This window comes from Haliotis rufescens, unplaced genomic scaffold (assembly GCF_023055435.1).
Source record: "Haliotis rufescens isolate VD_foot unplaced genomic scaffold, xgHalRufe1.0.p SCAF_1, whole genome shotgun sequence".
Taxonomy (NCBI): domain Eukaryota; kingdom Metazoa; phylum Mollusca; class Gastropoda; order Lepetellida; family Haliotidae; genus Haliotis; species Haliotis rufescens.
In genome coordinates, this window is record NW_025963779.1 from 79,254,195 (window position 1) to 79,376,090 (window position 121,896).

The window sequence follows — 121,896 nt, forward strand, 5'->3', positions numbered from 1 at the left end:
GTTAGCGAACTGATTTGGTGGATAAATAGTTCTTAGCGAATACGTACAACAGCCCTGCAATTGCTACGATCAGCCCCCACAAGTTTTGACTAAGCCAAGTGGTGGTCTTAGCTAATAAATTTAATAGGCAGGAAACAACACTCCCTATTATACCGGGAAGTGCGGCCGCGGCTTTCTCAGCGAGCTTTCCCAGTGCTGAACCTAATGCTTTTAAATGCTTTTTTATCCACTCTTTTATCCCGTTTTTATCGTTGGGCGATGTACCACCACCTGTACTGCCACCTGTTAACGAGGGAGTCAAAGTCGATATAATAAAACCCAACGCGGTTAAAATACTGGCAATTGTTATTCCCTGTTCTCTGAACAATGTTTTAATTTTATCGGCTAGTGTAGTATCATCGTTGAGGACTTGATCGATAGTTTCTCGAATACGACTGATTTGCGAACGAAGTGCCTTTCTATTACTGGAAGCTGCTTCGAGGCGGGCCGATCTTTCGTCTTCTAAGTTACGCAATCTTTCCGCTACGCGGCGTCTACTGAACTCATCGCCCGCCTGTTCGAGTTTTGTTTTCTCTTTAGCTATATGCTTGTCGATTTCGGATATCTTGGCTATATTATTGATGAGTTCTCCCCGCATTGTTCGCATTGCCTTGTCAAGACCTCGTAATTCCCTAATACTGAACTCCGAATATGGTACCTGTAACGTGGAATTATCGTAATAGGTATCTAAGATTTCTCCGAGTCCATCCGAGGCCACCTTCGAGGAAGCCTCCAAATCATCTGTATTAACGAGTTCATCACGCACGGTTCGAAGAACCTTAGTAGTCTTCGCGGAAAGTCGTCGGTAGTCCACAAAACCTAATTTATCACGAACAGTGCTGATGCCGTGTTTAGCGGCTATCGTAGACAAGGCTAGGGGCTTACGAGTACGAGAATGCATAAGATCAATATCCGGAGCGCCACGCAGTCGCAATATTCCTTTACTATCTATCGTAAACTTTGAATAGTCACGACCTATTGGGGTATCATCTTTTAATGCATCGTAATAATCATTGACGGTTGATTGTAAAATTTCATCCTTAAGATTCGTGCCACCAAAGTTGGTTTCATCAGTACCCTCTTCGTTTTGGTTATCAAAGTCATCAAAGGTACTTAGATCAAAGTCATTATGTTCAAAATTAGCCATTTTTATATTAAACATAGGGTACATAATTTCAATATAAACAATGTCTTCACAATACGGACGCAAGTTAAACCCACAACGTAGACTTCGAGATCCATTAGGGGTCAAAGCAATTCGTCAGTCTGTAACTATAACTAATAACCCTAGTACCATCGATCAGAATCAAACGCTTCTGGTTCGCTTTCCTAATCTCGGCGCACACGATGTGTTAGTTCCGGGAACTGTCCGACTAGCATTTACGATTAGTTTGACTTCTACAGACGTTAACAGGGAGCCCGTTCAGAACATAGGTCGTGCTATCGTTAAGAAAATCGCCATTAAAATTAGCGGTAATGAGGTTTTGAGTATCTACGATAGCGATGTATACTATTGTTACATGGATCTCTGGAGAACGGATAAAGAGCGGGAAAACTTACAGTACCAAGGTATTTGTAATAAGAACACATTGAGACTGCGCGTGGGTGCCGAAAATGGTGTTGATACCAACGAAAAAGATAAGGCCGTTGCCGACGCATTAGGTAACAGATTCTATATTCCCCTAGACTTTGAATTACTAGATTCCCACATGCCCTTTTATCAAGCATCCCTTGGCGATAGGTTAGAATACGAACTCACTTTTAATGACTACGGTAGAGTAATCAGATCTGCTAATGAAGATGCTAGCTATTCCATTGACAATATCTCTCTGGAGTACGATATGATAACAGATCCCGAATTAGCCAGACAAATTCGTAACCAGTATACGGGAAGTTTAGCCATTTTGTACGATCGCGTGCTGCGACATCGAAAGATTACGAGGGACAAAAAAGATACGATGTGGAATATCAATCTAAACGTTCCCACGAGGTCGTTGAAGGGTATTTTAATGTTGTTCGAGGACCCCTCCGATGCGTTTAAAAGAAATACCGAGAAGTTCTACAATCCCAAGATTACAAAAGTAGAATTGACTATCGAGGGCGTTCCTAATCAACTATATAGCCAAGGAATGCTAGCGTATCACCAGTGGGATGAGATTAAAAAACTTCCTTCTATAAAACGTTCTCCGGAAGTTAACGCGGTCGTGAAAGATCTGTCTCTCAGGAGTGTATCAATTGGTGAATACCTCACCACGAAGTACGCGCTATGGCTCGACATGCGAACAACGGACGATGACCAATTACACGGCAGTGGGAGGAGAATAGAAAATGCTAGCGAGGGTGCCACCATACAGATAACGAAGCTTCAGGAAGCGGCTGGTAAATTAAACATATATTTGTACGTGATTATGGATGCGCAACTTAATATACAGAATGGGAGATTCGTGCAAGCAATCTATTGATAATCTTTTACCTAAAGATCCGCACTGCGCTATCATATGCGGGCAAACGGGCTGCGGAAAAACAGCCTTTATTCTAGATATTTTAGAAAGTCATTATCGGGACGTTTTCGATCATATTATTATTCTGTGCCCGACTATAAGCATTAATAAAACCTACCTATCGAGAGATTGGGTAATGAATGACGACGGGGTACACAGAGTTGATCCGGGCGATCGTTTACAAGGCTGCCTCCGAGTATGTCACGAGAAATACAAAGGAGAATCGACCCTTTTCGTAATAGACGACTGCAGCGTGAGTAAAGAACTCACAAAAAAGAAAGATATGCTTTCGTATTTAGCATTCTCCGGTCGGCATACTCAATATAGCGTTTGGGTACTTACTCAAAAATATAACTCTGTCCTGAAAGATCTCAGAGAGCAGACGAAATGGGTAGCACTGTTTCATTGCAAAGATCGAGATTCATTCGAGGAATGTTTACGCGAAAATGATGTCATTTATACCAAGGGCGAACGAGACAAAGTCAGAAAAGTGTTAGCGGCAACGAAGCACTGTAAACTCGTATTAAAAACCGATCAACCAGCTGCTTATGCAATTGCTTAGCAAAATGTAGCAAATTGTAGCAACTGCTTAGCAAAATTATAGCAAAATTATAGCAAAATGTAGCAAAAATGTAGCAAATTGAACATTAGCGGTTAATATGACATAAAATGTGGTTCGAAATCCTCATTCTTTCGCAACAGTTCATTATTACGGGATGTATTGGATATGTCATATTATATTATGTTAGACTTAAATATCTCCTTTGGTATTACATTATGGAATGCGACGAACTCATCGAACAAATGCTCAAAGAATCTGATGTTGATCAACATGCTGATAAATCTTTAGATAAACATAGAGAAAGACTCGCCGCTTTGGTAGCCGGTGGAAAATGTTCCCAATATTTGGGAGAAAATTATACCATCGAAAAAATTGATAACATGACCGACGAAGAGATTAAAAAACTGTACGCTCGTTACGAGTCTAGACTGGGAGCTACCATGACTAAAACGATAGGGTCTTCTATATTACAACTATACACAGCCGTAGCTAGTACGTTTCTCCCCATCCCGGCAGAACATCGCCTGTATTTATGCGAATATCTAGAGAAAGACCCATTCATCGAACACGCTATAAGCGCAGTGAGCTGTGAGTTTTATCATAGATTCGGAATGTTCTTAGCTCCGTTCACCACAGCTTTAATAACGGCTAGGTATTGTCAATTTAAACATACGTGCCCACTTAATAATAATGGAGACACAGGTGACACCACAGATTGTGAACGAGGAACCACAGATTGTGGAAACGCAACAACAGATTGCGGAACAACGAGTGAATGAGGATGTGAATGAGAAAACAAAAAAACAACCCAGAGTGACAAAGAATCCTTTGAAAATAGCCGCAGGAAGAAAGGGAGGGCTGGCGCGCAAAGCAAAATTAATAAATAATTCAAATATTAATCCGATTAAAACATGGGCACTAGTAGGAGTTGCTGGTATAGCGGCTGTATGGTTCTTTTATAAGACCGGAGAAGAGAAAATGTCACCCCCGCCGCAACAACAAGTTCAATTAGAGGTTAGTCCTGATATAATGCTATAAGAAGCATGACTACTCCAGCTACAGACGGTAAAATGTTGGTAAACGCGACGTATCATTCAGCAGTGGTCACCGGCTTGGCCATTGGCTATGCCCGTATGGCTAAAATGATTACTAAAGCCACACCTCCCAAGCTAGATTTTAATGGATATGACATACCAATGATGGTTCTTGATATTGGATTAGCAATGGCAACGAAGGATATGCTCATCAAACAAGGACTTATCCCGGAAGACATAATGAAGTAATTAAACATTTGAATATTTATATTCATATAAACATTTGAATATGGCAACAATTGCGATGATGGTCGGTGGAGCTGTTGTTAATGCTCTAGCTTTTTCGGGGAGTAATTATTTATTTTCCAGTATGAGGGAATCAAACGCTAAAGAAGTTGAAGAGGAGCGTAAACGACATAACGAAGCTTTAGAACAATACCAAGCAGCCCAGTTACAATATACACAGCAGAGAATGAAGAGATTAGACTTTATTCATGAACAACTGATTAAGGAAGGACATTCAATTCAAACGTTTAAGGATGTTGAATCTGCCATGCACGAATACTTCCTCGTTTATGGGAAAAAACTAGACCCAATACCGAGACCAACAATGAGTCAGTTTTATACACCGTCAGAGGATCAAAAGAACCGAGAGGTCACATTTATTATTATTGGATTGACTGCTGTATTGATTTTCAGCTATACCATGCATAAGTCAGAGTGACAGCTGTGGCTATGCATAAACCATGACCTAGTTTAGAGCGATCTATAAATAGCATAATCAATATCTCACAGTGTAGCTGTGATTTGCATTTAGACAAATGATATGATAGATGTATATACCATGAATAACTGCAAGTTTACACTCATGGGGAAGACTACTCTTTGTAATAGACGCTGTGTTGATTTTTTTTACTGCGGCATACACAATTATTACATCAGGCGCGGAAACATTAACTATACGTGTTCTGTATGTGGGATAGGGGTCAAAGGTCGTTATTGTTTATGTAAGGAACACGGTGCTGATAGGGTCAGGAACCAGATTATTTATGCTAGGAAGAGAGATTACATCAATGAGAGGAATAGGTTGGGGAGAATATGTATTTAGATATATGAAAACAACCAATTAGACATTTGTCTTATTTTGCATATACCATTCAACCACAATGGTTTTTGTCACAGAATTAAAAGCTATGGCAAAGCAAAGTGGACTGCGTGGATATTCTCGTATGAGAAAAGCTGAATTGATGGATTTACTCGGTTTGGAATACAACAGACCCCAGACTGTTAGAGAACTCAAAGCTCGAGCGAGAAACGGTGGGCTGAGAGGTTATTCTCGAATGAGAAGAGCTGAATTGATCGCTTTACTAGATAATAATCAACCTATTGATAATGATATTCAACCTAATAATGTTGATAATCAACATGATAATGATAATGATAATCAACATCAAGAATTAATATTTGTACCCACATCCGCCGGTGTTGGTAAATATCTAAGAGGTTGGAAGATGGATATTAATTCCAACATGGATGTTAACGATATTAAGCCTATCATATCGAGTAAAATTAACGAGGAATTAGATGATTTACATAGTATAAAATACCAGCTGACGATTAAAATGACATTGAGTAAAAGTAACACAGACGATAGCACCGAATATACCGAACCATATTTCCGTAGCAATCAAGAAGTTATAACCGAATCCGATACTATAAACTAAAAAATAAATCCGATGACTGTTTAAGAATGATGATAAGATCTGCATTGTTCCCCGTAGACAAGCATCCGGATAGACCTTCTAGCTATCCCCAAAACGATGGACTCAACTTCGATGGTATAGACGAACCTACACCAATATCGCAAATTGATAAGGTGGAAAAGCAAAATAATTTAGCTATAAATGTTTTCGGACATTCTAAAGGAATTGTTGTACACAGGATAAGCTCCGCTCCGGAAAATATCCCCAGAATCAATTCATTTCTGATCGAAAAAGATGGTAAATATCATTATACGTGGATAAAGAGTTTAAACAGGCTATTATACGATCAAACAAAACATAAAGAAAAGAAATATTTCTGCGAAAGATGCCTGCATGGGTACAGCAGACAAGATCTATTAGAAGCGCATAAAGAAGACTGTAGAGGTGTTGGACAGAATGCTATCAGGATCGATATGCCTAAAGAGGGAAAAAATATATTAAAATTTGAACATTATTGTAATCAAATGCCAGTACCGTACGTAATTTACGCCGACTTCGAAGCGCTTATCAAACCCATAGAAAATACCAACCATAGCAATACTGATAGTAGTTTTACGTACAAAACTCAAGAACATATTCCTTGTGGGTTTGGATATATAGTTGTAAGGTATGATGGGAAAACAAACCCGCCCGTGATTTACAGAGGACCCGATGCAGCGGGAAAGTTCCTAGAATATCTACAAAATGAAGAGAGAATAATCAGGGAAAAATTATCGTGTAAGAAACCAATGCGTATGACGAGGGATGATTGGAGGGTCCATAAGAAGTCAACGAGTTGTCACGTTTGTTATAAACCCCTGGATGGGGATTCCGTAAGAGATCATTGTCACGTCACAGGTAGTTATCGGGGAGCCGCTCATAACGAGTGTAACTTGAAACTAAAAATGAACTCTCAAACAATACCCATCCACGTTGTGTTTCATAACCTTAGGGGATACGATTCACATCTCATTATGCAAGCTATCTCGAAGACCGACGGCGGTTTAACGTGCATTCCTAACAATATGGAAAAATACATATCGTTCTCGTTGACTAAACCTATACATTATAGGGACAAGGATGGGAAATCTAGAACAAAGCAAAGTAATGGGCTTAGATTCATAGACTCCGTACAGTTTCTGTTATCTTCCCTGGACAATTTAGCTAATGCGAACAATCCCGATGACTTCGCGATAACAAATAAATATACCGATAAGATAACTCGTCATTTGTTGCTGAGAAAAGGTGTATATCCTTACGAATATATGGATGATTGGTCTAGATTCGAAGAAACTGAATTACCACCCCTCGAATCATTCTATAGTAACTTAACAGAATCTAGAATAACAGATGCCGATTATGAACACGCTCTGACGGTGTGGGATAAATTAGGTTGTAAGAATTTAGGCGATTATCACGATCTGTACTTAAAAACCGATGTACTGTTACTCGCCGATATATTCGAGATATTTAGAAAGACATGTTTCAAACAATACGGCTTGGACCCGGCATGGTATTATTCCAGTCCCGGACTATCGTGGGATGCATTGTTGAAGAAGACCGGCGTAGAACTAAAACTACTCACAGATTACGATATGCACTTGTTTATTGAGAAAGTATTAAGAGGTGGTTTATCGATGGCAGCGAAAAGGTATTCTAAGGCTAATAATAAATTAGTGGAAGGATACGATCCGAGTAAACCCGACACGCACATATTATATCTCGACGCTAACAATTTGTACGGATGGGCTATGAGTCAACCTTTACCCACGGGTGGTTTTGAATGGGTCGATGATATCAATAATATCAATGTTGTTAATATCCATAATAATGATGCGAATAAAGGGTACATACTAGAAGTTGACTTGGAATATCCAAGTTCGTTACATAAGGATCATAACAGTTATCCGCTAGCTCCCGAAAGATTAATGGTTAATAAAGATTGGATGTCGGAATATCAACGCTCCTTGATGGGTAATAGTAGGTTAGCTAACGTAGAAAAACTCGTACCAAATTTGATGGATAAGACAAAATATATAGTTCACTACAGAAATCTCCAGTTGTATCTATCGTTAGGTATGAAACTTAAGAAAATACACAGAGTTCTAAAGTTTGATCAAAGCCCTTGGATGGAGCCTTATATAAGGTTGAACACAGATTTAAGAAAGATAGCTACCAGCGATTTCGAAAAGAATCTATATAAGCTCATGAATAACTCAGTATTTGGTAAAACTATGGAGAATCTAAGGAAGCATGTTGATGCTAAATTAGTCAGATCTAATGAGGAAGAAAGACTCAGGAAACTTATAGCCAGTCCGGCTTTTAACAGAAGCAAGATATTCGATAACGACTTAGCCGCGTTGCATATGCAGAAGAGTAATATAAAATTCAACAGACCGGTGTACGTCGGTATGAGTATTCTCGACTTGTCAAAACACTTAATGTATGACTTTTATTACAACGAACTTAAGAAGCAATACGGCGATAGATGCGAGGTGTTATATACCGACACAGATTCTTTGTTGATGGAAATACAAACCGAGGATGTGTATAAAGATATGGCAGAAAAAATAGATATGTACGACAAGAGCGATTATCCTAAAGATAATCCACTGCACAGCGTAGTAAATAAAAAGGTGTTAGGTAAGATGAAGGATGAATGTGCTGGGACCCCTATAGCAGAGTATGTAGGATTAAGACCTAAGATGTATTCTATAAAGATGTCCGATAATGGAGAGATAAGAAAAGCTAAGGGCGTTAAGAAGTATGTTGTAAAAAAGCATATCAAACACGAACAGTATAAAGAATCATTATTCAACGGTAGAACGTTCAAACACGAGATGAACTCTTTAAGAAGTTACAATCATAGGATATATGGATTAAGAATGAACAAGACATCATTATCCCCCTTAGATACAAAGAGATGGATTGATAATGATGGTGTAAATACCTATGCTTATGGTTATGGTGGTAATACCGTACCGTCGGGAACTATGAACAACTCTTCTCGTACAAATGCCCTACCCGGTCCATCTTGAAGATAATAAAGAATAGGCTCTCCTTCTTTCGTAACCAATCGACTAATGTTATACGTCTTAAGGGACCATATGGGATCGGTTGCGCGACGTAGGCCTCCTTCGAGTTCACCGGCCTGGTATAAATATCTTACGCTTACTCTATCCGGAAGTTTTCGTTCTTTGCCTCTCCTCGGTGCTGAAGATTCGGAAGTCACTGATTTCATTTTAATAGCATCGGATGGTTTCTTCCCTATTAATCTCGTCACTTCATTATTCAGCACTGATACAACGGCTGATAATCGTGTCACCCATTCGGTTGATTTCAATCGCTCGGATTTCATTTCGATCCCATACTGATAGCCAAACAAACGTTCCGCTAATGTCCTGTTAAATCTTTCGACGATAGCTTGTCTGCGGTGGGCCTCTCTTTCACCACGGACGATTTCGACATCGTGCTTTGTTAACAGTTTAGTTACCGATCCCATAAACTCCCGACAGGGATCTACTTGAAATAGCTTAGGCCATTTTAGTGGTCCGCGTTTATATATGCGACTCAGTGCATTAGCTACCTCTGTTGATTCTTTTGATGTTAATGGCTCAGCCTCTTTGTATCTACTAGCCACATCTACAACGGTTAAAGCGTATTTATACGTTTTGCGTTTTACCTTATCGTGGGGAAGAAACAAGAGGTCAGCCTGATGAACTTCATTCGTCGTAAAAATATCAAACTTCTTCCTCGGTATATAACGCTGTGCCGGTAAATATATTTGCCACATCGCTTGTTTCTTTAACCAATCCTTAGCCACATCTTTAGATACCTTAGCCACGGTGGCTAATTTTTTTATTGCTCCTACACCTTTCCAATATCCTCGTGGGCTATAGCAAATTTTATCCATTATTAATTAATATTGATATTTCTTTTAAAACGACTTTTGTTGAATCGCATCATCATTTTTATACTAATAGAAGCAATGATTGGCCCCAGGTATTGGTGAGCTAGAGCCAATCTCATGACTATCATTAAATCGCATCATCATTTACGCATAAAAAATCCCCCCTGTAGTAGCAGTATAGGTATATAAATCTGGCTCCAGTGGAAGTGGTCCAGAACCCCCATTACCTATACTACTACAGCTCTCGACACTTTACAAGCTTGTTCATCAATTGCTAACTGGTCTTTATTTCAGGATAATGCTTTTGCAGAAGTAGATGCTGCACCATTGCACGAAAAACACAAAGGCTTGAGTTAGATGTAAGGACACAGGTTTATATACAGAAAAGTAAAAGGACTGGAGAACTCTCCTGGGCTGGGAAACGCTAAACACGGCTGACTGTCAACCCGAAGGTGCCCGGACAGAACAGCAAACGCGGCTCCGATGGTAATCCATACGGAGCCAAATGATGGGACCCCCCAGGGAAAAGCGCGAAGGGGGTCTGCTGTAGGCTCTACAACCACCATTATACACTCGGGCCTAGAGGGCATGACTCAAAGACCCCCTAAACACCAAAATCACTACTAAATCACGAAATATTTCTATACACATCTCCTCCAATACGTGTACTGTGATTACTGTTATGGTGTAAGAGATTATTTAGCCAAAAATACCTTGCATTTCCCACTTCGGAAAGATGTGCGCCATCATGGCGGAAAAGTGCTGTTACAGACTTGGTAAACTTGTGATAAATTCAGCGCATCCCCCCCAACACTGCTTTGGCCCCAGCTCGGTTCAGTCGACGTCGAGCCCTTTCTATCGCCTTTGGGTTGACAGCTCAATGCTAGTATAACCGTGGTAGCACTTCTGACCCAACAAGGACTGTACTTGGCTAAATCGTGTTACTGGTGTGGTTGCGTGAATGAAAAGAGGATGTAGCACCTAAATTTAGCTGCAACATGGATTACTTCCCTTTTTTAGTGCATGTGAAGACCAAAGACTGAATAATACACTAATAAGGTGCCTTGCACTATTAAACCAGGAAGAGTAGCTTCCTTTTGACCGTGGACACACTAAGAGGAAAAGAAAGCCCCTTGAATTGGAATAAAATAAGATTACCAAAATAATGCATTTTATTAAGTAGTAATAAACTTAATTATTCCAAACACTATGTACACCATGGAGAGAAACACTAAAATCTTTTCAGATATATTCCTGATCCTATACAACTATTTTCTGATCAATTAAGTGCTATTAAAGACGACAGCATTCCCGAGTCTTGTATTTAATATATACACGGCGGAACAAGCCGATTAAACTCGGAATGTTTTACAAACTGCAGCGCCATTTGACATTCTTAATTGTCCACGTTGTCCTGTAGCAGTTTAGTGTTGTTTTTGTGAACTGACGTTCTTTAATACTAGTACACATTGTTCTTTCTTTTATTATATGATATCTTTTGCCTGCGAGTTATTCATTGGATATTGTTTTGTATTCAGAGCTCATTATTCGTATGTAAATCATGACCTTTATGTGTAACATTCATACCTTATTCGTAACATTTGAGTGAGTCAGTGTGTGACTATGGTTTTATTGCAATATTCCAGCAATATCAAGGCGAGGGACACCGGAAATGGGCTTCGCACATTGTGCCCACGTGGGGAATCGAACCCGGGTCTTCTTCGTGACGAGCGAACGCTTTAACCACTAGGCTACCCCACCGCCCCTGGTAACATTTGACTATTATTGCGTACATTTCTCCTTTTTTTCAACTTCGTATTTTTTTACCGGATGGCTGCCCATAGTAGACTACACAGTAGTATCTGTCTATAACGTCTATAATGTCCTCGGAATTTTCTCTGACATACAAGTGACCTTTCTTGATATAATTGAATACGCTATTAGAAGTTGGTAAGTAACAGTGAAGACAAGATATTATATGGATGACAACTTCTTTATTCTATTATATGCGACGTCTCGGTATAGATCTTCTACCGTTGTCAAGCAAGAGTGAAGTAAGACAGCATAGTACAGTGTAATATACATCTAAAAAGGACAGAATCCACGAGTGGCCCAGTCGTCTGAGGCGCCGCGATTCGCTGTGCAGAGTTGCGTCCCTCGGGCACGTCAGAAACCTGTGATTGTGGGTTCGAATACCGGTTCGCCCCGATTATGTCTCTAGGTTTGTCAGCACCATGCCCGTGCTCGTGGGTTTCACCGAAGTGGTAAACGTCTGAGACCTGCATCACCCCGGGCTTTCCTCCAACTTTAATCTGACACGCCGCGATATAACTGGAATACTGTTAATAGCGGCGTTAAACCCAACTCACTCACCAAATATGAGCCACCACAGACCACATCATCAAATGCCCTAATCACAACATCTTGTGAGACAATGTACAAATTCTATCTTACAATCTCCCAGACATCACCAAACGATGTACAGATGTCTTCTTTAAATCAACCATTAGCTTCTTTCTGTAGTTAATCCCATATATACACTCATGTTGCTTCCGTCAACCCTTATACGATGTATATAACCCTGATGATTTACTTGTTATAGTAAACACTTCAGTTACTACGTAAAAATACAAAATTCGCAACATGATCATGGAGTTGAAAAGCTATGAGAAAACACCTTTTTGAAATGTTTTCGAATTGAAAGCATCAATAATCCCTAAAGGAGTAAGACACATCTACTTATAATAAACGCCTATTCTTGTGGCTCGCGGAGGAGTTATAAACCAACGGATGTTGATATGTTTGATATCAAAGGACACGGGGGTGAGATTCTATTTATCAGTCATTCTTCCAACTATTCAGTTTGTAAACTGTAATAATCAGTGTCGTGAGTGCAAAATGTACAGCTGATCAGGATGAGTGGCAGAGCTATTTGATTGTGATGACACAAAAAGGATGTCGGCAAATGCGTCTGCAAGGCAATGTTAGGCAATTTAATTGATTCCACCACAAACGATATGTGCTGTCGAAGCCAGTTTTGAATGCTAGGTACATTACCACTCTGAACCCGTATAACAACAACGTATATAAACTACAAAATGACTGGACGGGTGCGAATTATACCCTGTGGTGTGTTACCAAGCCGTAGCATCGCTTTTCTTAATATTACCTGGCCGTAGTTCATTTAGAGAGTTGAGTCCAGGACGTATTTAATAACGAGCGTGCAATAGTGTACATGTATGTACAAGTAATGTACTCCATACTTAAATATAAAAACGATGGTGCAGTAGGTTTATTCTACATTCAGTTCCTTCTCGCATGTACATGTATACAGATGTTGTTTTTCAAAATGATAAAAATACAACAGGGAAATTGATAATATAACTGAACAGATAAAGACACGTCGCAAGAATACAGAAAATAGTGAACTGTTTATTCAAATGTCAATAATGCAAAAAATAATTGTCAGAAAACAACCGCCTTTGGCACAAAGGATCGTTTGAGTGTCAGTCATGTTATTGCAATGTCATATCGAGGATCTGATCACGTGATCCTCACAGATGGAGGCTGAAAGTCAGTACCTGGTGTGTCCACCTTGTGCGTTGATAACGGCCTGGCATCTTCTGTACATGGAGTAGCACAAACGGTTTACAGACGCCATTGGAATCTGCGCCCAGACCCTGAGAAAAGCTGCACTGAGTTCTGCGGCATTTCTTGGACGCGGTTGGATCTGGTTTAGTCGTCTTTGGATGTCATCCCACAAGTGTTCAATTGGGTTTAAGTCCAGGCTGAGTGAAGGCCGTGGCATTACTCTGACGTTATGCTTTTGGAGGAAGGTCCTGGTGGCTATGGCAGTGTGTGGACGGGCGTTGTCATGCTGGAAGGTGTGGTTTCGGAGTCTTGCAAAATGAGATACAACGTAGGGTCGGAGAACCTGGTCGATGTAACGAGCGGCTATCACTCCATGGCCTCTGCCTGGGCCAATATTCTGGAAGACAACGGGTCCAAGTTTCTGATTGATGCCGATTGCACCCCATGCCATAATGCTTGGTCCTCCCCACGGATCTCTTTCAACCACACACTGTTCTGTGAAACGTTCACCTCTCCTTCGCCACACTCGTACTCTGCCATCGGCGGTGGAAATGCAGTACCGACTCTCATCTGAGAACACGTGGGTCCTCCACTGCTGATGCCGCAAATGTTGTCGTTGGGTGGCCCACGCAAGACGTTCCTGACGATGATGAGGAGTAAGCACTGGACCCCTGTGTTGTATATACAAGACTCTTCCCTTCTGGGAGGCGAGCCGATTTCGAACAGTGTCAGCACTGATGGGTCGCTGATGGTTGCCAATGGTCTGACGAGCTGTCTGTGCCGCTGTGGTGAATCTGTCCTGCAGATGTTGCCGCAGGCTGAAGCGATCTTGTCTTGGTGTTGTGACTCGGCGACGACCAGTGCGTGGACGGTCATTGGTGCTGTTAATGGTGTTGTAACGAATCCGAAGTCTTTCAATGGTTCGTACACTGCAGTTAAAAGCATTGGCAATGACTTGGGTACGTTGTCCGGCATTCAATCGTCCGATGGCTTGTTCACGTTGTTGGGAGGATAGTCGTGGCATGGTTGCTGTCTTCACAAAGCAACTGATTTCTCAGTAGGTGTCAGGTGGTTCTTATACAGAACACTGGCACATGTTTCACGTGCATTTCAATTTTCCTGTGCATCACTTGCAACTTGCTCCCACCGGCATCTCACAGTTCCCAAGGTTCACAACTGTTACACCGAACGCAACCGGTATTATAAGTTGAATGTCATCAACTGGCTTTTTTAAAGTCTAAAAAACATATTCATGAAGAAAAATAACAATTTTGATCATGCACAATTATGTCCCAATAATCCAAAAATACGACGTTTCTTTTTCTGTTCAGTATATATTTGAAGGACATTAAAACAACTTGTCAAAAGAATTACTTTCAAAGTGAAATGTTACCAAATCCCCCTTCCAGAGACCTATCCATTGTATTCATATAGTAAATATGGTGATACAGGTGAGAAAATATAGATAATGTTATAGACACCATTGTTAATAATGTAAACACGAAATTTGGAAATTAGTTTTCGTTTGGTTAAATAATGTCACATTTATTATAATAGGACATTATTTTTGTAAATTTGTGTGCGTGTATGTAGTTGAATTGTGATAACATATGAGTAACAACGCTCATGCAATTTAAATCTTGGGCAGTGAGAACAAAGGGCCATGGTGTGTTTGTATGAGGGTTAGTCATAGCATTTTATGTACGCGTCTCTCACAAAAACGTCATGTGCAGGCAGGTGAAATGGGGTTTAACCTCAAGTTCAAAATTATTGCACGTACATAGCGATGTGCATATGTGGCTGCTTGTACTAGTTCGGACTAATGCCGGTTTTGTAGACTACTGAGATATCATGCCGCAGTTTAACATGAATATCCCACGCAGACACAGTATACTGACTCCGAGTCAACCAGTTCTTGTTTTATTGCATCAATCCAACGCCAGTTTGGGCAACAAGTACTGTCTTTTCTGTTGGTTTAACGCCGCCACGGGATCGAACCACCGACCTTCCGTTTTCTGAGGCACTATATCCACTACACCAGATAGACGAATGCTTCTTAGTAGCTACTACCAACAAGGTCATAATCAGCATGAATCTGGTCCTGGCAAGACTAATAGGCGCAACACTTCTTTAAACTCCAATCGGGAACGCAAAGTACTAAAATACACACTAACAATAGATCAATCTCATTAACATCTGATTTTATGCTCTGAAGATTACAAGCCTATTACAGGCCGCGTCAGAATGACCTTTCGCGGACTTTGACTTCCGACCACGAAGTCGACAGTAGCAAATCAGAAAGCAACTGTCTTGAGTTTTATGCCACCAGCTTCAAACTGGTGACTTTCATTCTCCAGACTACGCTTTCAAAAATATTTTGACAAAGTTCTCCTTTCAAAATTGGAAACAAAATAAATTCTGGAATGTCTAATAAGGGGCCGAAAATGCAGGACGGTTCTTTATATGAGGTATGGAAAGTCTCTTCCGTTTCAGATGTTTATCCTATTGAAGCGAGGGACAGACGATGATTTTGACGGAATCAGTGCAATGGTCCGTGACTGTCATTCAAAATGCTTCGTGCTTACTACTGCCATCTTAGATATCTTAATAAATTTGCTTTTTCGGCACAAATATACAACATTTCAAACATGGTAGAGGTCATATAGTTGCACATTCATTTCTTACCCCAATCTTCATTGAACCTATTCATTTTACACAAAATTGCCCAACCACAGATTCAATTTTAAAAACTTGCAGAAATGATTGATGGTTAAATAGACGCAATCAAATTTAACAACAGTTCTTTCAATTTTTAATTATATAAAAAATCTTTCTGTTGACCCTCAATTTATCCACGAACGAAAAGAAATCGAAAATAAATAGTGATATTATTCCATAAGTATGTATGTGGTAGTACTGTGCATAGAAGAATTTCCAACAGAAAGGACCATATCTGCTTAAGGATAAGGGTTGTAGGTAAATGGTAAATGGAATGTCCATATTTTGGCCAAGGTGTTCAGATTTTGATTCAGGTATAACGATGTTCTGATATCGTTTAATAATGCTTTTAAAAATACCTACCTAAACTACAAATGAAAGACACAATCGGAAAGTTGAAGTAATCCCTCTTGGTATACAGTCTAGTGGGTTCTTTATTACCAGTATGAATCTAAATGCATAGATCTAAATATGAAACCGATGAGGCGGTTTCACTGGTCTCTGTTATTTCACATTTCATAGGAGTAAATCAGTGTAAGGAAACTGGCTATTTGAACAATTATTGAACGATATCAGATCACTGGCAAAATTTGATTTGATAGCAACTACAACATACATATGTGTTTAAGAATCACTATGAAGTAGTGACTATAAACCCATATTAGCGAAAATGTGTGCCTATCCTGCCCCGCAGTTTGCACTGTCACAAATACATGATGTTATGATATACGTAGTTGGAATCGTGCAATGGGGTCAGGTTTTAGCAGATAGTTCTCATGATTTTAGCAGATAGTTCTCATGATTATGGTAAGGGTTTTGTCGCGTCCCTTATATTTAAACAATTGTTGATGACTCACGTTGAACTGGCATTAAGTGTCTACAAAGGAAATCTTTCGTTTCACACTTTCATTCGTTTATTTCTGGTTTTTGATCGCTCGACAACATGATACATTCACACCTTTCGAGCTTACAAACACATGTTCAGGTCACCAGCATACATTTGCCAAACACTTTACATTCACAAAACACTTACTTACGTCACATTCAATACTTGTGCAAATGCTTTACATATAATTAAACATTCAACATTCACGTGGCGGGCAATATCAACAAAAGTAATATAATCTAATGATAGGTCTTTATGCCCATCAGTTATAACTAGTTTACCTGAATCGTGTGCTGCCACCTGTGCATATTTCAGTCCGAAACCCTGCCCCACGCCTTGATCATCTGCCCTGAACCCGATTGTGAGAGCAGGTCCTGTGCTCTGTACACTCGGTGTGGTATTCCCGCACCAGGTGAGAAGGACTTTGTCACATGGAGATGGACCTTTCACGAAATAAACATTTGTATCTTATTACTACATTGGACGCATTTGCACTTCATTATTAACTCATAAACTGACACTCGTGACAATGATGACTTAAACGTCAAAAGCAATCATGTTGAGATTTAGTATGATATCTTTGCATGCATTTACCTTACAAGAATATTTTTTATCAAAACCTTAAGATTAAGTTAAGACACTGTTGAAGTATGAAATCAAGGCCGCCGCCTCATCAGCAACGTCGACGATGAGGTGTCGCGTCTCCCGTCCATCCAGTGTGCCGATAACGGACCATCAGCCTGGTGCCTGTCATTCGGCTACAGCCCAAACTCCTTGCGAAGTGGTCATGCGTTGCTTCTTGATGTATCATGCCAATGGCTTGTTCTATTTGTACTTTTAATAACAGCATGTTATTTGTCAATGTCCAACGGTTTTGGGTGTGAATGAACAGTACATCCTTTTATATCCATTTATTTGAAAGCTGGCATGCTGCAAGTGCAGCATGGTTTCACTTTAAACTCAAGTTCCACTGATCTGGGTAATGTAGCACGTGCATTACTCACCAAACGTTGTTGGTTGTCTTTGGGCGATTGATTCTCAGCCATTTTGTAAACACTGTTCGGGGTTTGGACCCAACGTGTCCAACTTTCAGTTTGGTAACATTTCCTTTTTTTCGTTAGGTTAAATAAAAAGTTACGCACTTATGTCCAACATCCACAATCTTAGTAACTGAAAAGTTCATTCCTCCAGTAGATGTAAGTACATGTCAAGTTGACTTGGTTTTGCAAAAATGGTGTTGTAAAAATGGTCTTTTATTTATTATTTTATAAACTGCTTTATAATACTGCTATTTTTATTGTTCTGTTCAAAATCACCTACATCTCTCTTATCATTTGTGACGAAATCCCTTACACAACTGTAGGAAATCAAGGCGTGATTAAAAATACATTAATATCTTTCATAAACAAGCAACATATTTTACGTTAAACCGAAAACAAAAACTGGCAATTTTTTTTTTAGAAAATGCATTTCCATTCAATTACCCATAGCTCCATCGTACGAAATAATCATCGCCAATAAGATGTCAGCAAATTTAGGCGGCTATAGATAATAAACCCACATTATGTCCTTGATTGTGACCTAACCAGCTGTCAAGTTGCCACTCCTTACTGGAGTAAGCAGCGAAAACAAATTGTTTCGGAACAAGGTGTTTGAATTAAAGCTGGGTGTATGCATCTAAAATGATTGTGCCCCTTTTACTATCATAGATCCATATCTATACAAGCTAAATGAAGGAACATTACCTGACGGATAGGTCCATGGGCTGTGCACATGCTATGAAGACGTTTAATGTATTGATAACAAACTATTACCAGGAAAGTTATATCAGATTTGAATGAGAAATTTGGTTATTATCTAAGACAGATAATTAACACATAAATCTTATCATAATTTGTTTTAAAAAATTAACAAGTTTTGAAATATACTTAGCTTACCATAAAATATATCAGTTTTTAATAGTAGGATTAATAGGGCAAATGCAACGGTTTGAGCCATGTGACAATGTCCTCTCAAATTTTCTGATTGTTATCTAGTTTATCTCCGTATCTCCTTATCTATGTTCAGATGATAAAATCTACAATGTATGTTTTAGTCATGGGACCATCTGCAGAATGTCACACACTTTTACTTACCCACAACATGGTTGCTGTCTTTTTCAGGACAACCATGGACGCCAAAGGCTTACTATTGCTGGCCTTCCTTATTGGCATGGTTGGAGGTAAGAACTAACATGGCAAATGCGTATTATTCAATTTGTGAGAATTGTGACCTTCATTGAGTGTCAGGACAATACCGATAATACTATTTTTATATAAATGAGTGTCGGTGATGTAGCTTAGTGGTTAAAGGGTTCGCTCGTCACGCCGAAGACCCGGGTTCGATTCCCCACATGGGTACAATGTGTGAAGCCCATTGTCCCCAGCCGTGATATTGCTGGAATATTGCTAAAAGCGGCGTAAACCTCACTCACTCACTCACTCACTCACTCACTCACTCATGATCTACTTTTTACAGCTAGAGGTTCTAGTTTCAAGATTATGTCGTTTAACAATGCTGTTGCCGTCTATAAGTCATGTTTGTAAAACCTTATAGCACGCTAGGCAATGCAGCTGCATCGCACTTCACATATCTAACGCGTCTATGCTATATTAATTTCCAATGTCCTCTTTATATTTTCAAATGGCACCTTATCTTGTTTATGTGTTTATGAATAAACACACTGATATCCAATTTGCATTGAAATGCGAAATAATGTGTTATATGTGTATACACAATAAGAGGACAGTATATTGTAGAATGCACAAAATCTGCTTTGTGTTTATCTCCAGCTAAGCCTCGGCACACAGGGAGAAGATTTGTGGCATCACTATTCCCAGTATTTAAAACAGCCACTCGGGATACAGATGCTGGTATCCTCTCCATCGCACATAAACAGACAGGAAACTGCACCGTGATTAACAGCGACGGCAAAGTATATAATTTACAACTACAAGACAATGTCACGACAACACAATTCAATCTTCCCATCATATCAGAATTAAAACTTGGATCGTATACCGAGAGGCGTGCTATAGAAGTTGAATGCACGACCGACGTTTTGCTCTATATGCTCATCCGTCGACATACCAATGGAGGTGCTGAAGCCTTTCCTGTACTACCCGTGGAGTCACTGTCTGGCAGATACATGGTGCCTTCTGTGGTAGATAATGCACTGCTGGGCGTCGTCGCTGCCTCAGACAATACAACTGTCACTGTTCAAGTTAAATCTTCCCGGAAGTGCGCTTACACGTTCCAAGGCAAAGCTTACAGGCGGGGAAACCAGTTTACCGTAGTCTTACAGAAAAGAGTAGTTCTCCAGCTAGCTCGTCCCGAATTCAATCCACCAATATATTGTGATTTAGGAGGGTCGGTCGTTCAGAGTAGCAAACCAGTAGCCGTGTTTTCGGGGTCTTCTGCCTTGCCCTATCTACCACGTACTGATAATGCAGATGGTGTTATGAGTCAGGTACCTCCAATTGAAACCTGGGATACATTTTTCTATATTTATCCAGAAGGAGATGGGGAAGATAGTGCTGTTCGGATCTTGGCAGCTTACAACGATACAATTGTCCACTTTGGTTCAGCGTTTGGGCCTAAGATGAGACTACTGAATGAACGGCAATTTTATGAAGCAGCTTACTTGACGGTTGGAAATATCCACTACATCAACAGCTCAAAGCCTATACTTGTCCAACAAATATTTGGAGAATTTCAAAAATTCAGTGTTTACACATCCATCGTCCCTGCCGTTGCTACCTATGGATTTGAATATCTTATACCTGACATTCAAACAACACGCATGCAATATGAACGTCATGTCCGTGTAATCACCAGTAGTAACTGCACATCAAGCATTAACGTTGATGCAAGATGGACATTATATTCAGGACGTTCCTATCACATAGCATCCGTCAATTTCATAGCCCCTGATAACATGACTGTTATAAGAAGTAACTCCCCTGCATGTCCTTTTGCTGTGCATGTAGCTGGTTTTGGCCATAATGAAATGTTTGCATTTTATGCCAGTGGGACCGAGTCTCGGGATCCAGGTTTGTATCAAAACTACACGAGTCATGGGCGGATACAGCTTTTTTGAAAAGGGGGGGGGGGGGGGGTGCACAATTAAGATCTATTTATTGTCTTTGGTGGTAATTTATACAGAAATAAAGATTTTTTTCGAAATAAAAAGGGGGAGTGCGCACCCTCACAACACCCCCACCCCCACCCCCACCCCCACCCCCACCCCCACCCCCCTCTGTATCCGCCCATGCGAGTAAGAGTAATATAACATAAATAACGTACCGTGCATTTACAGTGAAATCCGCTTATCCGGGCCGTATTATACCCGATGGTTGAAGACAAAAATGTTAGAAATGACCTTGTGATGGACATACGTTTCTAAGAAAAAATTGCCTAGAATACTAAGTCCGAACAAACAGAACTTCACTGTATATACCAAGGTGGAGAAGTGGGGCGGTCTAGTGGTCAAAGCGTTCGCTCATCACGCCGAAGACCCGGGTTCGATTCCCTACATGGGTACAACGCGTGAAGCCCCCATTTCTGGTGTCCCCCGCCGTGATATTGCTGGAATATTGCTATAAGGGACGTAAAACAATACTCACTCACTATATACCAAGGCATGTTTTCAGATTATCAATTCCATTGTTTCCTGATGCATCATAATTGCAAATACTTCCAGAAAATACTTCATACTTCCGAGTAAATATGTTTATTTTTATATTTAATCTCTCATTGGTCTGTATGACGACAACGTGGTCATTTTTGTGTGTTCCTGCATTTTCATGTTTTACAGTCCCATCAAACTCTCTCAAACTGACATGCACACCAGAACGCTGGCTTGTTACCCTGGATACAAAAGCACTAGCGTCAGCGGTCGATGTTAATAAGAATATCTACATGTCGAACACATATTGTCCAGGGGTTCTCGACGGTGACCTGCTTGTCTTCAACTTCTCCTACAGTGACTGCAACACAAAGACTAAGGTATGGGTGAGTGAGTGAGTTAGGTTTAACGCCGCTTTTAACATTATTCCAGTTAGATCACGGCGTGTCAGCTTAATTTGGGAGGAAAGCCCGAAGTGATGCAGGTCTCAGACGTTTACCACTTCGGTGAAACCCACGAACACGGGTATGGTACTGACAAACCTAGAAACATAATTGGGGTGAACCGGGATTCGAACCCACAATCATAGGTTTCTGGCGTGCCAAAGGGACGCAACTCTGCACAGCGAATCGCGGCGCCTTAGACGACTGGGCCACCCGTGCCCCCTACTAAGGTATGGATTGACAGTTCATACAAATACGTACTTTAAAGTAACAGTGATAGAAAACAATGTGTGCCACAATAGAATGGCAATTTGTTTGGTCCTGTGAAGGGTCCACAGTGTATATTTGGGATCGGGGTCCTCATTGTGATACTGGTTCATTTAACCGCATCACTCCTTTTATTCATTATTAATCCGTCCCGTGAAGATTCCGGGTTAGTATTGGTCTATAGCAACCCATCCTTGTCGTAAGAGGCGACTGACGGGATCGGGTGGTCAGGGTCGCTGACTTGGTTGATGCATGTCATCACGTCCCAGTTGTGTAGGTCGATGCGCATGATGTCAATCACTGGATTGTCTAGTGCAGACTCGATTATTTACACATCGCTGTCATATACCTGGAATATTGCTGAATGCGGCGTTAGACAACAAACACACATTACCTCTTCTCTTCTCTTTGCATCTCTTCTAAGAGCAGAGTCGATTGTACGATTCCGACAACATCATGAACATGCGTTAATTAATCAATCAACCATTCTTTATTTACAGACTGAAAAGGCCACAGGCCCAAAGTATGTTTAACATACAGTAACGCTGGGTGCAATAGGAATAAATATATCGTGAATGATATCCCCTGAATCACTATCAAAGGACCCGTGAAGATTCCGAGGTAGAATAGGTCTGCAGCAACCCATGCTTGTCGTAAAAGGCGACTAACGAGATCGGGTGGTCAGGCTCGCTGACTTGGTTGATGCATGTCATCGATCACAATTGCGTGGATCGATGCTCATGATGCCAATCACTGGATTGGCTAGTCCAGACTCGATTATTTACTGACCGCCGTCATATAGCTGGAATATACCTGAGTGCGGCGTTAAACAACAAACAAACAAACAAACACTATCAAAGAGTGATGATACCAGGTGTTCTCGACTCGGTGTGCGTATCAATTGTTCACCTACAACAAACACTGGAACATGAGTATGGTATAAGTCAAAATAGGGAATTGCATAGGACTTCATTTGTGTCACGTTTTTAAATGTCCTCCTTACGTGTACCAGCATTATGAATGCTGTAACCCTGATCATGATAGCGAACCTCCATGTAGTAAAAGTTCATGCTTTAATCATATCGACACGTTTTTGTTCCAGACAAACAACGCATTAATGACGTTTAGTAACTACCTTACTGAGTATGAGAGAGATCCTGAAACAGATCTGGTGACCGGTTCAAAATGGCGTTACAACCTCGAATGTGATCTTAACATGCATGAAACTGACGTTATTAATTCCGTTCCCGTCAACTCAACTGTGTCTACTGGACAAACATCTGGTAATGTCGAAGAACACGAAGCGGCCGTTACGTTTTACACTGACAGTACTTATGAAAATGAAATAATGGGAAACCCTTTGAAGATGGACCTTGTCTCAGATGTCTATGTTCAGGTTGCGATGAAGGATGTTACTGACCTCAAACTGTTGGTGGACAACTGCTACCTCAATGACAATAACGGGGCGGACAACTCTACAGCTGTGGCACTTATTCAGAACAGGCAAGTACTCAATCCTGACAACAGTAAGGCGGTATCATTTCCACTGCAGTTTTCCACACGTACATATTTATCGCTAAATTGAAATAACAATTGTAGCGACTATTCAGAGGGGATACGTACCTAACAAATTGATATGCCAAATTACAGAAAGCTAAAACTGGATAATATCAATAAATATCAATAGATATCAATAAATCTGCGTGTAGGCTTGTCAAGTAGGTTATAGCCAGGTGTGTGTGTGGTTGTTGGTGGCGGGGGCGCATTGGGGGGGGGGGGGGGGGCTTGTTGCTGATTTTACAGTGCTAGCCAACTGAGATACCATGCCACAGTTTAGCATGGATACCCCACTCAGACAGGGTGTACTGACTCCGAGCCGACCAGTCCATGTTTTAGCCCCTAAGTGCCGAGAACTAGGCAAGGAAACAACACGTACCATCTTTTAGAGTCTTTTTTGTATGACGCGGCCGGGAATCGTACCACCGACCTTCCTCTCTCCGGGTAGACTATCTATCCACTGGGTCACGGAGGCGGTCTCGCAGATGTTAAATGTATAACAAACTGTTTTCTTCTACTCAAGGTGTGAGGCGAATCACTTCACCCATGTAAAAGGCCGTGTCGATAAGCTTACCCGGTTCTACGTCGATGCTTCTCAGCTGAACAAGCGCCATGACAACATCTACGTCACATGTGACGTCACCTTTTGTTCACTGACAGACTTTTCTCAGAAATGTCAAAATGGATGTCAGATGAAATCGGGTTAATAAAGGACTATTTCACACCATACTTATTCCCTATTTTATAATTTTATATTGTTGTGTTTGGATGTCGTAACTGTAACTTAATAAATTCGAGATATATGCAACACAATGCCTAAGGGTCGTATTCGTATCCCTGCCACATGGAGCAAACTAAGGCAAACATGGGGCAAACTTAGGAAAATTGTCTCGAAACCTCACGACTGGGAACAGTGAACGAATGTCTGTTTAAACGCCAGCTATGTCTGTGTAAGTACCTGTAAATGCAGGTAAAGACCTGTAAATACTGATCTGGGGTAGAATATGTCTTCAGCAACCCATCTTGCCGTAAAAGGTGACTATGCTTGTCGTAAGAGGCGACTAACGGGATCGGGTGGTCAGGCTTTTTGCTGACTTGGTTGATACATGTCATCGATCCCAATTGCGTAGGTCGTAGGTTGTCAATCACTGGAATGTCTGGTCCAGACTCGATTATTTACAGATCGCCGCCATATAGCTGAAATATTGCTGAGTGCGGCGTTAAACAACAAACAAACAAAACCTGTAAATACTCGGGTCTCGATCTGGCTAACCAGTCATGTTAACATGACTACGCATTTCCCCAAGTCACCGAGCCTGTCCTCCGATCGACATTTCAGTAGCTTAAAATTTCCAGATGATGTTGTGAGATTTATGCACCAGTCGCATTGGTCGTGGTGATTAGGTTCCCTTGATATACACGTTTTATACAATAATTGAAGACGTGTCACATGCATATACACCGACAACTATAAACGTATTAATCGCTGTAAGGTTGTATTCAACACCCGGTCTCGTACAACTACTGACAATGACGGTCAATTTAGAACTCAAAACGTCAACGTCTCGAATATACACCGAACCCGATTCCATTGGGCCTGAATGGCAAAATAGTGATGACACCAGGTCTTCGCGAAAAAGGTAACCATTCCATGCTCTACCGGTAGCACCCGCTGCTAACACAACTTACATAAGACATTTAGTGCGTGTTTGTTGCCTAACGCCGCACAGCAGTACTCCGGCCTTAATTTTCATTAAACAATAAATGCTAGTGAGTAAGGAGTGCCAATACATAGATATACACACAAGGTAAACGTCAGTTCATTGCCATATGTGGACATATGTGACAAAACATGTGCCCTGACTACAATGTGCTATATTGTGACCCATTCGGTTATCAAGATGTCACGAGATAGAGCATAATAAACTGGAACAGTTCTAGAACTTTCGTTCGACTTTGATTTTTGGTGGAGAAAGTTCTCATGGGTTGATAGGGTGCTTAGAATCGTTTATTTATAGGCCGCTGTAAAAGGTAATATTCTCAAAATACAAAGAAGAAATACGTAGTTATACACGAATTAGACAACATAATATTGTGACGTATTTCCACAAGACCATATGTATTAAGAAAAAATGGCATGGACATGGACCATTATTATCGTTTAAAACAGCTTACCTCTGCTTCATCTGGAATGATAACGTGAAACCCACACTGTATGTTAATATTTGTGGAAATTACCCTGAAGCGAATAAGGTAAACCTTTTGTTTATCATAATTCTCAGCAACGTGTATTTTTTTAGTCATACAGCACAGTTGGAGGTTACCTTGTTATTAGGTCGCAACTTTATTAGTTGGACATGGCTATCTTCAGGTTTGTGTCGGATACACTTTGTGTTACAGACGGCCACCTGCAGTATTTCCCACTTGATGTCCGACTGATAGGTTGACATACTCCAAATTTCGGTACTGAACAGTCATGGATGTGAAATTGTTTCTGCTGTTGTCCTCTGCTGTGGGGGCAACTACAGGTGAGAGATACATAAATTTACTTAGTTGTTGGGTTTCGAGTTTTACTGTAACTCTGTGGAAATTTAAAACTTTGTCAGAGAATAAAGCACTTTAATCATGTACAATATTTCAATAATACATAACACTGACATGAAACCACGAATAATTGATAATAAGCTACAAACGCAATGATGTCAGAGTTGGTCAATATCCTATGAAAACGTGCGAGAGAAAAAGGTTGCATTTCATCTTTGAGACATTGTTCTCGGGACTGTTCGGACATTGAGACATTGTTCTGGAGACTGTTCGGACATTGAGACGTTGTTCTCAGGACTATTCGGACATTGAGACATTGTTCTCAGGACTATTCGGAAATTGAGACATTGTTCTCAGGACTGTTCGGACATTGAGACATTGTTTTCGGGACTGTTCGGACACTGAGACATTGTTTTCGGGACTGTTCGGACATTGAGACATTGTTCTCAGGACTATTCGGAAATTGAGACATTGTTCTCAGGACTGTTCCGACATTGAGACATTGTTCTCAGGACTGTTCGGACATTGAGACATTGTTCTCAGGACTGTTCGGACATTGAGACATTGTTCTCAGGACTATTCGGACATTGAGACATTGTTCTCAGGACTATTCGGACATTGAGACATTGTTCTCAGGACTGTTCGGACATTGAGACATTGTTCTCGGGACTATTCGGACATTGAGACATTGTTCTCAGAACTATTCGGAAATTGAGACATTGTTTTCGGGACTGTTCGGACATTGAGACATTGTTCTCGGGACTATTCGGACATTGAGACATTGTTCTCAGGACTGTTCGGACATTGAGACATTGTTCTCAGAACTATTCGGACATTGAGACATTGTTCTCGGATCTATTCGGACATTGAGACATTGTTCTCAGAACTATTCGGACATTGAGACATTGTTTTCGGGACTGTTCGGACATTGAGACATTGTTCTCGGGACTATTCGGAAATTGAGACATTGTTCTCAGAACTATTCGTACATTGAGACATTGTTTTCGGGACTGTTCGGACATTGAGACATTGTTCTCGGGACTATTCGGACATTGAGACATTGTTCTCAGGACTGTTCGGACATTGAGACATTGTTCTCAGAACTATTCGGACATTGAGACATTGTTCTCGGGACTATTCGGACATTGAGACATTGTTCTCAGGACTGTTCGGAAATTGAGACGTTGTTCTCAGAACTATTCGGACATTGAGACATTGTTTTCGGGACTGTTCGGACATTGAGACATTGTTCTCGGGACTATTCGGACATTGAGACATTGTTCTCAGAACTATTCGTACATTGAGACATTGTTCTCAGGACTATTCGTACATTGAGACATTGTTTTCGGGACTATTCGGACATTGAGACATTGTTCTCAGGACTATTCGGACATTGAGATGGTGAGTAGTATTTCTTGGACGTTCCCTAGGACCAGCTCTGTAGAGAATTCGCACGCCATGCACTGAGATAGGCAAAGCCTTGTCACCGGGTCTGTTTCATGAACAGCTGGTGTTTGCGCCTTTAAGTTTTTCATCAGTAGGTGTTTGGAATGTATCTGCGTGTATTCATTCTAATTCTAACAACTTGACCTCTCAGTCTGTATGTTCACATTAAACAGCCTGTTGTCTCTCTGAGACTCAATAAATTAAGATGACCGTTCAGTTTTGTATTTTCTCTGCAGTCATGCGAGACGTGGTTAATCTAACATGCACACAAGAGACTTGGCAGGTTACAGTTAACACCCAAAAGCTAGCTTTCATTTACCCGAACTCTGTCAGTGAGAACATCTACCTGTCGAACTCATTTTGTCCCGGAGTCCTGCAAGGCAATCAACTGATCTTCAACATATCCTTTGATGACTGCAACACACAGCTGAAGGTATGAAGCACATCCCCTAGCAACTGCGATCCCCTAGTTGATTACTTCAGGGGTCGTAATGATGACGACTTTTATGTGTCGATGCACATGTACTTTTGAATTAAGTATGGTTTTAAAGAAGACATAGACACAGAGTGACTGAGTAATTTGGGTGCTTTTAAAAGTATTCCAGTTTCACCGCGGCCTGTCAGCTCGAGGAAAGCCCGAATTGATGCAGATCTCAGACGTTTACCACTTTGGTGAAACCCACGAGCGCGGGAAACGTGCTGACAAACCTTGAAACATAATCGGGCGAACGCTTTAACGACTAAGTTACCCCACCGCCCCCTCGGTGACACTATACCGACAGTTAAACAGGGCGTCATGAAATATTTTCATTTCACGATACACATTTGTTTGGGTATTATATTGTAATCAAGTTTTATAGAAGACCAGGTCTAATAATGCCCCCGTTAGCTCCACCTTGCTGTAAGACTTCCATGAGGATCTGACTGAGTCTGTGACTCATCGTACCCTCATGGCGTGAATCCATGCTCACTTCAGTCACCGGTTTACCTGGACCAGATACTTCTCTGACGAGCCACCGTGATATTATTCATTGCTGACAACATTCGATGGTGATATGTTGAAGAATGAACATGCAGTATTTTGTTCACACAACTCACTGCAAACCCCAAGCCAAAATATGTTCTCAATTGATACCATTTTAATCATGCATAAAATCCCCAATAATCATTCATTTTCAGACGAATAACATGTCCCTGAAATTCAGCAATTACCTCATAGAATATGACGTTGATCGCCAAACACATTTTGTCACTGGTGCAAAATGGCGCTATGACCTTGAATGTGATCTTCCCCCAAACGCAACTGATGTCCTCAGTCTGATTCCTATCAGCAACAACTCGGCCACCGCTCAGAAATCCAGCAATGTAGAAGGACATGAAGCCGTCATAAAGTTTTACAGGGACAGCTTGTATCAAAACGAAACACGCGGAAACCCCTTGGAGGTCAGCATTGGCACACGTGTATATGTTGAAGTTGGTATGGCAGGGTCAGCTGATGTCAAACAATTGGTGGATAACTGCTTCGTCAGTGAAAAGATTAGACCCGAGGCGACTACGTCTTTGCCACTCATTCAGAACAGGTTATTGCCTTTTGAATAAATTGGTTTAGTAAATTATAACTATCAAAATTGGTTTATCAACTGAAAAAAGGTAACTGGCTATGAAACATTTATAAAAATTGGATATATCGCTGCCTACTCAGAAGAGATAAGTGTTATCTTTCTGACTGAACAGATGGTAACTTGTCAATGTTTTGTTTTAAGAACAAACAAACCTACCTTTTGAAACAGTTTCTTTATAAGTCGGTCGTGCTATAACATTGATAAACATTCAAGCATGTTACTGCGATTTGTTATCAATATATTACAAGTAACGGTAGAATTACTAGAATGTGTAACTGCAATATTAATGGTATTGTTTGTAATCATTTCAAAATGTACTCATATGTGTAGTCACACTAGGTTTGGATCTGGTATTAAGATTCATAACAAGTTTTGAAATGGGAAATTCGTCATCTAAGGCGACCATGTATTTTGTTATTGATCTTGTGTAGTATTGCTGGTAGCATAACACGGTCAAATATATATAGCATCGTAATTGCGTTGGAAAACGACATTGTAATATATCTGTCTTGCTTAAACATTATCCTCTCACTTCAGATGCGAGGCGAACCATTTCACCCACATCATTGGTAGAGTGGATAACACTACCCGTTTCTACTTTGATGCCTTCGATGTGCCCCATCACCATGACAGCGTCTATGTCACATGTGACGTCAGTTTCTGTTCGCTATTGGATTTCTCGCAGGAATGTCAAAATATTTGTCAGAAGCCAACCCTATAGGGAAAGGCTGGGAACAATAAATGAATATAACCATATGTGAAGAATGTAGTTATCTCATTAGTGTATTCTGGTACAATACGTTTGTATGCAATGTTAAGGTGAATAGAGCAGTACCATCTGGTGGGCATGTTCAAAATATTGTACCACCAAACTAAAAGGTAAATTAACTCCGAATTCGAAACGAATAATCCAGAGAAATGTTACTGTTTATTACAAACAATGTAACATACTCAACGTCAATAAATAGCTACCTGTTTCAAAATTATGAGTGCAACATCTACTTTAAAACTTAAAGGCTCGTTTTATATATTAATGTATTGTTTATTAATTTATAAGATGAAAAATTGTAGTCGGTATAGGTACCCATGGATACACATATTTAAACTAATATATTGGCACTTCTGTGTCTAGAAAAATAAAACTGTCTAATATTAAAGTTTTAAAAATGCCATAATAAAATCAAACTTTTATTTATCATATTTGAAATGTAATGAAGGTTGTACTTGGCAACAAACAGAAACCATTCATCCATAAACTATTTTTTAAACAACATGCACCAATTAACCCTTATAAATATTAAGATGGATTTCAGTGATTTCTACTTCTTTTATTTTATGATGAACGGTGTTTATACAACATTGATATGGGTACCTATACAATGAAAATATCTTTCATTTTTAAAAGCATGATATTCAGACATCAAGGGCGATTGCGAAACGTCCAAAAAGCGATCAGCTGATCCCACCGACCCGCTTCGAACGGCTATCAAGTGGTTCACTATTACAGTATGAGCAGTCGTGGTCATCCCTGCTGTATCATTCAATCACGGAAACTATATTTCAGGACATGATAATAGATAGATCATTGTTTAGGCGAAAAGATCCACTGTCCATACACCAGCGTGAAATTGCCGATCGAGGTGAAGGCTGTGCTGGTGAACTGTCTAGGAGTGTGATTGTAGCATGTACCGCTCGTATCGTGCATACCACATGCGCCGTCAGTTTAAGGTTGGACCGTCAGTGAAACTTGCGGGTTAGTGAAGGGAAGATAAATTGCAAAAGACGGACACACTGCTACGTTCACTCTGGATAAAAGTGCGCGCGTGCGTGCGTGCGTGCGTGCGTGCGTGCGTGCGTGCGTGCGTGAGTGAGTGAGTGAGTGGGTGGGTGGGTCGCTGGGTGGTTGAGTGAGTGAGTAAAGGAGTGAGTATGGTTTTACGCCGCTTTTAGCAATATCACGGCGGGGGACCCCAGAAATTGGCTTCACAGATAATACCCATGTCGGCGGCGTGATGAACGAAAGCTTTAAACAACAGGCTACCCGACCGTCTCTCGGGACAAAAGTTATTTATGGAAGGTGATACTACACGTACATGTATATCTTGATCCCCGACAGTATACCATACACCACAGCATCAACATTTGAACCTTAGTATACATTGTGGTTTTTTTCTCCTTGAAACATGAAAACGAAAGGAGGCATGGTTAAAGGTTTTGTCTGGTTTCCGCTTGCTGTTTCCGCGAACACCTGGTGTCATCATTGATAGTTTTGCCTTTACGCCAAATGGAATGTTTCGGCAGATAATCGAGATTGATTGATATATAATATTATATATATATATATATATATATATATATATATATATATATATATATATATATATATATATATATATATATAAATTACATTAGCCAGTAATTACAGTTCTTCCCAAATGCCTTACCAGTTTTATTTTCGACTAAACAGCCCTCTATTTATCTTTTTTTGTCTAAAATGTGACTTCGTTAACGTTTTACCTTTTAAGTTATGCTCTATTTAATATTTAGAGTTATGTAAAATGAGGCTTGACAGATTTCAAACATTCTGTTAAAAGGATTTGAAAGATTCCATACATGTCAAATTCAATCATTTTATGCATTTATGGCGGGTTATTTTCACATCAGAGTATGATTCCCTTACTGAAGGACCACTGGACCATGCATGCTTGCCGTTAGAGGCGACTAACGGGATCGGGTGGTCAGGCTCGCTGACTTGGTTAACGCATGTCATCGTATCCCAATTGATGTCAGTCGTTGGATTGTCTGGTTTACATTCCGCAGTTATATGGCTGGAATATTGCTGAGTGTGGAGTTACACAACAACAAAAACAAACAAATGCACCCCACCATCACATTGCCGAATACTGCATAACAAAGTCAAACTAAGTGTGGATTGATAGCAATGCAAAATGTGAAGACACATCCGCCATCAACTGACGCTCTTAACTTGGGTCGCATGACACACACTTTGTTATCCTATTCAGCACTTCATTATCACGCCCGGTTAAATCACTCGTTCGGGGCCATCGGCTGGAACATCGAATATTTGTACCGTTGTAAGGCAAACTGGGTGCGATGTCCAGGTACCTGCTGTGGTTGAGTAAATCTGAATTCGATGTCCCCAGGTACCGGACAGTAAGGACACAGTCTTTTGCAGGCAATATGAATGTACATGGAGATCACTGTACATTGTGTAATAAGTATCACGTCGTCAGTCTCAGTGCATGTCCAGTCATCTTGACGGTTGACCTCAACACTTAGCCCTTCACTCACGTGTAATAATCTCAATGTAATGGTACGCGTGCGCCACTTTTGTCACAGCAGATTGGAGCTACTAACAAAATAAAGTGCTTTACCTCTATAATCAACTTCTCAGTTAACTCACAATTGGATAATTCTTAATTGTAACAGTCATCCCAGTTGGTCACTTTAGTCCCATTTGATTAAAGTTTACTGACAAAACGTTGTGCTTTACTCTTACCCAGTTATTCTATATTTACTTGTAAGATTAACTTCTCAGATAACTCACCCACAGATTAATTTGGTGGGGGTTTAGAACAAAATGGTATCTGACATAGTAAAATCTTATAAGCTCTTTACTCACAAATCCTCTTCCTCCAGCCATATATGTCCACTACCAAAAGCGTCTACCTGTCGATGTCCCGGTCACCTGCGGTTATTCGATGTCTCTGTTCTATTAGTTTTGGAAAATTCGATGTCCCGGTCCGACACCCTTTATTCACTGTGGATTTCAACTGGCTTCTGACTCATTAATCCCATGGCTTCCCCGTTGTTTTGATTATTATCTGTTTACAATAATCAGACCCCTTAAAACAAATCAGCGAGTGCATATTAACATTAAACTCCCCATCGAATAACTTGAAATATTTTCTTGTTTACCCTTATCTTTCGTCCGCTAATCTGAAATTCTACAAAGTATGTTTTAATCGAGGGACCATCTGCATTACTTCTCACACTTCTACGTACTCAGATTCACAACGTGACCTCTCTCTTGTTCGGGAAAGTCATGGAGCTCAAAGCTTTTATGTTACTGGCCTCCATTGCAATTGCTGCAGGTAAGAATTTACACAAAAGTAATAGACCATAGTTATTATAAATGGTTGTCTACAGTACTTTCATAACATTACTGACAAAAATATATAAATATAGCATCCTTGTATTTTTAAATCCAAGGCTTTCTTACAAATCGTGTAATTGCCAGGTTCAAACTTCCGATTAGGGTTAGCCTAGTGGGGTAAGCGTTCGTTCGTAACGTCGATGACCCGGTTCGATTCCTCACAATTCCTCAATACAATGTGTGAAGCCCATTTCTGTCGTTCCTAAAAGGTGCTAAAAGCAGCCTCTAACTCACACCAATCAATCACATCGACTAACAACAGCCATCGTCGACGTCTATGTTTAACAACCCATATATTCACTTCCATATATATTGATGAGCCTTAATACACGGATCTTATGACGATACAGATTGAAAGGGTGTGGCAATGACACAGTACAATATATCTGTATACCATACATCTCAATGAAGTAGAAGTAAAACAAACATGTCAAGGCACGGCCTTTAGGTGAAAGATAGAAACAGCTTAAGATGGCATTACCAGTACAAACTAAACTGACAAAAAACTAATGGAGATGTACCACAAAGATGAAATACCACAGTTTCTTTACAAACAGGTATTAACCAACTTGTTTGACCTGGTTGTTTGTTATTACCCATAGGGTTAGAAATAACCGAGTTCATAAAAATCGCATATGCTAGGTGCAAATATCACTTCGCGCGCACTAGTGTATTATGTTGGCGTAAGGTCGGAATGAAGTCACACTAGAAACGACGTCGAAGCTGAAGATTCTAGGACAGCGGTGGTAATCACTGAACTTTTCTCAAGGGGAGGTCAAAAGGATTAAGAAATAATGGTAATAAAGAAATTATTACACTCACATGTGAATCATACTAACTTTACGAAACTCGTGTAAGAATTTATGTCTAGTTGACATACACGTGAGTGTAATAATCTCAAATATGATTATCAATACATACAAATTGGTACAGTAAACTACGGTTATAACGAACGCACTGACGGATATAACGAACTTACTTTTTTGGTCCCGACTATTTGTTGTAGTTATGTTGTATATATGCTTATAACGAAGTACGGTTATAACGAACTAAAATTAGTAGTCCCTTTGAGTTCGTTATAACCGTAGTTTACTTTATATGGATTAGATGCACTATGCAGGTATGCACAATTTCACCTTTCTTTTGTTTAACTCCAGGTAAACCCATGTACACTGGAAAAAGATTTGTTGCCTCATTATTCCCAGTGTTCAAGACTGGATATACAGATAAAGAAGCTGGCACCGTCTACATCGCACACAAACAAGAAGGCAACTGTACCGTGATTAACAGTGACGGCAATGTATATAATGTCCTGCTCCAAGACAATGTCACAGTAACACAATTCAACCTTCCGCTCATTTCAGAATTAGCACTTGGAGGCTATGTCCAGAAACGTGCTATAGAAGTTGAATGCACGGCATATGTCACACTTTATATTTTGAATCGACGACAGACAAAAGGGGGTTCTGAAGCCTTTCCTGTGCTACCCGTGGAGTCGCTGTCTGTCACACACATGGTGCCTACTGTACAGCATAATGCTCTGCTGGGCGTCGTCGCTGTCTCAGACAACACAACTGTCACTGTCCAACTGAAGTCTTCAAGGGGATGCACCTACACCTTCAATGGCACAACATACAAGCAGGGAAGTCACCTTACCGCAGTTTTAGAGAAGAGAGACGTTCTCCAGATAGCTCCTCCAGTACTTCATCCTCCCATGTACTGTGATTTCACTGGATCTGTCGTGCAGAGTAGCCATCCAGTAGCCGTGTTTACTGGATCTGCTGCTGCGAATATTCCAATGGATAGTTCCTCGGATTCTGTTATGAGTCAAGTACCTCCCGTTGAATCTTGGGGAACAAGCTTTGTTGTAGCCCCCTCGACAGAACGTCGTGTGATTCGGGTCATTGCATTTTACAATCGTACAACAGTTCACCTCATTTCAGAATTTGATAATAACATGATACGTAAAGATGAAGGAGAATCCTACGATCTGAGTGGTTACGGTACAGGAGGTATCCAATATATTAACAGCACAAGGCCAATACTTGTCCTACAAATAATTGGAGAATATAAAAAATATAGTGTTTCCACTTCCATTGTCCCTGCCATAGATAACTATGGTGTTGAATATATTATACCTGACATTCAAACGACCAGCATGAAATATGGACGTATTATCTATATCAACACCAGTCCAAATTGCACGTCGAACATTGACGTTGACGCAAAATGGACATCAAAGGTATCGCGTTACTACCAAGTCGCATTAACGACAATCAGGGCCCCTTATAACTTGACCACCATAAGAAGTAACTCAATAAACTGCCCATTTGCTGTGCGTGTCACTGGCCTTGGCAATGAAGAAAGGTTTGGGTTCTACGGCAGTAGAAGTATGCTTCAAGTCGAAGGTTTGTACTCAAAACTTAGTATTGGTGTATAGTGTAAATCCTATTTCCTTCCCTTCTTTGTTCTTCTTGTGTAGGGACACGGGTGGCCCAGTCGTCTAAGGCCCCGCAATTCGCTGTGCAGAGTTGTGTCCCTTGGGCACGCCAAATATCTATGATTGTAGGTTCAAAATCCCGGTCGCCCCGATTTTGTTTCTATGTTTGTCAGTACCATACCCGTGCTCGTGGGTTTCACCAAAGTGGTAAACGTCTTAGACCTTCATGATTTCGGGCTTTCTTTTCACATGAAGCTGACACGCCGTGATATAACTGGAATATTGTTGAAAGCGGCGTTAAACCCAACTCATTCTCGCTTCTTTTGTTTATTAGAAGTAATCCATGCCAGTCTCTTGATACAGACACGTATTGTTCATATCATGACAATATCTAGAATTTGTTGAACATTTTCTGTCAAGATTTGGGCTACCACAAATAGGCAGTGCATTTGCATTAAGTATATATATTATGTTTCTTTGTTTGAGCTCTTATTACTGTCGTCGCACATTAATAATGAAACTTACGATATCAAAATCAGTTTCTACAGAAACAATACACACAGTATAAGTACACATTACAATAGTTTACAATTAAGTAGATACTCAAATCATGTAATCAACAGAGAATCGTCTAAACAAATGAGTGTAAAATGGTAAATTGATACATGATTTAAATCAGATTGACCGCACGATAATACAGATTCATGCAGTTAGTACAATAAAAAAGAGAAAATGTTGATTAAATAAGTAAATATTTATTGTAAGGAATAACCCAACAATAAAGATAGGATGTATTTCATTTCAATTGCATACAAACACGTACAGTTACCTTTGGCGGACATGACACATTCCTATTCCTAGTGTTTTTTGTGATCATTTTTCAATACCTGTACAGAATTGCCTGACAATTTACAAAATAAGATGGCACCGTTTTATCACTGAACAAAATTCTGACATGGAAAGACAACTTTCGTGGGTGATTGTCTTTCAGATAATGAATGCATTTTACTTTAAAAGTTATGCTCTATTGGGATGTTCCATTCGCAGCTCTGCCTGGCGCAGTTAAGCTGACATGCACACCAGGGGCCTGGCGGGTGACGATGGACATACACAAACTGGCTCGAGCCTACCCAGTTGCTGTCAGTAAGAATATCTACATGTCGAACACATATTGTCCTGGAGTCCTCATGGGAGATGTCCTCGTCTTCAACTACTCGTATAATGATTGCAATACAATGACCAAGGTATAGTTGAAAGCAGTTTGAAAATGCCAAGTGACGAAATTGCCTATGCAGTCATCACTATTACAATCACGTTTAACATCACAACACCAGAAATAATTAATTATCCGTCGGCTACAAGTTCCCTTTCGTTCTGTGAACTCTGTCCACCAAATGTAAACTTCAATCACCAAATGTGAACGTGCTTTCGGTTATCTCAAACACAAAATTACAAGACGTGTATACCAGTTCACCATGGTTACAACACGTATATGCCAGTCACCATGGTTACAACACGTATATGCCAGTCACCATGGTTACAACACGTATATACCAGTCACCATGGTTACAACACGTATATGCCAGCCACCATGGTTACAACACGTATATGCCAGTTCACCACGGTTACAATACGTATATGCCTGTTCAGCATGGTTACAACACGTATATGTCAGTTCACCATGGTTACAACATGTATATGCCAGTTACTTTACAACCATTTGACCTCCGAACACATTAATGGATGTTTCAAATGTGACGTAAGTGCCATTGGAAGAATCATAAGTGACGGTTTAACTGTGTTATCGGAGTGCATCGTTTTCGTGATTATATTTGATTCATTTCTATTTAATCGAAAAAATAAGAAATACGTGATTTCGGACATCAATTTATGTACTTTTTTTCACTTTTCTGATGATAACAGAACGGGTGGGGGTCGGGATGGGGGTTTTAGCTGTTGAAAGAAGTGCAGTGTTGTATGGGTGGGCAGTGCTATGTCTCATCAGAAAAGGCAAAAATGTTACATCCCGTGGGATGCTGTCCGCTTGATATTGCTTATGCCCAGCACAGTCCGGCATCTTCGCTTGAAAACAAACTTTTGATTCATAGTGGACCCGAAGTTTATATCTGTTTCTATCTTGGACGTAAATAGAGGTTATCACGCGAGTGTGTTTGGGGATGATAAATATCCTGCATTAGGAATAAACATTGTATTTAGCGAGCTTTGGCGAGCTAAATACATAGTGTTTATTCCTATAAAGGATATTTACCATCCCCAAACACACAAGAGTGATAACCTCTTTATCATATAATGTCATTCTTTAATTCTTTAATTCATAATCGCTTTCCCTCTCTCACAAACATTACCAAAACATTGCGAGTTTTCCTGGAATGCGCGCATTAATATTTATTCCGTCACAGGGTAAGTGATGTGTCAGTTGGACAGTGACAGTAGCCGATATAGTTCCAACTGAAATCTGTTTCTTATACAGTGTCGAAGCAACATATACGCAAAACAACAATTGTTTTTAATTGCCTTTCGCGGCAATCCATCGGTCTGTCCGCTAGAGTAACTGCCCTTTGTCAAAGGGAAGCTACTCTAACCCTAGTCTATGAGACATCACGACCACGGTCAGACGTTGTTGACAGTCGGTCTGTCCTGTCATAACGTTAAGAAGTGTAGTCAGATGAGCACACAGCGAAAAACGAAACAAGGTAACAATTCCAACATATTTCGGCCAAATCTAACTATTTTAATTTTTGTAGAAGGTTTCAAGCCGAAGAGGTCTACAAGCATAGATGTGGCTACTGATCCCGCTTGGCTAGGCCTCGGGCCCTCGTAAAATTGTTTCGAAATTTATATCGCAGAAGTTGCCAAAACTTATAAAATGCCTTAGCTACGTCACATTTAGACTATGATTTTCAGTATATTAGAATGTTCTTTTGATGATGATAGCATTTATTCCTGTAGTTTATCCAGATTCCCGATGGTTAATTCTGACTCGATCGCCGAATGACGAGGGTGACGCCATGTTTGTTTATAAACAGTGAAAGTAGTCCCTACTTGACCTTTGATAGTTGCATCTCTATCCGCATATGACCCTAACGGATATCGTCTAATGCCTTTGGGTTACGAACAGTGATATCTCTGAACATTCTTACTTCTTCGTTAGACCCGCGAAGACCCGGGTTAGAATTGGTCTTCAGCAACCCATACTTGTCCTAAGGGGCCTCTATGCTTGTCCTAATCGGCGACATAAAGGGATCCGTAGGCCAGGCTATCTGGAATATTGCTGAGTGCCGTGCTAAAGAACAAACAAACAAACATCTTCAATAATGTTTATATCTGTGACCATAACAAGAACATTTTGTTTCAGAAAAGCAACACATCGATGACGTTCAGCAATTATCTGACTGAATATGAAAGGGATCCCGAAACAGATCTGGTGACAGGTGAAAAGTGGCGTTACATCCTTGAATGTGATCTTCCCACTGAAACTGACACTATTAAATTCGTTCCTATCAGTCCAGTTGCGGCTTCAGGACAAACATCTGGCAATGTCGAAGAACATGAAGCAGTTATCACGTGTTTCAGTGACAGAGCTTATAAAAATGAAATAATGGGAAACCCTTTGAAGATGGACCTTGTCTCAGATGTTTATGTTCAGGTTGCGATGAAGGATGTTACTGACCTCAAACTGTTGGTGGACAACTGCTACCTCAATGACAATAACGGGGCGGACAACTGTACAGCTGTGCCACTTATTCAGAATAGGTAACTCTTTATAAACATCAGCAAATAGCAATGATATAGCAACTGGGTATAAACTCAACACAGACATAACAACACAAGATGAAAAACGTCAACCTAATCTGGCACCTGTAACATTTATTTAAACTCGTCAACTGAAGTGTTTGCCGCGCAATGTTTGTGGCCATGCCAGTACTTGACTGACATATCTCAAGATGGCCTCTATATATTCCTAATGCAAACAGTCAGATACGCAGCTATTGTTTAGTTATGACTTCCCCAGCATGGTTTGGTTACATGTTGCACAACATGCTATAATATACTTGACAACAACTGTAAGGAATCATGAATATTTGGCGGGATATTTTCTAGTAAAGAATGAGCACACAATTTCATAAAAATATCAATAATTGTTGTTGAGTACCTGCTGAAAGGCTTACCGAGGGGAAATACGGTATGATCTACCTTCTGTGTGGTTGTGTACTGCTATCGCCATATTTATCATCTACTTTAATAGTCAAAAAAGGAGATTGAAATGAGAAGCGTTTGTTTGCCAGGCGATAATTTGTCTATGTTTTGGCTCTGTGCAATACGTATATCCATAGTGAAGGTACAAAAACCCATCACTATTCATATCACTGAATATACATTATTTTACATGTAAAGTTACAGATATTATAAAATAATCATTGTTTACCAACTTCTTCCTCTTCAGATGTGAAGCCAATCACTTCACCCATGTAATAGGCCACGTCGATAAGCTTACCCGGTTCTACTTCGATTCTTCTCAGCTGCCCAGTCACTACAACAGCACCAACGTCACCTGTGACGTCAGTTTCTGTTCACTCACAGACTTCTCTCCGGAATGTCAAAGTGGATGTCAGAAGACATCCCAGTAGGGTAATAGATAGGTTTGATTAAAGACCAGGCCTCAGCATGAAATGGTATATGTACTTTTTTATCACGAAGAACAGTGTCATGTAATGGTTCCTGTTGGTAATGAACGGTCATGAAAGCTCTCATGTGAATTATGTGTACATGTAGATTTTACCATGCGTAATTGTAAGACTAAGAAGACAGTGGTGACACTTCCATTGTACTGGTGGAAAGGAAATGGCCCAACGTTGTTAAATATTCTTTTGATGTCTTTCTGTTGTATTTTTTGTTAGGAATGTTTGTTTTGTTTTCTAAATTTGTCAAAAACAATTAGCGAGCGCTACCGGTATCGCAGGAAGTGCTTACCCTTTTCACGAACACCTGGTGTTATAAGTGATTTTCTGAATTTATGTTTTCATCACTATTTTGCCTTTTACGCCACATGTATAAGAATATATTTGGGCAGATAATTGAGCCTGACGTTTAATCTTAGTTTGTTCCTTAGGGGGCGAGGTTTGCATGTGCTTGCGCACGTGTATGCTGATGGTTGGTTGGGGTGGGGTGGGGAGTGCGTACGTGTGCTAGTGTGCGGATTTGGTTGAATGGAACGGGGGATGAGGAGTCGTGCGTGTGCGTGTGCGTTTGGAAGTGTAGTTTCACTATTTACCTTACAATCACAACGTACTTTCCATTCTTGCTGAAGGTTAATACGTAATGTGCGGTCACATAAGTGTATGAACGACACATTTTGGCGTTCATACGTTTTTCACGACACTTTAATCTTGAAATGACGTCAACACTGACGGACTACTTCAACACTCCAGGGGAAATCCCTGAGAATTTCCAAGCACGAATACATACAGAAGCGTTCTTTCTCATCATTTAGGACAATGTCACATTTATTCTTGAACTATACATTGAGATAAGTCAGAGAGTTTGATTGCATGCCCGTTCAAGGATGTCCTCGCTACAGCCCATCCTAGAGAACAAAACGAAGAAAAGCACATCCAAAGTATCGTAGTATCGTCTCGCTCCGTGTCTAGGCTACAGTGACAGTCTACAGCAATATATGAATTTACCTGAGTATCTATTTGACACATCTTTACAATCACCTTTCAATGATCGTCCAATTGACCAGTGGTGTGTAAAACTTGTAATAGCCACGGGTCCATTAACAACGTCGGAAATCTCTCCCGTCACGTTTATCGTTTCGGCCATTTTGACGTCTTGTCCTTGATATAAATGTATTACGACGCGCTGTCATTGTAACTGACTTAGTGAGGTAGTTCTTAACAGATCTTCCTCATCCAATAAGGATATTATTTGAATACTTTTGCTGTAAAGGAACTATAAAAGTTGTTCCTGTAGAGCATGTTAAACATACATACGTTCATGTCTCCTCTCGTTTTGAGGAACTATTTTATTCCGCGATACAGCGGGTTTTTGTATGGCTGTCAGTGTGAACATGAAGTCACACGTACTAAATAGCATTGTGTATGGATCTAGGTCTACATCATTTCATGTAAACAGAGTGATATAAAAATGTATAAGAATTGACTTTCACTTTGTGTGAGTTCATTGGAGTATGAACCTTCATAGTGTGAGGGCCAAACTCCGCAAGCTCCGACGTTCATATAATGATTGGCCCTCACTGTATGAAGGTTCATCACTATGTCCCCAAGGAATCGGCTTCGGTGTTTATTCGAGGCGTTGACGTTTTGAATTCTGAATCGACCGTCATTGTCAGTAGTTATACGAGAGCGGGTGTTGAATACAACCTTAGAGCTATTAATACGTTTATAGTTGTCGGTGTATATGATTGTGACGCGTCTTCAATTATTGTATAAAACGTGTATATCAAGGCAACCTAACCACTACGACCAATGCGACTGGTGCATAAATCTCACATCATCATCTGGAAATTTTAAGCAACTGAATTGACGATCGGAGGCCCGGACGGCCCGGTAACTTGGGGAAATGCGAAGTCATGTTTACATGACTGGTTAGCCAGATCGAGACACGAGTATTTACAGGTTTTGTTTGTTTGTTTGTTGTTTAACGCCGCACTCAGCAATATTCCTGCCATATAACGGCGGTATTAAAACCAGACAATCCAGTGATTGACAACATTGACGTCGATCTACGCAATTGGGATCGATGAAATGCATCAACCAAGTCAGCGAGCTTGACCACCCGATCCCGTTAGTCGCCTCTTACGACAAGCATAGTCGCCTTTTACGGCAAGCATGGGTTGCTGAAGGTCTATTCTACACCGGATCTTCACGGGTTTCCACGATGCAATTGATGATGAACATCAACGTTACGTCAGGAACTACAGCAGTAGTCGGTTAAAATTGTATTCCAATCGCACAAGCGCACATTAATGAAACAATTAGTTTAGTAATCGCCCATGATTAGTTACTCCTAAACCGTGTACAACAAGCTACATGTTTTAAGACACATGGTTATAATAAGGGGCAATGAGTATTACAACGTGACTACAATGTATATTAAAGACTATGATTCACCCTAATTTTATTCATTGCAAAAATGAGTGCAGCGCAATGGGGTCACTGAGACGGATGTTACTGGGATTTATGATCAAAATAGTTGTCATACAATATAAATGAAACCGACAAAAAACATTTCCATTGCCTTAAATCTCTACTGAAAGCTCTGTCCATTGTGCGGCCCCGACTACTAGTATATCATATGCATGTGTTTATGACTCACTATCAATTAGTCATGAAACCAGGTATTCGCAAAAAGATTAGCGTATCCTGCCCCACTGATGACGGTAGTATAAACTAGTGCTTCGAGCAAACATTGAGTGTCGACATACGCGTTTTAAAAGTGAATTATTATCATCATTACTATTTACAGATTAAAATACAAAATGCAGCAAAGAGGGTTTGGGTGATCCTGGCACAGTCAGGCTGGTTAGGCTCACGTCAACACGCAGCCCAGTCAGCGAATGGAACTTCTCCCAGGAAGCGCTGCCTAGTCAAACCCACCGAGCAATTTACGGAGAATATGAAGACTCCCAAATGCAGCCTTCTGCATTATTCAGATTGTCAGAAGGGATGTATTCCAGGTAGCAAACCCGGGTGCTCTCCCACGTCAGTCAACAGATCGGGAGGTACCAAACCTAAGGCACCGAGAACAATGGCGAATCGGACAACCTGGTACTTGGGATACAAGCATGACATTTCGAAAGCGAGGTCCGCATATTTTGCCATGTTTCTCCTTAAACTTGCCAATTACATTATGGTCAAAAGGGACAGAAAACTCAATGACATAAATGTTTTCATTGGATTTATAAAAAAGGACAAGATGGTATGTAATGGTATCTATTATAGATTCGGATTAGTGGATTATTAACTCATACAACCTTGTAAAAGTAAACTACATCTCAAAACATTTTTGCAAAATATTTCATTTCCTAATTTAACTAATTTGTCGTGTAGATGTAACACAGGGCAAATCTGGGGCATTTACGTGACAGGTGTTTTGATAAGAACTTCATGAACTGGAGTTTGACCGCTGATTGCCACTCCTAAGTGGAGTACAGACAGTGAGGGTTACAAACTGGACCGGGAGGTATACATTATAACACGTGTCGTGATCCGACATAGTCATGTGCATACTATTAAGGCTGTATATGTTATGATCCTTTGGTTTTCAACCAAATGTACTAAAACTACATGGTTGAACGGAAAATAGTAAATATCAGCTGGTGCGTTGTTTGCCAAAATTGAAATTGTTTGGGGTATTTTCCTTTATCCTCATTAACCTAGTAATTTATCTGGAATATTGCTGAGGACTGTGTTCAACAACAACAACAACACTCTCTCGGCATTTTGGCACCAACTGTTTCATTTTCCATCCAAGATGTTCAATTATAGGAACGTGTTTCAGAAAGTGGACTAGGCAGCTCATGATGTAAATTCCACTACTTGTGACTGCCAAGACTCATCATACTGCTTCCACCCTGTTGGTCACATAATCAAAGGTGACTTCTCTATTATTGACAATAACAATCTTCGCCAGTTATTCAAAATGGACCAAAATTGGGATCACAACTTTAAAATCATTATGTATTCTGTCGAAGCAATGCCCAATAAAGGTCAAAAAGAGAAGAAGAACCTGTTGAATATCTTTCAGAGTGATTTAAGTCAGATGGTATAATGCATAATCAAATTGCATAACCATTATATGGAACTCAAGCATCGCTACATTAATTGATTCATTAACAAATGGGCCCAAGTAACATATCAAATAATGCCACATAAGACCAGTATATTAACTTAGGAAGAACTTAACGTCTGAACTTTTGACTTGATTCTAAAACCTCAAAACTGTCCTTTCCTCTTGAAAGAGGGACATATTGCTGGGTCTAGCAATGCACCATAAAATCTTAAAGGTTTATCATAATACTTAGTACAATCAAGGAAGGACCTTCTGTATATTCACAGAAAGTATTTGAATACACACTCAAAAACATTTTGCAATCTCTGAAAAGAATTTAGTTTAATTCTGTCAAATTAAATAATTGATCTATGGGGCATTTGTTGCTAAACGTGGTGACCATAGCTATAGTTACATAGGGGTTCGGGACAATTTGTCAATAATGAAAGCAAATGCCATCTGACCTTCAAAAACAAAACGTGAAATACTGGACTTCCTCATTGAAACATCTGGGCGTAAGACACGTAGGCAAGAAGTAGTTACGGTCACTAATTGTGTTCCTGTCCTTGTTAATCTATTTTATATCTATATGAATCGGAATTCTCCTCGGATTGGCAAAGTCAAAATACGGTAATTTGGCCAAGCAGTTTAGCTTAAGTTTCAGGCATATCGATGATCTTATATCGTTCAAAATGAGCTGATGAAAGAAATGGAGTGCTGTATGAGTGCGCAGGGCTATCACTCGTCATGAAAGGCAAATATGGTATGTACATGTATGTACTGTTTTCACTTCGCCTCACAGTCTACAGCTGGAATATTACTGAGGGCTTAAATTACAAACAAATACTGCATCCTGAAACGATAAGTATTAATATATAAAGAAAAAAAAGCATTCTTTACTCTGCCATATTGGAACTGAGATGTTGAATTAATTATGTTTTCTGTTATTATGTACGCTTATTCCCAGATCGTTTAATCATTATAAGACCCGTGAAGATTAATCATTATTATGTGTCATTATCATTATACCCTGCTGCGGCTATAAATAAACGTGCACGTGACAGTCAACACTTAAAATATGTAACGTTAGCCAGAAATATAATCACGTACACATTGCAAACTGCCGAATTTATGGGAGAATTGTTATTTTATTGTCTAGCAGCATTTGGCCTATAAAGCGCCATAACTTGTCATAAAAGCATGTTTTAATTCGTGTTCATGTGGTTTCCCGATTTACTATGTTAGCCACCGACAAATACCGTCTACAGTTATCAGTGTCATCAATGCCTTCAGGTTAAGAACAGCGACATTTATGCTCGTAAATGTTTATGTCTGTGACCACACCATAGAAACATGATACATAACTTGGTCCTCACAATTATCCATACATTTTATTTAAGACAAGCAACACATCGATGACGTTTAGAAATGATCTGACTGAATATGAAAGAGATCTTGAAACCGATCTGGTAACCAGAGAAAGGTGGCGTCCAATCCTTGAATGTGATCGTCCCAAGCGTGAAACTGACGTTATTAATTTCATTCCCAACAATCCTGATTGAGACGCGAAACGTTTGTTTGCCGGGCGACAATTTAAAGACACCATAACAAATTTATTATGCCGAAAATTTACACTATTTGGTATCCTTGTCGCACATGTCATGTCAAATATAATATTATATTATCTTTATTAAAGTCACGAACGTGATCCAAAAACACATTAACGTCCTTGCACATCAAAGTTAATGATATTAAAACACAAAACGAATTTCTGCACCAGAATCTTCATTTGAAATATGTGGGGGTTGGAAAATCCAAAATGGCTGTTACTGACGGTATACGGGCTCATATCGGGTAACTTGTTCTGTTCTCTGTTTGGTCAAACTCACTTTGAGGCATAATAAGTGTATATATTCACGTAAATCTAAAATGAATGTTAATAAACATTACAATACAACATACATATTACAATATTATATATTATTTAACACGTTAAGTGAGAGAGTTATGCTCGGATAAACAATGTATTTACAGAAAGATGGCTTGAAACTGAATATTGTTAAATGGTCATTGTTTTCTTCTTCCTCCGATGTGAAGCCAATCACTTCACCCACTTCACAGCATGAAATGGTATATGTACTTCTCTATCCCCATGAAGCAGAGATTGTTTGATAATCTCCATCAAAAATGGGTTGCTGAACTAAGTAGTTCTTCAAAGACATATTATTATAGGCAGTTTAAGTCATTACTCAATGTTGAATTGTATCTATCCTATAATCTACCTTTATCTATCAGGGCAGCCATGTCAAGATTTAGATGTGGTAATTGTGGACTTGCAATAGAAACGGGACGTTATAATAATATTGAATACTTAATGCGATTTTGCCCTTTTTGTCTCAAGGAAGGTATTTCATCTATTGAAGATGAACATCATGTATTACTTGTGTGTAAACAGTATGATACCTTAAGAAGTATGTACATTGTTAAGCACTTTAGATCAGCCTCATTACAGGCGTTTATAAGTATTATGTCATCTGATAATTATAATGTTATTCATGATACTTGTCAGTTTTTACATAAAGTTTATAAACACAGAATTGCATTCTTAAAGGAAGAGTGATATATTTGGTTCATCTAAACATAATGTTCAATGATATTTATAGTTCATTCAAACACACTATTTATAATGTAAAACAACATGTTCCACACTTTCTTGCAAAAGTATTAGGTCATCAGATAATTATGTTATTCGTGATACTGTCAGCATTTACATAAAGTTTATAAACACGGAACTGCACTCTTAAATGATGAGTGATATTTATAGTCCAATGAAACATAATGTCCCAATGTTAAACAACTGTTGGTAACATTTGAAACATGTACCACACTTTCTTGCATATGATTGTACATCTGCCTTTATATTAGCGTAAGCGCAGTACATGTTAATATAATCAAGCATGTATTATGGGCCTTTGGCCTTTTTACTGTAATAAAGAATCTGAATCTGAATCTGAAGAACAGTGTCATGTAATGGCTGCGGTCAGTAATGAACGGTGATGAAAGTGTTTATGGGAACAAGTGTACATGTAGATTTTACAATGCGTAATTGTAAGAATAAGTAGACAGTGGTGGATGGCAAACGACCTAACGGTGCTCAGTATTGTTTTGATGTCTTGTTGTTGTTCTTATCAATGGGTTTATGTATTTGGTTTGTTTTCTAAATTTGTGAGATATGTTTAGCGCCCTACCGGTACAGCAGGATGTGATTACCGTTTTCACGAACACCTGGTGTCATCACTGATTAAGGGAGATATAAGAACGGTCATGGTTAAACCGAACCAATTACGAATTATGTGTCAATATTGAAGTCGACCTCATAATCAAGCATTATGCAATCAGTGTTTTCGAGTAGTAAGATGTCTTTGGATGACATATTTGCTTAAATTGATGGTAGCAGATATTTGCTATCAAAACTGATTATAATGTACATCCAGTATGAAAGTACTGAGGGGCACAAGTGGCTCCGTTGTCTCAAGCGCTACTTTTCGCTGTGGACAGTTAGGCGTATTTAAGGCGTGCAAAATATTATCAATGGTACCAATCCAAGATTTGGCCTGTTTATGGTTTCTTTATTTGTCGGCACCCTACACGTGCCCATGGGTTCACCAAAGTAGTAAACATATAAGAATGCGTCACATTCCTCGCACATCAAGTCGGCACGCCGTGATAACATTGAAATAATGTTGAAAGCGAAATTAAACCAAACTCACTAATTCACTCGAAAGTATTGATGGGATGAAACTGTAATTTATCATATTTACTCACTGTTCACAAATTAAATCATTTACGTTGTCATTTAGCTGGTATTATGCTAACAGCGAAACAAAATGCAAACATTTATATAAAATATTACACACATTTATAAAAAAAATATTACCGTGTGCCGCGTCAAACAAACCAGACACACATACAAACAATAAGTTGGTTTTACGCCGCACTCAGCAATAATCCAGTTGTATGACGGCGGTCTGTAAATAATCGAGTCTGGACCAGACAATCCAGTTACTGATATCATGAGCATCGATCCACGCAATTGGGATCGATGACATGCTTCAACCAAGTGAGTGATGACACCAGGTATTTGTTGAAACAAAACACGATGTGTTAAAAGGCTGCGTACAGGACCAGAGGACTCACAGGTAAAAATAAACAATTTTGTTTTCGTTTGGGCCATTTTTAATGTCTCGGCCCAAACAATTCTTTGGTAGTTGACTCCGAGATTTCAGTTTAAGTAAATATAAATCAGTGGTGAAAATTATATGAATGGATCACTGAGGAGCAGTAATAACACCAGGTGTCCACGAAAAGGGAAACAAATTTATTTGCCCCAATCCACACATCAGTACTCCTGACATCTTCCTGACAACCGAGACTTGACCAGACAATCCAATGACAGTGAATCAGTAAGACGAGTTCTACTTACTTACTTACTTACTTTGGAGATTTAACGTGCGCTTTCCGACTGATGCGTATTTCGCACACGGGCCCGGCCAGGCCATTTAATGTGTTTCCGAAAGGGGCGAAAGTGGTCTGTGCAACCCAAGAGGGGGGGTTTAGGGGTTGCTTATATAGAATTTGGGAATTTTGAGATTTTGAATAGATGCCGATGGGGTAGGGGAGGAGAACTAAGGGAACTGGGTATGGTGGATGTTTGTTTGTTTATGTGATTTTGATTTGGTAGGTTATTGTGTTTTTAGATGCGTTTTATTAGTTCCGTTTTTATTAAGAATACGCCTAAGGCCTTGAAGTTTTCTAGTTTATTTTGTGGGTTTAGTATTGCTTCTAGAGTTAGAGCCTTGTTTAGATTGAGGGTGGTTTGTAATGCGGTTCGATGTGTTAGGTAGTGTGTGCAGTGGATGAGTGCGTGTTCTGGGGTTTCTGGTTGTTTGCAGTGTGGGCAGTTACCTGTAGTGTGTTTTTTTAATTTTTTAAGGTGGTTATTTAGGTTGGTGTGTCCTGTTTGGAGTTTAGTGATTACTCTGTCGATTTTTTTGGATGGATGGAGAATTTTTGGTTTGGTTAGTGGTTTGCTGAGCACTTTTTTGATTTGGCTATTTGAGTTTAGATATAGGTTATGCCATTTTTTTGTGATTTTTTGCTTGTTTACACTTTTAATTTCTGATTTTGAGATGGGTAAGTTTAAGCTTATTTCTGGGATTTTGAGGGATAGTTTAGCTGCTTTATCGGCGTTTTCATTACCGTATATTCCTACGTGGGCGGGTATCCACAAGAAGGTTATTTGTTTGCCTGCCTTAGTTAGGTCGTTGGAGCTTTTAAGTATTTGATTTATTAATTTAGGTCGGTTTTTGGTATTTTTGTTTTGGAGGGCTTGCAGTCCACTTAGGGAGTCGGTAAGTATTAGGATTTTTTTGTGTTTTTTGGATTCTTGATTATGGAGGGCTGAGGCCATGCCCATTAGTTCTGCCGTGAATATTGATTGGTTGTTTGGGAGTCGGAAGGATTGTGTGGTTTTAGTTGGTTGTGTGGTATGGACTCCGAAACCTGTGTGTTTGGAGGTCGGATCTGAGGATCCGTCCGTGTAAATGTGACACCAATTTGGCCAATTTTCGTGTATGTATGCTAGTGTGGTAGTTTTAGCTATGTTTGGGTCGGTTTGTTTATTTATTTGGCTAGCTAGTGTTGTGTCTATTTTGGGTATTTTAAGTTTAGGGGTGAAGATATTTGATTGTTTGCAGTTTTGTTTAAGATTTTTAATTTGGTGTTCATTTAGGTAGTTTGTTATTCTTTGGGATATTGGGGTAAGTAAGGGGTGTTTACGAGCTAGAGCTTGGTTTTTGGGGCTGATGTTTTGGTTTATTAAGTTTTGGATGAGAGGGTTTGATTGGGACGCGGCCAAGAAATTTAAGCTTTTCTGTTCCCTGCGTAGACTTAGTGGCAATTCTCCTGTTAAGGCCTGAAGTGAGGTGTAGGAGGTGCCATGTTGGGTGCGTGTAATTAGTTTGAGAGCCTGATATTGTATTGCGTCAAGTTTTTTAGATAGAGAGGGTGTTTAGGTCTTTACTGCATTTAGTTGTTAGGTTTTGGATTTGAGCATCCCAGGTGAGATGTTCATCGAAAATAAGTCCTAAGAATTTGGGTTGTTTTTGAAATTTGATAGTTTGATTGTTTAGCTGGAGGATTGGGGAGGCGGGTTTCATGTTTTTATGTTTGAATACTATTCCTGTTGTTTTTTCTGAGTTAAGGGAGAAGCCCCTTTTGTCAGCCCATTGTTGTATTTTATTAAGAGATTTTTGGAGTAAATTTTGGACCATGTTCATGCTTTTAGTGCGGATCCAGATGGCTCCATCATCCGCGAATTGTGATGTGTTTACTTTAGGGGATAGGCCCTCGAATAGATCGTTTATCATTATATTGAAGAGGGTGGGGCTGAGGATACTGCCCTGTGGAGTACCATTTTCTAGGGGACATTGGTTCGACGAGTTCTATGGATGAACAACTTCTTTATTACAATTAGTGCGACGTTTCGGTGTAGATCCTAACACCTTTATCAAGCAAGTGATGAATAGTGCTAAACAACATAGGTATATATTCTTATTAACATCAAAGTTTATACAGTAAATTGATTGATAGACACAGAGAGCTGATTAAGATAATTGGAAGCCAGTGGATGACTAATGAACACAGAGTCAACAAGCAGACTGATAGAGATGATGGAAGCCAGTGGATTAATTGGATGGACATAGGGATTTAGCAATTAGGTGATGGTAAGCAGGCGGGATGTAATAGCCTTGGTCTATGTTCATTGCTGGCTGGATCCTTTGATGTAGGTGGCTTCTAGGAGTCGCACTAGGAGTCGCACTAATTGTAATAAAGACGTTGTTCATCCATATAACTCGCCTTACTTCATCACACCAACTTCTAAATGCCACTGAAAGAAGACAGTGAATCAGACGTTCCAATGACATGGCAGTGCGTTTTCATTACAGATTTTGTAGAAGCTAAACACGATGTGTTAAAAAGCTCCTACAGGTGCAGAGATTGTGTTGCTCACAAGTGAAGATAAACACTGAAGACTTGTTTCGTTTTGGCCATTTAATGTCTCGGCCCAAACTATTCTTTGGTAGTTGGCTCGGAGATGTCAGTCAACCAGATGAAACACTGACACAGTTCAAGTAAATACAAAGCATCAACGCCAGAAAATAACCAGTCTCGATTATCTTTGGAAACAGATTCCACTGGGCGTAAAAGGCAAAGTTGTGGTGAAAATAATATTAATCGCTCACTGAACATCAGTGATGACATCAGGTGGTAACACTGCCCTACCTCACCTTTCGTTTCTTATCATGTCTACCTTAAATGACAAGTCCTTTATCTAGCTTCTGATTTGGTTGACCTTACACAGTATGTGGCAATGGTGGCCATCTGCAAAACTTCACAGATATTTATAACCACTGCCACTTCTGTTTGATGAAGGCAGTCATGGAAGTGACATGCTTACTGCTTTTGGTCTCTGCTGTTGGTACAACTGCAGGTGAGAAAGTCACGAAAGTGTTTTAGGTATAGAAACTTTGATTGTTGTGATAGGTGGATTGGGATGTAGAGAATAAGAAAAAGATTTTCCACATTTTGTTCACTCGAGATATATGATCCATTATTCCATGTATCGAGCACGTTTTTCCACCGATGAGTTTATGAGGCAGTGGGGTAATCCTAAATGAAACACAAGACAAAGTGATAGCTCTAGATTTTGTATGTTCTTTCTTAAACAGGTAGGACCCCGCACACTGGAAAGCGATTCATCGCATCACTGTTCTCAGTGTACCCAAATGGTAGGGATCGAGATGTTCCGGTTGTTTCCATTGGCCATGCGCGTGAAGGAAGCTGCACGCTAACCAACAGTGATGGCAATAGAACAGACATCCAGCTTCAAGGGAGTAACACCATCACACAATTTAGTCTGCCCTACATCGCGGAATTAAGTCTAGGGATAAATGTCGACAAACGTGCTATGGAACTTGAGTGCACTACTGATGTCTCCTTTTATATTTTCCTCAGAAGACACGTCAAAGTAGGTGCTTTTGCATATCCTGTACTTCCTTTGGAATCCTTGTCTAATAGGTACATCATACCATCAGTGCCGAATAACCCGATGTTAGGAATCGCTGCGATATCCGACAATACAACTGTCACAGTCGAATTTAAAACCAAGTGCACCTACCATTTCGGTTGGACGAGGTTGGAAGGGGGAAGTAGGTTTACTAAAGTCTTGAATAGGAGAGACGTGTTGCAGATAGCTGGACGTATTTTAACTCAGCGTGAATATTGCGATTTAGGAGGATCAATCGTTCAGAGCAGTGAACCCGTAGCAGTGTTCTCTGGATCACCCGGAATCTATTATCAAGGATATCTCAGTAAAACTGGCATGAGCCAGGTACCACCGGTTACAGCATGGGGGACAAAGTTTATTGTACCCCCGCCACTAGTTTCAGATATGTTTAGAATAAGTATCGTGGCAGCTTACAATGACACGACAGTTACCAGGGAATTACCAACTGGGGTCAAAACAGTTCATCTAAATGAATCCGAATTCTATGTCGAAAACACCAAGACAGGATTAGCGGCAGCATATATCCATAGCACAAAGCCGATACTTATCCAACAAATATTTGAAAAAGCTGCAGGTATTGTACCTGCTTTGGATGACTACGGTACTGAATATCTTATACCAGACCTTCAAACTGATAACCGAAAATACCAACGTCATGTTGTACTCGTCACCAGCGCTGACTGCACGTCACACATAAACGTCAATTCAACATGGACGTCACAGTTGAACACTTCGCACCAGGTCTCCTTCACAGGCTTCACAGATTCTTATAATTTGACCGCTATAAGAAGCAACTCTTCATCCTGTCCCTTTGCTGTGCGGGTCAGTGTTGACTCATCTTGGGAGTCACTTGGGTTCTTCGTTAGTCGACACAAGTTTCAAGAAGAAGGTTTGTTCTCTTTTGATACACAAATAACGAAAGAATCGAACGTTATCTTGCTTATAAGTTACTGAAAGTTTGAACTGTGTTTAAGTATTGTTCTAAATAGCAACTTGAAGTCAAATATTATCACTGTTGGCAAACAGTTTGAATGTTCATGAGACGCTCCTCCCATGAGGGCAAATATGATAGCGTGTTACGAGAATGGATGTTCAAACAATACTTAGATGTTCTGAAATCATCTGAGGACACCCTTTGTTATGGTCTATCTGCAGGCCTGCTAGATTCGGTAAACCTGACATGCACACCAGAGACTTGGCAGGTGACGGTGGACACACAACAACTACAGTATGCATACCCGACCTCTGTCCGTCAGAATATCTTCATGTCCAACACGTTTTGTCCTGGACTCCTTGACGGCGATGTCCTTGTGTTCAACTCCTCCTATGATGACTGCAACACAAAGACCAAGGTAGGAAATGGAAACAAATCACTTGCCACTGTATCCTGCAACATGTGTTTCTGGTAGAGAACAAGTTGTGATTATGGCGTGTGATGTGATCCGACAGCTTTATTAACCAGACGACAGAGGTCGGTTTATTTTATGGTGATGGTGACTTTGTGACAACATATATTAACAACTGCATTAATTGATCTGAAAAACATTACAGTTCACAGCTATGGATAGCTGGCATGTATATGAAATATATGTATTTGTCATGAATTGAAAAGCATACTAAACAGAAATAATCTCATGATCTCCTTATCCATGGGATTTTGGGAAAAGACTTGCCACACGTCATCATGTGATGTCATGAATGCAAATCCGAGAGCGCTGAAATCGTCGATGGTTCAAAGGGTGCCCCCCTTTCCTCAACGAATTGGCCTGCTTTAAAAATTCGGTTGTACGTCTATTGGGATATAAGAAAAATAGTTTTTGCTTTTTTGTGACGACAATATAAACGCTCAGCTTGTTCTACCTGCCATGTGTTTCAGGGAAGCAACACATCGATGACATTCAGCAATTACCTCATTGAATATGAAAGAGATCCCAAAACAAATATTGTTACTGGTGCAAAATGGCGTTACAACCTCGAATGTGATCTTCCCAAACGTGAAACTGCTGCTATCAGTTTTAATCCCGTCAACTCGAACGTGGCAACAATACAAACGGCAAGCACGGTAGCAGGACACGAGGCAGCCATTACGTTTTACAGCGACAACGCTTTCCAAACTAAATTGAAAGGAAACCCCTTGAAGGTGAACCTTGGCTCACGTGTGTATGTTCAAGTTGCAATGAAGCTGTCGGCCGAAGTCAAACTGTTGGTTGATAACTGCTACGTCAGTGAACATATACAGGGAGACAACTCTACTCGAGCTGCTCTAATTCAGGATAGGTACGTATCCTATTCCAGATATCCTTTTCATATGATAACATGTGTTCTGTGGACATTTATCAAACACTTCGCTTTCATTGGTCTATTGTGATCTAAGTCGTATCACACTGATAAACATTATTTTTGCAGAGGTGGTTATAAATCCTTAAACAGAACTACGTGTATACATTGCATAAGCACTTGTTAAAAGAGAACTAAAACAAGGAATTAAACAGTGGACTGGTTTTATTTCCCATTGGAGGACTACATGATCAACGAACCATTCCGTCGGGACAGGAGAACACACACTCAACCAGGTTATGCGCTGTGACCAACAAATACTCTAGCGCTCCTAACGGGCACGGTGTGTTGGGGGCATGTTTTACTCTAGAATTTCCATGGGGTTCGTTGATAGTATGTGCCTTTTATTACCTACGAGGGCAAACATATCGGGGTTCATAAAAATCATATGTGCCCTTGGGTCATATCACGTCACGAGACAACAGTGTATTGTCATACGGACGGCATTGTTGACGTCTCCGAATCTTATTGTGACGTGAGGTCAGAATGACGTCACACTAGAAACGACGTCATTGCTGAAGATCGTTGATGTCATTCGACAAATTGTGGTTCCACTGCTTTTGCGACTATAGGTAACACTAAAATCCGTCTCTGTATGTAGACATCCTCTTCGGTAGTAAATATAACATCATATTCGTGTTCATGTCATACTCTCGCTCGAGAAATACCGGGATTTAGACACTCGTGTCGTAAACATAGTATGACAAAGTCCACGTTAGTCCAACGATGTTCTTTATATCAGTTTCAGTTTCAACTGATATAAAGGATGTTGGACTCACGTGGACTTTATTATTTTAGTATATATTTATATATATGCATTCAAGTTCTTCCAACTTCCAGATGCCTATCAAAGACTTGAAGAGGGTAGTTTAAAAAAATAACACATTATTTTACTTCAGATGCGAAGCAAACCATTTCACCCACATCCTCGGCCATACGGACACGCTGGCACGTTTCTACTTCGATGTCTTCGATGTGCCCCATCACCATGACAGCATCTACGTCACGTGTGACGTCAGTTTCTGTCCACTCATGGATTTCACATCGGATTGCCAAGGTGGCTGCAACAAGACTGCGTCGTAGGGTACTGACAATAGGATAATAAATAAATAAGCAAAACAATATGTATGTTCTCTGTAATTTTTACCTCATAACATTCACGGTAGTTGATAAGATGCTATTAATGATGATTGTATCGTATACAGTGAAACTCGAGGTCCTGACGACTATCGCATGTCGAGTTATCCGACGTACAGTTCGGGACAAGTGGAGTAGGAACATTAGACCATCTGACCGTTAATTATTCTATGCGGACATTACAGCTGCATCGCCTTAAAAGATATATTGAGATAATGGAGTTAGTATTAAAATCATGGCAATGCCACATGGCACAGTGACAGCCTTTCCTAACATCGCTCTCGGTAGTGCATTAGAACAAATAATGATGAGCGATAAAGGGGTGGGTGGATGCGGTACCGGCAGCTGCAAGCATTGTCGCGTTGGGCCAGGACTGTATCTGTGGCTTTGTCATAAATGAATGAATGAATGTGAATAGCATGACTTCATAACCCTTTGACCGCCTCCGTGGTCCAGTGGATTGAGCTTCTGTCCGGAGAGAAGAAGGTCGGTGGTTCGATTCCCGACGGCGTCATACAAAAAGATGTCATAAGTAAAACTAGTCTTGTTGTTACCCTGCCTGCCGCTCGGAAGGTTCCCTTCCATAACGTAGACCTCACAAACAGCCAAATCTGAGATGAACGTTTATAAAATCTGTATAGTACATCTGTATAGTACATCTGACTTAACACGTCTTTTTGTTTTGTTATATCTTGATGTTTAGCTATGGGTCATTCCATTATCAATCAAGGTAACAGCATTGCAATTTTGTGTGTACTCAACCAGAAAAGTTGTTATTTTAAGGTGTCTAACAAATGGCTGTCTTACTAATGAAAGGGCACCGGAAGACCAAGAAGAAAAGATGATTATATTACAAATACTTGTCACCCCCCAATTATTATTTAATAGACCTTTCCAGCATTGAAATAGTTTAGCATGGCGACTCAGCCATCTACGATCTTCTGATAAGTATAATATACGAAAAGCAGCAGAAACGCAATCAAATTTCTCATTAAATAAAAACAACATATTTTGTTATCAAAACTAAAATTCGGATTAACAAAGAGCTTAACTATGCCTTGGCTTCTCACAATCTACTCAATCATATAAGTAATCATAACGTATTATTTCTTTTGTAATGAAAACATACAATTGGATTGAAATACCTACAATGATGAAATCAACCACCAAGACCCAGACATAGTTCCTCATCTTCAATCATTCCCTGGCATGAGAAGTTCCTTATACCGACAAAGAAAAGTGAACATACCATAAAAACATTTAAACATGAAATATAGGCGTACCAGGTAAGGATAGCATGGCATCCGGCGCACTTCACTGCATCATCTGGAATAAAACTTAACAGGGCTAGAAATCTGGAATACCACTTAACAAGGCTCGGCATCCGGAATACCACATAACAGGGCTAGGAATTCGGAATACCACATAACAAGGCTCTGCGTCCGGGGTACTGCACTACGATATCTGGAATACTGCTTAAAATAGCTCGGCATCCGGTGTTCAGCACTGCAACATTTCTGGAATACCACTTAACAAGGCTCGGCATCCGGAATACAACTTAACAAGGCTCGGCATCGGGAATACAACTTAACAAGGCTGGGCATACGGAATACAACTTAACAGGGCTCGGCATCCGGAAAACAACTTAACAAGGCTCGGCATCCGGAATATCACATAACAAGGCTCGGCATCCAGAATACAACTTAACAAGGCTCGGCATCCGGAATACAACATAACAAGGCTCGGCATCCCGAATACAACTTAACAAGGCTCGGCATCCCGAATACAACTTAACAGGGCTCGGCAACCGGAATACAACTTAACAAGGCTCAGCATCCGGAATACAACTTAACAAGGCTCGGCATCTGGAATACAACATAACAAGGCTCGGCATCCGTAATACCACTTTACAAGGCTCGGCACCCAGAATACCACTTAACAAGGCTCGGCATCTGGAATACAATTTAACAAGGCTCGGCATCCAGAATACGACATAACAAGGCTCAGCATCCGGAATACAACTTAACAGGGTTTGGCATCCGGAATACCACTTATCAAGGCTCAGCATCTGGAATACAACTTAACAAGGCTCAGCATCTGGAATACAACTTAACAAGGCTCAGCATCTGGAATACCACTTAACAAGGCTCGGCATCCAGAATACAACTTAACAGGGCTCGGCATCCGGAATACAACATAACAAGGATCTGCATCCAGAATACAACTTAACAAGGCTTGGCATCCAGAATACAACTTAACAAGGCTTGGCATCCGGAATAACACTTAACAAGGCTCAGCATCCAGAATACCACTTTACAAGGCTCGGCATCCAAAATACCACTTAACAAGGCTCGGCATCTGGAATACAACTTAACAAGGCTCGGCATCCGGAATACCACTTTACAAGGCTCGGCATCCAGAATACCACATAACAAGGCTCGGCATCCGGAATACAACTTAACAAGGCTCGGCATCCGGAATACAACTTAACAAGGCTCGGCAGGGAATACCACTTAACAAGGCTCGGCATCTGGAATACAACTTAACAAGGCTCGGCATCCGGAGTACAACATAACAAGGCTCAGCATCCGGAATACAACATAACAAGGATCTGCATCCGGAATACAACTTAACAAGGCTCGGCATCTGCAATACCACTTAACAAGGCTTGGCATCCGGAATACAACTTAACAAGGCTCGGCATCTGGAATACAACATAACTGGGCTCGGCATCCGGAATACAACTTAACAAGGCTCGGCATCCGGAATACAACATAACAGGGTTCGGCATCCGGAATACAACTTAACAAGGCTCGGCATCCGGAATACCACTTAACAAGGCTCGGCAACCGGAATACAACATAACAAGGCTCGGCATCTGGAATACAACTTAACAGGGCTCGGCATCAGGAATACAGTTTAACAAGGCTCGGCATCCGGAATACAACTTAACAGGGTTCGGCATCCGGAATACCACTTAACAAGGCTCGGCAACCAGAATACAACTTAACAGACTAGGCATCTGGAATACAACTTAACAGGGCTTGGCATCAGGAATACAATTTAACAAGGCTCGGCATCCAGAATACCACATAACAAGGCTCGGCATCCGGAATACAACTTAACAGGGTTCGGCATCCAGAATACAACTTAACAAGGCTCGGCATCTGGAATACAACTTAACAAGGCTCGGCATCCGGAATACAACTTAACAAGGCTCGGCAACCGGAATACAACTTAACGGACTCGGCATCTGGAATACAACTTAACAGGGCTCGGCATCAGGAATACACCATAACAGGGCTCGGCATCCGGATTACAACTTAACAGGGTTCGGCATCCGGAATACCACTTAACAAGGCTCGGCATCCGGAATACCACTTAACAAGGCTCGGCAACCGGAATACAACATAACAAGGCTCGGCATCTGGAATACAACTTAACAGGGCTCGGCATCAGGAATACAGTTTAACAAGGCTCCGCATCCGGAATACAACTTAACAGGGTTCGGCATCCGGAATACCACTTAACAAGGCTCGGCAACCAGAATACAACTTAACAGACTAGGCATCTGGAATACAACTTAACAGGGCTTGGCATCAGGAATACAATTTAACAAGGCTCGGCATCCAGAATACCACATAACAAGGCTCGGCATCCGGAATACAACTTAACAGGGTTTGGCACCCGGAATACCACTTAACAAGGCTCAGCATCTGGAATACAACTTAACAAGGCTGGCATCCAGAATACCACATAACAAGGCTCGGCATCCGGAATACAACTTAACAGGGTTTGGCACCCGGAATACCACTTAACAAGGCTCAGCATCTGGAATACAACTTAACAAGGCTCGGCATCCGGAATACCACTTAACAAGGCTCGGCATCCAGAATACAACTTAACAGGGCTCGGCATCCGGAATACAACATAACAAGGATCTGCATCCAGAATACAACTTAACAAGGCTCGGCATCCAGAATACAACTTAACAAGGCTTGGCATCCGGAATACCACTTAACAAGGCTCGGCATCCGGAATACAACTTAACAAGGCTCGGCATCCGGAATACAGCTTAACAGGGCTTGGCATCAGGAATACAATTTAACAAGACTCTGCATCCGGAATACAACTTAACAAGGCTCGGCATCCGGAATACCACTTAACAAGGCTCGGCATCCGGAATACAACTTAACAAGGCTCGGCATCCGGAATACAACTTAACAAGGCTCGGCATCCGGAATACAACTTAACAAGGCTCGGCATCTGGAATACAACTTAACAGGGCTCGGCATCCGGAATACAACTTAACAAGGCTCTGCATCTGGAATACAACTTAGCAAGGCTCGGCATCTGGAATACAACTTAAAAGGGCTCGGCATCTGGAATATAACTTAACAGGGCTCGGCATCCGGAATACCACATAACAAGGCTCAGCATCCGGAATACAACATAACAAGGCTCGGCATCCGGAATACAACTTAACAAGGCTCGGCATCCAGAATACCACATAACAAGGCTCGGCATCCGAAATACAACTTAACAAGGCTCGGCATCCGGAATACAACTTAACAAGGCTCGCATCCGGAATACAACTTAACAGGGCTCGGCATCTGGAATACAACTTAACAGGGCTCGGCATCCGGAATACAACTTAACAGGGCTCGGCATCTGGAATACCACATAACAAGGCTCGGCATCTGGAATACAACTTAACAAGGCTCGGCATCCGGAATACAACTTAACAAGGCTCGCATCCGGAATACCACTTAACAGGGCTCGGCATCCGGTGTTCTTCAATGCATCATCTGGAATACCACTTAACAGGGGCCGACACCCTCAATACTGCATGCACACCAATGCGAGCTCAATAAATGAACTTGGCTCGTCATACCGAAAACCAGGTTTCGATTCCCCCACATGGGTACAATGTGTGAAGCCAATTTTTCGGTGTCCCCAGCCGTGATATTGCTGAAATATTGCCAAAAGCGGCGTAAAACCATACTCACTCACACAATCAATAAATTAACACGTATACATGCTTGGTAGAAGGATACTATCTCCATCATTGCACTGTAATGATGGGAGTTGAAGAACTTAATATAGACATTACTACCACGCCAGTTGGGATATAAAGGTTATGAATACCGGTGAGGTCCAATGTGCAATTATTAACCTCTGGTGACGTCATCCCATTGTTCTATACGGGTTTTTCTCCTTTGAACTATTATCCACATGTATATCACTTTCCCACTTCACATTTCTGTAATCCCTTACTTGATAACAGTGTTAGTAGACACCGAAACGTCGCATTCATTGTAATAAACAAGTTGTATATCCATAGAATTATCTCCCTTGTTCATTATACCAACTTCTAAATGACACTTAAAGAAGTTTCAACAAATACTTGAATATACAAGACCTGCTTCCAGATTTCACTTCTTTCAAGACAGACCTAAGGTTTTACTTCGAAGCGACCTGTTTTGATCTCTTACTTTTGAACTATATTAATTAATTCACATATAATGTTGATGTGGCACTGATTATAAGTAAAAGATATTTTTCACATGAAAATTCCATAACGTGCATTAAACCTAGAACACAAATATAATGTTTTGTGTTGGAACCCAGTGTTTTTTCCCACTGAACTGTATTCTACGAAAGCCTAATGGTGCCACTCTGGTAACCTTATATATTTATTTTTAAATAGAAATTTCTCGTTATTTGAATTATTTGTTTATTTTCAAGAAATTAAGAATTTTTTTCTCTTTATTTCGATTATATTTTTGTAATTTTGACTATTTTCTCGTTACTTCAAGTTTATCAGTACAAAAACTCGAAGTTTTTCGAAATATATTCTCGTTATTTAAATATTTTTCTCGGTCTTTTCTCGTTACTTCGATTATTTTCTCGTAATCATCGGACAGGTGATGAAATTAAGTTTCACTGAGCTTATGGTTTTTGACAACTTGCGTCGCCTACCGGTTGGTGCACGTGCACGTTACTGCGAGAGTAAGTATGTTATATATATAATTAGTGAGCGTCAGACGAATCCATTTTAAACAGGGGTATGGGTATCACATAAATACAACATTTGATTAATTCGAGTATTAGTCTGAAAAGATGTCAGGTTATAAGATAGTTGACGAACTCGAATTCGGTTTTGGTGAGAGTAGTAATTAAGACACACCCTCCCCTCTCCCTCGGGTCTTACTTCTCCCATCAAGACCGCATTCTCGGTCGTGAAGCTCTATCACTATATGCTCCGCGAAAGAACAATGCTGTGCTTATGCCGTATGCTATTTCAAGTACGTGTACTTCCACGAAACACTGACCTCATGTCACTACGTTATCAGATTTCAATAACTGGTATGGCTGCTCGGTAATGACGCAACTTACCGTATCCGACGTAATAAGCGCCCAGGGCGCTCTCAAAATTAGAAATAAGAGGCTCTTATTGGAATATTATTTTGGTGAAAAAAGTTAATTTCGTAGTTTATGCTGACAGCCTGAAATGTTTATATACGACAGATATATTTTTCCAGGATTTAACTGCCCATAATTAAGGGTGCATATAACACACTAGTGCGTATTATACATGAATAAATAAGTCTTGTGTACATTGATCAATCGGAATGGGTGCTAATTTAGATTGCTCACTAGCCAATATATTAGCAAATATCGCCATGGGCGCTTATTAGAGCGGTGCGCTTATTACGTCGAATACGGTAGTTTTCCGTACCCTCGAATAGAGACGCCGGGTAAAGGCCAAATTTGAAGAACAGAGGCTAGGTTTCTAATGATCTTTAGTAGAATACTAAATAACTTATGTACATTTTAAACAAACATTTTACTCCTATCTTCTAAACAACCTGATGTAGCAATTATCTCGCCCAATACGATTAATATAATACGTTTAATATCGGTGCCATATGCATTGTAGATGCAATTACATATGGATTTTTAGGGGGAGAGGGTGGAGGAATACGGGCCGATGTCTCACCCGATATTCGACAGGGTTGTTTAAAAGACGCAGTACGGTAATATACAACGTGCAGACAACCTCCTCGGTTTTTTTCCAACACCTCCTGTTGACAAATATATAACAAATTAGAATGCGTTTCCATCGATCGTGTTTTCACATTACCATCATTACGATATTCTTTCATTTTTTAAATATGTATGTCGTGATACTTGTTGATCGATATGAATGTGAAGCATTCCATTCTAACCCCACATGGGATTTATTTATTGATTGATTCTCCTCTGTTCCTCTCCAAATCAATCTTCTCCCTCACAACATGGAATTATGTAAGTCTTAGGGAGACTCCCTACTCTACTCTCCCAAACAAAAGCAATTAAAACCCATTCAATTATCACGGGTCAGTTGAAATAATAAAGCAATTTAATTAGCGGATGCAAATAACGTGTTGTCAAAATTATCTCCCTTTATAGTTGGTCTCTTTCTACTTTCGGTTCTATTATCTGTCTTGTGACATTTCACATTCCAGTAACAGAAACTGAAAATGGAATTGACAGTTTCAGAGAACTGGACAGCTGTGATTAGCATGTAGCTGTGTTCATTTCAGTTCTGTAAATGCATCGAACAGGTAAGTCTTTTACAGCTCATACGACATTCCCCGACAAACCAGCTGGTCTCACAACTGGTTATGATGGTCATAGGCAAGCTATGCCTACAGGTTATAATAAGGTGTTGTTGTTTTTTTATGTTTGACCAAGTCGGACCTACAGTACGTTTGTGTTTTTCTTTTTCATACCAATGAAATCGAGTACCAATCCCAAGCATTTATGTTTATTAGAATACTGCAGGCGCCAACCTTGGGTAAACAGTAAACACACCTGTCCCTCTCCCGATCAAAAAAAAAAATGAACAAATATCTATTAATTAATTGCACCCTGTTTTAAGTGCATCCATTTCACTTGTAATTCAGCCTTAAATAAATGATTAAGAACTTACATACTTACAATATTACAACTTACAACTACCTAACTGGCTATAGAGACCTTCAAACTTCTTCTTCTGCATGTCCCCATTACCACATACTGAAAAATGTCACTTGCCAGTCACACAAAGCTCAATGCTAAGGCATTCATTACCAGCAAGTAGACCTGTTTACATTAGAGTAGGGCCTAGCATCCATGTTACCAATGTTAGGATATGGTGACATCAAACTTTAACTCGCTCCATGAGCAGGTTGGTACAGCCCAAAAGATATGTGTTTGTATGTGTCATTTCATAGCACCCTTATATAGATATAAATCATAATATATATATAAATTTTGATGTTTTTCTTTAGGATAAAATTGTATCAATGTGTTGTAAGTGTGACTTAAGTAGTTAAGGACTATTAAAGATACTTTTATGAAATAATGTTTTTCTGTATGCATATGTAACAAATGTTATATTTGGGATAACACTTTCATAGTAAAGTACAGATACTTGTACTTTATAGGGTTGAGTCCCATATGGGATTCAAAACCACACTGCCAGAGTGAGGCACCTAATTACCAGCACACAAAAGTCAGTGATCAAACCCACTCAGCCACCAAGACTTTCACAAAAATGAAAGTCCGGCAACTGGTTATCAATAATAGTCCTAGAATATGTAAGTAATCCAAAAAAGTCCTAGAATGTGTAATCTGTAAAGTGTTATCCCAAATATAACATTTGATCACTGTGTTTAAATTAGCATTTGAAATGGTGGGGAAATGTATGCAGAGGGCAAGAGAATGTAGATTGATATTAATTGTTTTCATCTAAATTCTGTTTGTAGATTGGTCACATGTTGATGTATCAAATGTATCATCATGATGGCTAATAACTCCACAGTATTTCTTGCTTTCATGTTTCCTGCCATATAGCTGCTATGAAATAAAGTCACTTTGCATTTTTTTTACACTCTTTAGATTCAAATCGATATGGTACAGTAAAAGAAAATTTCATGTGATCTCATTTGCAGATGATGTTGAAATTATGGAAGGTCCACTTACCAGCTCCTTAAGGGGTTTGGAAGGGGAAGCAATTGCAGATGGACAGGGCAATGCATAGAACTGTTCACCATGGTTACTTGGAAAGTGACTCAGTAGTACCGGTAAGTATGAAGGACAATTGAGGTCTACTCACTCAATCACTCATTCATAAACTCACTAACTAACTTATTAACCACTCGACATGGGTACAATGTGTGAAGCCCATTTCTGGTGTCCCCCGCCGTGATATTGCTGGAATATTGCTAAAAGCGGCGTAAAACCATACTCACTCACTATTAACCACTCAATTAACCTTACCTTTAAGAGGTAGTTTAAGAAAATATGTACCATATTCACCATAATAAGCACAATAGGAGCTTAGAAATTGGACTGATGGGCACTCAATAAAACCATACACAAGTTAGGTTTGTTTCAGAGCTCGAGTGGCAGTGAACAAAGTTACTTCAAACATCCATGATAAAAAAAATAATATATACCCCTTCTTCATATTTACATGGGCTGTCGGGGCGGTCGGGTAGCCTAGTGGTTAAAGCGTTCGCTCGTCACGCCCAAGACCCGGGTTCGATTCCCGACATGGGTACAATATGTGAAGCCCATTTCTGGTGTCCCCCGCCGTGATATTGCTGGAATATTGCTAAAAGCGGCGTAAAACCATACTCACTCACTCACTCACTCACTACATGGGCTGTCAGGTAGCCTAGTGGTTAAAGCGTTCGCTTGTTACACCAAAGACCCGGGTCCGATTGCTGACATGGGTACAATGTGAAGCACATTTCTGGTGTCCCCCACCGTGATATTGCTGGAATATTGCTAAAAGCGGTTTACACGCCTGCGCTCCTGTTTTCTGGAACAGATGTGTTACATACACAAGGAGTGTGAGTGAGTTGGGTTTACGCTGCTTTTAACAGTATTACAGTTATATCGTGGCGTGTCAGCTTAATGTGGGAGGAAAGCCCGAAGTGAAGCAGGTTCCAGACGTTTACCACTTCGGTGAAACCCATGAGCACGGGTATGGTGCTGACAAACCTAGAAACATAATCGGGGTGAACCAGGATTTGAACCCACAATCATAGGTTTCTGGCGTGCCCAAGGGACGCAACTCTGCACAGCGAATCACGGCGCCCTAGACGACTGGGCCACCCGTGCCCCCACATACACAAGGAAATATGCACAGTCATGTAAATATTTTGGTCTTAGTTGGTGGCACTTACTAAGATTACTGACAGATTGGTCTCGAAAGTTAATCAAGGGGCGGTATTATAGTTAATAAAATCTTGTTTGTTAAAACTGTGCAAATGTTGTTCAAAATGACAATAACCATAAGAATGACGGTGTCAACAGTTGAGTTGCAAGTGGTGTCTCAAAATAACCTTCATCTCTAATTATATGGTCTTGTACAAACATCTGGCATAACTGCAGTTTGAAAAAGTATAAAATGTAAAGGTAAAAGTCATACCAGTCATTTTACCACTTACCGTATTCGACGTAATAAGCGCCCACGGCGATATTTGCTAATATATTGGCAAGTGGTTGGTTGGTTGGTTGGTTTGTTGTTTAACGCCGCACTCAGCAATATTCGAGCTATATGGAGGCCGTCTGTGAATATCCGAGTCTGGACCAGACAATCCAGTGATTAATATCACGAGCATCGATCCACGCAATTGGGATCGATGACATGAATCAACCAAGTCAGCAAGCCTGACCACCTGATCCTGTTAGTCGCCTTTTACGACAAGTATAGTCACCTTTTACGGCAAGCATAGGTTGCTGAAGACCTATTCTACCCCGGAATCTTCACGGGTCTATTGGCTAGTGAACAATCCCAATCAGCACCCCTTCCGATTGATCAATGTACACAGGACTTATTTATTCGTGTATAATACGCACTCCTGTGTTATATTACCCTTAATTATGGGCAATTAAATTCGTGAAAAATATATCTGTCGTATGTAAACATTTCAGGCTGTTAGCATAAACCACGAAATTTATGATCTTTCAACTCAAAATAATATTCTAATAAGCGCCCCCTATTTCTAATTTTTGAGAGTGCCCTGGGCGATTATTACATTGAATACAGTAAGCTGTAACAACCATGAGTTTCCAGGGAGTTATCTCCCCCTATACAGGCCAGTACTCACACACAAATCTGCAGCAAATATCAGTAGAATTCCCAAATTGGAATTACATCATGCTATTATAGTTAAAACATATGTCATCCAATAAGGAAGGAGTGGAATCAATGTTTTATTTTTCATTTTTGCACTAAATGAAATGTTACAATACAATATTAACATACCTTTAAAGTTAGGAAAATAAGAAGAAAAAAATAATTCGCCAATTTGAGCAAAATAAGATTTTGTAAACTATTTGCTTGCCAAGGGCACATAGTATTGAATCACAGGTAAATCTCAGGTTTCAATGATCACTGATCAAAGCTTATCTAAACTGTCATAATGATTACAGGAAGTCCAGTGAGAGATTGATAGCTGATCATCCTGATGCTGACGTGGTTACCATGTATAATAGACCTCACATAACAACAGTACACCCGAGTGCATGTTGATAGGCTCAGGACGGTGAACGTCACAACATGTCACCTGGCAAAATGTCAGACGTTATTTGATATGGCTCTAAAATCAATACGCAGTTGGGAGTAGGAAGTTGCATGTCAGACCTGTAATCAGTTGATCGTTAGGCCACTTAGACTTGTCTTGTTTGTCATTACTTGTATTTTATGAATGGGAAGTAGATACTATTATTTTATTTTTGGGTTAACCACTTCAACCAAAATTTAAAAAATAGTTTGCAAGTTTTCTGAACAATAACAGTTAGGGATCATAAATATGTTTTAGGTTATTTACAACATTTAGGATGGTTTGGGTGGGTTGGTTGGTAAGTGACAAGAAATCAAAATGTTTTTTCATGTGGCCTGACTGAGATAAGTGTATGTTTGGAAAACAGAAAGTGAAAGTAAGACATAGAAAGAAAACTGAAAATGTAGCTCTTAGAACTTGAATAAGGTATTTTAGCTCACCTGACAGAAAGTCAAGTGAGCTTATGTTATGGCCTGTTTGTCCGTCGTCAGTCTTGTATCATCTGTCGTAAATGTCTTCTCCTCAGAAGTTGCAATTAAACATTAACTTGTTCCAACCAATGATGACACCCCATTTTGTGCAAGAGGTTTACGATTATGATTTTCAGTATGGCCGACAAGGCAGCCATTTTGAAAAACCTGTTTATGTCCATTGCTCTTTCAATTTTGTACAAAATGTTATGATATTTAGTACATGTGTATTAATTAGTGGGGGTCAACATATCTGTTCTGTTTTTTTGTGATATTTTATGTTTTTGCTTTTATCTGAACTTTGCACTTCAACCATACTGCAAGTTAAACTTCCAATGGCTATAACTCTTTTATTTCCAGCTGTTATAGACCCGTGAAGATTCCGGGATAGAATAGGTCTTCAGCAACCCATACTTGCCGTAAAAGGTGACTATGCTTGTCGTAAAAGGCAACTAACGGGATCAGGTGGTCAGGCTCGCTGACTTGGTTGATGCATGTTATCGTATCCCAATTGCTCATGATATTAATCACTGGATTGTCTGGTCAAGACTCAATTATTTAAAGACCGCTGTCATATAGCTGGAATATTGCTGAGTGCAGCGTTAAACAACAAACCAACCAACCAATCCAGCTGTAATAAAATTGGCTATGTGTGTAGTTCATAGTGGGGATCAACACATGCGTGTAAGCATGTTTTTGTTCCGCCCAAATTTAGTTCAGACCTGGAAAAATATCAGGATTAAATACATAAAAATACAGTGAAAATGATCTGACCCTGTAGTGAAAAGTTGTGGTTGACATGAACAAATGTAAGTATGTGTGTGTTTATGAGCAATGTTCCTGTATATATTGTTAATGTGCAACATGAAAAAGTGGAAACTAAGACATACAGTCGCAATACAAATAAACATAATCTAAAAGAAATACAAAGAAATTGATGAAAAATGAAAGCATGATACAAATCCTGATAGTTAATTAATGATCGAGGCAAATGTGAAAACATGTAATTATAACAGAACCGGATAGAATGCAGAGACCAAAACGCAATCGAATTTAGAAGTACTGCTGCAAGAGAATTCAACGAAATGACTGTGTTTATGTCAAAAAGGCAGTCGTCAGTGAAAACTGTCAGGATAAACAGTAAAGGAGAAAAGAAAAAACAAATTTTACCATGGTAACAGATATATTTAAAATCATATTTCTAAAGATTTTTTGTATTTTAAAATGTTAATGGAAATGTCAAATAGGAATTTTTACACATAGAGCATTTGACCATGTTGACCGGAACAAATATACTGCAAGTTTTTGTCCCATGGTTAACATTCATGTATCCTGTCTCTCCTCCATCCCATCACTAGGTAGAACATGGGTGTGAAAGTTCCTGTATGACTGGAACAAATGTCAGTGTGATAAGATTGAGTGAGTTGGGTTTAACGCCGCTTTTAACGGTATTACAGTTATATCACAGCGTGTCAGCTTAATGTGGGAGGAAAGCCCGAAGTGATGCAGGTCTGAGACATTTACCACTTCGGTGAAACCCACGAGCATGGGTATGGTGCTGACAAACCTAGAAACATAATCGGGGCGACCCGGGATTCGAACCCACAATCATAAGTTTCTGGCGTGCCCAAGGGACGCAACTCTGCACAGCGAATCGCTGCGCCTTAGACAACTGGGCCACCCGTGCCCCCCAGTGTGATAAGAACCAAAACTTGATGCAGTATGCACCTCCAAAGGAACAAGTGTTGGTAGTAAACGTATATATGCACATAGAACCAATCTTGTTTACATGCGTTCTTTTTTTTTTGCAACATCTTACAATGTGGTCTTTGTTGGACCATTGCACATTGACCATGCTCCTAAATTCTCTGAAATGCATTTTGTGCAGCTATGCATCCGAAAAAATAGTTGAGTTTGCTTCACGTTAGTAGAAGAGACTGATTTGGGTCATGTGTATGTATAAAAAATGGTGTTAAAATTAATTAGCCTGGCAACAACTGGCTATTATGTAATTGTTTTATATTTTGTGATGCAAATTGCATTTTTCCTGCTTCTATTGTTTTGTTTGTTATTCAACAGAAACTTATAATTCCTTTTATTAATGAAGTAACCAATGTGACAAGACTTTGAGAGAAAAGGTTGTTTCTTAGGAAATGCGTTTGGTCAGGACCCTTGAATCAATAAAATTATTACGTAATTTAATTTTGAAACACAAACATTTGTCCATGTAGCCAATGACTGAAACTGAAATTAACCAATGTTTATCCCAATGCATTGAGTAAATGGAAGTAACTTACTTCGTTAGTGTTGGGGGCACGGGTGGCCCAGTCGTCTAAGGTGCCGCGATTCACTGTGCAGAGTTGCGTCCCCTGGACACGCCAGAAACCTATGATTGTGGGTTCGAATCCCAGTTCACCCCGATTATGTTTCTAGGTTTGGCAGCACCTAACCTGTGCTCGTTGGTTTCACCGAAGTGGTAAAAGTCTGAGACCTGCATCACTTCGGGCTTTCCTCCCACATTAAACTGGCACGCCACGGTAAAACTGGAATAATGTTAAAAGCGGCGTTAAACCCAACTCACTCACTCACTCACTCGTTAGCGTTGTCTGCCAGCTGTCAAAATGGCGGAATCAAAGTGGTTTGATAGGTGAAACTTCAGACATATATTCCGGGTCTGTATGAGGGAATGTCGGTGAGATAAATTCGTTGTCAACGGTGGGATGGTGTGAGTGATGGTGGTGTGATGTACCCTGTGTGTAAGACTATGTACTCTGATCTGTCAGGATTGATGGGAGGGAAATACATTTCTGAGAATAAATCCCTTATACCCTGCCACGAAAAAGACAGACTGCAATGGATTTGTCAGCAGGCGAATAAATCCATTATACCCCACTTTAAAGCAAAAAGCCTCACACTTTTTCCAAGTCAATGAAAGTCAAGTTTACCTCAGCGCAATCGAACAGCTGTAATTTGTTTTTATTCTTGCAGATATATTTGTTCTAGCAGTATTACTCGGGGTACATGGGGTTTTATGCGTCCCGCGTTAGGTTTTATGCTTCCAGCTCATGGTATAATACCTTATTTAGAAGGCCTAAAACCACATGTAGCCAGAGGTTTGTTTGTTGTTTGTTGTTGGTCTAAAACTTTTAGTTGCTATCGCTGTATAGATGTGTTCAAATGGCCTTCAAGATCCAACCTCCAGCCTCCGTACTTTGATAGAAGACATCAAGAAATTAGACGATGACAGGGTGCACTATTTTGCAAAACTGGCGACTGTCATTCCAAGACTACAAGGTAAAGATTTGAGCTGTTAATTCCAAGATTTCACAGTAAAGATTTGAGGTTTATATTCCAAGAATATGAATACAATTGTTACACCTGAATTAGTCATGTGACACCACCCACTTGTCTTTTCTGAAGTTCTGTCTGCACAAAGTGCTTATATGGGTAGTTTTATATATTTCCTAACTAGACTAAGTTTTGTTCATCATTTTCAGATTAAGTATTTCTCTTTTCTAATGAAAACGAGCATAAGTAAAACAAGATGTGCAATATAATGGGGTATTGGCGGTAACTGGTCCTCAGCAATAACTGGTCAGGAGTCCGTGCCTGCTATCCACCCCCAAACTGAAGAAATTAACATTATTAGCACCAACATTGGAAGTGCTCCCTTATGACTTGTATTTCAGTCTCGGGCTAAATCTAAATAAAAATTCAAAACCCCTAACCCCATCATTTTGACCAATGGCAGTCTGGTCCTGATGAGATTATTTAATACAGGCCACTGAAATATCACTGACTGCGGCATAAAACATCATTCACTCACTTACCCACTTGCAATAATAATGTGTAAACTTGTGAACTTGTTCTATTTACATTTGCATGCGACTTATCCAACTTGGTCATTAGCTGTATTGAGGCAGCATACAAAAGTAACTCATTTTATTCATTAAATCATTTCCAGAAAGGCTCACAATACCCAAAATTACTTCATTCTGAGCAGATAGTTTCTAATTTCTTTGTAACTTGTTAAATATTTACTCTGCACCATATCCGGTAAATTTACATAACTTAGACACGAAATAGAAAAAGAGCATACGTGTTGCTTTTTCAGACTGCACACACTGTGACGGCATCGACATTCCAGAATCTCCACAGTTCTGGTCCCAAGTACTGGACCTCCTGGTGAAACAGAAGGAATGGCTGGCTGTGGATTTCCTTGTCCAGCCAAGGACTGGACATCGGGCATCACTAGACGGCCGAGCGGCCACCCTGCCGACCACCGATATCTGTATAGCCAGCATCCTTGGGTCCGTGAATGATGTGGACCTGAGCGTCTGGGGTATCCGACTGGCCATCACACTCCTGGAGAAGGGCACGCCTATAGAGAGTATTGTAGATGAAGACGGGGAACCTCTGATGATAGCTGCAGTCAGATCAGCTACCAGATCAGGTCAGTTGGCCCATGATGATGTATGCGAAACTATAATTATTTAACTGTTGGAAAAGTAGCAGGGAGTGGGGGTCATCCTTCAGATAATATAAAAGTCGGGAGCTTGCTGAGGGGGTTAACCTCTTGAGCCACAGAAATAATTATCGTTAGTCTGTGCCAAAACATTTGACTGTGTTTTTCTCTCTGCATCATTTTGAGTAGATTGTAGTGTTATTTTATGGACGGTTATTAGCTGAGCTTACTAGACCAAACAGACTCTGGCTTCGGACTATTGTGGCTATAGTCACAGACTGGTGTTATATATATCATTCCACAAATACATTTCTGCATTCTGAAGGCCTTTTTGGATTCTGGGTCAGATACAGTCCACACACAGTGTATCATGCTTGTTGAATGAATGACCCCAAATGGGGATCAGGTGCTGTGACTTGACTGATTGTCTTCCATCGTACCTAGATGGTGTGGAATGTTGCTCTTGTTTCGGCCACTGGTCCGCCTGGTCAAGTTGCAACTACTTAATGGCTGCTCTCATGCTTCTGGAATATTCCTGAACGTTACGCAACAATCAGATGACAATATATTTGATGAAGAAAGTATTTATTATTTATGTAACTTGTAGTTCTAATTGAAATACTGACAGTGTTTTGATGCCTTTGTTATCGTAATTTTACAGTTGTGGCAATTTGTTTTGGAAAGAAATTCTGACAAGCAAAAGAGAGTTTTGTAGAATTCATTGACACCAAGGGAGCTTGACATTTGATGCTTCATAATCGTATACTAGGACATCATGTTTATCATATCACACTGTTGTATCTAAGACACATGTAAATGTTTCTGGAGTGTTGGAGGGTGGTAATGTAGCCAAGTGGTTAAAGCGTTTGCTTGCCACGCCAAATGCTCAGGTTCAATTCCCCACAGTGTACAATATGTGAAGCCCATTTCTGGTGTCCCCGTTGTGATATTGGTGGAATATTGATATGAGTGGTGTAAAACTAAACTCACTCACTCATGCAAGAGAGTGGTCATATCTGTCACTTAGTCGGGGACTTAGTTCACTGAAAATCTTTCCTCATTCTCTGCCAAGTACATTTTTAGAAAAACTATCACTTCAAATTCATCATTTCAAAGCTTGCCATACAGGAATGAATTGAAAATGATACATATGTCTTACAATAATTCTAATGCACTGGGGGACACACATGGCCAATCGTGAAAGGCATTTTGCTGCACAGTGTTGTGTCTCCTTGTATCAGTGATTATGGGTTTCATCCCAGACTGATCCGTGATCTGCCTACACTTGCTTGTGGGTTTCCCTAAAGTGGTAGACGTGAATAACGTACACTGAAGCCTAAAGGCATCCATATGTGACTTTGTGTGGTTTAACACTGCTTTGAACAGTATTTCACTTTAAACACATCAAATCAGTTTGATTTTGGAAGAAACCATGAACTGATACAGATGTTACTGCTTTGGTGAAATCCATGACAACATGCTGGCAAACCGTGAAACATGATCAGTTAGACTTTGGAATGGAAACCTTGAGTTGTGGCATGTCTAAGGGACATAACTCTGTGTAGCGCATCCAGTCGTGCCTCCTCACAACTGTGTAATGAATAATCTTTACCACTCCTCTGATCGTTAACACATGTGACAACTCATGTATAATAGATATAGTTGTATTTTTGTCTGAGACAGATGTTTTTCCATATTATTACCTCCACACCACACCACATCACACCACACCACACCACACCACACCACACCAAAACATGCCTTTCATAATTTGCGAGTGATTTCTAACATCTAAGCATTGAAAAAGAACAATATCAAGCTGACTTGTTGTCCATCATCAAACTGTCAGCCCTACACAGCTGAAATTTTGTATTATTGAATTTTCCTTTTATGGAACCATGCCGAAATCTGAAACTTTTTATGGCCATTACACAGGCATGTTTTTTCAAAATGTAAATTTGGGATATCTGTATGTCGTAGTGGGGCTGAACATGTATCTTCCTTTTCTCACAATGTTTTTAATTTTTGCCCTTACAGTAAAGTACGTTTAAGACAAACACAGGTATAATGAACTGATGGATATGACAAACGTATTTTTTTATCCTAGTCGTTTGCCTATATGCTGTATATATTATGCTTATAACAAACTACGGTTACAATGAACTAAAATAAGTGGTCCCTTTGAGTTCGTTATAACCGTAGTTTACTGTATTTCATATTTGACGTTGCTACTAAAAATGCATTTCCTCGCACTGTAAACATCAACTCCTCACACTGTTAACATCAACTCCTCGCACTGTAAACATCAACTCCTGACACTGTAAACATCAACTCTTAGCACTGTAAACATCAACTCTTCACACTGTAAACATCAACTCCTGACACTGTAAACATCAACTCCTCACACTGTAAACATCAATTCCTCACACTGTAAACATCAACTCCTCAAACTGTAAACATCAACTCTTAGTACTGTAAACATCAACTCTACGCACTGTAAACATCAACTCCTCACACTGTAAACATCAACTCCTCACACTGTAAACATCAATTCCTCACACTGTAAACATCAACTCCTCACACTGTAAACATCAACTCCTCGCACTGTAAACATCAACTTTTAGCACTGTAAACATCAACTCTATGCACTGTAAACATCAACTCCTCAAACTGTAAACATCAACTCCTCACACTGTAAACATCAACCCCTAGCACTGTAAACATCAATTACTCACACTGTAAACATCAACTCCTCACACTGTAAACATCAACTTCTGACACTGTAAACATCAACTCTGTAAACATCAACTCCTGACACTGTAAACATCAACTCTTAGTACTTTAAACATCAACTCCTCACACTGTAAACATCAACTCCTCACACTGTAAACATCAACTTCTGACACTGTAAACATCAACTCTGTAAACATCAACTCCTTGCACTGTAAACATCAATGCCTCGCACTGTAAACATCAACTCCTCACACTGTAAACATCAATTCATCACACTGTAAACATCAATTCCTCACACTGTAATCATCAACTTCTCACACTGTAAACATCAACTCCTCGCACTGTAAACATCAACTCTGTAAACATCAACTCCTTGCACTGTAAACATCAACGCCTCGCACTGTAAACATCAACTCCTCACACTGTAAACATCAATTCATCACACTGTAAACATCAATTCCTCACACTGTAATCATCAACTTCTCACACTGTAAACATCTATTCCTGACACTGTAGACATTAATTCCTCACACTGTAAACATTAACTTCTGACACTGTAAACACCAACTCCTCGCACTGAAAACATCAACTCCTCACACTGTAAACATTAACTCTGTAAACATCAACTCCTTGCACTGTAAACATCAACTCCTTGCACTGTAAACATCAACTCCTCACACTGTAAAACATCAGCTCCTCGCACTGTAAACATCAACTCCTCGCACTGTAAACATCAATTCTTCACACTGTAAACATCAACTCCTCACACTGTAAAACATCAACTCCTCGCACTGTAAACATCAACTCCTCGCACTGTAAACATCAATTCTTCACACTGTAAACATCAATTCATCACACTGTAAACATCAATTCCTCACACTGTAATCATCAACTTCTCACACTGTAAACATCTATTCCTGACACTGTAGACATTAATTCCTCACACTGTAAACATTAACTTCTGACACTGTAAACACCAACTCCTTGCACTGAAAACATCAACTCCTCACACTGTAAACATTAACTCCTGACACTGTAAACATCAACTCTGTAAACATCAACTCCTTGCACTGTAAACATCAACTCCTTGCACTGTAAACATCAACTCCTCACACTGTAAACATCAACTCCTCGCACTGTAAACATCAACTCCTCACACTGTAAACATCTACTCCTCGGACCTTCAACAGCATCTCCTCAGAAACCACTTGACCAATGACTCTGAAACTCACATACTTGTTCTGACCAGTGATGACAGTTGAATTTGATCAAATGGTTTCAATCCAAAAAATTTTGGTATGACCACCATGACAGCTATACTGAGAAAGCTATATGTGGCCACCTTTCTGCCATTTCTTCTCAAAATGTGAGGCTCTTAAATCCTGTTTCTTCTTACTTTGGCCATGCTTTTACATTCTCTCAAAATGCATTTTATGCTCCATAGACACCAATCTCATTAAAATCAGATCTAGGTTCTCGCTGCCACTAAACAAAGATCTTAGGACATCCCATTACGGGTCACGGAAGAACAACCTTTCGGGAACTTTGACCTACCACTGAAATGACTGACAAGAAGTCGACATCAACCAATAAGGAAGCAGCTTTCTCGAGCTTTACGGCACTCGTTTCAACCTGGCTACTCCAGGAACAGTGTTATATGACACTTCTGTTTTATATTTTGCTCTGAAAATCCCATTTGAGCTACAGAGACAAAGGCTTTCACTTATTTGTCAAGTGAAATATTTGGGGTTTAGATAATGAAAATATCAGAGAGCTAGATTTTTTTTATAATTCAGTTTACAGTCTCTATTATTCCACATGCATGAAGCAGCTCACCATGTTGCAGGTAATCTTGACCTGATGAAGTATGTCCTGGAGAGACAGCCCGACCTTATCCTGCAGATTGACCAGCCCGACAGTCAGGGGGACACCCCCCTCCATCTGTGTGTGAAGAGTCCCTCCCTGAGTGTCACCCACAGGCAGGACCTGCTTCAGCTGCTGCTGGGGCTAGGATGCTGTACCAGTGTCCAGGACAGTCGAGGGATGACCGCTGTGCAGTACCTGGACACTGAGGATCCAGGACATCAACTGCTGGAACATGCATCCCGATATGCAGGTATTGTGTAGGCATTCAGTTCAGCATGCATCACAATAAGCAGGTGTTGTGTAGGCATTCAGTTCAGCATGCATCACGATATGCAGGTATTGTGTAGGCATTCAGTTCAGCATGCATCACGATATGCAGGTATTGTGTAGGCATTCAGTTCAGCATGCATCACGATATGCAGATATTGTGAAGGCATTCAGTTCAGCATGCATCACGATATGCAGGTGTTGTGTAGGCATTCAGTTCAGCATGCATCACGATATGCAGGTATTGTGTAGGCATTCAGTTCAGCATGCATCACGATATGCAGGTATTGTGTAGGCATTCAGTTCAGCATGCATCACGATATGCAGATATTGTGAAGGCATTCAGTTCAGCATGCATCACGATATGCAGGTGTTGTGTAGGCATTCAGTTTAGCATGCATCACGATATGCAGGTGTTGTGCAGGCATTCAGTTCAGCATGCATCCTGATATGCAGGTGTTGTGTAGGCATTCAGTTCAGCATGCATCACAATATGCAGGTATTGTGTAGGAATTCAGTTTAGCATGCATCACGATATGCAGGTATTGTGTAGGCATTCAGTTCAGCATGCATCACGATATGCAGGTATTGTGTAGGCATTCAGTTCAGCATGCATCCTGATATGCAGGTGTTGTGAAGGCATTCAGTTCAGCATGCATCATGATATGCAGGTATTGTGTAGGCATTCAGTTCAGCATGCATCCTGATATGCAGGTGTTGTGTAGGCATTCAGTTCAGCATGCATCACGATATGCAGGTGTTGTGTAGGCATTCAGTTCAGCATGCATCCTGATATGCAGGTATTGTGTAGGCATTCAGTTCAGCATGCATCACGATATGCAGGTGTTGTGTAGGAATACAGTTCAGCATGCATCACGATATGCAGGTGTTGTGTAGGCATTCAGTTCAGCATGCATCACGATATGCAGGTGTTGTGTAGGCATTCAGTTCAGCATGCATCCTGATATGCAGGTGTTGTGTAGGCATTCAGTTCAGCATGCATCACGATATGCAGGTGTTGTGTAGTGAGTAGAGGAAGAATCACGATATGCAGGTGTTGTGTTGTGAGTAGAGGAAGAATTAGATATGCAGGTGTTGTGTAGTGAGTAGAGGAAGAATCATGATATGCAGTCGTTGTGTAGTGAGTAGAGGAAGAATCACGATATGCAGGTGTTGTGTAGTGAGTAGAGTAAGAATCACGATATGCAGGTGTTGTGTAGTGAGTAGAGGAAGAATCATGATATGCAGGTGTTGTGTAGTGAGTAGAGGAAGAATCACGATATGCAGTCGTGTAGTGAGTAGAGGAGGAATCACGATATGCAGGTGTTGTGTAGTGAGTAGAGGAAGAATCACGATATGCAGGTGTTGTGTAGTGAGTAGAGGAAGAATCATGATATGCAGTCGTTGTGTAGTGAGTAGAGGAAGAATCACGATATGCAGTCGTGTAGTGAGTAGAGGAAGAATCATGATATGCAGTCGTTGTGTAGTGAGTAGAGGAAGAATCACTATATGCAGGTGTTGTGTAGTGAGTAGAGGAAGAATCACGATATGCAGGTGTTGGGTAGTGAGTAGAGGAAGCATCATGATATGCAGTCGTTGTGTAGTGAGTAGAGGAAGAATCACGATATGCAGTCGTTGCGTAGTGAGTAGAGGAAGAATCATGATATGCAGGTGTTGTGTAGTGAGTAGAGGAAGAATCGTGATATGCAGTCGTTGTGTAGTTAGTAGAGGAAGAATCGTGATATGCAGTCATTGTGTAGTGAGTAGAGGAAGAATCACGATATGCAGTCGTTGGGTAGTGAGTAGAGGAAGAATCGTGATATGCAGTCGTTGTGTAGTGAGTAGAGGAAGAATCACGATATGCAGTCGTTGTGTAGTGAGTAGAGGAAGAATCACGATATGCAGTCGTTGTGTAGTGAGTAGAGGAAGAATCACGATATGCAGTCGTTGTGTAGTGAGTAGAGGAAGAATCACGATATGCAGTCGTTGTGTAGTGAGTAGAGGAAGAATCACGATATGCAGGTGTTGTGTAGTGAGTGCAGCACAATGTGCAATTGTTGTGTTGTCAGTAGTACAAGCAACAAATCCTTCAAGTTGAAATGCATCACGGTATGTCGGTGTTTTCTTGTCAGTTGAGGATGTATAACAACATACAGGTGTTGTACAAAGAGTAGAGATGCATCACGATATGCAGGTGTTGTGTAGTGAGTAGAGGAAGAATCACGATATGCAGGTGTTGTGTAGTGAGTAGAGGAAGAATCATGATATGCAGGTGTTGTGTAGTGAGTAGAGGAAGAATCATGATATGCAGTTGTTGTGTAGTGAGTAGAGGAGGAATCACGATATGCAGGTGTTGTGTAGTGAGTAGAGGAAGAATCATGATATGCAGTCGTTGTGTAGTGAGTAGAGGAAGAATCACGATATGCAGGTGTTGTGTAGTGAGTAGAGGAAGAATCACGATATGCAGGTGTTGTGTAGTGAGTAGAGGAAGAATCATGATATGCAGTTGTTGTGTAGTGAGTAGAGGAAGAATCACGATATGCAGTCGTTGTGTAGTGAGTAGAGGAAGAATCATGATATGCAGGTGTTGGGTAGTGAGTAGAGGAAGAATCGTGATATGCAGTCGTTGTGTAGTGAGTAGAGGAAGAATCACGATATGCAGTTGTTGTGTAGTGAGTAGAGGAAGAATCACGATATGCAGTCGTTGTGTAGTGAGTAGAGGAAGAATCACGATATGCAGTCGTTGTGTAGTGAGTAGAGGAAGAATCACGATATGCAGTCGTTGTGTAGTGAGTAGAGGAAGAATCACGATATGCAGTCGTTGTGTAGTGAGTAGAGGAAGAATCACGATATGCAGGTGTTGTGTAGTGAGTGCAGCACAATGTGCAATTGTTGTGTTGTCAGTAGTACAAGCAACAAATCCTTCAAGTTGAAATGCATCACGGTATGTCGGTGTTTTCTTGTCAGTTGAGGATGTATAACAACATACAGGTGTTGTACAAAGAGTAGAGATGCATCACGATAAGCAGGTGTTGTGTGGTGATTAGAGATGCATCATTATATGCAGATGTTGTTTTGAGTAGAAAATGCATCATGATACAATTGAAATTGTTTGCCCCTTGAAGAAGTATTGAGTGTCCACTGTCAGGGCATGAGATAGATATTAATTCCATACAGGTAGAAGGATTGCAGGAAATGAATTCTTTGCAACTCATAATAACGTGCCTTGTGCCCCACCAGATAGCACTGAGTAAGACATAAAATTGCCAATCATGTCATTTAATGGCAAAAGTATTGAAAATAATGTATAGAACATGAGTGAGTGAGTGAGTGAGTGAGTGAGTGAGTGAGTATTGTTTTACGCTGCTTTTAACCATGTTCCAGTCATATCAAGTATGTTTATGCAGATGAAGGTTTTTCATTGTTCATTACTACATTTATAACAATACACTGTATTTGGTCAGTGCTGTCTTTATGTATTTGAAATGTTCTTTAATTCATTAGAGAAAATGTGTTTTTGAAACAATTATTATTTCTTGATGAAATCTCATAGGTGAAGGTCTGAGGATAAGAATGGATAGCCTGAAAGTCTTGGGAGACGGTTGTTTTGAGAAGGATGAGTATAGAGAGGCACTGAAGTGGTACAGAGAGGCCATGACCCTTGCCGAGAGTGTCTCCAACCTTAAACTGGATCTGGCACTTCTTTACAGTGCTTGCTCAACTGTCTACATTAATTTGGCTATCATTGAAGATGAGGATGATGAGACCAGTCCTTCATCTTTCAGAGTAAGTGTATATAGGGAGAAGATAAGTATGTAAATGGGGATGGTTTAAGATTTGCCTCAATTTTACCAGGCTCGCCACTGCCTCCACACTTGGTTTGCCCAACCAGGTAGTGCTTTGACATCTCAGGGGTATCAAGTCCTGTATATCTTCCATTATAGCTCTCAATTTTCGGCACCTATTTCCCTTCTCTTTGGATCATTTTGAATGCAACATCTTACAGTTAGGGGAAAAAACACCAGTCACGCCTGGCATGTGAGCGCTGCCGCCGTACATACTCCACTTTGGACCCTCATAACCTTTGTTGTGACTGCCGCAGACAGTGTAGCTTGATCTCCCCAGTGCCAACATCTGCAGGATTCTGTGATCGTGACTTACTTCCCCAAGTATCATCGCAGGGAGATGGACTGTCGATTGAAATCTAAAGACTCTGTAAAGAAGTCCCAAGTCGGTGAAGTCGTCTACTGTTTTGTCCGGTGCTCTCTCATCTGGCAAGACTTCTGCTTCCCTCCCTGTTGCTGCTTCTGCAGAATCACAGTTACCGATCTTGTTTGTCATCGACGACGCAGTATCTGATCCGATGTCACTGACCTGCATGGCCCCGCGTTGATGCCCCAACCTCAGATCGTTACGTTGCCTACGTTGTCCATCAATCCTACCACCACTCAGGACATAGTTGACCTCTCGTGAACTTTCATTCAAGACTATGGCCTCCGCTCCTCCAGATTATCGTCTGACCATTCACTTGTCCTCTGAAGGATCACTGATCAGACTCCACATCACGCTGCCTGGGAATGGTCCAAGGATCAACGCTCTTGTGATTGGCGATCATGTTTGTCTGACAGTCATTGTCATTTTGTTCTACAGATCTTTGATCATGTTCAGATGTCAGGGATCAATGCTCCCGTTTGCATTCTCTAGATCATAGGCCCTATCTTGATTCTACTCAGGGTTAGATTGATGAGCCTAGCCTGCTGCTGGGATCGATCATCCTCATATGGATACATTGACTCATCTTATTATGGAGATGGCTCTCAATCATTAGGTCTTTAGCAATCCATGCTTGCCGTAAAAGTTGACTATGCTTGTGGTAAGACGCGACTAACGGGAACAGGTGGTCAGACTCGCTGGCTTGGCTGAAGCATGTCATCTCCTTGTCGCAGGGCATTGGTCCGACGATGACTGTTGCCTACATATCAACAACCTGGCAGTGATCTTTGCAGTGTCTCATTGGTCGGAGCTCCTGCGCTCCTCTCACCTCTTGATCCAATCAGACAACATTGGGTGGTATGGTATATCAACAGGATGGGGTGTCCACCAACTCTATGTCTCTCCTCTCGCCCTCCATCGAATTTTTCAAACTAATCAACTCCCTCAATGTCCAGGTCCAGACTCGTCACATTCCAGGGGTCTCCAGTGTCATACTAGTCTCCTGACCCGACAGGCCGTCGCCAACAGAATGGTTCCTTCACCCAGCACACTTCAAGTGGATCTATTCACCACCTGTACCCGTACCTACTGCGAACTGTGAACTTCAATCCCTCATCTGCTCTTACTAATTGGCAGACCAGTTCTCTCGTTTCCAGGCCTCCATCTTGGGTCCTGAATGTTATATTGTAACACCTGTCTTCGGCTGACTACTAGCCACTTGCGGACAAGGACTTACTTTGAGAGGGTCACCTTGCTACGGCTGCCTGTGTTAGCAAGATCCAGGGATGTCACAAAGGTTTAATTTGAGTGGTCCAATAGTGGAGTGTTTGTAGGCCTACCCTAGGATTTGGTGGCCAGCTTTCATCTGTTTACAATCCTGTCTCTATCTTGTATTCGGACAACCAGAGGATCAACCCCTTTGTCCTGTGAGAGCACTCTGTCAGAACTCTGAGAAGAGGCTTTTATTCCCCTCTCGAGGCATCCCGTAGCACTCTCTCATTGTGGCTGCCTCCATGATCCTCTAGGGCTATACCTTCGCTGAGTTGCCTCCACACATCCAACCCGCATGGAACCCATGCTGTTGCCTCTACTATGGCCTTACACAGTAACTTCACCCTGTCTGCCATCATGGAAGGGTGCTTCTGGAAATCTGACACATTTTTTCCTTGGTATTACCTACGTGACGTACGTGGAACTGACATTTGTGTTACAACCTACAATGAATGGTTATTTTTGTGGAGAGACTTTGATTTCTTCAAGGTTTAGTGGGATGTTGAATGAAAATAGAACTAAAAGTGTAGAAGAATAAAAAAAATAATTCATTTTGAAAATACTGGTAGTATATGTTTGATATTCATCTTAACATTTACATACTTTCTTGTATTCGCATTTAATGGGATTAACGTCAATTTGTCAGGGTTGCACAGTGTAAGTAAAGCAATTGCATACATATGCAAAAAAATGTTAGTAATGGTGATCACATTTTAAGAAATATGTGGCTAGTGGCGATTAGTCAAGACATATACTTTGTTTTAAGTTTTTCGTAGACCTAATCAAACTTGAAGCAATTTAAAAGCTGTGATCGTAAATCACTGTCATTTGTTAGCACAATGTACCAGTCAGATTTAGGCATGCACACTACAGACAGCACATCAAGTTAGTAATGTAGACAGCAAAGCAACCAGAAACGCAAAGCTAATATTAGCTTATATATTGACCCAGAAATCTTTTGAGTGAAACGCATGGTGACACTGTCAGTAATGATAAAGATGGGGACACTGATGTCATGCCATGTAAACGAACAACACTGATGTCACACCATGTAAACGAACAAAGGCTGATAATGATCAGAAAATCAAAACTTGCATTATAATAAATGGCAACTAAGCCAAATATTTGTCTAGAGCCCTGTTTGTCAAAATGAAAAAATAAAATTACATTTGAGATAGATTTTGTGTCCAAATACAATTTTCGTCCAGTTACTACAGTTGTGTTGTATACACACATGGTGTTGTCTTTGTTTTCATATTTCAGTAAAGAAACATTTGTACTTTTTATAATACCTTTTCTTGCACAAAACCATATACAATATTTATGTTATCTGAATATGTCTAAAGTGACAAATCAAATTGGTATGGTCAAAACAATATGCTAACAAGGCCAAAACAACTCAAAACTATTTTTCATCATTTTTAAGATTACGATTTTTACAAGGTCAAAACAAGGTATTAAATTTTAATCCAAATGACAAGGTGTCAACAGTTTTTCAACAAAATGTTGACAAGAATCTATAAAATTTATTATATTATTGACAAACTCTTAACAAGAACCTTTTTATAAGGGCAAGGTCATTGAACTAATGCATAGAACTCTCATATTATTGCAGGTACATGCATGGGATTTTCTGTTTTGAAGTTGTCTTGCATTATTAGACATGTGTATTCCCAGTGTGAGTTGGGTGTAACACCGCTTTTTACAGTATTCCAGTTATATCACAGCGTGTCAGCTTAATGTGGGAGGAAAGCCCGAAGTGATGCAGGTCTGATACATTTACCACTTCGGTGAAACGCACGAGCACGGGAATGGTGCTGACAAACCTAGAAACATAATCGGGGCGAACCAGAATTCGAACCCACAGTCATAGGTTTCTGGCGTGGCCAAGGGATGCAACTCTGCACAGCGAATCGCGGCGCCTTATGTGACTGGGTCACCCGTGCCCCCCGTGTATTCCCATAGTGAAGTTATGTCATCAAACCAGTTAACCATCTTCTTTAAAGTCGAAATGTATGTCAGATGTAATGTCCCCAACCCGAAGGGACATCATTTAACTGGAAGTGTGTATGAATTTCTTGTTAGGGTAGCTGGAGGTATTATGTCTGCTTTATGGTTGTCGGCATATGACATGTTTCCCAAGTGATGTCTAACAGTGGAATTGCCTTTCTGTTCCTCATTATATGAGCTGGAGGCAAGGCACTTTAATCTGGCATGTGGCTGTTGTAAGCATGCATTTCACTGAATTAAATTGTATCACACTGGAAATGCATGATGGTATGTCAGGAGTTCTGGTGCCTTCCAGAATAATGGTGTAGGGGTACTTGCAAACACTTTTCTAGGTGTATCTGTGTATATGTGTATTAGGACAGACAAGAATGTTCTTTATTCACCATATGCAGAGGTGTTTCCATGAATTGATTTTTGAAGTTTTAATTCATGTATATAATATATGCCTGGGTAGTGTTCGAATTCTCCAGTCTGTTTTTGCCTGTTTTACTTACTGTTTTCAAGTTATAAATGTTTGGGGCTATACATTTTTAATACCAGAATGATGTCTGTATTTTTTAATTTTGCAGGGCATGGAAGAACTACACAGACAAAAGACACAGCTTCTGTCCTTGTTATCTGGCCATAACACTACTTCTGGTACACCAGTACTGCCGGTGTATGAAGATGACTTGAGCCAGGGACAAGGTGATGGACCAAGCAACACTACTTCTGATACACAAGTACAGTTGGAGTATGAAGATGACTTGAGCCAGAGACAAGGTGATGGGCCAACCAACACTACTTCTGATACACCAGTACAGTTGGAGTATGAAGATGACTTGAGCCAGAGACAAGGTGATGAACCAACCAACACTTCTTCTGATACACCAGTACAGCCAGTGTATAATAATGACTTGAGCCAGAGACAAGGTGATGGACCAACCAACACTTCTTCTGATACACCATTACAGTTGAAGCTTGGAGATGACTTGAGCCAGAGACAAGGTGATGGACCAACCAACACTTCTTCTGATACACCATCACAGTTGAAGCTTGGAGATGACTTGAGCCAGAGACAAGGTGATGGACCAACCAACACTTTTCATGATCCACCAGTACAGTTGGAGTATGAAGATGACTTGAGCCAGAGACAAGGTGATGAACCAACCAACACTTCTTCTGATGCACCATCACAGTTTAAGCTTGGAGATGACTTGAGCCATAGACAAGGTGATGGACCAACCAACACTTCTTCTGATACACCATCACAGTTGAAGCTTGGAGATGACTTGAGCCAGAGACAAGGTGATGGACCAACCAACACTTCTTCCGATCCACCAGTACAGTTGGAGTATGAAGATGACTTGAGCCAGAGACAAGGTGATGAACCAACCAACACTTCTTCTGATGCACCATCACAGTTTAAGCTTGGAGATGACTTGAGCCAGAGACAAGGTGATGGACCAACCAACACTTTTCATGATCCACCAGTACGGTTGGAGTATGAAGATGACTTGAGCCAGAGACAAGGTGATGAACCAACCAACACTTCTTCTGATGCACCATCACAGTTTAAGCTTGGAGATGACTTGAGCCATAGACAAGGTGATGGACCAACCAACACTTCTTCTGATACACCATCACAGTTGAAGCTTGGAGATGACTTGAGCCAGAGACAAGGTGATGGACCAACCAACACTTCTTCCGATCCACCAGTACAGTTGGAGTATGAAGATGACTTGAGCCAGAGACAAGGTGATGAACCAACCAACACTTCTTCCGATACACCAGTACAGTTGGAGCTTGGAGATGACTTGAGCCAGAGACAAGGTGATGAACCAACCAACACTTCTTCCGATCCACCAGTACAGTTGGAGCATGAAGATGACTTGAGCCAGAGACAAGGTGATGAACCAACCAACACTTCTTCCGATCCACTAGTACTGCCGGTGTATGAAGATGACTTGAGCCAGAGACAAGGTAATGAACCAACCAACACTTCTTCCGATACACCAGTACAGTTGGAGTATGAAGATGTCTTGAGCCAGAGACAAGGTAATGAACCAACCAACACTTCTTCCGATCCACCAGTACAGTTGGAGCATGAAGATGACTTGAGCCAGAGACAAGGTAATGAACCAACCAACACTTCTTCCGATCCACCAGTACAGTTGGAGCATGAAGATGACTTGAGCCAGAGACAAGGTGATGAACCAACCAACACTTCTTCCGATCCACTAGTACTGCCGGTGTATGAAGATGACTTGAGCCAGAGACAAGGTGATGAACCAACCAACACTTCTTCCGATCCACCAGTACAGTTGGAGTATGAAGATGTCTTGAGCCAGAGACAAGGTAATGAACCAACCAACACTTCTTCCGATACACCAGTACAGTTGGAGCATGAAGATGACTTGAGCCAGAGACAAGGTGATGAACCAACCAACACTACTTCTGCTACACCATCACAGTTGAAGCTTGGAGATGACTTGAGCCAGAGACAAGGTGATGGACCAACCAACACTTTTCATGATCCACCATTACAGTTGGAGTATGAAGATGACTTGAGCCAGAGACAAGGTGATGAACCAACCAACACTTCTTCTGATACACCATCACAGTTGAAGCTTGGAGATGACTTGAGCCAGAGACAAGGTGACGGACCAACCAACACTTCTTCCGATACACCAGTACAGTTGGAGCATGAAGATGACTTGAGCCAGAGACAAGGTGATAAACCAACCAACACTACTTCTGCTACACCATCACAGTTGGAGTATGAAGATGACTTGAGCCAGAGACAAGGTGATGGACCAACCAACACTTTTCGTGATACACCAGTACAGTTGGAGCATGAAGATGACTTGAGCCAGAGACAAGGTGATGAACCAACCAACACTTCTTCCGATCCACCAGTACTGCCGGTGTATGAAGATGACTTGAGCCAGAGACAAGGTGATGAACCAACCAACACTTCTTCTGATACACCATCACAGTTGAAGCTTGGAGATGACTTGAGCCAGAGACAAGGTGACGGACCAACCAACACTACTTCTGCTACACCATCACATTTTGAGTATGAAGATGACTTGAGCCAGAGACAAGGTGATGGACCAACCAACACTTTTCATGATACAGCAGTGCAGTTGGAGTATGAAGGAGCAAGCTGTTCAAATGTAATACCGATGACAGAGGGTACTGAAAAAGTACACAAGAGGAACATGTTCAGTGAAGACCTCGATGATAGAGCAAGCCACACAGATGTTGGTTCAGAAGATACAGAGATCAGGGAAGCAGATGAGAGAAAAGGTATCATTTATGGAGAGGATGAAGGAGTGAGCTGTTCAAAAGTGATGCAAGAGACAAAAGAGGTTTACAAATCAACGGTGAATGAAGAAGTAGCGAGCACATCCACAGGAGCTGTTCCTGACACAGCAGAGAGCAAGAGAAGGAAAAGGCAGGGACAGGTCTGCAAAGATAGAGATGAAGAAGGGAACAATGCTGAAGTAATTCTGAAGCCTAGCAGGGAAGCAATGAACCAGAGTGAGAAATACAGTGACATGCCCTCTGAGGGAGGATGCAGTACTGATGTAAGTCAACTGGATATTGATGGGACAAATGACAAGTGGTCTCAGCCTGATGTGTCTGATGGCAAACCCAAAACAAATCAGATGGCTAAGATTCCATCCAAAACAGAATATGCACAGTCACATCACACAAATGAGAACACAGAGAACAAAAAGCAAGCCCCAAGAATATCAAAGCTAGAGCACAGCCATCAGAGGCCACCAAGGATCGCAGGTGTTTCAATGGAAGATGATGATAGTTATGAGATATATCCACATCAATGCTCCCACAATACGGCACCAGGAGGACTTTCAGAACTAGTCCCAAGACAGTTGGCAGATTGTACAGAAATGGAAACAAGAGCCTCTCTATCAATTGGTGAAACTCCTAATGAAGCTATTGATGACACAAATGGATGTTCATCCAGCTCAGAATCATATACTTTAACTGGGTCAGATGCTTCTAATGTCACTGTGATTGAAAGAAATCTGAATGCTTCCACTTCAAGTGTGAAAGTAGAGAAATGGTTGCAAAGTTGTGATAAAAGTCAGCCAAAGTCAATGAGAGATGGTGCTAAGATGGATGAGAAGAGACATTCTTCTGATCCCCTTCTTGATGATGGGAGTTCATGTAGTGATGACCATTCTGATGCAAATATGACACAAGTTTCCAAACAGGCTGTTCATATGGATTTGCCAGATCATAGAGATGACATTACATGTGGAGAAACCAGTAATGGAAAGATACATGGAGTGTGCTCAGTCAGTGTAAGTGCATCAGAGAAATCCACAACCACAGACACTGTAAAAGTAGAAACCAAAACAGATGTTGTTTCCAATGAGGTGTTTGAAAATAGTCAAACGAATACAACTGTTCTCAAGGAAAGCAATGCAACTGCCAAGATTCAAGAAAGAATAGATGAAGAAACATGTGTTCCATCCCAAAAGCCAACAAGTAAAAGCAAAACAAAAAGTCAGAAAAAGAAGAAGAAAAAGAAGGAACAGAAGAAGATGATGGTCAAGGAAGAGCAATCACCTAAAGCTACACACGAGAATGATAGCCAGGGGGAAAATATAAAAAATGAGATAGTTGATAAAGAAAATTCTGAAAAACCCAAGGAGCAAAAGCCGAAAATTGTGAAATCTATACCAGAAAGACCAGTTTTGAAAGTTTCGGAGTGCAAGTCAGATATTTTGGAAATGATTCAAAATTCCACCAGTTCCATCATGAGGAGTATCAGTGAAGCTCCAGGTAGTGAAGGGTATGAAAATGCAGCTTCCATAAAGAAGGAGGCAGAAACTGCGGAAGAGGAGGGGGAAAAAGATGATTTTGGCACTTTGAATGATGAAGAGGATGTGGAGTTTAAACCAGCCATCTTTGATAACTTGCCATGGGAAGTAGAGTTCACAGCTGATGCTTGGAAACGCCTTAGTGGCAAGACAGTACAACTGAGACTAAAGCAAAGGGCTGTAAGGATTATCACGGAACTGGCAAGTGGAAACTGGAAACCTGACATTTGCAAACCTGTCAGCACTAGCACAGGAAATATTTTTGTATCAGAACTGTCCCAAACCACTTCACTAATATGGGAGAAAGCTGTTGCATTTTCAGGACTATGCAGTGACTTGCCAAGTAAAAGAATGCAGGATGAGGATGATACGAACTTTGCTGTTAAAGGTGGTCGTATCTATACACAGATTATTAGAGTCTGGGATATTGTATCCAGTGATGATGATATTCAGAGACTGTCTGAGTCAATAAGAACATCTTATAAGAGAGGACAAACATCACTATTGAAAAGAAACTTGAAGGGACTGGAGAGATCACACCATACAGAAAAACATAAACAGCTTCCTTTACATTTTGCAGAACAAGATATGACGGTAAAAGCTACAAACCCTTACATGTTCTTTCCCCCAGCAAGTCCAGATCCAAGGGAATACCATATCCTCAAGTTCTATACATTTACAGCTGCCTTAGTCAACATCATACTTTCCAAAATGCACAGGAAAGCTGATCTGCCTTTCAAGGTGACTGACAAGGAGCATGCTATCATCCACCTCAGTGGGGAAGCCCCTATCCTCCTGCTGGGAAGAAGTGGGACTGGCAAGACCACCTGTTGTCTGTACAGACTCTGGACAAACTTCATCTCCTACTGGAGGCTAGCTCAGGAGACAGGTGACCCCTTTCTTCCAAGACTGGACTGGGTCTTTGCAGGGTCAGGTAAGGTGTACACACATTTATGTTCACATCATGTTTCAGGAGATTGGATTGTTTTATTAACAGTCATTGTTACTTTTGCTAGTTTTGAGATATTACTTAAGATTTTATGAAAGTTAATAAGAACCAGCACAAAGGGAAATGTAAAATGAAAACGAAAACTTATTTGCCACTGAAAATATTTTGACAACATATCAGAAACTTAAAAGTATATTTAATCTACATATCAAAAACACCATTGATGTATATATCCATGAAGGTATTGATCAAAACTAAAAACCTATCTTTATAACTTCTATTGTTTTCAGTGTCAAATGACAGTTTTTCCCAACCTGAAATGAATTATTAGGTTCTAGGTTATTGATAATTTACAGTTGGCCTTAAGTGATAAAACCCCTTCCATAAGCATAAGAAATCTCTGCTATGACCATGTGTTTATGAATCACTATCAATTAAAGGCATTAACTGTTGTTTTGGATGATTTAGTTTCAGCTGATGAAGATGAAAATGAAAACCCTGAAGATGATGAACAAGCAGATACTCCTGAAGCAGCTGAAGTTCAACCTTCATTTGAGAGACAGGATGAGGAGGAGGATCTAGATCTTGGAGAATATGACCATCTTCATCAAATATTTGTGACAAAGAATCCTGTGTTGTGCACAGAGGTTCACAAGAACTTCTATGAACTCTGTCATGCTTGTGATGAAACTGCAGATCATGTAGAAACTGAAGGCCAGGAGATCCCTTCTAGACTACAAGATATCGAGGATCTAAGTTACCCACTTTTCCTCACGTCTAAGCAACTGTTAATGATGTTGGATGGCTCACTCGGCCAGCCTTACTTCTTTGAAAGGAATGAAGATGGTAGTCTTGGTGTTACTGTGCAAGGATGGGAAGAAGAAGGGGATGTCTTGGGCTTCTCACTCATGGATCAAGACTCCGATGATGAGGATTTTATGGGAATGAACATTGACTATGATATAGATGAGGATGTTCTGCAACAAGGAGCAGCGGCAGGAATAAGACAACGGAAAGTGGATCCAAGAAAGGAAGTCACTTATGAGGTATTTACTTCAACCATTTGGCCAAAGATTCAGAAGAAAGCAAAGTACCACCCATCTCTAATTTGGACTGAAATCATGTCTTTTATCAAGGGATCCTTTGAAGCATTGACTAAAGCAGATGGACATCTCTCAGAGCAGGAGTATATTGAAGTTGGGAGAAAGAAAGCTCCAAATTTTTCAGGAGAGAGGGAAACAATTTATCAATTGTTTAAGAGATATGACCATTACAAAAAGCAACATTTGCTGTTTGATGAGGCAGATCTGGTGTTAGACATTTTCAAACGCTTGAGAATTCTGGAGGAATTACCATGGGTAGTGCACCAACTCTATGTTGATGAAACACAGGATTTCACACAGTCAGAATTAAGTGTCCTCCTTCGAATCACACAGAATCCTAATGACATGTTCTTGACAGGGGACACAGCTCAGGGCATCATGAGAGGCATATCCTTCAGGTTTTGTGATCTCAAATCGCTCTTCTTTCATGCCAAACAATCACTGGTAGCTGGGAATCTGATGCTGCTGAATGAACCCAAGCAAGTATACCAACTGACACACAGCTACAGATCTCATGCTGGGATTCTTGCCCTTGCATCAGCAGTCTTGGACCTGATGGTGGAATTCTTCCCCGAATCATTTGATAAACTGAAAAAAGACCAAGGTCTGCTTGATGGACCTCTGCCATTGCTGATGGAGTCCTGCAGGCCACAGGATCTGGCAATTCTGCTTCAGGTCAGTTTTCTTGTTGTTTGTTACATCATTCAATAGTAACCATCCTCAATTATCCAGGTTATTTCATCTCCATGTGATTATGATTAATATATGAACCCATTCACTACATGGCTTTGTTTACAGTCCAAATGGACCTGTGAAGATCCGGGGTAGATAGTTCTTGCGCAGCCCATGCTTGCCATAAAAGGCGACTAGGCTTGTCGTAAAAGGCGACTAAGGGGATTGGGTGGTCAGGCTCGTTGACATGGTTGATGCATGTCATCGTATCCCAATTGCCTGGATTGATGCTTATGATATCAATCACTGGACTGTCTGGTCCACACTCGATTATTTACAGACCGCAGTCTTATAGCTGGAATATTGCTGAGTGTGGCATTAACAACAAACAAACAATACAGTCCAAATGACAACTAGGATAGACGTCCAGTCCAGTAACATCCATAGGAGGTGTATTCTCTTTGAAGGTACTGATAGGAGGCAGAAAGATGTCACTTCTATGACAAAACTATCATAGTGAATGGGTCCAGGGTATGTATGACAATAGAATGGAGATGTAAAAAATACCAGGATAACTGAGAATGAATACAGAATACATTCCGACTACATTCAAGCAAACAGTGTAAGTTCAGTTACATTTTTGTAGCTACCTTTGACTATCTAACATCCTTCTGTTGACCTGAGCACATAACTCCCATGTTAATCAGTGGTCAGATGAAAAAGTTGACCTCAGACCAACATGGCAAATTGTCAGAGGGTCTGCCGATCATCACCTTCTGGATAAACACAACGACAAATCATCTTGGTTATTATTTATTTTTAATTGTTAAGTAGACAGCTGAACTGATTTGGATGAATTTTTAGCTGAAAAATAATGTGACAAAAGCATTTCTTAATTACAAAACATCAATGTCAGACAATAACCAGTCTTGATTATTTCCTGAAGTAGATTCCATTGGGCTTAAATGCAAAAATGGCAGTGAAAATTACATGAATGGATGATGGAACATCATTGATGACACCAGGTGTTCGCTAATATGGTAGCATCCACCACTCACACGTAAAAAATACTAAAGTGTTTGTTGCCTGACACCTCGCATCAGTACACCTGCCATGCAAAGGCAACCTGACTATATCATAAGCATGTGTTAATGAATCCCTACGATACTAGATGTTCACAGAGCAGCAGGTCTGGTAAAAGTTGAATTTATGTCTGACATATTTTCTCGCAGGCAAGAATATATTTTGCGATCTTGTTATTGGAGAAATATGTCTGGGGTTTCAGGGAAACAACAGAAAAGCTTCCCACATTGAGTTTGGAGCCCACCAGGCCATCCTGGTGGTGAACGATGCAGCCAAGGAGAAGATGCCGGACATGTTGTCTAGGCACAGCATCGTCCTCACAGTCTATGAGTCAAAGGGGCTGGAGTTTGATGACATACTGCTCTACAACTTCTTCACAGATTCACAGGTATTAAATTAAAACCTAATATTGCACCAGCCTCAAGATACTGGTGCACGCTCAAAGCACTAACATTATTACCCCCATCAATGGATACAGTGTGCACTCACTTTTCATTCTCAGCTCCCTTGGGACAACACAACCCCAGCTGCCTTGTAAGGCATCCTCTTCTACTGCCTACATGTGCTTCAGTGTGGGGCAAGACCGAAGTCGTAGAAACAATCAGGCGCAAGGCTGCCAAACATGGTCACCCATCCCACTACTTTCCTTGACCGACTTTGCTTACCTGCACCTGATTTGTGACCTATGCACTGTGCCCAGGACAATGTGCTCCACATCTAATTGCTCATCTCAATGTTGTAGGCCACCAAAGAATGGAGAGTTGTCACCACATTCCTAGAGACACTTGCCAGTCGCCCACAACATGAAGAACAAGCAGAAAACCTTCATATCATAGATGAAGGTAATTACATTTATTAATACATACATCAGGTCAGACTTTTAAGTTCTTCTTTTCAATGGGAATTTCAAGAAGCAAACTGGTTCTTCAAGAAGATATCTAGATATGTTGACATGAAAACTCTTTCAAGGAGGCCAGTCTTATCTTACAGTGTTAAGTAGGTTTGCAGTCAGTAAAATGTAACAAATAGTGATATGCAGATTTATTCCCCTTTACATTTTTAGCTCACCCAACTGAAGGTCAAGTGAGCTTATGTCGTGGCCTTCATTTCCAGAATGATGACTCCTGAATTTGTCCAAGAGGTTTGAATCAGCCATGTTCAAAGTCATGAAATTTGATGCAAGTGTGGTGAGCAGTAGAGCTCAACATATATGTTCCGCTTTGCGATATTTATGATTTTGGACTTGATTTGACATTTGCGCTTACTGAAACATCTTATAGTCATTACTCAGTCAAATGTTCAAATGTAAAGAAATTGTCAGCCTTGCTTGCCAATGGTATAGGGCTGGGATGGGTAACTCGGGTACTCGGGTCGGGTGGTTTCTGGGTAGGACCTGGGTACCTACAGGACTACCCGGACCCGTGGTTAGTCATGTGATATATTGTTTAATGGCAAACATTATCTAGAACTTCCACGGTTACGCTAATAGTGATTAATGTTTGCATTTCTTTCTGACTCTGCTTGCATTCCTTCTGACTTTATATGTTTGAATAGAGATAAAACTTCAGTCAACTTCAGTGTGTAGGACCAGATCGTTTTATACGAGTATTTAAATACATTTTGCCAAACAATTTATAGAAATTTGGTATATGTGCAGTTGGTAGTGGGGCTCAGCACATGTTTTTGTGATATTACACAAAAATAATTTTTGTGATACTTCGACTATGCTCCTAAATTCTCTCAAAGTGCACTCTTGGCTCTGTAATGAGCTGAATGAAGCTGAAGCTTCACATGCTTGTTCGCACCAGTAATGACACACTTAAAATTTGTACAAGAGGTTCAAGAAGATTTCCATATGTTCAAAGCATCTAGGTTGAAAAAAATAATTAATGTACATGCCTCAGCTATTTCTGCTCAAAATATTATGTATTGAACTTAAATTCTGTCAAATGCATTTTTGGCTCCGTGAACATCTTCTCTTCTGAGGAAGGGGCGGTCTAGCATCCTAGTGGGTAAGCGTTTGCTCATCACACCGAAGACCCAGGTTCGATTCCCTACATGGGTATGTGTGAAGCCCATTTCAGGTGTCACTTACAGTGATATTGCTAAGATATTGCTAAAAGCGGTATAAAACCATACTCACTCACTCACTCTTCTGAGCAAGGTGAACTGCTCAGAGGCCGATCTTTGTCTACAAGTCTGCAGCAAATGTTGGTTACAATTTCCAATTCGGAATTGAAAGTTCTCAATTCCTTTCGTGTAGTTAAAACTGATGTTATGGCTTTGCAGAGGTGGCATGTATTCAGTGATAACAGAACCAATAAAAGGGAAGAGGTTTCAAAGCCTAATTTTACATTGAATGCAGTTTTAAAATGTCACTGAAATTAAGTACTTGAAAAGAAATATCAATTTTGAACCAAATAATTTTAGGGTTTTTTTCAAATGTGCCTGCCAAGGACAGTTTGGACTTATAGGTAACATATTTTCATGGAACAGACTACCAGAGTAATGTTTTGGGGGAATTATTCCAGAAATGCTGAGACAGCCAAATCGACCAAGAGCACTGGCATTTGAAGCTAATGAGCACAAAGTTCTCAACTCAGAACTGAAGTATCTGTACACAGCCTTGACTAGAGCACGGGTGAATGTGTGGATCTTTGATGAGGATGAGGAGAAGCGGGCCCCTATGTTTGAATACTTCAAGGCAAGGAAGCTGGTCAGATGTATATCCCAGACAGAGGATGGTAATTCTGGTGAGTTGCGCTGCATAATGTGCACTTATCATTGCATTCATGTCATTGTGTTTACAGAGATGATTATTTAGAGATTGTAGAGACATAGAAGATGAAGTAAATATTTGATTGTTTAAAATATTTGATATGCTCATTTTGTAAAAGTGTCCAATGGTGTATATCAATTCTCTTCAATAGATTAATGAACCTTTGTTTAAGATTAATACAATATGACCTGTCCTACAGATAACATTTAGTCTACATTTGCACATGTCAGTATCTGAAAAGAATGCCAATCAAGATTCTGAAAGAAGTGCTTATAATCTTTTACTGTCATGTTGTTGCACAAGAGACCACCTTCGTGGTCTTGTGGTAGAGAGTCCGCCCGGAGAGCGGAATGTTCAGCGTTCAATCACCCAGGGGTGTCATACCAAAAGACGTTAAAAGATGATACTTGTTATCCTGTCTGGCATTCAAGGGCTAAAACAAGGACTGGTCGGCTCGGAGTCAGTATACTGTGTCTGAGTGGGGTATTCATGTTAATCTGCAGCATGGTATCTCAGTGGGTTAGCACTATAAATCGTTATCAGTCCAGACTAGTACAAGCAGCAACACAAACACACACACGTACATGCACGTCGCAATATAACTGCAATAATCTTGGAAGCGACATTAAACCCCATTTCGACTCACCTCACCTTGCTGCTCAAGACTAACATATGTTATTGTGATTTGAAATCATTGATCAATCAAATAATCAAAATGCTCTGATCTGTGATGAACTGTGTGAGATAAGACCAAACAGTTTAGAGCCTCTTTGAAAGTTATATTGATTCTTCAATTGACAGAGTTTACCAACATGGTGTTTGCAATGAAATCATCCCCTGAGGACTGGGTGAGGAGAGGAGATGAGATGATGAGCCAGACCCTCTATGAGGTGGCTGTTAACTGTTACCGTATGGGTGGGGATGAAAACAAGGAACAGCTCGCAGTTGCCCACTGCCAGGCACAGGGGGCGCTCAAGCTGAAAGACACACCTCGGAAAATGAGGGAGGAGTTTGTGTTTGCTGCACACAAGTTCCTGCACTGTGGGGAAGTCATGAAGGCTGCAACATGTCTGCAGAATGCGCGTGAATTTGAGTTGGCGGCAAAGTTGTTCCAGAAGATGAAGAGGCATCTAGAGGCAGCCAGGCTGTTCCAGAAATCTGGCAAGCATACCGAGGCCAGTGATTGCTATGAGCAGCTTGGCTTGTACAACAGAGCAATAGAGTTGCTGGACAGAGAGGAACTGTACGAACTAGCCATTGACTGCTTGAGGAGGTATCAAGTGAAAGTACAGGTGAAATTTCTTCTTGTCCTAACTTAAAACAGTGCCACCATGTTCAGATCATAAATGGATGGTGTCTTTGCAGGATGTTTTAAAAAGTAATACAACAATAAGGAAGAGAATTTATGGATGTCAACTTCTTTATTATGACATCATGGTGACATCATAATGAAGAAGTTGACATCCATAAATTCTCTTCCTTATGTGTATCACTTCTATTGTAATTGAGTATGGTTTAACGCCGCTTTTAACAATATTCCCGCAATATCACGGCGGGGGACACCAGAAATGTGCTTCACATTGTACCCATGTCAGCAATCGGACCTGGGACTTTGGTGTAACAAGCGAACGCTTTAACCACTAGGCTACCTGACAGCCCATGTAGTGAGTGAGTGAGTGAGTGAGTATGGTTTTACGCCGCTTTTAGCAATATTCCAGCAATATCACGGCGGGGGACACCAGAAATGGGCTTCACACATTGTACCCATGTCGGGAATCGAACCCGGGTCTTCGGCGTGACGAGCGAACGCTTTAACCACTTGGCTACCCGACCACCCCGTATCACTTCTAAATGCCATTCAAAGACTTAATACAACAATGGCAAAGTATAGTACTGAGAAATTGTATAATGCAACCATCATGCTCTTAGTCCCTATAATACCTTTGAAAGTGATTACATTTATTTATTTTAGTATGTCTGGAAGACACAAGAATGGAAAACATATCAAAGATAAAGTTTGAAAAATCAAGTTTCAGATACATCTATATAAAAATAAATGAACATAAAAATACAAAGTCATATCTGTGTGACTTCTCTCATGAAAACATATCTTTTGAAACAAATTCTGAGGTCTTTAAATAGTTAAACATGGCAATCCCCTATGCAATCCCTAAAACTGCTGAAATCAATTTACTTTGTATGAAGAGAACATTTCTAATTGATTATCTCATTTTGTGTGGCATCCAGTAACCTGTAATGAAATGATTGCTTGCTAACTGTGCACTTATGAGGTGGTAACAAAATGTGTTTACTCAAGATATGCATTTGTAGGAGAGGAGAGGAACAGACAGGGGAATGATGAAGGTGCTTGAGAATAACAAGCCAGGAGCTCAGTTTACTCTTGACAACCTCTACTTCAAACTGGTCAAATTCAACCATAAACACAAGAACAAACCCAAGATGTTAGCAGCATTGGACCATCTGCCCCATGATGACCAGTTGGAGTTTCTGGAGAAAAACAAGTATCTCAAGGAAGCTGCTCAGCTCATGTTAAAAGGAGGTTAGTAATATTTCTGAAAGGATTATTAGTAGAGCCTTTTTATGTGGTGTAGGTTGCGATGGGAGAAGCAAGAAGTGTTTGTATGTCTGACAGTGGTCTGGAATATTGGTATTTCAGCAATAGTTGTGTCCCTGGCTGTCACAATATGAACACGCAAGACAACATTATTTAAATTTGAACGAGGGTCAATTCCCTGTATATTGGATGGTAAGAAAAAAAATTGGAAGAAGTTGTAGAATTTTCCTATTCGGAATATTCTATAAGTAATACATTACCGCTGTTATACCGAGGCTGTTGTCTCCCACAACTGCTGCTATAGCGAAATCTACCACAGAGATCTCAATTACCTCATGCAGCATGTGCGTAGCCACCTAGCTGCCATGTGACACCCTTCCCTCTTGTCTCTTGCGAGAGCAAGTGCTCGGGGGACGGACGGGCGGGCAGCAGCCCAGTGGTAACGTATTACTTATAGAATATTCCGAATAGGAAAATTCTACAAATTACATTAAGTAATACGTTACCACTGTTATACCGAGGCTGACTACCACAGTAGGCGGTGGGGAGCACCTACAACCCGAATCCTGACTGCTAGCGTTCCTTCCGACCAGCGGAAGTAAACACCAAGGCGGAAGCACTCGATGCGCATGCACCTAGCTAGGCGTTACCCTATAGGAATACCAAAGCACTGTCAAGCGCATACCGTAAGGCTCAATCGTCATTGCCAAAACGATTGGTGACTCCAAACGGCCCCACTGGATAGGTATTTCATCGCCGCAGCGGATGAGAACACTGTATCCGCGTGAGCTTAATCTTAGATCAGGTTAAACAGTCGAAAAGAGGGAAATTAATTTCATTCAGACCGTATATCCCAGAGCAAGCCTACTTAAAGTATGCATTAGGCGCGTGACCTAATTCCAGTATTTGTAAGCATGCATCACAAGGTTGGGATACACGACAGACAATTAAATACATAATTGTCTAAATTCAAATAAGGACAAAGCACACAAAAAGCCGCCCTCACCTGTGGTGTGAGTGCGCTGGTTTGCGGGACCCCAACTCCTGTACCCACGGCAGTGGGAACATTGGGTCGACCCAGATTGACCACCGTGCAAGGTCTGACGCCTGAGGAGTTCGGAATCGCTTTGGCACACCCCTTAGGTGCCCGCTTGCGCCGCGATCCGCGGGCCAAGACGGTGCACACTCTCCACGACGGCATCAGCGACCTGTTTGAGGTAATGATTGGCAAAAACCGAGTCAGAACGCCAGTAACAACCTCGTAATATTCTGCGAACAGAGATATTCGAGTGTAGGGCAAATGTTGCCGCTAGCGCCCTGATCTCGTGCGGGTTTGACCCCGCTACCGGTAACCCCCGAGACCGGTACGCCAGATTGATGACAGAACGAAGCCACAACGCAATCGAGTTGCGAGTTATGTCAACCGTGCGATTAGGGTTACACGATATGAACAGACGGTCACGCCCTTGTCTACGTTCATTCGAAGCCTTAAGATGATACTTAAGGGCCCTAACCGGACACAGCGCTCTGTCCTCAGTATCAGCAGGATGTAAGATTTCTTTGAGTGATCTTACAGTGAATTCTCTCTCCGTTTGCCCGATTCTCTGATTCTTGGCGACGAAGCCCATGAGCAGGCCCAGGCCGACCGGTCCTTCGTCACCCCTATCGAATCGTACCTTGGCGACATCGAGTGCATGAATTTCGGATACACGTGCCGCCGTGGCAAAGGAGAGGAGAAATGCTGTTTTCCAAGTCACATGCCGGAACGAAACACTATGCAAGGGTTCATACGGAGCTTCCGTAAGTGATTGCAACACTAGGGAAAGCTCCCAGGCCGGTGCCCGAAGGCGGCTCTTCTTAAGATCGTGCTGTTTGAAACCCTTGATAATACCCCGTATCACCGGCTTTTTGGAGAGACTGGCAACCATAGCAACGTCCCGTACCGTAGCAACGGACGAGACATAGTTGGCAATGGAACCCCCGGAGAGTTTCCGGGTCTCTCGCAAGTGAGACATGAAATGAGCAATATCCTGCACAGATACCTTATCTGGCGAATGAATGTGATGTTTACAACACCACTTCGTGAAAATAACCCAACGTGCATTATACACCTTCTGGGTAGAATCACGATGCATACTAAAGTATGCCCGAGACGCCCGGCGAGAAAAACCTTTACTCCTCAGACGCTCGGTGACAACATCCACGCGTGCAGATTGAACTGCCCTGCGTTTGGATGAAGCTGACGGGTGTGAGGGTGGATCAAGAGATCCGGTCTCACAGGCAGTGGAAGGGGCGACTGCGTGACCTGGGTCAGCAAGTCGGGGTACCACGATCTGTTCGGCCACATGGGCGCGATCAGTAACATTCGACAGCGAACTCCTCGGAGCCGGCTTAGAATGTGTGGTATCAACGCTGTCGGCGGGTAAGCATAAGCGTCCAAGCCCGTCCAGTCTAACGCGAGAGCATCGTGATCGATGGCCCTCAGGTCCGGGACTGGTGTTACAAACAACGATGGTTGAACCGCGTTGCGACCTGGTCGACCATCGGACGACACAAACGTTCACACAGCCACTGAAACACTACTGGGTTCAGCATCCACTCTGTGGGGCTCGGATCCTGAGGCCTCGATAGAGCATCGGCCAGTACGTTCCGCACACCTGGGATGTGACGGGCGCGTATCTGGCAAGGGACACTGTCCACCAGAGCGTGAGATCGAGTAGCGAGTGACTGTGGGTTCCCCCCAGTTTGTTCACATAGGACACTACCGTTGTGTTGTCGGTCGCCAGCATGAGCCGGGCGTCGACGAGACGATGCATCCAGTGATTGACTGCGTTGATCACTGCCTTGAACTCAAGACAATTGATGTGAAGACCTAGTTCGTCTACGCACCACAGCCCGGAGCTCACCTCCCCCTCTAGATGGGCGCCCCAGCCCACTAGAGAGGCGTCTGTATACAGGTTCAACGTGGCCCGGCAGGGCCGCATAGAGACTCCTGATAAGACATTGTAAGGGACCGTCCACCACTCCAGATGCGGTCGGGGCCGATCCGGGAGGGCGACGGTCGCACTGTTCACCTCCGTTGCTAACAACTGGATTAAAAACCGTTGCAGTGGGCGGAGTTGGAGACGACCCTGTTCGGTGCAGTCCTGGGCTGATTCAAGTAGCCCTAACAGCTGTTCCCAAAAGTGAACAGTCTGTTGCACCGCTAAGACTTTGGCCATCATCGCCTGAATCTTGTGCCACCGGTCTGGGGGGACAAAGAGGCGATGGGACACCGTGTTGAACCGACCTCCGATGAACAGCAAGTTCTGAGAAGGGGTTAACTCGCTCTTGGGGAGATTGATAATCCACCCCAATTGCTCCAAGAGCCGACGTGCGAAAACGAGATGGCGTGACAGGGTGTCCGTCATTCGATTTGCTACTAGCGAGTCGTCCAGGTACGCAAAGTACTGGACACCCCTCCTGTGGAGGAACCCCACTATGGGGGTGGTTAACCGGGTGAACAGCCAGGGAGCGGACGTGTGAATCATTCTGAGTTCGGCACTGTCCTACTTGGGAAAGAGAAATATCCTGAAGTAAAACCCCGGTGTTATTTCTGGTAGAGCTAACTCCCGTACTGCCCCTTCTCCACCAACCTGCCGATGGCATTGGCGAGGATGGGAAGATCGGTTTCCGAATCGAAACCTGCCAACGGGGCAACGGTGAGTGGCGGATTCGCTTTGAGATCAAGCCGATAGCCGTACTGAATCGTGTTGACCACCCACGGGTCGTCGAACACTTGTTCCCAATTCTCCCAGTAAGTCTGGAGTCTGGCTCCCACTGGGGAAGGAGAGGGGGCCCTGACAGGCTGCGGCAGGCGCAACTGTCCAGGGTCAAGTGACTCGGGTTCGCCTAAGGGCCAACCGAAGTTGGCGCTGTCGGCATACGAACCCCTCCAATGAGAGTCACCTGGAGGGGCCCTTGCCGTCCTTAGACGACTTGGGCTTCCCCCAGTTCCCCGTCTTCCCGCGAAAGGGCAGCTGATTGCCAATACCGGAGCCCTCAGGGCGGGCTACTTCCCAGAGGAAGAAGAACCCGACCCCTTAGACCTACTGGCCGCAGCAGCCTGGGGCGCGCTCCGGTTAGGAGCGGCACCCAGGCGCTTATGCAGGGACCCAACAAGAGCAAGTGTGTGCCGAGAGTCCTCGGCAACGTACTCCAGGGAAGCATTTAAACTGAGCAGGCAGTTGTAAATGCGCTGGTCACGGTCCGTGGGAGAACCTTCGACCAGACTGGCCGCTGCAGCCTAGTAAGTGTCTCCGTGAGACATGGAGTGCCGAGCGAGGGCGTCCAGCTGGTGCAAGGTAGCTTGCGTTACCGTAGCAGCCGGTGGGGCACGGACACCCAACCGCTCAACATGGGCCTCCGCGGTAGGACCAGCCTCGGGAAAGGCAAGGTCATGTACCGGGAATAAACCCTTTCTCCACGACGTCGGAGGCAACGGGAGACCCTGACCGGAGGCCGCCGCGAAGGCGTTCTCCAAGGAAGGCTTGATACCGTGCAACAAGGTTGATGCGGGGAAAGCCGTGTCGGAAGACTCATCGTATACCTCGGAGGAACCCACAGTCATGGATTCCCTGCGGTACCGGCCGGGGCATGTCCTCAAAGAGGTCATAAACCATGGCCACGCGGTCCTTAACCGATAGCGGGAGCAACGGTTCGGGGGAAGGACCGGTGACCACGGGAGCTGCCGCCGTACCGGTGGACCCCGCGTCCGACCCAGCGGCCACCAAAGTGGCCGGGGACGGAACAGCCAGCGGCCTATCCTGAGATAAGGCCGCCAGCTTGGAGTCCACAAGTTATGCAAGTAATGCAGCGACGGAATCCCCGGACAGCCCACGGGCCGCCAAGGGATCCGCCGCAGCTGTGGCGGTGGTACCCGCAAGGGGACCCCGACCGGACGAGCCGGCCACCACAGGGGTGGAAACGGACTGCACATACAGCCGGTAGCGCTCGCTTGCGGCACATCCCGCAGCTCCTGGTTGCGGGGGTAGCAGGGGTGGAGGACGGCGAAACATCCATGTCAGACATTTTGTTTGTACTATGAACAAAGAGCAAAACATGGTTACAACACACGCACCACAAATAGTCACAAACGAGTATTTTCACAAGAAAATAAACGAGCAATGGGAATATAGAACAAACACATATAACATATAGAGGAATAAGTGATGTAAAAACCCCAAGATATACTAGAACAGGGGAACGTAAGACGCAACGTGCATACGAGACACCCCGCAAGTATATAGAAAAAAAGGGCGGGAAAAATATTTCCTTTTGGCGGGAAAAATATTTCCAAGCATAGTTACAGCAAACGCCCCGTAAAAGCACAGTTTATTAGAGAGAATAAACAGTAATAAATATCACCGAATGGTCGGAGAAACAGGAACGCTTGAGCAGTTTATTGTACGTCTTGCTAGAGCAAGCGAAGAGACAAGAGTGAAGGGTGTCACATGGCAGCTAGGTGGCTACGCACGTGCTGCATGAGGTAATTGAGATCTCTGTGGTAGATTTCGCTATAGCAGCGGTTGTGGGAGACAACAGCCTCGGTATAACAGTGGTAACGTATTACTTAATGTAATTAACTGAACAAATCGTTCCTTAAACCTTGTGAATGGCCAAGTCAGACATAGTCATATGTGTAATGTATGTTAGTACAATGCTTTTTTAGTACTATCTCATGATACATACTACACTTTCTTTACAAATCTATTAAAACCCTTATTTGGTTTTGCAGGAAAAAGTTCCCATTCTGAGGTTGCTCAGATGCTGCTGCGACATGGTGCTACCAGAGATGCTCTTCAACACGCTGAACAAGGAACTGATGTGGATGTCCGTGGGAAATGTCATCACAGCTTAGCACTGGAGCTGTATTCAGAGATCAAAGAGAAATGTCAGAGTGAGGACTTCAACGTGGATTCCAGCCAAAGAGAAATTATCAGTCATTTTCAAAAGGCAGCATCTGCATTTGAGGAAACAGAGAATAACAATAGTGCCGGAATGGCTTCTTTCTTTATCGCATTGATACAGAAGAGAATAATAAATGCAAAAAAAGCATTTGCACTCTTTAGGAAAGTCTCACCATTTGCCAATGAAGCAGGCATGGTTGAAGCCCTGAAAATATTTGTTCATTCTGTTTCCAATGGGCAACTTTCAGACTGTCAGTTATTAGTCACTGGTGCAGAGACTTTGCTAAGTATCATCACTACACTTTTGAAACCAGATAGCCGAGAAAAGAGTAGCAGATGCACATTGTACTTGCAGTTCTATGGGCTTCACCAAGATGACAAGGACCCTAATCAACTGATGGCTTATCCAAAACAGAGGCCCCTTTGTGCTGATGTCTTGCCAGGTTTGTTCAGCAAGAAGGAAAAAAGGACTGTTCACCTTGATAAGCAAGACATGTCCCTTAAGATTTCATTGTACCTTGTTGGTATTTTGAAAGAATGGATGAAGATCTGCAGAAATTGGATAGAGAACGATGTGTCCAGGAATAAGCAGTGCAGGTCATTTCAAGAAGGAAGATGTGCAGGAAACAAATCTTGTGACACTACTAAGTGTCACCATCTGCATGAGCCTTTCATCAGAGCAACTGCTCTCAGAGGTTTAAGGGCACTGTTGTTGAGGGTCAGATTAGAACATGTCATACAGTGTGGAGTGAAATCAGTTCAGGACATAGCTTTGAAAGAGCAAACCAGAAAAAAAACCCTTGACAATGAACTTGGTACACTAACAGATGATACTGCAACACGTGCAGCATTTGGGAGGTTGATGCATTTTGTGTTTCCAGAAAGTCATCACTTTAGAAATTTGACAGAAAATAAAGAAGTGATGAGAATCTTCAAGGACACCTTGGACAGTGCGAATTTGAAAAAAGTAATTCATCAAATTGTGAATCAGTGGAGTCAAAACACCTTACAAGTAAAATGTAAGAGTTCAGATTGGTTTGTGAGAGCAATCATTCTGGTCTCATTGTTTAAGATTCAAGATATTGACTTGAAAAAGATGAGCTTCAACATGATGAAACAACTGAGAGACTCGCATCTCCTTGATGAAGAGGCAAGGTATGCTTTTTTTTCATTTGGAAGAAACAATGTGATTATTCACCTTGGAGGTCAGTTCTATAAAGCCTTTGATGCATTGAAAGAAGATCCTGTATCATCAGTGTTTGAATATTCAACGTTTGTCAAAATCCTTGGACATCGTAACAAACCATCACTGTTCCCTGAAATGCCTCTGTTCCTGTTTTGGCATGAATTCTTTATGACTGTTGCTCTTACATCATTTGCAAAGCTCTCTGAGACAGGAAGATTTGTCTTACCAGCAACCTATCTTGCGACCCTACCATTCGTCAATGGAATGTTGCCACAAGGATCAAGATCAATTCAAGGGTCAATCAATTCAGTCAGTAGAGACCAACGAAGCATCAAATTATTTCAAGTTCACCTTCAAAGCTTGGCTGGGGTCCTGTGTGGCAATAGGACAGAAATGAATCTTCTTTCATACATATTTCGCCCAAGAGAAGATTTTGACTACCTTCAAGCAGAAAGATGCCTCATCCTAGGTCTAGTAGTCCTTGCTAATATTGGACTGTTGCAAGCGCCATCAGTGGAAGTGTCATTGATGGAAGCTATCATGAGACTGGAACTCCCAGAAAATGCTCCAGCACGACTTACTAAAGGTCTGGGATCAATAAAGGAATCCAAAGGTATAGCAGACCTTGTGGATATTCTTCAGAGGATGCTGAAAGAAAGGGAAGATGAATATCTACATTTGTGTCGGTGGAAATGGGATCCATATAGAAATGAAGGTATACAGCGCCAGCAGTTGACTTCTTTTGATTTGTTCCCATCAACATTCATTAGCTATTTACAACCTATGTCACCTGCAGTACATGATGAAAGGAAACACAATGCCGCTGGAGTACTGCAGCGCTTCTTCAGGAACCTGACTCTCATTGGACGTGTTGAAATGGGGAATCTGAAACAGAGATGTCAACAGCAAATGTTGAAAGATCAGCATGACCACTCTGAAGATCAAGTTCCGGATGAAAGTAGTGCAAGAAATGAAGAAGAAATTACTATGAGTGCAGAAGAAGCTGAAAGACAAAAGGAAGAATTTGATAAGTTTCTTCAGGATGAACAAGAAGACAAATCAGCTTGGGTTCTGCAGCGCTTCTTCAGGAGGTTAACCTTCACAGGAAGAGTTGAAGGAGGACATGTCAGAGAAAGATGTCAAGAACAAGAACTAAAGGAAATATTTTCTTTCTATGACATTACAGAGCAGCAGTGTGGAGTCTGTTGGGAGTCTTTCAAAACAGAAGAAACTGAAATTGGCAAACCATCAATAGAATCTGATCCAATCCAATCAGAAACAAATTTTGAAACAATAGAGAAAGAAGAAATCACACAGCTGACTGTTTCAGAGAGTCTCATGGATCAGCAGAAGACATCACAGAAACTGCGGGAAGAACATTTATCATCAGTGATTCACAAAGGAAATATGAGGAATTTCCAGTTTTTTAAAGATCTGTATCGGGAATATTTTGTATCCAAAGTGCTTGACATTCAAACGTTCATTGAACAATTGAGAAACCAGAAAATATGCATGGATATGGCAGCTGTTCATCTTGTCCGCTTTGACTATATGATGTCTGTAGTTCAAATGCTATATCAAGGTATTTTTCATGAATACAAGTGGGATCTGGTATATGACCTGAGGTCCAAGCTCATTCCATTATGTTTCTACTACAATAAAGTCTCTGAAGAATTGGAAACAATGAAAAAACAAGCTGTGGTGAGATATAATACAGTTCTGTTTCACATCTATTGTTCTTTATTCTTCCAGATTTCAGCAAGAATTTAAATTTCATGGGTGTTTTTCAAGTGAAGTGTTAGCATACCCTTTTCAGTTCATTTAGCAAAGAGTGTTAATTATGCTTTTGATCTTCATGTCATAATATTAGTGCATTGTGTCATAATTAGATAGCTAAATTGATGTTTCACTTTTAGATTCAACAAGAGCAACAGCCACAGTTGATATCAGGCGACGGCAGTTCCAATCAAGAGATGACAAAAGAAACTCTGGAAGTAGTTGATCATGTGGAGGATAAACTATTGGAAGTTGCTTATGAGGAAGTGAAACCAATAGGACCACCCAGACAGAATAGAGATGATATTGACCAAGGTCATGGTCATAGCAGGGAGCTTGGAAATGACCAGAGAGGTGCAGGATATGTGGGAAGAGGAGTTCCACAACATTATGGAAGAGGTAATGGAGGGTACAGACATGATCATGGAGAACATAGGAGAGATCAATATCATGAGGGCCGTAATGACTACAACCAGGGACAGGATGCACACAGGGGAGGTCGGGGAGGAAATTGGAGAGGTGGTTGGGGGAACAGAGGGCCAAATGAATTCTATGGAAGAGGTTATAATCAACGTGGGGCAGGAGGTTATGGCAGAGGGTACAGAAGAGGTCATGGAAGACCGGGAGGAGGTCCTGCTGGCCAGGCTAGAGGTAGAGGACATCAGTTTCCTAATGCACCACCAAGGCATCAAAGACAACAACAGTTCCAACAGTACCAGCAAAACCGATTTCAGTTTCAGTAAGTTTTAATATGATTCACAATTACTGGGACATGTGGTAAACAGTGAGCTGTTGACTCTGCGATGTAACTGAATAAGCCATTGCTACTGACAACATCTGAACTCTTCAGCCATGTGCGAGTGAAGACATTTGTGTTTCTTGTCGTTAACCAGCTGGGATACCAAAAGCAAAATTGTTTTTTCTCGAGTTGTTGCTTTTTGGGTAGACATAGCAACAGCCAACACATAGATGAATAGTTTTATTTTAATACCATCGAGTCTGTTTGTAAATGGGGATAGTTGTGTTCTTTTAACTTGCAATGTACCAGATAGTGATCATGTAAAGGTCATTGGAAATTGTGTGAATGTGTTTTGACTTGTGACACAACTTATTGTCCCATCCTTTGCCTCATGTGTCATGTTTTCTACATGTCTGATGCCACGTGGCCGTTGATGTTGACACTTTCACGGTTGACTCCAAAGTAATGTGTCTAAACAGCACAAACTTCTGATTCAAATTTAAACATGATCAAGGTATCCATATTGAGATTGACAATTGCCATTTGGTCCATTTGTGTTATTGTGAACATCAGTAAGTACACAATATGATATGGAAATCTGATCCCACAATGATCTTCATTATTATATAGATTTCAGTTCATCTGACAGCTCATACCTTGTTGAAGCTCAGGTTTTGTGCATATGATCTTTGTAAACATGTTCCAGTATGTCAACTAGGACATTGAAAGTCCTTTTTCATTTTTGACTTCCATATTTGGAGGAAGTACCAAGGACTAATGATGTGATATGTGCTAAATATCTCAGGATTGTTTCTTTATCCATCTGCCACATGAAACAACATTAGACTACTACCATGGATAAACCCTTTCAGTTGTGTCACTATATATATATTTATAAAAAATATTTATATAAAATATTAATATAAAGTGTGTGAGTGCGTGCCTGCGTATGTGTGTGTGTGCCTAGATATTTTCTCATTCAACAAAACTGCTGTTCTGGACAGTTTGTTTGGCAGTCAGTATTCCAACACACCGTATTCAATCTAAATCACTTCATTCCAAGTAAAGGACAGAAAACTGTGTGGTCACAAACAAATAATTAACTTCTTAACATGTAAAGTGACAATATCTCCAGGCAATGGGAGACTAGATTCCATATAATGATATATATATAATACTTCAACTAACCCATTGGAACTGTTATAATGTACTTTTTCATTTATCAATGTACCAAACAATTTTGCTTGGGGAAAAATCAGCACTTGGTTGTTTGTAAACATAACTGTCAGGCAGGTGCATATTCAACTCAATGCATGGATGTAGGCTGCCTTGCTGTAGAGCTGTGAGAAAAGTGATATTTCCCATGGATTGAAGATGTGATAGGGAATGCTAGTGTTCAAATCTGCCACAGTACCCAAGATTTTTTTATTGTCCCCCACCACAATAGCTAGGTTGCTCGTGGCTGTGATTGATAATCAAGGTCCTTCAATGAAAGTGATTGTAACTTTGTTATTAAAGTAGTTAGAGGAATAGGATTTTCTATTTCAAACTGTACTGCATTGGACATGAGTGTTTCTAAAAGGGAAGTCATGTTGTGCCGAAAGTCCTCATTCCTTTGTGATTAAAGTTGCTGAAGGCATATCTAATCTTGTCAGTCAGTGATTACTGCTTATGGTTGTATTTGATGTATGAGATAATAGATAATAGATCACAATGTTGACGTGGAAGTGAGACAAGTTTGTTTGTTTTTTGGTGGTTGTTTTTTATTATTAGTAGTAGTAGTAGTTTAAGTAGTATTAGCAGTAGTATTTGTTTTGTTATTATTATTAAAGAGGAATAACAAACATGTTTTGTGGGAAGCCAGTGCCTTGGAAAATTTGAAATAAAATGTTGCTTTTTTATCATTGTATGAATATATACCTTGTCTTGTTAACACCAATTGTGTTTTTGTTAAAACTAATGACACCTGTATGGTACTATATCCTATGTTAAAATAAACAAGGCTTGTTACCATGGTGTCCAGGAGGTAACCATCACTTAGGTGTGCCAATGACTCTTGGTTGGAATCTTCATTGTTTCCCTGTCATCGACATCATTGCTGTGTTCATGAGTTTCACCAAAATGGTTAATTCGTGAGACATCCATCACATGCTTTTAACTGAAGTACTGTTGAAAGATGTTCAACCAAACTCACTCACCTATATATACATACATACATACATACATACATACATATTATTTAACCATTCAATATGGGTCCACATCTTACCTAGGAATGACACTTGATTAATACTATACTTTTGATAGTAGTAGCTCTGAGACAGCCCTGTAAAGGGCTTTGGATTGATAGATGAAGTCACGACATACTGGACATCAATGGCAACAGTGCACAGGTTTTATGTTTGTCTCATAGTGATTGTAAATGTTTTCAATTTGATGATCAGAAAAGTTCAGTGCTGTTATAATTTTGCAATACCTAATGATTGCCTTTTTCTTATCTGTATGTTATTTTTGGAAAAGCTTTGTTTATATATTTGAATGGAAGAACATTTATCATTCAGTTTGAAATGTACTTTTCAAATTCTCAGCTTTATTTGATTTGTGTTCATGTTGACATAAATCATTATTGACTGTTGTATCAAATGTGTTTCTCAAACAACATCTTGGCCAGCAATGTCACACAAGAACTGTGGGGCCAAGGGTGGCCCAGTCGTTCACTGTAGACAGTTGCAGAAACCTATGGTCGTGGGTTTCCAATCCTGGTTTGCCCCGGTTATGTTTGTTGGTTTTACCAAAGTGGTTGACATCGCCAGTGGAAAAAAATATGAGATCTTCGACTCCGTGTATAAGACGACCCACCTTCTTTAACCCCCTCATTTTAGGTACGAAAAACTCACCTTATACACAGCGATATACGGTAATGGTCTAAGACCAACATCACTTTAGGCTTTTCTCCAACATCAGACTCACTCACTCACTAGGGTTACTATCAATAATAATGACTAGTAATAATGTCAATGTGCAAATGCTTTGTCATTTGTATTGTACTTTTTTGGCCATGTGGCCTTTGATACAGAATAAACTTCTTTTTGTTCTTCTTCTTCATAAAAGAAGGCATTAGAATAATATGATAAGATATATCAGGGAAATGTGACATTATTTTTCTGAGCTTAGTCAACTTAATACAAATGTCACTTTGCTTTAATGATTACAGGAAACATCAAAGTGTTGGTTGGCATCTTTATATAGAAAATTGCTATTTTAACACATCCTCACCCTTTAAAATGTTTTATGAATAAAGGTGAGCTTCTGAACCAGTGATTGTTTTTCAACCAATTATGACTCCACCATGACATTTGTCACTCCCTGTCTTTCCTGCAAGTAGGTTTGGTAAGTATCGATTCCAGAGGTTGGCTGCTGATGGTCTGAGACTGTGCTGGACATTTGGAGTGTCTCTGATCTGAAGGTATGGTCTGTGTGCGGATACTGAATAGCGCGGCCACTGAACCCTTGTTTTCACTCCAGTGTTAGGGTCACTGTGTAGGTAAAATAAGGTAGTTACGTGAGGTTAGGAATCATAAAATTGAGGCAGGCATCATACACTTGAAAGTTTTTTAAATGATTACATGAATGATTACATGAAAAATACTCACATCTCTCTTTTGAACCTAAATGGCAAACTTGTATAAGTGGTTCATATTTTGTAATTGACAATTAGAAGTTCCATGCACTTGAACTTATGGTCATCGCAGATATTTTCATATTTTTGTTTTCAAAGTCGTATTCTTAAGGGTTGGACATCATAATTGGATTATTAATACATAAATAACTATAAAGGATTAAAAGGACTTTAAAAGAACATCTCTAGTTATGACATAAACAATTAACAGTGATGTTACATGGTAGCTTTTGGGATGTGCCGCAATACGCTGTGCAGAGTTGCGTCCCTTGGGCATGTCAGAAACCTATGATTGTGGGTTCGAATCCCGTTTCACACAGATTATGTTTCTAGGCTTGTCAGCACCATACCCATGCTCATGGGATTTACCGAAGTGGTAAACGTCTCAGACCTGCATCACTTCAGGCTTTCCTCTCATATTAAGCTGACACGCTGTGATGTAACTGGAATACTGTTAAAAGCGGTGTTAAACCCAACTCGCTCACTCTTGAGATGTGGGGACAAATGACTTTTCTAAAGATCCAAATTATCAAAAGTGTGTTTGAGCAGTCAGTGTCCAAGTTCATTCCACACATGTTCAATGGGGTTGAAGAACCTTGATGTTCCCATTCTAAGAGAAATCCACTGACATGACATGATCTGTATGTGAGTGGGCTTTCTCCTGTTCCTTTATGCACATATATTGAGCATGTAGTGAATTGTGCCTTTTGCTATATAGGGAATTTTGGGGGTAATATTTGTGATTTTGCATTTGATGGAAACAAATTAAACTCAGTTTTGGGTTTGGCTTTTTATTGTTTGTTTTTTTAAATATTTTAAGCATTGCATTGAAGTTTTATCACCATTAATGCTTATTCTTAATCACAAATTGTTTTTGTATTTTCATTTAATTCTTAAAATAGCATTAGTTCTTCATAAACGTTTGAAGTCATACAGCTCTTAGAGCTACCAATTGAGATGTAAGAAACTGTTAGCATCTTGCATGCATTTGTTATGTTACTATGACATAACGTGTATAGCAAGTGATGCAGCAAGAGATGTGGGGCATTCTGTTTTAAACGTTTCCTCGCATTTGGCATATGTTTTCCTGAACTGATGTCATTGAACAAGAATTGGCCATTTAAGGGTTGCACGGGGATCTGTTGTACTTCATTGACAGCATTAGAAATTGAAGAAAAATATACAGATCAATGGTCACCTGATTTGGTAGAGCCAAAATGGGTCTTGATACATTTTGTCTGGAGTTTGGGACATCCAGGTGGGGATGGGTCTTCTTCTGTTTTGTCATGTAATGCAAACACCTTTCTAGTTTTTAGGGGAAATCTGTCCAAATTATTTTTCATAATGCTTCTTCCTGTTTGTATTGGGTATATAAACTTTAATTAATTTTAAAGGAACCTGGGGGATATGCCATCAACTAATGACTCTTGTTACATCTACAATGACCATGCTACAATTTCAGATCCCGGATTTCCCAATCGGATTATGCCTACTACTTGCCATTTGTACGCTACTGCCATGTATTGTCTTGCCATGATAACTACTGTTACAATTTCAAATCAAACCAACATATCATACTTTCTATTTCCACAAAGACATTGCATTTGAATTCAACCAGAACTAATTCCTTGTGGTAACATTGAGTGTGGACAGTTTAGGAACTCTTAATGTCATCCTAGAAGAATATATTTAACAGTAACCATACAATCTACCCTCATGTACTCACAGCGTCTTAGCAAAGTTTGTCCATAATGTCATCATTTCATAGCTGATCGTCTTGTCCAGATGTGATACTCCCCAGCCAGAGCACCATGTCACATTACAGCCCCTCCATGGGCACGGCATGGTGTCAGGGAAGGGGCACCCAAATACATAGTGAAGGTCTGTTGCGTGAAGTACCCCTGAAGAAAACACTGCCACATTCAGAATTATATGAATATGAATAGCTTGAATCTTGACATTAACAAGGTGTGAAGACATGAAACGTTAATGGATAACTTCTTTATTTTTTGTAATTAAAAAGGTGATACCTATACAAAATAGAAAAATAAGCATACATGACTATCAGTTTAATACAACGTCGATAATTATTGTACATATAGAGAATGCATTAGGGTTGATCATGAGCTTGCCTAAACCAGGAATGAGGACAATCAATGCTAACTAACATGCATGAATTCGTTATTAGATTTGAATAAGCTTGCATGACCTTCCAATGACGATTTGGCCATTAAGTGTATAAATCCTGTCAGAACAATGCTTAAATCGCCGAACGTGAAACATTAAAATACCTAGTAGAAATGTAATTATATTACTGTCCCGTAAAGATTCCGGGTTAGAATTGGTCTTAAGCAACCCATGCTTGTTGTTAGAGGCGACAAACGGGATCGGGGGTCAGGCTCACTGACTTTGCTGATGCATATCATCGTATCCCAGTTGCGCAGATCGCTGCTCATTATGACAATCACTGGATTGTCGGCTCCATACTCGATTATTTACGTGATATTGCTGGGTCAAAGATGTGCTATTTGATCTACAAGAAGGTGGTAGCTACATGTGCATAAAGTGTGGTACACGATGGAGGTACACACGCCTTTGTCAATCCAGGTATATGCAGGAGGGGTACTGACCTTCCCACTGTGGGTCTGGCTGGTTGACCGATCTGTATTCGAAGCTGTACATGTAGGTACTTGGTTGTATCTTGTGATACGCGTCAACCATCCTGATATTAGGTGCAACGTAGTCGTAGTCGGACCAGAACTGGAACAGCCAGGTGCTCTTTGCAGAAACATCTATAAAGTATCCTACCGAACACGTTGCATATCGCTGGACAGCTTAAGTATCTCTTTACTCGGAATACTACTTAATTGCAAAGACCCGTGAACATACCGGGGTAGAATAGGTCTTCAGCAACCCATGCTTGCCGTAAAAGGTGACAATGCTTGTAAAAGGCGACTAACGGGATCGGGTGGTCAGGCTCGCTGACTTGGTTGATACATGTCATCGATCCCAATTGCGTGGATCGATGCTCATGATATTAATCACTGGATTGTTTGGTCCAGACTCGATTATTTACAGACCGCCGTCATATAGCTGGAATATTGCTGAGTGCGGCGTTAAACAACAAACCAACCAACCAACCAACTTAATTGCAAAATAATGACAACAAAAACTCATTCACTGAAAGGACTTTCTTATCCGTCAAATCAATTAAACATCCAGTATACAAACTGACTAGGGAGACTCCTTACACATAACGAGGAGGACCAATGGATTCTAGTCATCAGTTCTTTATTGCGTTTTTAAGTTATTTTGGGTTAAAGGTCGTGATAAAATTATGTTCACAGAGGAGTTAAAAACACTCGCTATTCCAGGTCAGTTCAGCCTATCAATAGAAGTACAACCCAAACTTTGTGACTGTCAAGTTTCTTGTCACTTACCGCTATAAGATTCTGTCTGTTGACCAGAGGATTAGCGCTACGGAAGTCATAATGACATGCGATCGTCTTGTAGACAATATCTGTTTGGTTGTGATATCTTTGGCTCCAAGAATGAATTTCTTGTTGTGCAGTTTGAGAACTGACACCCTTTTCCACGCCACCAATATACTCTTGAAGGAAAATGAATAATAGACATACACAACATCATCATGTTACCTTGTATTATGAATAACAATAAATGTCCCATGACAACAAAATGTCCGTTATTTTTACTGAAAATAATAAAAATGATAAATACTGAAAGAGTCTATGTTTCATTGTTAGTATACGAGTTAACGCCACATACAGCTAATATGACAACCAAATTTTGGTTGAAATTGGAGGGGTGCCCACACACTCTTTTACATTTGATAACATTTTGTATGCTGCCTGTCATGATAACATGTTGATCAGGTTGTACAAGTAAAATTAATAATGGCATATGTGTAGCGTTTGTGTTATTTGGGGTAGGATTTACATATATTTAAAGATTGGTTTTTAAAATGTGTATGCAAAGACGAGATATTTTATGGATGACAACTTAAAGCACTTTGCTTGACAAGGATCTAGCCATGACAATATTTTGATTAGGTTGTACCAGTAAAATTGATAATAGTTTATATATAGTATTTGTCATGCTTTGTGTAGGGTTTGCTTGACAACAGTATAAGGATCCATATCGAAACGTCCATCATAATAGAATAAAGAATTTGTTATCAGGAACTCCCTGATGATAAAACTGGAACATGTGGAACAATTCGTGTCATGTCATTATTGCTTGAATGTTTGTAGATATGTGCTAATGTACACGAGTGAATCTACCTCTATGTATGTATGTATGTATGTATGTATGTATGTATGTATATATTACGCCCTCGGATATAGTGTCTGGTTTTGTGAGTAGTGCCGAACAGAAGTAGGAAGTAGGTATCGTGTTTTAAAATGTATGCACTCACCAATCATATCAGCGCCTTCATTTAAAACCGTACCAGTCATCAACGGAAGGTCAAGGACGCGACCCTGTTCCAATAAGTTCTCTGGGAAATCCAGCATATAATAGCCATCAACTACCGGAACATAGGTAGAAGTCATCGGTGCACCCTAATTGTATAGAGAACACAGACAGAGATAATTGAGTCACAGATGTTGAAAAGATACAATAGATAGAAGGCAATGGGTGACCCGTGTGGAGTTGACAATATAGGTAGAGTGAGTGAGGGAGTAGGGTTTTACGCCGCTTTTAGCAGTATTCCAGCAATATCACGACAGAGGACACCAGGAATGGGCTTCACACATTCTACCCATGTGGGAAATCGAACCCGGGCCTTCGGCGTCACAAGCGAACGTTTTAACCACTAGGCTACCCCACCGCCCCACATAGCTAGACGTCATTTGGGTCACCCTAGTTTCATCGTTAACATTCATCAGGGCACACTTGTTGTATAGATAACATAGCTAGACGTCATTTGGGTCACCCTAGTTTCATCGTTAACATTCATCAGGGCACACTTGTTGTATAGATAACATAGCTAGACGTCATTTGGGTCACCCTAGTTTCATCGTTAACATTCATCAGGGCACACGTGTTGTATAGATAACATAGCTAGACGTCATTTGGGTCACCCTAGTTTCATCGTTAACATTCATCAGGGCACACTTGTTGTATAGATAACATAGCTAGACGTTATTTGGGTCACCCTAGTTTCATCGTTAACGTTTATCAGGGCACACTTGTTGTATAGATAACATAGCTAGACGTCATTTGGGTCACCCTAGTTTCATCGTTAACATTCATCAGGGCACACTTGTATAGATAACATAGCTAGACGTCATTTGGGTCACCCTAGTTTCATCGTTAACATTCATCAGGGCACACTTGTTGTATAGATAACATAGCTAGACGTCATTTGGGTCACCCTAGTTTCATCGTTAACATTCATCAGGGCACACGTGTTGTATAAATAGCATAGCCAGACGTCATTTAGGTCACCTTTGTTTTATCGTTAACATTCATCAGGGTACACGTGTTGTATAGATAACATAGCTAGACGTCATTTAGGTCACCTTTGTTTCATCGTTAACATTCATCAGGGCACACTTGTTGTATAGATAACATAGCTAGACGCCATTTGGGTCACCCTAGTTTCATCGTTAACATTCATCAGGGCACACTTGTTGTATAGATAACATAGCTAGACGTTATTTGGGTCACCCTAGTTTCATCGTTAACGTTTATCAGGGCACACTTGTTGTATAGATAACATAGCTAGACGTCATTTGGGTCACCCTAGTTTCATCGTTAACATTCATCAGGGCACACTTGTATAGATAACATAGCTAGACGTCATTTGGGTCACCCTAGTTTTATCGTTAACATTCATCAGGGCACACTTGTTGTGTAGATAACATAACAGGACACACTGATTGAATAGATAACATGAACAGAGGGAAATGTTTTGTATACATAGCAAAGGCACTCAAGTGGTTTAATGTACCTTCCAACAACATTAACATGTACTCCCCTAGGATGACAATCAGTATAATAGTCAATCTGAATTTGCGTGTGTCGTGGCCATTACCTGCGGTCTAGCATTCACGAGGTCGTCCGTAGACTTTCCTCTTAGGCAGGCAACAAGGGCATGCGATGACGAGGAGTTGCATCCAACAATCTTTCCAAGATTGCGGGCAGTGTCGCTTGCCTTGTAAGGAGGTCGATAGAACGCAAAAGGACTAACGCTTATGCCGCTCTGTGAGATGACACCTCGAAATAAACCTTGAAAAATAAATGTTTAGATCAAAATGTGTTCATTAATATAAAATATAAAATGTATTTTATCCCTTACATACCAAAGTGGTACAATTAACATGACTTGTTACTGGGAATAGTGAGTGAGTGAGTGTGGTTTTACGCCGCTTTTAGCAATATTCCAGCAATATCACGGTGGGGGACACCAGAAATGGGCTTTGTACCCTTGTCGACAATCGAACCCGGGTCTTCAGCGTGACGAGCGAACGCTTTAACCATTAGGCTACCCGACCGCCCCGTTACTTGGAATATCCCACCAGGAAATATCGACCACCCGTCGTTTTAAATAAGTTCGCGTGTTCTTCCGTCGCAGGAAAATCATTTTTATTTGGCCAGTGCAATATTTTCTATGTCTGATTGGAAATATTTGGAAACAAACTATTAAGAGTGCAGATAGCCTCTGTGTCGTGTTGAAACTATTCAGGCACCAGTTTAGGTCGACTGATTTTGAGTAAATATTTATACAGATTTTCTTTCTGTTACTCACACTGAGTATTGTTTGATGTATATGGGTCGATCGCTGATATCTAACTGTGAGCTTACATTTGATGTCCGTTTGCATTCTTCTTCTCAGACTACAGTGTTGAATTAGTATGAATGTTATATAAAAAAGAAATAAAATGACCGTGATTACCTTTAGCCAGTGGAGAAAACATATGGGAAGAGACACCTGCTCCTCCTGAGCTTTGCCCAAATATGGTAACCTTGTCAGGGTTGCCTCCAAACTGACCAATATTGTCCTTGACCCACTGGAGGGCCAGTAGCTGATCCAGGTGGCCGAAGTTGCCCGGAGCCGCATCATCCCCCGTAGACAGAAAACCTGAAGCAAGGAATACCAATCCCCAAACACTCACCAAAATCATCCATCCTGAACCTATCTAGTATCATCCATCCTTAAGCACCAATCTCTTTGAAGACATGTTGAATTCTTGAACACAAATACTTTGGATGCAAATCCTTATCACTTCACCAGGTTCAAAGCGCCAAACCTGAGACACTAATACTGAAACGTTTATCCTAAATACAAGCCAAAAATCATTAGAAATCTCAGCAAAAGCAGTCCACTGAACGAGCAGCATCCGCAACTATGACAATGCTGCGCACAAAGCAGCGCATCATTTGGCATGCATATATTTCACTTTAAAAGCCAAACTGTGGACCCGAAAATGATATGCATGAGAGAAAGAGCCCAGTGAAATATACCCATGAAACAAAACATACAGAATAACAGAAGATTGACAGAGCATGAAGTATAACAGTTTTTGATAGTCACGAAACATGCTAACTACGCCTCTGTTCACACCTGTCTCTCAAACGTAAACAAATATCAGCATTCCAAGTGATATGTAAACAGACAGAGCATACCAAGGACGCCTAGTCTGTAGTCGATAGTCACGAGAACAATTCCTCTTGATGCCAACATTCTACCGTCATACTCCGACGCCGAACCCCATTTGTACGCCCCGCCATGAATCCATACCATCACGGGTAACTTGGAGCCATTCTGTAAAAACGGTTCACTATTTCCTGCATTCTAAGTCTTTGTTGTTTACTCAGTGAAAATATACAATTCCGTTGCGTAAAAGAACCGTCACATTTAATAACGATTTGATTAACTTAAATACCCGCATCAGTGTTTTTTACTTATTCAATGGGAACATATGTCCATTTTAGTAAATGTTAACGTAAGAGGTTCAAGTTTTAATATACTATACCATCGGTGCGAAGACATTTAGATACAAACAATCTTCATTTGTGTTGTTGAAGACGGGCCCGAAACTGAAACTGTTTAATCGGGTCACATGAATTCTCGCAAATTTAAACCTTCAAAAAGGCCTATTAACTACTAAAACACACCATAACACACGTTTAAAGTTTAAAGCAACATAATATATTTGTGAGTAAGTGAGTGTGGTTTTGCGCCTCTTTTAGCAATATTCCAGCAATGTCACGGCGGGGGACACCAGAAATAGGCTTCACACATTATACTATGTGGGGAATCAACGTCGGGCCTTCGGCGTAACGAGCGAACGCTGTAACCACTGAGCTACCCCACCTGTCCCATAATAAAGATAAGAGGGTATGAACAATTAAAAATATGATCGAAGAAACAAGAGTTTCACCAATATAACCTTCCTTTCGGCGCATTTCGTGTAGGTATCGTCCATGTGACTGATTATATCTTATTTGTGTCATGTTTAGAATATACAACATAAAGTCAGTAAATGACTTTTGAACATATATATCAATTCAATCTAACGTAGGTTTACAAGTGTGCGTTTACTTGACGCTTACGTTTGAATCAATGATAGTCTTTGTGGGCAGATTGGTCTGTAGAATGTAGCATCGTGGATCCCATGCCATGAACCAGCTGGAATCGGTCTCGCGAAGCGTAGATCTCCGACAGGAGGTTCGGCGTATGGAATACCAAGAAACACCTGAAGAGAATACCCGCTCTTGGAACTGATATGGTAGCCTTTCACTCGGCCCTGCTTGGTATCAACAGTGATGTGTGTGTCAGCTGCACACTGAGTAAGATGTGCCTGTACTAAGACAATTACTAATATTCCTATCATGTTCAGCATGGAAATTGAGACAACGATATGGAAGCCTAGATAAGGGATATATTCCTATTGGTCACTGATAGTTGATCATTTTCTAATAACGCACCTAGGGCAATGTGAGCCATGTCCTTATCTTACTCGGACGGGATAATGCAAGTCTTGATCCATTCATATAATTTTCACCGCTATTTTGCCTTTTACTATAATAAATCGGGTTATTCTCCGGCGTTGACGTTTAATATTTAAGAAAAATCAAGT

General features: G+C 40.8%; 5 protein-coding genes across 10 annotated transcripts; 4 read left to right on the forward strand and 1 right to left on the reverse strand.

The window, feature by feature from the left end:
• The first annotated feature begins 19,088 nt into the window (after positions 1-19,088).
• On the forward strand, positions 19,089-30,284 carry LOC124143782 (deleted in malignant brain tumors 1 protein-like). Of its 3 annotated transcripts, XR_007222757.1 has the most exons (8): positions 19,089-19,204; positions 19,815-21,074; positions 21,839-22,029; positions 23,462-23,862; positions 26,317-26,444; positions 28,143-28,339; positions 29,086-29,486; positions 30,066-30,284. XR_007222757.1 is itself a non-coding variant. In XM_048401668.1 (5 exons), exons 1-5 carry the CDS (start codon positions 19,126-19,128, stop codon positions 24,621-24,623), a joined length of 2,115 nt encoding a protein of 704 aa, XP_048257625.1. In that variant the 5' UTR covers positions 19,089-19,125; the 3' UTR covers positions 24,624-24,643. The 3 variants fall into 3 exon arrangements, 2 of the variants coding, with proteins under 2 accessions (XP_048257625.1, XP_048257628.1); XM_048401668.1 differs by lacking the exons at positions 26,317-26,444; positions 28,143-28,339; positions 29,086-29,486; positions 30,066-30,284 and adding an exon at positions 24,440-24,643; XM_048401671.1 differs by lacking the exons at positions 19,815-21,074; positions 26,317-26,444; positions 28,143-28,339; positions 29,086-29,486; positions 30,066-30,284 and adding an exon at positions 24,440-24,643 and having other exon boundaries at positions 19,090-19,204.
• Positions 30,285-32,859: 2,575 nt separating this feature from the next.
• Positions 32,860-40,832, forward strand: LOC124127451. The gene is made up of 5 exons (XM_048401678.1): positions 32,860-33,643; positions 34,863-36,113; positions 37,193-37,389; positions 39,522-39,919; positions 40,611-40,832. The coding sequence occupies exons 1-5, from the start codon at positions 33,595-33,597 to the stop codon at positions 40,792-40,794; spliced, it is 2,079 nt and encodes a 692-aa protein (XP_048257635.1). The 5' UTR covers positions 32,860-33,594; the 3' UTR covers positions 40,795-40,832.
• Positions 40,833-52,392: 11,560 nt separating this feature from the next.
• Positions 52,393-56,548, forward strand: LOC124143781. The gene is made up of 5 exons (XM_046512876.2): positions 52,393-52,511; positions 52,750-53,976; positions 54,243-54,439; positions 54,964-55,364; positions 56,324-56,548. Exons 1-5 carry the CDS (start codon positions 52,448-52,450, stop codon positions 56,505-56,507), a joined length of 2,073 nt encoding a protein of 690 aa, XP_046368832.1. The 5' UTR covers positions 52,393-52,447; the 3' UTR covers positions 56,508-56,548.
• A 7,490-nt stretch (positions 56,549-64,038) lies between these two features.
• On the forward strand, positions 64,039-111,460 carry LOC124143780 (TPR and ankyrin repeat-containing protein 1-like). 4 transcript variants are annotated; one of them, XM_048401697.1, is made up of 17 exons: positions 64,039-64,171; positions 65,543-65,674; positions 71,805-71,931; positions 72,752-73,090; positions 77,682-77,951; positions 81,522-81,754; positions 86,032-87,553; positions 87,704-88,474; positions 88,550-91,234; positions 91,718-93,027; positions 94,310-94,495; positions 94,850-94,949; positions 96,639-96,860; positions 97,688-98,178; positions 99,218-99,446; positions 105,238-108,296; positions 108,512-111,460. In XM_048401697.1, the coding sequence occupies exons 2-17, from the start codon at positions 65,612-65,614 to the stop codon at positions 109,112-109,114; spliced, it is 12,210 nt and encodes a 4,069-aa protein (XP_048257654.1). In that variant the 5' UTR covers positions 64,039-64,171; positions 65,543-65,611; the 3' UTR covers positions 109,115-111,460. The 4 variants fall into 4 exon arrangements, with proteins under 4 accessions (XP_048257654.1, XP_048257657.1, XP_048257647.1 ...); XM_048401700.1 differs by having other exon boundaries at positions 87,704-88,249; positions 88,475-91,234; XM_048401690.1 differs by having other exon boundaries at positions 87,704-91,234.
• Positions 111,461-112,350: 890 nt separating this feature from the next.
• On the reverse strand, positions 112,351-121,690 carry LOC124143778 (carboxylesterase 5A-like). The gene is made up of 10 exons (XM_046512871.2): positions 121,370-121,690; positions 120,790-120,859; positions 120,440-120,578; positions 119,709-119,894; positions 118,848-119,041; positions 117,225-117,369; positions 116,230-116,399; positions 115,420-115,549; positions 114,516-114,690; positions 112,351-112,646 (listed from the first exon to the last, which is right to left on the reverse strand). The coding sequence occupies exons 1-10, from the start codon at positions 121,657-121,659 to the stop codon at positions 112,439-112,441; spliced, it is 1,707 nt and encodes a 568-aa protein (XP_046368827.2). The 5' UTR covers positions 121,660-121,690; the 3' UTR covers positions 112,351-112,438.
• Between the last annotated feature and the right edge of the window lie 206 nt (positions 121,691-121,896).

Bases quoted from the DNA above. Each gene is read 5' to 3' on its own strand.
- LOC124143782 (XM_048401668.1), top strand. From the start codon at position 19,126: ATGGTTGCTGTCTTTTTCAGGACAACCATGGACGCCAAAGGCTTACTA. The intron at 19,205-19,814 runs GTAAGAACTAAC...GTTTATCTCCAG, and splicing joins CCTTATTGGCATGGTTGGAG to CTAAGCCTCGGCACACAGGG. The intron at 21,075-21,838 runs GTTTGTATCAAA...CATGTTTTACAG, and splicing joins GACCGAGTCTCGGGATCCAG to TCCCATCAAACTCTCTCAAA.
- LOC124127451 (XM_048401678.1), top strand. From the start codon at position 33,595: ATGGAGCTCAAAGCTTTTATGTTACTGGCCTCCATTGCAATTGCTGCA. The intron at 36,114-37,192 runs GTTTGTACTCAA...TTCCATTCGCAG, and splicing joins AAGTATGCTTCAAGTCGAAG to CTCTGCCTGGCGCAGTTAAG. The intron at 39,920-40,610 runs GTAACTCTTTAT...CTTCCTCTTCAG, and splicing joins GTGCCACTTATTCAGAATAG to ATGTGAAGCCAATCACTTCA.
- LOC124143781 (XM_046512876.2), top strand. From the start codon at position 52,448: ATGAAGGCAGTCATGGAAGTGACATGCTTACTGCTTTTGGTCTCTGCT. The intron at 53,977-54,242 runs GTTTGTTCTCTT...GTCTATCTGCAG, and splicing joins ACACAAGTTTCAAGAAGAAG to GCCTGCTAGATTCGGTAAAC. The intron at 55,365-56,323 runs GTACGTATCCTA...ATTTTACTTCAG, and splicing joins GCTGCTCTAATTCAGGATAG to ATGCGAAGCAAACCATTTCA.
- LOC124143780 (XM_048401690.1), top strand. From the start codon at position 65,612: ATGGACAGGGCAATGCATAGAACTGTTCACCATGGTTACTTGGAAAGT. The intron at 77,952-81,521 runs GTATTGTGTAGG...GAAATCTCATAG, and splicing joins ACATGCATCCCGATATGCAG to GTGAAGGTCTGAGGATAAGA. The intron at 108,297-108,511 runs GTGAGATATAAT...TTTCACTTTTAG, and splicing joins CAATGAAAAAACAAGCTGTG to ATTCAACAAGAGCAACAGCC.
- LOC124143778 (XM_046512871.2), bottom strand. From the start codon at position 121,659: ATGCTGAACATGATAGGAATATTAGTAATTGTCTTAGTACAGGCACAT. The intron at 117,370-118,847 runs GTAATGGCCACG...CTATACAATTAG, and splicing joins TCGTGAATGCTAGACCGCAG to GGTGCACCGATGACTTCTAC. The intron at 114,691-115,419 runs GTCAGTACCCCT...TGTTTTCTTCAG, and splicing joins GCCAGACCCACAGTGGGAAG to GGGTACTTCACGCAACAGAC.